Raw genomic sequence first — 144,179 nt, 5'->3', positions numbered from 1 at the left:
TATTGGTATTTGAATATTTAGCCAATTTTTTTTAATATTTAATACTTTTTGGTGGCGGGGTTGCACCTCTCTAACCACCCTTTGAATACGAAACTGGACTCACTTCCTTCTTTATTTTTTTCATTTCGCCTAAATAATAGTTGTACTATATACATTTAGGTACTCATTTACACTATTACATGATGAGAGTAATAAAAGTCGTGGTAACGAGGTATAATAATAGTAATAAAAATAACAACAATAATATGTCTGTGACTGTCTAGACGAATAATCCCCCATCATGTTACAACGGTTTGAATGTTAAAAATTTAAAACAATAAATACTACGATGTCATAACGCTAATGGCTCATTTTTAAGTCCTTACATTTATTAAATACCTTTAATTTTTAAAATGTTTCTAACAGCAAAGAATAATATTTATATACGTTTTAATTTTACCAAAAAATTTAAGTATAATAAATAATTTCTTAATAGTAGATGGCATTATAACTTTTATTATTATTATTTAGTTATTGCTAGATATTTTATATTATAAAATAATGTTTATGATCTGTTATATTCACTTAAAAACATTATACTAACTGTTTCTTCATCGAGATTATAATCTATAATTTTTTTAATTGGTTAAATTAATATTTTTATGTGAATTTTGAGTCATTTGAATGTTTAGTTGAATATTGAATAGACTTCCGCTTATAGTTTGAGTAATGCTTATAAAATGTAAAAAGGTTTTTATTTCAAATTTTTTAAAAACACTACATTGAGTAGTGATTATAGCTCTAAAAGCTTTATTACACATCTCTATAAACCTATTGAAAATAAAATACCAATGTCACTTTAAAGTAGTTATAGCTTTTTTCAAAACCTTTAAAAAAAACTAGATAGGTACTAACTACTAACAACATTTTTCAACAATTAACTACTATTATTTGTGTTTTGCGTTAATTTATTATTAATTTAAAATTATTATGATATATCCACATTTTATTTAACACCGATGTGAGCAAAATCAGACAATTACCAATACAGGTGGACTTATTTTGTATAAGTATCTAGCTTTTTAATTTTAAAATAATTAATTATAGGTATACTAACTGGGAGATGGATTTCTAGAAGATTTCGTTTGAAATACTAATTTAGAAAGGCTTGATATTGACTTTCTGGAACATAATTTTTAGTCACTAAAACAATGCCGAGAAAGCAATATTGTGTAACTTAAATTGTTATGTGTTATTATACGTTTTAAAAAAATATATTATTAGTAGTATACGTGCATACTGCATTTGAGTGTGTATATATAACAATATTATGTACAGCGGAAATTAATTATGAACAGTTCTCAAACTGTTTATTTTCTCATCGCAAATAATTTCTACAGGAGAAAAAAATAATTCTATAATTATACTATACTGTATGTATATATTTATATTGATAAAAGGCGATGTTTGTGTGTGTGCGTATGTATAAGCGATTTACACCCAAATGTGTATACTCGTGGTTCTACAATTTGGTACATTGGTAATCTTATACCCGAGGGTGTGCTCGTCGAAGCCAACATTTTAAAATGTTGCATTTTTAAACTGGTTAAGTGTCCTGAGGACTTTTATTGTTTTTTACAATATTGCCATTATAAGATTCAAATTTGGCTCTCACACAGAGTTCACGAAAAACGAATATTTCTTTGTTTTTATATGGTTGCAATTGGTTAAATAAAATAAAATATTTATTATATTTGTGTTTAATTTTAGGCCTGTATTTTATATTTGGTCAAAATTACTGCATTAAAAATATGTATAGTTAGGATTTAACGAAGTTTAACTGTAATAAATTATCTTTATTACTTATTGTATAAACTAATACAGATTGTATATATTTTTATTTCCTGTTGTTTTTAATAATTATAATCATAATATAAAAAAGAAGTTTAAAACAAAGTAAATCCACTGACATTGTTTAATTTGTCGTTTATTCCAGCAGGACCAGCTAGTAGTTTATAAATCGCAATGTTTAATTTTTATATAATAATGACTTCATTATTAATGAGTCATACAATTTTAGTTGTTTAAGTTTTTGTTTTTTACATGTTAGCTTAATTTGTTATTGATCTTTGAATAATTATTTGCGAATTTTGCTTATAGTTTATAATTATTATGCTCTATTATAACGATACCGCGTCGTTCTGGATGGTCGCCTGCACTCAGCCGATTCAGTTATTACAAATAGGTAATGCAACTATACAGGAAAAAGTTAAATATAATTATGTGTGTGACGTATTTATACCAACACACAATAATTTACGGCGACCAGTGATTTTTCCAGATATTTAGCAAACGATTTTTGGAATTCAACCCTTTTTCCTCTTGTTACGAGTAGTCACGCGCTTAATACCCACAGGACGGCGCGTGCCTTATACGATATTTTTATCATTATATATCTACTCGCTGCACGTGCAACTCACACACACACTATAGTCTCCATAGCCGACGTTGTGATATAAATATTACTCTTCTGAGCGTATAATTACCGGTTAACCGCCACGTTTGGATAGTTCACATGTTTTCACGTGCTTATATCTTTTAGCCACTGCATTCGTTTAGTTGTTTTAATTGGTTCGGAAGCAGGGAATTGAACTCATGGCTCATCTTCTTTATCTGCCTTCTTCAGTCGTAGCTACCGCCGTCATTACTACTGATGTCAGCACCATGTATAACACACATTGCACTATAAATTATAATACACAATATTCTATATACTGCAATGATACTTTACATAATATATTGCATAAAGCACAACCAGAAATATCTATAATATATTGAATATTTTCATTATTGAACTTATGCATTACAGCAATTTGGATTAATACATATTACCGGTATCTAACTTTCGGTATACCAATGTGATATTAATAACAAATTTAAAAATAGAATAATATCCATTATATTTTTAACGCCGTTAATAAATTTACAAGATAAAACAAATATAGTAATAGCTAATAACCAACTGACATTTTATTTTCCATATTAAAAGCATCATACGTTTCATAGTTAACGAAATATCATTCGATATTTACGTAATATATAGTTGTATAGAATGAGTTTAATGTAGCAATAAAAGAATATAATATACGACTTTGACAAGTGATTTAATATATTATGAGAAGAAATATTTGCAAAAAATATGTTTATTTTAATATGGTTAGGAAGATAATATTTTATATTTTTAGGATGCTAATATCAAAACTGGGGGAATGATGCTAGGTACACTAAAGCCTCCTTCAAAATTGCATTTATAGTTTAAGAATATAGATTTTAAATGAACTGATTAAATAATAATTAACAAAAAAAAATCTTCAGCTAAATAATAAAATTATAGATTATAATAAGTGTTTGTTAGTTCTTAACCTTTGCTAAGTCTTATATTCTATAAATTCAAATACGCCATTCAAATTAAATTTTTCTCACGTTGTTATCTTCATTAAACCTTTTTCTTAGATCTCGGGCCACATCACAAAGCACTAGGATTAATTTCTTTACCAAACTAATGGCATTCGCAAAACCTGCATTACCTTCTTGGGCGTTCAACTGAAATTACTAATTGGTTTCTCTGCAAAGAAAAAAATAATTCAAGATTATACCCGCGTACACAAACGTGACATCAGAAGTCCGGAACTCGATACAAAGTGAGTAGTATCATTAAGATAAAAACACTCGATATAAACGTGTTTTCGGACAAACCAAAGAAAACACACTTTCATTGTCATAAAGTGATAAAAATCTTTTCTGTATAGTCTGTGCAAAATAATATATAAAAGAGATACAGTACGATTAAATTGTAGTAAATATAGCAGTATTGGAGCTCCGTATTTAATATTTATGCAGTATAATATATTAAAATATATTGAACTTAGCATTACAGGTATTTAGTATGTATTATGGACCATATACTCGTAAAATGAGCGTTTAATGATTTTTTTTTTTTTTTTGTCAGAACAATTTATTCTTTTCACTGGCAAGCGGCCGACGTCTTATAATTATATACATATACACATCAACGTATAATTAACTAAATCGAACAGTACCTAACACCTATATAGGTATAACTATAGGTATCTAACTACCTAAATATGTAAATAGACTATATATATAAATTTTATTGGTTATATTTATGCGAACGGATACAAATAAACGGATACATATTATTCAACGTTTTTATAAATCACTTATTCAATACATGTAAATTATTTTTCATGTGGTATTATTTAATAACAAAAAGTCTTTGAAGTGCACTTAACGCATATTTAGAGTGAACTAAGGTTACCATCGCTCCAGTGGAATTTTTTTTAGGGATTTAGAAGCGGCAGCATTATTATTGTCCACAACCTGCTGCTTTATTGTCCATTTACAGACGAACTTGTTTAATTCAAACTTTTTAAACTCGAAATCGTGGTACCTATAGAACTTTTCGAAATTTTAATTTTATAAAATGATGTTATTATTTACCCCCACATGTATCTACATTTTATGTACAAATTTATTAGATTCAGACATATTGGAATCTGTAACTGTAATAACTGTAACAAATACCGAATCATTTGATGAAGAATAGGAACAATAATGCACTGAACCCTCCTCACCATCCCCAGGATTTCACATTATAATGAATTGAGGCAACTTACTGAAAACAAACCAGAGGTTAATAAAGAAGATTTAGAAGATTTAAATACAATTTAATGATTTAGGTACTAAAATTGCTGAAATCAACAGAAAAACACTGCGAACAAAAATAAATTTTTTTTTATAAATTTTTAAAATTATACCAAATAATGTATAAATATATACTGTTTTAAATAAAATACCTATTTTTAAATTGTATTTCTAGTTTTTTCTCTAATTCTTGGAACTTTTTTGAAACTTTGAGTACAGCTGTGTGTAGTTATTCATCAATCAAGTGATATATGAAAATGTCTAAATTATAGTTATTAGTGAGACACGTTGTTTAAGAGAAAGGGAGATATTAGCTATAGAGACAGTATCAAATATATTTACCTGCAAGGGTGCCAAAACTCTGAATATTTGTCTGAGTTTCAACGACAATTTATTGTACAAGAATATTAAAATATTATTTTTATTTCATAAGTATATTGTTATAACTTATGATGAGTGTTACTCATGAGTCATGATGATAGTTACTTTAAATGGTAAACAATATTTCAAAAATATTGATTGAGACACTTTAGTGGCTAACGTACGTTGAAAAATCAAATCCTATACATATAGTCTACGTAATTACAGATATCAATTATCTTATGGATAATTCGCGGAAATATGCATCACGATTAATTATGCATCTCGTTCATTGCACTCGGTTTTCCGTCGAAGATCCGTCTGGTATATTATAGTCTTCATTTTTTGCGTTTATTATATATATATATTTTTAATCCAATCGTTTATCCCATATTCACGTAATTGCGTGTAATCGTGTATTCTTCCATTTCATGCCTTATTGTGTGACCGGTGCGCCTCGACTGTAATATCGATCATGCACACAGTTGTTGTTATAAATGGAAAGAAGAATTTTACTAACGAAAAACATAGCTCGTTATTCGAATCCTTTTCCGGCAAACTTTGTACGTTACACAGGTACGCACTCATACAACATTATACCGAAGATGTGCGCTGTATGTGTGTGTGTGTGTGTGTAGGGTAGTGACCATTAATGAAATTTTATTGCACGTTTATATTATTATATTATACGCTGCGAATACTGGTAGTGCGGGGATGTGCCTTATGTCCCGGTGAGCTTACGTCGGCAATAAATCAATCCATAATTAGCGATCGATATGATCGAGTCACGGAGTTCGACGGCAGCGATGATGCTATAGATATAATATCATATATGCTTATTATATTATACCATTACTCGTCTTCTCGTATACTCGGGAAACGGGTACGACTACGCGCGCGCGAATGTATAATATACGCAAACACTACTGGTTTTAACCGGTTCCTCGGTCGCGCGCGACATGAAGATATTATAAACAATAATAATCGTTTTTTATTAATTCATCGCGTGTCAGAGTGCCGCCGCCACTGCCACAGCTAGAACGCCGCCGAAGACTGCAACAAGTGTAGTACGTCATGTCTTTTTTATTTATTTACATTTACATTTATGCGGCACGTCTCATCGTCAAGCGTCGAATGAAAAAAATAAAATCAAAACGATATATACTATATATATATATATATACCACAAATGACTGGATGAGTGTAGGCTATATTGTAATATATATTGTTGCGTAGGCCGGAAAACCACTACTGTATATCGATTTAATAACATATAAAGGTACATTTGCTGATGTGTATACATGGTTATATGGCTATACCTACATAATATAAACAGTAAAAACATCCTTCGATAAAATTTCACCGGGACAAAGACTCGATTCACATACGTTATATGGGGAGATATTTTACTAAAAACAATAATAAAATAATTTTTTTTCTCCTTAAAAATAATGTAAAAATCGTCAATACAGTCAAAAATAGTTTTACAAAAATTTAAAAATGGGGTGTATATACATGGTGTGTGGGAGTCTGATCTCCACATGGCCTCTTTTTTATAGGAGTATCAAAAGTCATATACGATCATATACATGTATGATTAAGCAGAAGTGCTTGTTAGATATCTTATAGTAAATAGTAATTCTGGGTTGCATGAAAAATTGATTAATTTAATAGCTCAATAAAATATAATTGGCCAATTACATAATAATGATCTTTAGCTCATTATTGATTCATTTAAGATTGCATGAACCCAGAATGATATCTTTAATAGATAGTTCTTAATCGTGTTAGTAAAGTATAAGTAGTGGATTTAATGACTATAGTGATATTATGATAGTAACTAATATCTCTCCACTAAGACCACCGTACTACAGAGTAACATAATAATAATATAAATACATCTATGAGAATAATTTTTTGAGTACACTATAGACGATCCTAGTGTATAGTTGTATACTAAGACCACTAAAGGGTACTGCTCTTGACTCGGCGCAGTATGCACTATGTCCATTCAATACGCTTGTATGTATAAAGATTATCAGATAAATTTTTATCACGAAAATTCAAATAGTTTTACTTTTTTAATCGTCGTGGTATTGTTTTAATACATAAAAACATTGCTATTACTTAAACTAATAAACGAAATAGCCAAAAAAAATACATTGAATTTTATAATTTAATTATTTAGTTTGTGCATTTTGAAATAAAGTTTATTAAGTAGTTATAATATATTACTTTTTATTATTTATTATCATAATTTAATGTGGAAGTAATTAATAATTTTTCGGTTTATTTAAAATTAAAAATCTATAGGTTATTCATATATAACTGCAAAACATAGGAATAACTAGTAACTAGAACAACTAGATATAATTTAAATTTGGTGGCTTTAAAGTCACCAAAAATTAATTTTGCATGTGTGCACTAGTTTTTTCAGATAATGAAAAAATTAAAGACTTTTTTTCAAACATAGGTGATAGGTGAAGGATTTTTCTCCGCAGACCTGAACCGGCTAAACCCTTTCCCTCAAACATAAAAGTATATAAAAGTTATCTATAAATGCCGATAGCTAATAGTTAGTACAGGTGTGTATTAATTGATTGAGATTATATCATAACTTGTGTAAAAATAGGCAATCACAAATTAATAGATAGTAGTAAATATAAACCAATTATAAAATAGAAATCGATCGAGGAATAGAAAATGACCCGGTATAGAACTTAGAATATGCTTATAAGTTGTCACTTAGTAAAATAATTCGCTTTGCTAGAATTTCTTCATTATCCAGTGAAAACATGATTACGATTTTTATATAGTGAAAATGTACCAGTACCATGGTTTAGTATTTGATAGTTTCAAAAAATTATTAAAATAAAATAGTGTATTTACGGTACAAAATATAGAATTAATTGATTTTTGAGGTACCTAACATTTATCGTGTTTTGTTTCAGACGTTTTAATTAAATATTTTATTTTCATAGTAACAAGAATAGTTCCTTTTGCTAATCGTATAATTTAGTCTATTCGTATATTAGAAATCAGACAAAATAATTTATAGTAAACTTTTACACAAACGAATAATAAACGGCACATCAACAGTGATATTAATGGTAGGTTTATTAAAATTTAAAACATCCACCATTGTGCCTTCATAATAATTTTATATATCAGTGATACAAATGGAATTTAGACGAAAGTGAGAGCAACGATAGATGACCCTGTTAGTTCTAATTTTTAATTTCCATAATGAATTTATATATCGAGTTTCACAACATTTTTCTAAATAATTTTATGTATAGAAGATTTAACAAATTCATACCGTAATATAATTATTGTAATCGAAACTTTACCGTATCGCTAATATTTTGCAGCTGGACACTCAATTACATCAATTACATTATTTTATGCCTATTACTATAACTAAACTGATAGTAAATGGTTCCGTCTCGCATTTGTTCACTTCGACTATTGACGGATATAATAATAGAATAGAATGTTTCTAATATTTTATAGTAATAATTTCACTTCGAGTACATTAGATTTCTATAACAAACAAAATAATTCTTATCGAAATCGCCTAATTAGTTTTTATCTGACTACAAGAGTCGTGTCTGTCGCAAACTCACAACAAGTTTTTTTTTGATATCAGAAAACCAGAGATCATTATAATATATTAAAATATTTTAAAATCATTTATGGCGCCTATTTGGCAAGGAATCTACTTTTTCATTAGATGTTAGGATAATTTGGGCACTTTACTGTCTTGCACTGGTTTTCAGGCTGTGCTTAAATATTTGGGGGATGTCAATATATATATAATATATATATACCTAACCTATTGGTGTATTCTCGCCTCCTCGCCTCGTGAGTTGAGTAGGATAAAATTTAAAATTCTAAAAAGTTACATCAAGTCCAAAATATGTTGGGCACCCGTTCTGTTGTGCTCACTTTATGCAAAATAGTGGTACTTATTATTATTGAAAGTAATTAGTAAACTATTGAATTCGAAAAACGATTTTTACTATAAATTGAATAAAACTACTTTTTCTGAGAAAGTTTACTCGTATAGGTTTTTATTACGCTAAACTAATAATTTTCCTTTTCCCACCACTATCGGAATAAAAAATTGAAATAAAACATAGACGAGATAAAAGAAAATCATCATATATACGTAAGTCATACTTAATAATATATATACGGCTGCAGTACAAGTGTGTGTTTAAGAATTTATTAAATTGATGATTTGTAAAAATATACAAAATAATACTTATGATTTACCGCACGTGTTCATGATGGTTAACTATTATCTGCCGTACCTATATAGTTACTACTATAATTTTGTACGATCGTATTTGCTGTAACTATAGAATATAGATAGTAATATATACTGTACAAACCTATATTTATGGGAAAAACATTAAAATAAAATTATTCAACAGATTGGACATTTTCATATCATTGATTAAACTTACTGATATACTTGTGTATATATATTTTTTTACATATTATACTACATTAATTATATAAATATTAATATTATAAATTATTATGAATAACTATTGAAGTAGTCTGATGAAATATTATGAAAACTATTGAAAATCTTAAGCCAATTCTTTACTAAAAACGTTCAATAGAGATACGTAAATTTAGACGTCATTAGTACAAATTTTTACGAGTAGGTACGCGCAGATTTATTATTAGCCTTTAAGTTAAGTTAAACGCAAATTTACCAATAGCTATCAATGTAAAGTAATGTAATTACGTGTAAAGTTACAGTGAATACAATTAAATACTGAATTTTCGAATAGTTATTCTTAACCAGTTTTCGTTCAAAAGCAACCACGTGTGAGTGTATATGCAGTTATTAATTAATATTTTAAATTTACATAATTGCATAGGTTTATAATTATTATACATAGATAGTATATATCTCTAAAAATGATTGAAACTCATCAACAGGTATTGTCAAATACTCAAATTCCATTATGTATACATAACTACATAAGATAATATAATAAAATGTATGTAATATTATACCTACATAACTTTTATTCGGTGTAGTTGACTCAACAACACTACTTGCCCACTTATATATAACGAAGTTCCTTGCTATTCCTCTCAAATACCAATTATGGTCTAAACTCTCCACTCAACAGGTATACGACGTACGTGACTTGTTACTACTTTTTTTCTTTATTTGTATTTTTTTAAACTATGATTAGCATATTATTATATGGAACAAAACCTATGCATTTTTGGTAAAAATATATTATGAACGTTTTCTGTGATACAATTTAATAACTATGTAAATATTAAACACATTATGTAATCGATATTATATTGCTATTCGCCATATTGATGCCCTGGCGATGAAATGAATTTATTCGAACGCCTAGGAAAAAAAATAATATCACAAATACCTGAAATTCAGAATAATTTGTTCTGGACACGAGACCTCCAGTGAGCGAAATGTTCTAGATCATTATTAAACTTACTTGTAAATACCGGGTTTAATTTACAAAGACGGGAAATAGCAAATTTTTTCTACTAATATAATAAGTAATAACATTATGTGTTTATTATTTAAACACGTCTGACGAGCGGTACATGGTACGCCAGTTTCGGCCTGAGGTCCTGCGGATTCCACACGAATCAATTATTTTTTATCATTTATACGCAATGTATGTTAAATGTTGTTTATACCTAAATATCTACGCCATACAATATATGTATATTGTATATGTTACTATAGCCATCGTATATGCGCTAATAATAATAGATATATTATACGAATTTTACTGGCTGCTATTAATTCGTTTTTCTGCTTGATCAATCACAAATCACAATTTACTCTGTTTGAAAAATACAAAAATAATATACATATACGAAACCATTGTCTTGTATGTCAATTTTTAAATATTATAATAATAATCAAAGTCCAGAGACCAACATGGAATTTCTGCTTAAAGTATTATACATATATGTATTATGGATGTATATTATTATACACAAAGACATATTATTTTATAAAATAATGTTCAGTTTTTATTTATAGATAGCTGAGATAAGATAGGTAGCTACATTATTGTTTAAAATTTTTTTTTAGTTCTCGGAGTTTATTAAAAATAAAAATATTGTACTTGAAGATTAGTAGACTCTTAAAGCTATAACTACTTTCTTAAACCATATTAAATGAGCCCAGAGTCAATAAACATTAAACATATTATTTTGTTATATCGATAATTAACTATTTATTACCTATAAGTTTATGTGTTCGGAATTCAGTAAAATATTTTTGTTGATTCCATTAATTTCAATTATTTATAAAAGTAAAAACTAATTTTTTAAAAATAAAAAATGAATAATAAAGGTAATTTCTGTTATAAACCTATATACTGATAACTGATTGACATTTTTAAACAGTTTTCCCAGTATGCATATTATACCAATTAAATTTCTTTCGTGTCGATATTTTCTAAGAGTAATTTAGGACCAATTTAGTAGTTTTCAAAACTTTTATTTTCATTATCTTTCAATAACTATGCAAGTGGCAATATTACATTAAGGAGGTATCTATATATTTCTATATTACTATCTATATTTAAATAATTATATATTATACTTTAGCAAATTCCCAAAAATATTAATTTTAGTTACATACAAAAAAAACATTTATAAATATAAGTAGGTCTTGGCTTAACTTTAAAAGAAGGAATTCTAAATTATATTTATGTGTGATGCATAATATATTTTATTGGCTTATTTAATATACGATTCGTCGCTAGATGGTAAAAATGAACTGTTCACTTGGTAAGCTATATAACTTATTTAGCCACTAATTTTTTAAGCTACTTAGAAAATACTGAATAAAATAATGTATAAAGACATAAAGATGATTCGCCACTACGTTTTTCTTATTAAAAAACTGGTTTGACAATGCTATAAAACAACAAAAAGTACTGGTCAACTAGTTTTTCGCTACCATTATAAATATTATACGTAATATATAACGCTTTAATCGTTAATTATATTACGTATATTATATTACATATCGTCATATGATGATAAGGTGATATTAATTTTTATTTTAGTAATACTTTAAGCCCTTAAAATATTTTAACTGTTATCTATAAATTACTGTAAATCTTTTAAATGGATTTTTTTTCAAACATTTCTGACTAACTTATTATTCTACTTCAGTTTGGAAATTATATATGCTTGTATGCCTACTTCCTAGCTATATATTATAAGAAAACGCTAACATTTTTATAATTACGCGCGATTGATAATTAATATTCTTAAAAAATTGAACGCCGTCGAGTAATAATAAGTAAAAAATAAGAGAGTAGATTACCAATCAGCAATCAATTAACTAGCTTTTTAGAGGGAAAGTGGGTTTGGCTTGCGATAATTATTAAACGTTTTGATGGGACTACCAATCATCGAAGCCAGTAGATACTGGAAAGCTACTGTAGATTATATTGGTTATATTTTCGTATTTACGTGACTTTCGTTCTTAGTATTATAAAAATCAATATACACGTCATTTTGTTCTATGAAAACTAGTGCGGTATTTTCTGTACATACATTTAAGTATCTATAAAATACGTATATAAACACACAGACATTTATTTTTGTATTTATAATTTTTTTTTTAAATTGCTAGTCAGAATTCTACGAATACTTGGTACATATGTGAGTACTTCAAAACTTGCCTAGTTTTTTTCATCTTAACACACGATAGTATATAAAATATACTATACCATATACATATACATATATATATATATATTATATATTATATATGTATACTATAGGTGATAACCAAAATAAATATGCTTGAGAGCCACATGAATAAATACAATTATACCAAAAGCCAAAATGTTTACTGATACATTTTTATAAATGTATAACAAAACAATTAAAATTCAAAATTACAATAAGTAAATTTCGATTTTATAAAAAAGTCACCAGCTAGTTGGCCACCTCTATTATGTAGCATTATAGTATAGTAAAATTAAACTATTATAAATATACAAGTGCAACCATGTATCTAAAAGCACGCATTTCTTTAATTTATTTTTGTTTTTATATTATTATGAAAGGGATCTATTACTTATATTTATATTTATTTATTTTTACGGAAATAATATCTATTTATATATAGTTACGAGCACAAATACAATATATAATATAATAGTTAATATAATAATATCGTATAGATAAAATTTAGTAAACAACTAAACAAGGAAAATAAATTATTAAGTTAAAGTTAATATAATGAAATAAATTGAACATACATAGATATCACATATTAATAATGACAAATTAATCTTATATATTAATAATTGTTTATCGCTATAATTACATATAAGACAAGTAATCAAGATCTACAGAATTACCGTCTGACATAATAAATATTACAGTAGATGATTGTAGTGAATAATTGTTTTTTTATTCTAGTTTTGAAAAATATATCATACTATCATTATAAATATTATTGTTAATTTTAAAATTGAGGGTTTCAAGTGTAAGTGAAACATTTATTCTATTTTTAAATAGTTTTAATAAAAACATTAAATTCGGGTATCTTCTTCTATTTTTTAGCATAGGCATATTAAAAACCCCAAAAATCATTATGTTCGATGTGTAATAATTTTCTATTTTCAATTTAAATTAAAGAAATCAAAATAATTAATTTTAGATGGATTCAAGACTGTGATCGAGTATTAATTATAAAATATAAAATATGATAATATATAATTCATAAAATAACTGTACAATTTTTATTACCTATACATACTATTTTATTATAATTTATATAAACTTTATTCAAAATTAGTTACTATATTATATAACTAACGATTTAAAAAAATACATATATATTTTATGTTATATTTTTATTACATTACAAAAATGTGTCCGTATTATATTTTAGTATAGGTCTATAGACGCAGTCTAATGTTTTTTTCAAAACTATAAAAATAAAATAAGTTAAACTGAAATATCAGCTTAATTAGTTAGTGTTTTTATTATTTCAAGGCATTAGAAAATGTATGTTTATGTGGCAGATTTGGAAAAGCATGTTTGAACTAGTTAGATAAAAATCATATTGAAAAATTGTGACAGTTTTTATATATTTTTTTTTATAAATTTGTTAATTAATAATTTTTAATTGTTCGTTAATTATTTTTTTTTAATTAATCCTTATAATGAGATGTGTTATTAGTTATTATACATACAATGATTTTCATAAGGATGTATGGATCGGTCGGCTTCTTTGGATTATTTTGTTAGCGTTTGTGTTGTTAATCTGTTATGTATTATTAGTGTTTCCAGAAATTAAGGACGTAACTTTAGGCCACTTTTATGTAAACTAACTAGACCAAGATATTGAAGCAAAAGTCCAAATATTGAAAATAAAATATCTATATTATTGTCTTAAAATATGTGCATTTCTTGTATTTTTTTTTACTTTTTTAAAACTATTCTTTAGTAAGGAAGAAAATTATAAAATATTATTTAATGATAAATTTGTCATAAAAAAAATGGTTATTGATTTATAATATTTGTGAAGGGGAAAATGTGGAACCTCTCCCAATATTTCGATTTAACTTCAAATATATGCTATTGATTTCGTCATGTTCAACAGCAAGAAAACTATATGTATAGCATTGGGATGGATAAGAAATACCTATTTTAAATACTATGAAGCTACAAATCATAAATCAGAATGACTGAGATAGTTCACCTCAGCTTTTAAGAGGTTAAAATTAACTTTTATAAGATTTTAAAAATGTTATTGTATAATATAGTAAATTAAAGTAATAAATAATAATAATAATATACTTGTAGGTATAATGGTGAAAAGTCCCAACGATTAATATATTTTAATTGCAACATAAATACTAAAATCATTAGATGAATAAATATTATTTTTTGTTTAAATATCCAATTTCACCAGAATATTAACTTACAAAAACTTAACTATAATAATTTAATCAAAAAAAAAAAATGTTGACTATGTATCTATTTTTGATATTTTTTATTACTATATTAATAACTTATGAGAAACCTTCTAATTAAATTCAAGCTTTTTAAATAATATACCATAAAAATGAACTAAAATTTACTTAAAAATGCAACTAAAAACAACTTAAATTTCAAATATCTATAAATAACTATTAAAAAGAGATAAAATATTTTGAAAACGATATCATGTCTAGAAAAAACTATTATAAATATTAGTAGAAAACCGTTTTAACTGTTAGGATTGAACGTTGTCGGGATTTTGATTAACTTAAAAGGATTTTTTTAGCGTATGATTATAATGCAAATTTGTGCAAATGTTTTAATAGTTAATTAGGTATACATAATAATATTATTACTAGTATTAAAAAGTATGATTTACGATTCAGGTTAATAACTATTATAATTTTTATTCTAGTGATTTCAATTATAATAACGAGAAACATGTCACGTAATATTATTTCCATAAAATTGATTCAAATGGGGTGTATTTTTTATAATTTATTGGTATTTAGTCCAAACAAGTCCTGTCCCATGTATGTGTATACTGTAAATATATAGTATGATATTATTATATATTATTTATGTATACAAAATAACTATTTTTTATCAAAATTAATAATTATAACATTATATTTAATGGTTTCAGAAATGAACCGGTTCAATGTAAACTCTTTTCGTATTGTTCAAACAAAAACTGCAGTACCTACAGCTCACTTTTCATTTTAGTGAATTGGTTAATAATATTTTAAAACACCATAAACGGTATTACGTGAGTAAACCTGAACTACAATAGTACAATACTATAATATGTCAGAATTATTAATGTGTATAAAGTATATTATAAGTGCTATATTTTAGTTTCATCTCTCGTTTTAAGACACGAATTAGTCATAATCATCATCCTTCAACACACATAAATATATAATTATCATTTATCATAATTTTTTTTATTTAAACATTAATTTAACGTTAAGGGTATAACATACCGCTAACATTAATGTAGCCTACATACGTAATAATGTAATATGTCTGTTATCAGATTCACACAATATTATAATATGTTCTTTAATGATATGCGATTTATGACATTATTTTACTATATAAAACTCTTAAAACAATTTGCCACGACAAATAATTTAATTAATATCTTATTTGTTTTAGACTGAACAGTTAATATTTATTTAGTGATTTTATTAAATTACTCATTTTTATTACTCTTTGGTCCTCGTATAAATGACCACTATTGCCGTGAAGATAATCAAATTTATCTCAAAACCTATAAATAATAATAAAAGAGCTATATAATATTAAATCATATTATATCTAACTGTCTTATACAGTTAAACCTCTTTATTTATTATTGTCCATTTAAATAATTATCTTTTTGATTAATATTATCTTACGCGTAATTAATTTTAATTTTTTATCTCTTTATTACTTTACAGATATCTTAACCTACAGGGCTCTAGAGTAATCTATATCATATTATGTAATATCCAATATTGATTATCGTTATTATTTTATTTTTAAAGTAACGTTTCCTCATTAAACGTAATAATTATTAAATAAAATATCTTTCTAAATTTAAATGTAAGTAAACGTCTTATAACTATGATAAACATATGCTAACAAATTCATAAATTTCAAAATATTAGGTACCTTCACTCTTCATTCTTCACTCTTCAGATATTAACTAATGCGCCTTCCTATATTTCCATCCATACACTTTTTAAATATCTAAGATAAGCATCATAATTCATAATACCATGAAGCTATATTTTTTCTATAAATGATTTCACGATAAACTACTTTACCATCTCAACATTCTTATTAAAAAATATCGTTCTTTTCATTCCGGGAAATCTTCAAAGATACTTAAATCATAATTGCTGTTGCGATAATCATAATGGCTAAAATAATATTTTATAAGCATAATACTAATTTATTCACTAAATCCAAAATAAGAAGTGTCATCAATGGGTGGGCTCTTTCATCTTAAGTTTCACTTGCATTTTTTTTACCCTTTTCACGCTTATTTATTGTTCTCTGTAGAATAGATACAATAATAAAAAATAAGAAAACTAATGAACACGAATTACGAATATTTAAGAAATTTAAAACTATAAAAATATTAATAAACATATTTTATTGTCAAGACTCGAGTCACAACCGTTCCTATTTTTTTTTCGTTAATCGAACGGATTTTTTTGTTTTTGATTTACTGAACAATAACAACGCGATTACGCAGATCGTTTTTCTTCGCCAACACGATACAGCACAGCGTTTATATTATAATATGTCATTTTCAATTGTCAAATGAACTACATTAAATTGTAACTGGATTTAGTACAGGTCGCAACTTGTAGATACTAGGTTTTCGTTTTTTCTACATCCTTATATAATAAAATATAATCGGTTTAATTATCATCGAAATCAATTTTTGACTGCAAATACTTACCATATAAATTATGATCTATATTGTATTGTATATAATAATATAATGACGTATGACCCAAAAGCCAAGAACTAGAACAATCGATTTAGAGGTTCTCACGCACTATATGTAAATAATATAATATATATATATATATTTACCGTCCATATCATTATATATTATACAAACGCCAAAACACACAATAACATTATAATGCTATACGTGCAATAACAGCAGGCTGCATAATATAAAGGTATCTAGGTACCGATCATGTATAATAATAATATATTGTTGCACCTTCTAAACTTCTACAGTAACATAATATATCGTAATAAAATAAAAATTGGGAATCGCGGGGCTATCATTTGGCGTTTTAACTCAATTACGACCCGAAACAAAACTGTTTTGTTATGGCCAATGACGGTGACCACTATAGACAGACATTTCAAAACCGGCATGTATATAACTATACATATACTTATATATATATATATATATATAGCCATATAGGTACTGCGTATAGTATATATTATATATGTTATGTGGACGAACGGGATGTTGCGTGTATTATTTACAATATATAGGCGTAATAAGCAAAAATAATAAAATTATATATAGTAAATAAAAATAATAATAATAATAAAACAACCGCAAAGATATCTTTGGTAAATATCAATTGGTTGCACTTCTTTTTTCGGTATTGTACTCGCTATTATATGTAGGTAAACGTACATATTTAAATTATCGACGGTGGTATTTTTCGTGTAAATTGCAGTCGAAATGCTTTCACCGTTATATATACACGCCGGACAATATTGAAGACGGTTATCATCCGCTACGTAACATTTTCCGTCGGGTCTCGCGAAGACCCGTCGTTATATATATATATATAAATGTGTATCAATAATAATTTTCCCATATATCGTCCGAAACATAAATAACACGCGTATATGTAGGTACGTTTATGCACATATACAGTATAATAATACGTAATATTTTTTACGTTACATTTTTTTTATTTCATTTTTTTGTCACCGGATTTTCAACAGATTATAATTATTATTATAAGGAACGGAATAACCTGTAGGTATATATGCGACTGGCTGGTGTATTATATTGTTGTTACCGCACCGTATATAATAGAGACGTCTCAGGATAAATACGTATTTAGTTTTTGTCGAAATATCAATACGCCGCTTTTTATAACAACCCATTTGTTTTGTATAATATATTATGTATCCGTTATGTTATGTAGTTCAAACCGTTTTTTAAGTTTTTTTTTTCTTGTATGTAGCCCATATGCTAATTGGTACACAATATATTATGAATATATATGTATACCAATATACTGCACGTTTGGTTAAGAGACAAAATTAAACAAGATATTATTTTTTGTCAACCTATCACGGGCATTGGGTATTTTTCAACTTTTATGTACCGTACGTGTTCACATAAACTTATCGGCGTGTAAATTTACTATAATATAAATGATTATATTATTTTCTAATTCAAATAATTAATTTATATTTTTATAAATATATATATATATATCTTTTTATTGAAGAATTTTGAATAAACGATTAAGAGTTTAACGATCAAAACATTTTTTTCAATTTCATTATTCTATTCAAAAATTCAGTATTATTATGAATACTATCTATTAAATAGTATCATATATTTAGATTTCCGGTCTTCCGTTAAAATTCTAATTAAAAAGATCGTCTATATTCCATTAGGTTTAGGTATTATCATATAAATTACAAGTAGTTATATTATACGTGGACATGAGAATTGTATAACACTAACGTAACCGAGTCCACAATCTATTTGTATACATCATTACTTTAATGCATGGCAATTAAAATAAGAATTTATTTGAAGCTTACTTAAATTCATTATATTTTATTCAATCAAACAAAATACATATACAGATTGATTCTCCAAGCGTACTCATCCCCTTTTTCTTCTTCAATAATATAGTTCGTCAAAATTTAATTTTGGAATTTTTAAATATTGTTAAAGACCAACATTTCTCTGGAGTTTTATTATACTAAGTAATTAAGAGATATTCTGCGTGGATACAAACTTCTGTTTATCAAATAAAACCCCTTTCTACTATAGATTATTTAGTGATTATTTTTTCTGAAAATACTGACAAATCAAAATCAAAATTCAAACGAGTAATTTGTGAGTTATTTAATTTTGTGTATACTAAAGGTTCAACAGGTTTATACTAATGCATAAATGATAATGGGTTTGGAAAATTTGTGAGTTATAGTAATATGAACATCTTAGTAATTTATATTAATTTATCATTATTTAAAATTAATAATTTATAAAAATTATTACAGTTTAATAAATACGAGTTTACTAAATTCGATATTATATTTTTTTTTATAATTTGTGAAACCATTTTTAAGAACAGTTATTCTTAATAAAAACATTTTAATATTTGAAAAACCACTCGTTAAAATTTAAAATTAAGTAAATTAAAATTTTCAAAAAAATTATCCCTAAAATAAGTTTTAAAAAATGAGGGTTATTTTCAAACAGAAATTTGTATCGTTACAGAACATTCCTTAAGTGGCTTAAGTATTATAAAAACATCTTCAAATATGTTCTTTAAATATATTATTTAATTATTAATTTTAAAAATTTGAATCTAAAACATTATTAAATGAAAAATGTTCACCCCGAGCATGCTTTATGAATTACTCTGTATAATACAATAATATGTAACTTCCATATTACGAAGTATCGGCGGAAAAATTCTTGCAATAGAAAAATGTGTTGAATAGATTTACATAAATATGATTTTAATTTGATTATGATTTGAAAAAATATTTCATTAAATAGAAAATTGCGTGCAATTATATTTCGATATATGGATGTAATGTATATGTGTATAAAAGTTAACATATTTTATTTATATCAAAATAATTAGATCTACACTATTAACACTTTTTATCATTAATCATAATCTTTATACAAGATAACTTTATGATAAAATATTATTTTTATAATTTAGATGATTGATATTAGATACTTAATATTAATATGAGTTATAACCTATCATATCTTAGAAACTAACGAGATATATCTAGATATACTAATCTATTTAATCAACCTATAATATATTATTAAATAATAATATCAAATAATATTCTATTTATTTTTTTTTCACTTTCAAATTTCTTTGTGTATTCAGCATAGTTATTGTCTTTTTTGTTGTTTATATTGTCATTATTATTTATTTTTATTAGTAAGTACTCCAATTTCACCAATAAGTGGTGGTGAATTGTACACGTATATTAATTGTAATTATATGTATATATACCATTAGATGTCCAATAAAATCATTATTATTATTATTATTAAACTTAGTTTGATTATTTTATTTTACCAATTCTTAAAATGTTAGCCTGTATACCGTACACAAAGTTTATTTCAATACTGTATACAGTACTGAAATAAGCTTTGAAACTATTGCGGTGAATATCACTTACATTATAATAATATAATATGTAACGATAAAAGATAACAATTATCGATAAGAATTTAAAGTAATAAGTATACGTTGCATTAATTGTTAATTAAATTAAATTAATTTTGGTCGTTACCAGTTGTCTTTTTGTAATACGCGAGTACACGATGTTCAGTATAGGCATATAAATTGAGGATTTCCAAACTTTCTAGCTTATAGACACACTCCACTGTATTATAATATATTCAACCATAGTGATCTAATGTGTATTCACTTTTCATTATTCCTTTAAATATAACAGAGGGTATTAAATGAGATTGCATAAAGTCTATTGTTTAGTATTATTATTTTTTGTATAAATGTTCATAAACACATTATTATAATTTTTTTAGTTACTTGTGTATTCATGACGGCAATCCTAACGTCTCGTATTACACAACACCATGTGAAAAATTCCCATTCAAAATATAATAATTATATTTTAGTTATTATTATAATATTATGAGTAAAAACTTTAATATCGTATGCAATTATAATTGCAACGCAACCAAACGTGAGCCGTCTTTTACCTTATTTGTATTTACGTAGATCTTAGTGAAAGTGTGCGATAGTTTTAAATAACAATACTTGATCATTTGATTATTTAATTTAATTTCAAATGTTTGCCTATTGTCTTAACTGATTAATCAAATCCATTAGTCATAGGTTAATGATTAGTATTCCGGTGCCTGTTTCTACGTATTCAATTAGACGGGAATAATGCTACGTAGTATCTTTTCGAAGTCAACGTCTATAATTTTTATTATAAGATTTTTCTCTAAATTAATATTATAAAAATGATTATTTTAAATATTATATACTATATAGTATTAAAACTAAATATTATCACATTCTCAGCAATACAATTTCTGTCAGTTATCTTAACATTATTTTAAACTTTAGTGTATTTTAATTATATATGTTTGTTTAAAATAAAAATATTTTATAAAAAATAATTCATTATTGACTGACTTAATAATGTATTAATATATTTGAAAGTTAAAAGTTTAATCCTAATAACTTTATAACTAAGTATAATCATCATAATCTTATAAATCACAATTACACAAATCGTGTTTACGCTGTTTACAGCACATAATTATATTAGTTTTATATATACTTTAAGTTAATCCGTAAAATATAATTAAATTATTTCATTTCTAACATTGTACCTATAATTTAAGTATAAAAAACAATATTTTTTAAGATCTATATTATTTTTTCAACATTTAAAAATGTTTACTATTCGTCTTCGTCAAAAATATTGTTTTACTTGGTTTTTATAAATTATGTACTAGATATAATAGGAATTAATAAAACCCGATTTAAATTTATATAACAATATAACCAAAAATAATTGCGATTTTGATACGAAATGATTTTTCAAACATGTCCATCTGAATTTATTTTAATTATTTTTTCATATAAATGTACTTAAGGACTATTATAGTATTTTCAAATATTTTAGATATATTTTCAAATTCTTATATATTTGATTACTATTTAACGAATGACTGAGTTTAACTTTAAATAATAAGCGTTTCTTTATCCAAGAAATGAACAGCTACTGCATAATTTGTACATAAAAAACGAGAATATATATTACGACTACTGACGAAAATGAAAAATAATTATCTTCCGATTATTTTTTTACGAAATCGTAAAATTCGTTTATTCGTTTCGATTACTATAGTAAAATATATTATTATTATTATTATATGGTAATGCCATTGATGACACTCACTTATACTTGGGCGTCTGGCTTAGCAACGATGACGTCCCCTCGACGGCTGCTTCCAGCTCCAGTGCGGTGTATATAGTCAGTGGCACTAATATATTATGATATGCGACAACGCGGTCGTAGTGAGATTTACCGGACAAATGTTTAATGCGATTTCATCACGTCAATGGTCAAGTCGTATAATATCATGTACTTACATCGTATCGCACGTCTGTGTGTGACACGAGCGACAAATCCGTTGTCACGAGACGGAGCAAATTAATACCGACGAAACGATCATGTAACGACGAAGGAATAAAAAAAAAAAAAAACGGCGCGTTATATTATTCTATTGTGGCCACATGCGCGTCCTGGCCGACTGTCCGTTATCGACGTTATATCGTGTTCTCCGGCCGACTGTTAATTCGCGGCCACCGCACTATCGCTCGCTGGTATTATATTAGTGCCACTCTCCGCGCTCGCACGAACACGCCCCTTCCGTGCCACCGATTTTTCTCCGCCGATCAACGCGCTCACATATCCTAGTCACAATATTATAATCGTTATAATAATATAGAATCACACCTAACCTAGTGTTCATTCCCATTTCATATTATTTAGTCGAGAATTTACAGAATTTATTGGAATTTCTAAAGTTTTGTAAACTTGTCAAAAAGTAGAAGACAACAGGGGGAAACAACTGAGCACATAGTGTCAATGAAAATATTAAATAATAAGGGACCTAAATGGCTACCTTGTGGAACTCCGGACGATGCTCGGAAGAGATCAGATGACTTTCCGAAGAGGCTGACAAATTGTCGACGCTCATTAAGGTAGGAACTAAACCATGATAAAAGTGGCTCACCAACACCAAGTCTGTCGAGGATATAAAGAAGTGCATTGTGCCCTATAGAGTCGAACGCTTTAGAAGTTACCCAATTAATCGAACTTACTACAAAACATGTAGGTCCAGTGTGTTAAGGGTTTTTATTTTCGAGTGTTATGAGTTCTGGTTAAATCAATTTTTGAGTGCGCAAGACTTAGAATTAGTTTAAAAGAATTTAATTTAAAAAAAAAGTCGTGCATTTAAGCGCTAATATTTACCTTCTTAATAAATTATTATGGATTACATCGATTATATTGTTTTAATTCATGCAATTAAATAACTCAAAACATTAACATTTTCAAAAATAATTATCTGTTACAATAATAAAAGTGGTTCTCATTTGATAAAAAAATGTTTATAGATATATCGCCAAAAGAAAATCCTTAAATGACAAGATCTAAGTAAATATTTTATAAAAATAGTCTACTGAAAAATTTAAAAAATTAAATTTACATAAATTCACAGTCAAACAATAAGAGGAATTACTAATATACATGCAAGGTGAACCACCCTGTAAATATTGTACATATTTTATATCCGTATTTAACACTATAAATTAGAATATTATGTAGTACGCAAACGTATAATTTTATGAAGATATTATCATTATGCGTATAGATAATATTGTATCTGTATTATTATAATGTTTGAGCATAACCATTTTGATGTAAACCTAGGTAGCTAGGTATCATTCGTAATTACTAGAAATTACGAATTTATTACGATAAGAATATAATATAATTCTGTATTTTGAACACGCTCCTATAATTTATTAGAAATCTTCGATATTAACCACATTTGTTTTCAAGTTATCCACGGCTATTATAATATAATCTATTACTTATAATAATATATACTGTGTATCTACGTATTGATTATTTATTTTAAGGGAGGCGTTTTTTTTTTTATTTCAATGAGAGTTTTCAATTGAAGTCTAGATAATAATAACCCGCAACTACTGTGTGCAAAAATTATGTAAAAATTAGAACAAATGTTGTATATTAAATTTTTATTCTTGTGAGAAACATATTTTTATGCTAAAAGCCTGAAGCAATCAAAACAAAATCGTAAAATATTAAATTTGTAAAAGCAGACTACGAATGTAATGGTTTTTTTAACGATTTAATTTTATACAGTTATATTTTACTAGTTTATTACTGATTTATTAGTAAAATCATATTTCTGCACATACCTATGTATAATTTATCTTGAATATCAGAATCTCATATATTAAATCATTTACATATTTGTATTTTTTTTTTTTATATTTGTAAATTTTGTTGGTGTATACTGTCAATGACCTAAAACAATTTTCCGATATCAAGGAAACATTAATAAAAAAAAAAAAAAAAAATGAAAAACTGATATGTGACAGTTATTTGGATGGTATGATGACATATATTTTATGATAATTTTCGAATCAAAATAAAAATAACAGTACTGTCAATCTGAAAATATAAATAAACTATTGTGCGTATTATAATTTGCATACGAATTTTAATATAATAGGAACAGTACAGGTATACGTATAGTATGTCTAGAAAGTTTAGAAAACCTATAACCAAGGGTCACTTGCGATATAATAATAACGCATACTTGTAGTTAATGATGATACATAAACTAAACAAAAGTAAACTTTTGAATAACATTATATTTAATACGTAATCTTTGAAAACATTAAGGAATTTAAAAATATCAATATAATAATATGTAAATGATAAAACTACAAAATATACTGTAAGTTTGTATGTATAATATTATAAAATGTATATCTTTATAGATACCTATAATTTATACACAATATACACTTACTAAATGACCAAAAAATAATAGTTTTGTTTAACTGATTGATATTCCTTGATTATATCTTACTTCATAAGAGACAGTTTTTTAGAATTTTTAGAATATTTTTAATATTTTTCAAAATAATTAAGTATAATGCAATTATATAAAACTTATTGTTAAATGTTAACCAATTCTAAAAAGTTATATTTTCAACGACTTCACTTGAGTTTAAGTTTTATTTATTATTTTATAGAGAGATCGGACAAATAACGACATACAATCATGATCTGTCACAATGATCAATAACATAATTGTATTTGATATTATGTTACATTTTTCATAACTAAGTGTCTATATATGGCCAAACGAAAGTGTAATTTTTTTTATCAATTATAACTTGTTAGAAATGGATTTTAATTGAGTACTCAAAGGGTTAATATTTTACAAAAAATAAATAGACGTAAACAATTATATTATAAATTATATAATTTTATAAATAATTACTATTTAATATATTAAAATATATTCATTATTTTAGATTTTATGAAAACATGAAAAATGTCGGTCTTTATAGTTAAGAACGAAATCATTTAAAAAACTATTAATCGATGAGTATAAGATTTTAATTACCTATTCAATTAATAATAATTAACACGCGGTTCTCTTTAATAAATGAAAGGTGAAATATATTATTATATATTATTATATTGTATTTTTAGAAAAACTTATATTTGTAAATGGTATATAGTTATTTATATGTATTATATATACGTATTGTATGTATACAATATATATATATATAAATTTATATTCTTAAAAACTTTCAAATAATGGTCATATTTAAAATTTTTAAACTAGGTTAGTCAATATGACGGTATGATGACCACGACGAAATAAGTGATAATATAACCTTATGTTAACCTTTCGTTGGGAAAGCGAAACTGCAGAATAGTGAATACTGTACGTTAAAGAAAGTATTATTTTCTTGCTTTTTAAAAAACAACACTTTATTATTTCTTTTTGAACAAATATTAGCTATACTTTGACATCGATAAGTCGTTAAATAATATAATATGTAGATCAATAATAATTATAAAAACTAGAAACAAAGTTATGGTAAAAATAAAAGTGTATAATGCTAAATTAGTATGAATTCATTATATTACTTATATTTTCTGTATTCCCGTAGTCAATCAAAATTAAACTTGAATTCTTGTCGTTTTATGTTTTATACATTATGTACATATAGAGTGTATTTAATTTTTTATAAAATGTAAAATAATGGCAATTATAAAAAAAAACCGCTATTATACATTTTTTAAAAAATCAAAAAACCAATTTCTCGATAGGATATGAAGGCATTTCTTTTAGATAGATACACATCTAGAACATTACGTCAATTTATACCACTAAAGTAACAATCAAAATGAAACCTTTGAATTTTGCAACTTTTAGAGTGTCACTTAGCATTTTTAACCTTTTGGGTAATTTTATTAATTTTTAGAGTATATTTTATATTCCAGTTTTCGAGTTTTTAATGCAAAAATAAATAATTCAAAACATAATCTCAAGAAATTTTGTTAAATCTAAAGCAAGGCTCATAATTTAACAGATGTTTAATAATTGTACATAGAATTTAACATAATATTAGACTTATATATTTTTGTATGTTTGAAATGAGTAATACAACATCAAAATTATATTATCACCGATTAAAAAAAAAATGTTAGTGGTTCATATCCATTTTTTATCTTTTAATTATTTAACTACTCAAAGTAGTAAAATATAAATACATTTATTTTTTGTAATAAAACACAAAAAATAAATAATGGCATTTTTAAGAGAATTTTAGTGAACAAAAGGATTTTCAAGGCATATGAGATCTGAGTATCTAATGACTAATGTATGAAAATGAGATAACATTGAACAGTGTCCATGCTACATTTATTATGTGTTTGAATCGAGTCCAGTTTATTATCTTAATGTCTTTGAATGGAGTCCGTATAGATAAGATATCGTATACATAACTATCTATATAACCGGTGACAACAAGGTTAGTCAAAATTAAATGCATTTTTTCATTTAAAACATACAAATCTTGTTGACACTCTTCTGAAAATATAATCAGATACATTTATAAAATTACAAAGCAAAACAAAAAAAAAAAACATAAAAAAAATATTGGAAAAAGAATAATTTTTACGAGAGTAGATAAATAAATTAGCTGATTTAACTTTTTTAAATCAGTATCATTTAAATTTTTACCAGCTACTCTTACTATTTAAACTTTCACATTATTATATTACTGCACCTAAAGATTATTTCTATTATTTTTTTTAATATATTTTTAATTAATTAACTGTTTTAACTATTTAAAACAAAAAAAAAATTGTATAAACGCACACATTTTTTGGAAAACTACTCAGCAACTTCCATGTGGTGTCTCAGGAGATAATACTAATAGGCTGAAAGAACTTGACTCTGATAACCCAAAAGTATTTGTGGGATTCAATTCAATATCGCCGTGAAAATTATATCAACGAATGATATCTTCGAAATATCATACAACCATTATTACGATTGCCTCTATTTTCGGTACAATGTATTTGCACATTTTATATTACAGTTGATCGGTAATAATATTAATTTTTATTTACAGAGTGATTCATCAAACATTCTCACTATCATTTTTTCTTTAATAATGAATTTATTTAAATCCTGATTTCCAGAATTTTTAAATATATTCAAAACTCATTTTTTTAAATCTTGATATTTTTGTAGTGCTTAAAAATTACCCTATGATGATACAAACTTTTTTTTTAAATAACTCCTTTTTTACTGTATATTAATTAGTATAGATATTAATTTATTTATAAATTACGGTGTACCTTTAGTTCATAATTTCAATTATTAAAATATTTTTATATTAAAGAAAAAAGTCCTTCAAATGGTTTTACAAAAATATAAAATAGATGCAATATAGGTTATAGTGTTTATTAATTTTTATAAATTATAAATATTGATAAATTAATATAAATAACTAAAATTTTCTTCTTCCCATAGCCCCCAAAACCATTATCATGAACTAATTATCCTTAATGTAAAAAATTAAATACTAAAAAAACTACTCGTTCGAATTTTGATATTGATATGTTAACATTTTCAGAAAAAATATTCGCTAAGTAATTTATAGTAGAAAAAAGGTTTTTATTTGAAAAATAAAACAAAAATTGTATACCCATAAACACTCTTTAAGCAGGTTGCAGGTAGTATGCAAAATCACAAAAATTTAAAAATTCCAAAAATCAAAGTATGATTGGTGGATCGATCTGTGTACTATATATTATTATTGAATAACGGCTGCACGATGCGCTTGTCTTTGGCGTGCATACAGGTAATTGGATCGCGTCCTTGGTACTCCATTCCTCCATAATATATACATGGTTATTATTATTATTATTGTATTATAATATTTACAGTATTCACGGCGGTCCACTGCCGAGGTGTTGTACAGTCGCCTAATTTAGGTACAATTATACTTATACAGGAGCGGTGAAAATTTGCGAGCACACGCCATCGACCCCGCAAACATGTGTCGATCTGCGGCAGCGGCTAAACCAACATATTATTATACGTGCGGCCTGCGGGTCTGAACTGTGCAGGTCAGCGGCGGACGATGGCGCGCGCGGTTGAATTAGACGAACAAGAAGAAGAAGAAGACCGTCTCCGCAGCCGCGTCAGTGTCCGGTTCGACCATCTCCGCCTTTATAATGATAATATTATATAAACGTCGTATTCTTCGCGGACATATTATATTTATTATTATTATACCTGTTACAGTTGTCTCGGCACTTACATTACAGCGGTGGTCACGTGAGCACAGACGATACCGCTATATTATATTATTATGTATAAATACGTATAGATAATAATAATAATAATAATACGCGTACTTACTACTCTCGTACATACCATAGGTTTATATAGGTATTAGGTAGTACAGTCGCGTGTGCAAAATACGTATTATATTTTAATTATTATTATGCCGCAGTTCGTACAAGATAATAATAATATAATTGTGTCTAAACCTATTTATGTATATATATATATATATATCACTGTAATGCTGTATTATACCGCCTATTATGCACTGCAGATTCGATTCCGTCGCACCACCTCGTCAATAAAAATTCACTTGTGTATACGACTGCAAGAGTCGATTATCATTCATATAGGTTGTTTTTAATATACACATATATTTGCACGGCGTATAAAGAAAATCAAACAACTCTTTAGAATCAGACACTATACTCAGAAATAAGAATGCCTATATACTATGTCATATACATACCATACTACACAATGCATTTTTAGATGGTTTACTTTATTTCAGTTGCAATCCTGTTAATGTTGTTCGAATGCAAGTGCCGTATTTTTGTCAAATGAGAGGGGGTGGGCCGTTGGCGATGTATTTTGTGATTTTAGCTTTAGTTTTGTTTTTTGTACGTATTTATAACTGTGCCTACAATAATAAAATGTAAACTTTATAGTCAATTATTCGGAGTATTTATAATTAATATTCGCAATTAAATCTTTTCTATGGACTTGCCCACCATCAATTCCCTTTAAGCTATTGATACTATTAAAGTCTCAGACTACTATATACTTACAAACCGTTAAAATCAAACTGAACTCCGAGACATTGACGCCGACTGCAGGTCTTACGATCATAATATATAATATAGGAATGTATAAATATTTTTATAATACTCTCTACATGCCCGTTTATATAGATACAGGACGGGTATGTTGCGTGCCGAATTCATTTGTAGCGCGTTTTTAATTTTAACCAAAATCATTGCGTAATCTGTGACCTGTGTAGTGTGTATAGTGTATTTACAATGTATCGCGTGCGTTGAGTAGGTCAAAACCAAACTGCAGCCACCAATACATCAAACACCGTATATTATTAGACCATAAATATGTTCATTATAAATCATAACGTCTTAATAAGATCAGGAAGATAATTATTTTAATTACCCGAAACCAGAATCTAAGGGATCAACAAATCATTCACCTTTAGATACACAACACATGCGTACATATCCCCATATTTTTTATAAATACTTTATAATATAATAATTTGATTACATAAAAAAAAATATTATTTAACAATAAGAAAAGGTATTAAATTTAATACTTGAATAATAGGTATTACAAATAAAAAAGATAATTATTTGGGTGACATGCATAGTTCAAATGAATATCTTGGGGATTTTCTCTCTCGATCCCTTCATGAAACCAAATAATTTTTCTTTTCGCATATTTATTAAAATATACTCTTTTACAGTACGTAGATAAAAGTAAATAGTATAATTATAAGCCAAACCAATTACTAGATTCACTATATATCTATATAGGTACTGGATGATTTAAAATTCTGTAAGTATTTCAAAAAGTATTTATGTTTTTGAAAATACTTTTTTTTACAAAATTTGATATTATAAAGATTTGAATCCATCTCGTATTAAAAGCTACATATCGATTATCAATAATTATACATTAATATCACTCGTTCTATAGCAAGCGAAGATCCAGAATATATTTAAGGGGTCTACCCCCTTGCCCCCCTTGGATCCGCGCCTGCGTTCTAGGCTGTTTGTAAAAAATAATAATACTTATATATAGTACCATTAGTACAGTACCTATATGGCTATGTATAAGTACAACGAGATCTCAACAAAAAAACACTGATACAATAACAACACTAACATAATAATAATACTAGTTATATATACATTTATAATAAACCATCCTATATTATACATAAATGATTATAGAGATACAGTTAGTTTACAAATGGTGATACAAATTAAAGAAAATTCAAACCTTTAACAAAGCAAGTGAACGAAACTATTTTTTTTTCAATAAAATATTTTATATACGATTAACATTGGAAATTATAATTTATTTTATAGCTTCACGAAACTAATATATTTCTTGGAAGAAAGTATAACATTTTAAAAAAATGGCTTGTTTTAAGTATAATTTTTCACTTTTAAATATCGTTCTACAGATTTTATTGAGTTATTAGTTATGGCATAATTAACTATTTCGTTATAACTAAATATTATGTTCATTATGACCAATCCAATCGGTTATGCAACAACAGTTAATTAATATTATGAATCAGCTGCTCTTTAGTTGATTGAACTGAAATATAACCAACTATTAACAAATACCAAATTATTATTTTCAGTGTACCTACATTATTACTTATTTGTATTCATGACCGACCTGAACAACATTTTTAAATCACCGCCGAGATTATTGATGTTTTTTTTTTTTTGCGCGTTTGTTAAATTTTTTCTTAAGTGGTCCAATTATTTTTGCAACTACGACTTAAGACAACGTATAAATACAATATTATATTATTTATTACGTTTTACACCAGTACTACATAATATTGGGTGCAGACGCGCAGTCAATAACTACCTACCTATCATAAACTATAGAAATAAAATAACACCTTTAGTACGCGTGCGGTGCGTTGTAAATATGCAATCTGTATAATATAATTATTTTTCAATTTTCTAGTAAAATATTTTACATATCATATATACTTATATTTAAACAATTATTTTACATGGAAAATAAAAAATAGGTCTCATCAACGTTTTGAAACGAAAAATTGCAAATTGCAATCGACATGCAACAAAACGGTTCCGGAGAATACTACATTCAAAGTCTTATAATTTACAGTTAAACGCGATGAGTTACTTATTATAGTCATTTATTAGGATATTTTAATGAAAATAAAAGTTTTGTAGACGCAATAAATGTATAAATATAATAACCTACATAAAATTACAATGCAACAAATAACAATAATTATAACGAGAAGAATTCAATATTTCAATGAATGTATTTTAAACAAATTAAACGCAGCTGAAAAATAATATGATGATAAAAAGCCCTTATATCAATATTCTTTATGTTCCTCATTTAAACAAATATACCTATTATTTTCCTTAAATTATAACTTAAATGACGAATATGTTATCAAAAAACATTATTGATGGAATTCATATTATTATATACAAATATGATATGTATACATGATTTATTTGTTGTTATACATACAAATATTAGTGAATACTCGTACAATAAAATGTCTTTAAGTCAATCAATATTTTCTACGTATCGATAATTATGTAGCAACTCCAAATCCGATACTGGTTTTTACTTTTCGCTGCGGCATATCGGTATATGATGGTATATCGCTGGTGTAACTTCTTGAGTGGTCGATAATGGACTAATACGTATACATACTCCTATATTTCTTCCTTTAAAATCTTGAACGATGTATAGTATATATTACCTTAGCGTACTGTAACTTTTAACAAGGTATTATTACGTATCTATACTTATTATAAGCAACGATTATATTGATGTTGGTATCGGTAATTAATCAGACCCTTATAAAAATATAATGTGGAAAATGGAAATCTGATTATTATAACAGTTCCGTCACTAAGCTACGAACTTACAAAGAAGGAAACCTGCTCCAAGCCGATTCCGCGGATTCATATTTATATTATATTTTACTGCATTTAAAACTCCATACTGGTTTGATTATCATATAATAATCATCTAAATTCCTTCTTGCGAATAGTAAACCATATAAATTATATACATATGTCTGACTGTGATTTAAAAATAATTTATAAACATATTTATATGGTTGAAATATAATATATACCCAATATCATTAGGTATTAAGGAGGGGGTAGGTACGTCTTAATTTAGTAAATGTCATTCTAATGGTAGCAGGTGTAATTATTTTTGATAGCACTTTAGATAGGTGACACCATCTTATAATAATTTAGTTATTTAATGTTTCATTTATTTGAGTTTTAATTACTCGTATCAAGAATTAATAAACGTTTTAGTTATAATCAATAAACATGGTTTTCACTGTTGCGTATATAAATAAATTACTTATCAATAATCATGGATTATAACTAGATAAGTACTAATCTAATGATAAGAGATTTACTGAAATCAAATTGTATAACTAATAAATTTAATAGATATTATTGTAATATTACCATAATAAACATACTAACTTACAATCTGAAGGATTCAGCTACAGCAAACAGGACCAAAGACAAAAATAACACATTGTGTAGGTTCATGAATATTTAATATACTCATATATTTTTAAGTGGCTGTTAAAACACAAACAAATTCCTATGATAGGATTGCTAAACAATTCAATCGGAAACTTGTTTCCTCGTACTAAATAATAATACTACAGCAACCGAATCAAAACATACACATTTATCATTAACCCGTTAACAACAAAAATAACATCATCGGGTCATCGATCTGGAAGCTCACATATTATATCGATCAGGACACTACGAGTATAATATAAGATCAATGATGTGCAATATATAACCATTATAATATATATTATATTATATTATATTATACTAAAGCTAGACGCATATGAAATATATAATATATTAAACGCGCAGAATATATTTTAATAATAAAACGACAGAAAATATAAACTTATAACACGTCTGCGGACGACGTTTAATTTATTATACTTGAAAATAGGAGGTTTTAAGAATTCCCAATCAAATCAAATCGCCGACCCATTTGCTAATTTTTTTTCGCGTGAACATTTTTGCATGTATAATACCCATGTTCTATATAGGCATAATTCAAACTAGTTCTTATTATGCTGCTTCGTGATTCAAAACGTCCTGAAATATATAATAACGACTTAATAGAGTTATGAATTTTTATTTAATTTATGAAGGTGCGAATTGGGCGGAACGATAATATAACTATTTAATATTATAATACGTCGTGTGTATTGCGTGTATAATCACTTTTGGTGTTATGTACGTCGTTTGCCGACCGGTAGTCTGTAGGTTCCTATACAAAATACTGAAAGTGTATAAAAAATATATATTTACAGCTCCGCCTCGATTGCTGTTCACTATAGTGTGTATAGTACCTATCTATATAGGTATAATATATTAATCCTCTGCATCTGATATCGCATAGCGGATTTCAAATTAAACAATTAATCGACGTTCGATTAAACCATTATTTATTTTTATTTTATAAGATCAAATAATAAATAACGTTACGGTTATTGGATGAAAAAAAATATTACAGTAATACGTATAAAATTGTATTATTTCCGAGCATAAAACATTGTCATTATTGTCTCGATAGACTTAAACGAACGAGTGTAAAGTAATAGGTAGGTACAACTAATCATATTACGAGTATATATTATCGATAACAGAATTTTTTTTCATTACTCCGTCTGTTGTACTATACTTGTCATAGCCCTAGCTGTTGCTTTTACAGTTCGTCTATAGTGAGTTAAACATAATATAATAGATACATACAGATATCCTCAATGTTATATATTATAGACATGTGTGATCACTGTGATGTGTACCTATTATGTTTGTACATATACGCGTAACCAATTATATGGTGGCCTATACGTTGTTACTTGTAGCCGTCGATAATCGACTCGACGACCAGGCGGTATACAACAAATATATAATATAATACATTTAATATTATAATAAACCCTGTAAGTCATAATATTGTGATTTACGATGTTTATCGGAAACAATGGCATTATGTATGAAGAACACGAGGATTATCAGTACACGTACACGAATGGGTTGAGATGTTTAGCTATTACAATGATCCTGTGAACAATAATATGAGGATGAGGTATCTAACCATTATATAAATTACATATATACAGCGTTGAGCGTATCGTGGATATTCTAGGATACCTATTAGGATACTGGCCACTGGGATTTAATGATTGCCGTTTTTGATATTAAAAACTACCTCCGTCCTCCATATTATGTTCATTTTCTCCGCAACACGTAGCGATAATTTTCTCTTATTCCAAAATCAAAATCATAGTATCTATAATCTGTTATATGTATATAAACGAAAAATAATAATAATGGAACGTTCATGCGTTTTTGATAAATAGCTAATCAATCTTGAAAATAAAAATTCTCTTTAATTTTATCATTGAAAAAAATAAATAATTTCTGTCGCCTTCTTGTATGATTATTATTTGTTATATTTGGTATTTGTAAAAAATTATAACAACTACTACCTATGCTGTGTGTATCAAACTTCAATCAAATAACAACAATAAGCCTCGTCAATCAATAGATATATATTGTTTCATTTTGTTTCATTTTACAAAGAAATATAAATAATCCGTAATACCTATACCTATTATATCGTAATGAATAATAATATTGTAGAACACATTGTGATAGATACTTGGCCTTGTTAAAACGTTGAATGTATTAGAAAAAATTCAATGATATACCACAAGGTATAGGTGCGATATTGTTTTGATTTCAAATTTATAGGTATTTTTAAACATCGTGGTCAAGTGCTGTACTGCAGCTATATAAATGGTCTATATAATTATTATATTGTTATTACTTATTATAACTACATTTCTTTCACTTTTTATTTTTTATAATTGAACAATTATTATATATTAGAACACACGTGTATACGCGCTCTATTATGTTATAAGGATTTCCTACAAAGCGTCATCTCTCTTCGCTTAATAAAAATTACGTACTTATCTATACGGAAAATATAAAAGTGTGTCCATCACGTGCTTACACGGTGTAAAGTACTACATATATATAATATGTACATATAAATTATATACGACTGTTTAATGAATACAATCGCGTATATGTTCTATGATATAGAATGTTAAGTTAAATCTCTCTAAACATCATCCCCACTACAATTGCACTCTCTTTATATTATTATATATATTATTACTATATGCATTATTGTTACATAAAAAAAACATTAATATATATTTAATCCGTTTCCCATTCGTTCATATAAAGACTTAATACAATAATAATATTATTATTGATGGTTAAAATATTAAATGTTTAATCGGTGAGCATGAAGGTATATAAAAAATAATTATAATAATTTTTTTCTACCCCCTCCTGAGTCCTGATTCCTGTGGCGTACTTTTAATTATAATAATTTGAATATTGAGGAAAATATTTTTTTTATATTTTTTTTCTAGAATTATGAATTATGGGACCTATATTGACATATTAAACTATTATTTATGGTACTATTGATACTTAAAACGTTTTAAGGCCAATAATATAAACAAATAATTAAGAATCTCAGCAGCCAATAAAGGTTTTTTTGCATTAGTGAAACTATTTAAATCTAAACTCCTATCTAAAAGATCAAAGATCAACCTATACCTGAGCTACTTACGCCCAGTCCTTGCGTATGGTTGCGAAATGTGGTCGGTGACAAAAGGAGACGAAGAGAAACGCTAATCTTCGAAAGGAAAATACTCCGAAGAATCTATGGTCCTATCTACGAAAATGGAGATTATCGAATAAGAACAAATGGGGAAATATACCAGCTATTCGAAAAACCAAATATAAAAGCATTCATTAGAAGCAAGAGACTAGAATGGGCTGGGCACTTATGGAGAGAGAATGGCATATGCAAGCAAGTTCTGACGGGCAAAATCAATGGTAGAAGACCCAGAAGCCGCCCTAGGCATAGATGGATGGACACTATTAAGTCAGACCTAGCAAAGATCGCACCAGAAACAGAACTAGCAGGAAGTGAAAATAGAGAGAAATGGCAAGAAGTAGTGGAAGCAGCAAAGGCCCTGAATGGGCTATAAAAGCTAAAAAAAAAAAAAAAAAAAAAAAATATAAACAAATGTAAATTAACTATAAATGCTAATAATATAGCTTCGGAGTTCGGAGAATTTTAATATGTGATAGATAATATGTTAATTTTTGTATTATTAAAATACAAATAATTCACACAGCTTTTTTAAATATTATACACATACACTATTAAATTATTTTACTATTTGGTTTTGTTTATGCGGCTGTTATAGTTTGAAAATGTAAGGGGAAGTATTAGAACTAGTCATCCGGTGCCGTCTAAAAATAGTCTATTTACTTTATTCTATTTTCAATGGTTAAAAAAAAATTATTCAAAACATGGTATACCATGGTATATATATATATATCTATCACTTTAGAGAAGCAAAGATTAATACCTAATGTAGATTGTCGTTATATTACATTAATAATAAAGAAATAACTGCATGATATAATTAAAGAATTCTTAAAAATGAACATAACGTAATAGTTAAATTGTGTTTTATAACTTAAATTATTTATGTTTTTTTCCAGATAAAATAATCAATTTTAGCCCTTAGATAAATATTTACCTTGATAATACAATTTTATACTATAATATTACAAATAATATATTATTATTTTGTGATATACCTACGTATTTACTTGCATTGTTTAATGTTTAAATATCATACTTAATACAAATTTTCAACGTAATTATGTAACATAATTATTGTAGAATTTACAAAATTACAAATTTACTAATAGATATAGCATAATATAAGAATAATGTAAGCTTAGAGAACCTTATTAGTTATTATAAAATAAAGGCTTTTTAAAAAATATTATTATTTTGTTGACGAAATTACATAAGTTTCGTAGGCCGTTAATTTTTTTTTAAATATTTACATTTATACATTTACATCTTTATAAGATTTGAATTTAAAATCTTATGATATAGTAATCGATAGTATATATTCTAAATTTTAAAACTTTTATCGAACACAGCATATATTTAATACCTTTTTTTTCATGTTTGAACCGACGGCGCCGTGGGAACTGCTTTCGCATTACTTCCACAAAATCTTAAATGTTAAATATTTAATGCCTAGGCACTTCGACTTTACCAATTGCGCTCAAAACATTTTACAATACCTAAGGAGAATTTATTAGTTAGTATTATTATATAATAAATGTAAACATAAATTGATTTTTTTTTAGTTCCTATTACTGTGATAGTGAGTATTAATACATAACATAAAATAATAAATATTTTTTTTTGCATTTTACAAGTTATTTTAACCTAACTTGTGATCAAATATGCCTAATAATAAAAACGTTTTTTAAAATTCCCGATACTGTTATAAAATATATTATGATATACCCAGGCACTTTAGCCAGAAATCAATTGATCAATAAATAAGTTTTAATTTTCAAGCAATTTAGTATGTGTTATATACAAGCGTAGTTGGTATACTGACCCTAAACAAAAATTTTGTGTTAGGCGCAATTGGTTCATGCCCAATGCTTACATAGTGTTATGAATCCATGGGCACCGAGTTTTCTAACTTTCATGGAGTACCCTGCAAAATACCAAAATTATTTAATTAACTTATAAGCAAAATATTAATGTAAAATTAAAATCGAAACAAACAACTTTGCATGTATAATTAATTACACAAAAGAAATATATGTATAGGATTTTATTTATTTAGTGAATATATTATTAATAATATAGCGGATAATTTGGCGTTAATTATGACAACCACAATTTAATATGATCATATTACAAGTATTTATCTTAGTTGTATAATTTCCAAAAATTATTTCTTATAGATACTAAGTAAAATATACATAAAGTATTTAAATCATAGGTATATATATTACATCACAGAAGTAGAGGAAAAAACATGATTCTCACAAGATTTTTAAAATATGAATAAACTGCAAAATATCTAATATTTACGGTGTTGGTGAGTTGCGGCCCGAACCCTAAATAACGTACGAGTTGCGGCCCGGGTTTATGAGAGGTACGTACGAATTGCGGCCATACAATAATCTACATACTACATATTATATAATATATACTATACATAGTCCATGTATATAAACATCACAATATAAATTGATTAATAAATAATAATACATATTTTTTAGTATTGTGTATATTATTAATATTTGTAATTTTAAGAATATAAATAAAAAAGAAATTCGTAAATTGATAAAATGCAATGTAATAAATATAATAAAATTCTATTGTTTTGGCAAAAACTTAAAACTTAACGATTTAACTAATTCAAAATTATCTATTTCTTTTAGCTCGAGTTTTGTCATCTGTTCTCTAATGAAAGCTTCTTTTTCACACATTTTCTTTGTTCTTACACTTTTACTTCTGAATTTTATGTATGTTTCAGATTGAACTTCTAGTAACACATCAACGAAGTTATAAATATTAGGATGGCTAGTGTAGAACGACATATTTAGTTTTGAATGGAAACTTTCACAGCTGTTAGTAGTACGGTTGCAGCTGGCAGTAAATTGTGCCCAAATATTTGGGGGGAACATAGCGTCTGGAGAAATATAGTTTTCAAAAATATAGTCTGTAAATTTCACAATTTGGTCATTTTCAGCAGACTGTATTGCTAAAAAGTCGTCAGTAAAGCAGTCAATGACGTTTTCAGGCTCCAAAAATGGCAATCCAAAAAAATATTTTAAATAATGACTATCGTCTGTGTCACTATTGTATAGTTTAGTAAGTCCTAAACTTTGGATTTTCCTCCACCAACTTTGCCCCAAATGAAATCGACATCCTCTTATTTGTGCATTAGGGAAGACTTCCACTACAGCACTATGTATTGCTGATTCAAAATCTATAAAAATGTCAGTAGGAGAGCACGACATACCAACTACGGATATGGAGTGACGAATTACATGTTGAAATGCACACGTGTACGTAGTATTTAACTTGTTGGGTAGTAAAAAAAATACAAGAGGTACATACACATCATTTTTAAGGCCATGTATGGTAAAAAGTTGTGTAAAGTTCTTTGGGCAGCTCTTGAAAGTCCCATCGACGTATATTTTCTTTACGTCACATAGCACTTTTATATTTTGTTGCGTAGAAAACCCAACTATCGAATTTACTTTATCGTTTACAAACAAAAATTGTTCACCCATGTTGGTTTTAATTTCCATGGACCCCAAAGCAAAATGTAACTCTTCAATGCAGCTCGGCAGAGGGGGGTGCACAGATAGACGGGCACGATGAATATTATGTCGAATTAATGATAAATCATTGTTAGTCAAAGTCGGTATATCACCATGTTTCAATTCCGAGCGAATAAGTTTAGACGGTTTACAAGAAATGTCAACTAAAGCTTTTCTTTTCAGAGAATTACTCATTATTTGCCTGTTTAGAACTTTTTCGTCAGGTTTTCTATGTTCGTGATTGGTATTACTATCAACTATTATATTTGAAGGTGATAATTTAATAAAGCACTTACAATTTTTGAAACAGCAAGGCCACCGCTGTACATCATCTTGTAGTGTCTTATGAAAACGGAATTTGTAGCCATCGTAGATAATAAGTGGCTTCGATTTTTCACTGTATACAAATTCCATAACGAAATATTCAAATACGTTTAAAATATTATACAAACGATACACACTTATACGAACAAAGATTGATTTCGGACTAAATACGATTTTCATTTTGTCATTTGAAATTATCCGATTATCGTAGTTAATGCAAGTCATATGACAGATAATACAATAACACGATCTATATTATCTTTATTATATCATATAAAGATATAACTTGCCATAGGTATCGATCGAACAATTCGTTTATCACTATATGTATAGCCATCTGACAGGTACATAGTACATATAGTTACTAGCCAATAGGTACATAGGTAATGATAATTATACGGGCCGCAACTCACCTATACCTAAAATATTGTCGGGCCGGAATTCACCGGTCTCCAACACCGGAAACGACACGCCGGGCCGCAACTCACCCACAGCCAATATTTATATTATCTATTGAAACTAATTTATACTATGACCAGTGTTAGGACTTATCTAAATAAATTACTTATGATGCAGTAAATTAATCGAATTTAAAATAGTTATAACATTTAGAACATTGCGAATACCTATTATAGTTATATTGAAGGTACTTAAATACCTACCTAAGTATACGTAATTTTGATTCGGTTTTTAACAAGCTTGATGAATAATATGATAAATGATATAATAATCACTATTTAGGCTAAATATTGTTACAATTGGGTACAAAGTAAATGCTGCAATGCATAGGCACATAACACATTTCCGCACCAAAAGTGTACCTTTATTTTTTCCATCAATACTCGTTTCCGTAATATGTTTATTCGTAATATGATGTCAAATTTAAAATCTAAAATCTTACTACCTTATTGATCTATAAGCCAATATAAAAGTAATAGATAAAAAAAAAAATTGGAAAATACATACAGTTTATGGTAAATTGTATGATTCAATTTATATAATTATATGATTTTGAATCACTTTCTTACATTAAACAGCTTGTACATTAGGTAAATTGTTCTTTTGTTAATGCTCACAAATAAAATAGAAAACATAACTTACGATATCATTAGAATAGGTTAATCTGATCATATGTTATAGTTAAGTAAAACGCCCCATGATGTTTATTCAAACTTTAAACAGAAAAAAAATTAATATTCTGGTTTAACGTCGTCGTTGGATAGTTAAGAAATCTAAAAACTAAAATAATAATTTAAAAAATATTATCGTATATGACAGTGCTATCTAGCGGCTAAATAAACACACGACTTCTATTATTGTCCGGAAATTTGTAAGAAATAAGAATCAATCAATTAATAAGACACGAAGAGTCGAAGAATCGAAACCCACCGGCCACCAGGCGTCAGTCGCATTTTGCTTTGTGGTCTTAGGGAAGACGGAGAAATTATTTTTTTGATGATACCGTAATAACTGAGCCTAAACATCATAATAATTATAATTAGTAGGTTCTTATAATATTATTAAAATGTAAATAGAACAACTAACAATTGATCAAGTATCAACTCAAACATTTAATGTCTTAAAAAATATTTAGTAATGCATAATCCAATCATTCCAATTAATAAATATAATGATATAAGCTTAAAGCTACTGTTACGTCCAGTTCTCCAGTTGAAAATTACGAGTGAGTGTTAATTATAACTGCTACCTGAGTATAAGAATTTTCCTAAATTATTAGTTACAATATTAAACCTATGCTTTATTAATTTGATCCACTGGTTACTGGTAAATAAGTATCACATTCTTTTTAACGACATTTTTAATACCCATAAGGCTTTTATAGCTATTCATTTTTAGATATTGTGCGGAGCGATGTATGTAATGATTATGATTATAAAATGATGTGTTTTTATTGTTTTTCTTTTTTGTATGTCTGTCATCAGTCATCAGTCATCACCTTTTGAAAATGTAAATGTTTTCAAATTGAAGGTGGTTTCTAGTAGCAAAGTGGATTATTCTGATACTTTCTGGAGTTCAACAGTGAAAATTCCAATACTTCTTTTGTAATCACTAGGGAAACAAACAAACAAAAAATTAAAGAAACAGGAACTTTTAACGCAAATCCAGTTTTTGACAAATTCGAATTTATTACTAATTACCCGAATTACCGTAGATACTTGAAATTCTTACCACATATTTATTATATTATTATTTTCATTATATGATACAATTTTCAACATTTTTGAAAATTTAAAACAATATTCATAGAAGTTATTCTTAGCATTATATAAAAATATTAAAAATATATAAGTACATTATTTTTAGTTAATATTTTGATAAAATTTGTCAAAAATTCAAAACTGCAAAAAAAAAATGTTCTGTTTTATTGTAGTTAGAAATTTATAAAAACTTTCCTTTTGTATATAAGTTTTGTATATAAGTTTTGAAATTTAAAAATGTATTAAAACTATACAATATTCTTCACGCACAGACGCACAGTTCATACCAATCATACTGAAACGTCTGAAACCATAAAATCTATAAGTTGTAATAATAATTTATTTCCTATTAAGAAATTTATTAGTTAAATTTAGACGAAATTACTTATACAAACCAAAAATGACGATGTAAATTATTTTGTTCTAATTTAAAACCATTTTTTTGCAGAATCTTAATAAGACATCTAATTATAATATTCTTATGAATTTTACATTTTTACTATTCCTAATGACATTTTTTATTTATTTTTAAGATATTATCTAACCATGAATTCATTTTTACTGTTTTACTAGGTATATTTACAAACACGTTATTCAATTTTGAGTTAAGTAAGTTAATATAATAACATGGTAAAAATATATATTATTGATATAAAAAACGCAATATTTTTATAAGAAATTATATCAAGTTATTGTAGTATTAAAAATAAAATAAATAACTTTAATAGCTACTTATATCATAAGAACATGAAATATAGTATGTGATATAGATTATAGGCTGACGGGCCGTCTCCATTCTTCGCTATTAATTGTTTTTAATTTACCTACAATGATAGATCACTGAATTCAAATTTAACATGTTAAATTAACCTACCTAACCACCCATAATATTGTTTCTCAATCGAAATCTTATGTACGACAGTGCGAATCCACTTGCCTACCTTTTTAAAATTGTATCTGAGTTTTTTGGCTATAAAGTCAGTAGGTAACAGACTAGGTTTTCTGCAAACCCCGCCGGCGAATCTAGGCCATGATAACGGGGGGGGGGCAATTTTTAAAGGGCAAACATGTAGTAGTAGTTCGTGGTTTAAAGGCAAGGTTTAAAGGCACGGCTATAGATAATTATCTATAATTATCTATTGTAGGGAACGTCCGTAGTCAGTAAAAAATATTCAGAAATCCAGTAGTGGCCGCACTGTGCAATAATGACGAGCGATAATTTCGTTTGGCCGTTATCAACAATAAATAATAAGTCATGACGGTCGACGGGTGACGAGCACATTTTGTAGTTATCCGCACATTTCTAAAATTAAAACTCTAAATTTTGAACGTCGTCACGTTCGGCATTAAAACTACTAATTATTGTAATACTGACAACCGAGTGAATTGTTGGTGTTGTAGTTCTCTGTGCTTCATGAGAACGTAGTACGATTATTGAACTACGACGGGAACAATTTATAACGTAAACACAGCCACCACAGAAACTTCTCGCCGAGCAATATGCCAGTATTCACAGGTGAGTGAAATGATTGATAGGGTCAAAAGTCTATGTCGTTTAATGAAATGTGTATTTTTTTTGGATTCAGTAAAGGTAAAATGGGGCAAAGAAGTATACCCAGACGTGGAGATAAACACAGATGAACCGCCTCTTGTATTCAAGGCACAACTATTCGCCTTAACTGGTGTCAATCCCAACCGCCAGAAAGTAATGATGAAAGGTGGCACCCTGAAAGATGATGTTTGGGGCAACATACAAATAGTTGAAGGTCAAAATATACTGATGATGGGCAGCAAGGATGAGGATGTACCCATAGAGCCTACAGTCAAGCCAATGTTTGTTGAAGATATGACTGAAACACAATTGGCCACAGTTGTAAGTCATTATTATTTAAAACTTAAATAAGAATTACCCAAAATTGTTAAATTAAATTCATTTTTAGACCAATATGCCAGCAGGTCTTACCAATTTGGGTAATACTTGTTACTTGAATGCTACTGTTCAGTGCCTTAAGACTGTACCTGAATTACGGCAAGCCCTAAGTGATTTCAATGCAGCATGTAAGTATATAAAAAAGTTCTCATTTTTATTTTACACATTTACCTTTTGTATTTTAGCATCTTCATCTCTGTCTAATTTTGCACCGGCTGAGAAAATCACAATCGCAATGAGTGATTTATATCGAACTATGGAATCTAATCAAACAATTCCACCTCTTGTACTTTTACAAGTATTACATCAAGCATTCCCCAGATTTGCAGACAAAGTAGAAGGGCATTATATGCAACAGGTAATTAAAATATTGATACTGTTATATAATTTGAATTATTTATCAATTATTTGCATTTTTATTCAATTATATTAATTAATTATTAATATTTAAATTTATTTAGGATGCTAATGAATGTTGGGTAGAACTTATTCGTATGCTACAACAAAAGTTACCTGCATTGAAAAATAAAAATGATAAGTCAACCACTAATTACAAGTAAAGTTATTAATTATTTTTAAACTTAAATAAATTATTAAATACAATAATTTGAATGTTTTTTAGATCTGTAATAGATCAATTTTTTGGTGGTTCATTTAATGTTGAATGGAAATGTGTAGAAAGTGATACTGAAGAAGTAACCAAAACTACAGAGTCATTTTTGCAGTTGAGTTGTTTTATATCTCAAGATGTCAAGTATATGCACTCTGGTTTGAAAAATGTAAATATTATTATGGAATTTATTAAATTATTTTTTTGTCTTGAAATTATAATGAAAATTATAGGTACATAATTAATATTGTGATATTCTATTATAGAGAATGCAAGAGCATATTACTAAACATTCTCCAATACTCGGGAAAGATGCTGTTTATACAAAAACAGTAAGTTTATACAATACGAATTACATAAATTAATTAATTATATTAATTGGATATTTCAGTACTTAATATTAGTTTATTCCAATTTAGTCAAAAATCAATAGACTGCCAGCATACCTGACTATTCAGTTTGTGCGATTCTTTTACAAAGAAAAAGATAAAATTAATGCAAAAATTTTAAAAGATATTAAATTTCCAATTGAATTTGATGCATTTGAATTGTGTACACCAGAACTACAAGAGAAACTCGTACCCGTAAGAAGCAAAATAGAGGTAAAACTAATGTAGTTTATCTTACACATATAGTATGTTACAATGGTTGGGATTACTCGTTTTTTTATAGTACTAATTCTATAGATATTTAATAAAAAGCAGTAATTGATGATTAGGTATTATTATTAATATATTTTTTTGAGGTTATTACTTGTCACACACAATAATTATAATCTAAAAAGTAAATTCTATTTATTGTGTTTATTATATCCAAAACATATACTCATTATTATTATAATATATGATAGTTATCAAGTGTTGTATAATGTATCATCTTGCATTCTGCAATTAGTATGCTTTCTAATAATATAATTTTAAACCATTTTAAAATTTATTAAATTGTAGAACATATTTCAATTATCTTCAAATGGATTGGTAATTTTTGCCATGTCAAATGTAAACTTTTGGCCTTCAATTGTATTTTGCAACACTTTTTATACTGTGGTGATATTAATTGCTACTCCTAACGATTATTATTTATATTATAAATTATTTATGATAGTTGGTGTTAACAAAACTGATATGTAGCTTAATTAATATTATTATTGTATTACTTATTATAAAGGAGTTAGAGAACAAATTGGCTCATGAAGGTGTAAAACCAAGTGCAAAACAGTTGGCAGAATCAAAACAAGAAGAAAAACCTACAGCTCCGTATTGGTTTCAAGATGGTATTTTTGATTAACTAATAATTTATAATAATGTTCTATCCCTTAACTATTACTTTAAATGTATAGATTATGGCTCAAATAACTCTGGTTACTACTCCCTTCAGGCTGTCTTAACCCATAAAGGTAGATCAAGCTCTAGTGGCCATTATGTCGGTTGGGTTAGACAGTCCCCAACATCTGAAAAATGGATCAAGTGTGATGATGATACAGTGACACCAGTTAAAACTGAAGATATCCTTAAACTATCTGGCGGAGGTAATGAAATATGACTGTTTGTGCAAAATTGTTAACAGTAACATTTTAATACATACTTTTTACAGGTGATTGGCATTGTGCATATGTTCTTCTTTATGGTCCAAAACTTCTACCAGTGGATACTTCATCTGTATCTAGCTGAGCTTGTTCAACTGAATTAGTTTTCTTTCACCAAAAGAAAAAAAAAAAGAGAGTAAAATAATTGTAAAAATTGTGTTTTTTTTTAGAAAAAAAAGGAATATATATCATGGAAGATTATAAATTAACATTCACAATATTGTCAAAATAATTTATTTAAAATACAGTTTTTTTTTATATTGATACATAATTTGTTATGAAAATTATTGTTATTATCATAGTCATAATTTATTTCATAACTTAAGGAATAGTCTGCACGTCAGGTTAGTAAACATAAAATTAAATAAAAAAATATGTAAGGAATAGAATACTTTGTTTACAATAATTAACAACCCTATTTGGAATATAAATTCTTGCAATATAGTTTCTTGTCGTTGAAACATAAAATGTTCTTTAAAACTTAATTCGGTGAAGATAATTTACATCTAAAAATAAATAAATTAGTTTTAACATAGCACTCATATAATATTACAAATTTACAATTAGCAGTTTCTAAGTACTGATAAACAATATTAATTAATCATTATGAATAATGCCATATCAACTATCAATTGACTACATTAATGGCAACATTTTGTAATATAAATATCTACAGAAATTATTACCATAAATTTAATTGTATAAATAATATAATTTTACCAACCTAATATACAATACATGCATGTTTTTTAATTAAATGTTTGATGTACAAGATGACATCTGAGTACTGATATTACATCATTTAATCCCAGCCCCATTGGTTCTCGGATTGGTGACTACTTGTTAGTTTAATATTACAAGTCTCATAACGTATAATAATTGAAATTAAATATAAAAGTTAAAATGCTAATAGTAATCAATGAATGAAATATTTCACATAAAAAAGTTATTTATTTTTTTAAAGCAAAATTAAAATAAGAATTTTTCCTAGTCAATTTAAAAATCATTACATTTTGTTATTATTTTCAATTTTACAATTAAATAACTTATTGACACTAAAAATATAGATTAAATACCTTTTTTTATGCGCATGTAGAGATTCTTGTCCACTATCTTCTTCGCTAGAATTTCCATCACTAGAACTGCTCGAACTACTAGAACTACTTGAACAACTGGAACTATCTGATGCAAGACCCGTATTGTTCTTTAAGTCAACAGAGTCTGCTACTGCTGCTAAATCAGGTTCTTTGTTTTTTAACACTTTATACCACTTGCGTGATAATTTTGGTCGTCCTCTAACTGTTTTGTGCCATACTACAGGAAAATTAGTACGGCTACAAAAATTTTGAGTAACTGCAATAGTAGTATCTAAGTTGAGTACAACGTGCCACCATCCACCAGGTACATATACAGTTTCACCAGGACCTTGAATTATCTCTATCTAAAATTTAAAAAATAATTGTTTTGGTAATATAAGAAACATATCAATTTTTAAGATAAATAAAAATGTATTAATAAACTAAATATAATTTTTAATTGGGGCATTGTTTATTAGATGAAAATATTAGTGTTTTGATTTTCAAATATTAAAATTAAAACTAACTGGTAAGCAATCCTTAGGCCAAGTTGGCAATTGAGTACGAGGATAGATGATTTTAAACCAAGTGATAGCTTCATCACGTTGTTTACCACCCTCAGCCGAAGTGACTTTGAGCAGTTCTTTAGGAGTATGAGTAGGAAACAGACACCATCTAATTGAACATTCCATAATTAACATGCTTTTCATATAAATTTAAAAAAAAAATTAACAAACATTACCTTTTGTGTCCAGTAATTAATGAATTCCAGGCACTGGTACCTAATGGATCTATGTGAATTCCAGTCCCTGATCTAGAAGGACCCATGACAAACCATCTGTATGGAGGTCTTTTCTTTTCACCAGCATATTTAAACAAGTCATCTCGAAAATATATAGGTATGTCATAATCATCCAATAACTTTTTCCTTCGATGATGCTGTATACAAAATGTAAATAAATTAATATTTTATTTAATAATTATAGGTATATACTAAATTAATAAATTCAATGAGTGTGTCTCGGTTAAAATCATTGTCAGATGATTAATTTATATACATTTAATTTTTTTTGCCAGAATAAAGATTCTGCTTTCTAATTTAAAGAGTTTTAACAGTAGACAATAATGACAAATGTTTCATATATTAAGAGAACATCAAGTGATAGTAGTATCTGTTGGTAAGATCCAGATTGGCTTTTATTATTTATGTGCTGAGTACAAATATAAAAAATCTATTTTCCTAGAACTATTTCAATTAGTATAGTAAACGTGTTAATTGAAAACATAAAAAGAACTTACATCACCAAAACTACTGTCAAATATATACAAAGGACTATCGTCTTTATTATTGTTCATGTAATGAACAAAATATTTCATTTTCATCTTTACACTATATCCTTGATTGTCCTCTCCACATTTAAATCTTTGGTTACGATACTTTTTTCCTATTCTCTAATTGAAAAACAAAATTAATGTTAAAAACTATTATACTATAAATAATTCAAATATAATATACTTCTAATGTCCACTTATAAGAAGCTCTCCAATTATGTTGTAGTCCTCTTATCACAACTGGTTTATAGGGTCGCTCATATTTCTCTACAAATGCTTCGGGGCTCACAGTTTCCACGTCAATGCGATCTACATTATCGTGTACTTTTGTAAAAGGCTTAAAATTATCAGCATAACCAAGGGCATGCCATGCATATTTATCACTCAGTTCTAAAAAAAAATATTGCAAATCGTTATCTTTATTAGTCTAAGACTTGAATTAAATTATCAATGTTGTCATTAATTTGGTAAACAGCATTTTTCTTTAACTGTCTAAGAATAAGTTTCAAATAAAAACAAATACATAAAAGCTCATTATAAAATTTGATATAAGTAAATATTAAAAAATGAAACATCAATTATTTTCACAATTATCAATATTTGAAGACAAAAACACGGTAAGTTTATTTATCAATAGGAAACAAGTAAAAATATTTAAATAACAGTTCACTAAGTGAATTTAATCATACTAAACAAATTAAAAATGAATAAGTATTAGGTAATGTAGTTAAAATGACTTGAATGATGATTTCATAAGAATAAGATTTCTGAGGTATCTATTAAACTTAAACTTCTAATTATAAGAATCATGAATTTTAAAAATATTAATATACAACATATTAGTATACATAATCATAGTTTTTATTTCTTATTAATTTTAAATACCTGGTCTAGCTTTATTTTTAGCTTCTTGAATTCTCTTCCTCGTCCTAGATTCCGAGCTATTTGAAGAGTCACTCATTATGTACTAATATTTGATTTTTTTTGCCTTACAAAATTTGTTTTCTTTAAAACGTATTAAATCTAGTAGGTAGTAAAAATAATTCTAACAATAACTTGAGCTCCTGACTGGTTCACGTTATAAAAATGTAATTATATCTGGAACAAAATATAATATTATACAAAATTAAAAATTAACATTAATTTCGTATCTAATTTATAAAAAACATTGTAATAGTTATAACTTATGATAGCTATTACAATTTACAAAAATAAAAATCTGTAAAACATAACTCCTAAGTACTGAGTTATCAATTTTTAATTTGAAATAAAAACATAACCTTATATTTTAGGGCTTACTTTATCGGATTCGACCACCAAATTAAACTTAACGGCTTCAAAGAGATTACAATGATAGTAATAACAATGAAATAATTATACAATATATTGTAATTGTAGATTGATACTTCATGATCTTTAAATTTTATTAAAGATAATATTATTAAGAGATAATATATCTTAGGTAACTATATCTTTATTCTTTAATCACTTATTTAGAATCTTCTTTAATCGTGGTACGTGAATCGTGATAAACAGAACATATCTCTACAGAATAATTATTCTGTGATATTTCTTCTAACATTTATAATATAATATAGTAATTACAGACGTTACAGACTACAGTATACCCATGTTAGCACTCAGATGTGGAAACTAACTAGAAGTCTAGAATATTGCCATTGACTGAGGTCCTGTCTGTTTTACCAGTTAAAATTATTAATGAAAGAATAGCAGCTACCAAAATACTTACTCAAATACGTTAACATTCCAAACTGCAAGTATTGTAATAATAACTTGAAAATTTTTTTTTTTTTAGTATACTATCCCTTTTAAGTCTTAAAATGAAATCTATCAACTTGAGTTACATACTTTATTCTCTATTTATAATAACATATTTGTTTTAATTTTAGTTATAAAAATGTCTGACGAGGAAAACGATCGTTTTGAAGAAGAACAAAGTTTGTTAACTGACAATTTTGAAACCATACCGCATACACCGAGTGCTTGGGAACAAGATATATACGATATTGATGAAGATCCAGATCCACATGGTAAGAATGTTAACAATGTTTGTATATCAGTTTGAAAGTACACACATTTTCAAACTTATACAGTTTTTTGTTAACAGATATAATTATTTTTTCTTTTGTACATTTATTTACTTGTAATGTTAAGTGGAATGTAAATTATACAATTATAATTAAGACTTATTTAATTATGTCTCAAAAGTAGTATTAAATATAAATTGGTATGATGAGTCAAATTAAATAATTTTATACATTTTAAAATTATTATTATTTTATGGTGTAACATAAGTTTAAATATAATTAGCTACTCCAGAAAGGGAGATTTTATGGGCTGCCGAACAAGGAGAATTGGATTTGGTCAAATCATTGGTGTCAAAACATACTTACTTGGTTCATGTTCATGATAAAGATGGTTATACCGCTTTACACAGAGCATGTTATAGTGATCATCTATCAATTGTTGAGGTATTCTCAAAATAAATATATTATATTTATAACTAATTTTATTTATCTGCATATATTTTTAGTTTTTATTAGAAAATCATGCAAATCCAAATGCTCGGACTGCTGATCAATGGACACCATTGCATTCTGCTTGTAAATGGAATAATGTGGAATGTGCTGAAAAATTAATAGAAGCTGGGACTGACATAAATGCTTTAACTAATGGTGGTAAAGTTTAATTAAAATTAATTTATATTTTATACACATATATTTATATACATACAATTTTTGTATTACATTAAATTTTATGAATAATAAATATTATATTTTACAGGTATAACACCTTTACATTTAGTAGCAGAGTTGGCTGATTCGCATAATCTCATTGAACTATTATTATCTCAACCGGGTATTCAGGCTAACTTAAAACTACCTAATAGTACAGGTGATACACCAAAAGATATTACGGCTCGAAAGAGCACAAATGAACGACTTTTTGAATACTCTGAACAGTGTTTCAATTATATTTGAATTGAATAATAATTATTCAGACCAAAGACTAATACAAGGCCCGCATGATGCTAATAGTACTTTTTTACTGGGATGTGTACTAATCGAATTGATGGATTGTGTGTATGAAATGTTGTCATTAGGTTTTAACTTCTCTATAAGTTTAGCACTGACAAAATCCCAACACCACAAATGTCCACAGGTTGATCCACTAATTATTATGCTATCATTATGAAATACACAGTTTTCAATAAAATAATCACCGACTGTATGACCTGTATATCTGTAAAAATTATTGTATAAATTATGATATATATAATGTAAATAAATTGTCATACTCATTTAATAGTTCTCCTTTTTGTTTGTCCATTAACTTCAATGTACTGTCTGTACAGCTTACTAAAGTGCACATATTGTCTTGTGTTGAACTAATACATGATATCGGCTCTACAAAAAAATAATGCTTTAATATGCGTTGTTACATTTTCAATATAAATTCCTTACTTCCAATAAAGTCAGCATCCAAATTTCCCATTCTTATGTCATAAGTTCTTAAAAAACAATCTAATGAACCCGTTAGAATTTGATGACCTATTACTAAAACTTTAGTAATACTGTCTTTGGCTTCTTTTAAAACCTATAATTGTATGTGATCAAATGTACAATAATACAAATATAGACTTTTTAGCAAATTTAAATACATAAGTGCATTTGAAAAATTTTCACCCCTGGGCAACAGGTGTTTGCCACATGTGATTTATACAAATAATATGGTGTTCTTTACTGTATGAAAGTCATTTACATAAATGATCAATGAGTTATAAATATATGAATGTACCCAAATTAATTTTAACTGATTGTAGATTTTTACTGCATTTATTAAAAATTATAAATTTTATAATAAAAATAAGTATATAATATATATTATATGCAAATTGATTTATTTTTTAATAAATATCTAAGAGAAATCCCCTCCTAAATGCGCCACTGTACTTATATTATAGTTATTAGATTACTGAAAAAAATAAATTGTACATTTTCATTTAGTGCTACTTTTATGTTATGTATAAATACAACAAATATTTGATAAGTTGAAACAAAAATGAACAAGTTCTTATTATTTTAGTGAAAAATGTGTAGATTTGTTGGATTAAATTTTTATCTTATTAGCTTGTTGGTCATTGTTTTAAAATGTTAAACAAGATGAATGTTTTTTATTAAATTAAAATAATAAAATAATTTAATATTTTAAGGTATAATATTATAGCAATAAAACCAACAAAAAAATCCAATGAAACATGGAAAAATGGTTGAAATAAATATATTACTTGTATTGGGCTGTTGTTGCGACTTCTAGTATCCCAACAACAAACAGTGTTGTCATTTGATCCTGACACTACAACTGAGGAATCTTCATTATATTCAACGCAATTCACTGTAGCAGCGTGTTGCCGTAATCTGCGTTTTACTCGCCCATCTGACACATCCCATAGTACGACTGATTTATCAGCTCCGCATGATACCAATTCACTTGAAAAAATAATAGTTTTAACGCATTTGAATTTCATCAAGATGATAATATTTATTTGAAATAAAATATAAACACCTGCTATCACATGAACCACACGCATCCATTACACAGTCTCCATGACCAGCGTATGTTTTCAAACACAACTCCTTAAATGGATTCCAGAGTTTAATTTTCTTATCACTACCACACGTAAGGCAATATTCACCATCCACTAAATGCAAAATGACAGTAAGCTAGACAAAATTAAATACTTAAATAGTCTCAGTAATATACTTTACCATTAAACCTCACTGAGCGTATGGCTCCTTGGTCACATTTTGTATTCGATACACACTTCAAATCCATTTCGTAAGTTCCTGAAATTACTAAAATTAAACGAATAAGTGCAAATCAAACATAGAAACTTTGACAACCGATCAAATATTCAAATTCCTATTTTGTAAACACAACAGAATTTATACCGGCTGCAGTAGATAAATTGATAACACGGTTATCAAATGTAGATAACAATATTATTATCGTTTATTATTGATAGTACTATCTAAAGCGGTGGTTGTTGATCATCATCACAGATATATAAAATATATAATATCTATTATTAATTAAAATTATAAAGATATATGTAACATATTTATATATCTGTGGTCAGCATGTTATGTTATACATTTTTATCTAAAATATTTTATTAGTCTGTGGTATTGAATTTAATAATATACCAATAATATTATATTTATACAGTAGGTATACTGTGTCATTGCCATGGTATTTAAATAATAAGTAAATCACACATTTGTCGTTTATATATTATACGTGGCGATTGATTCAAATCTAAGCAAATTAGAGGAACGTGGGCACGTGGTTACATTTTAAGGAATTAACCAGAAAAATTAAGTTTTAAAATAGCTGTTTAGAATTGTTCCCCCTTCCAGGAAACGTAGTTAATATTTAATTATTTAATTATTTTACCTTCTTTTTTAAAATTTTTTTTAGCATACCTACCCCTTCTATTTATTTAAAATGGAACGCTGGAAACGCAAAATTTACTGTGGTGAATTTGTAAATCATCAGTTATTCTGATTCGAAACAGAGGCGTATTTAGAAATGTCTTAAGGGGGAGGGCACAAACGTTAATAATTCACGTTATCACGTTTTATTATATAAGAAGAAAATTTCAAATCTAAGAGTGTTTTTTCAAACAATTTTACAATTCACTTTTGTAACAGCGAATGGCCACGGTTGAGTTAATTGCTCAGCTTTTATAAGATATCTAAAAAAAAAAAAAATGTGTATAATGGATAATTACTAAAAATTAAAATTTTACAAACACTAAAAAAATAATTAACTTTTTCGTAATGTGTACAACGTTTCGAACAGATTCGTATGTCATTCAACGGCATCGCAGCCACCGAATAATCGGATCAGAATCGAATCGCACGCGTTGTCAGATCATTACAGTGGCACACGAGACGGGCAGCTCAAACGAGAGCGATTCACCCGTAACGCGGAACTCTAGACGAGTCACTGGAACTGTGCCATCTGCTCACTAGATCCGACGTACGCGCGAATCGTCATTTCTGCGGAACGTAACCTGCCGTAGCTCTGCGCGTGTCGACAATGTCGATAACGCACAGGGAAACGGCGGGGTTTTTACGAATATACGTTCTGTTTGGGAAACTTACTTGAACACTCACGAATAAAGTATTCCTACAAATGACTGTTTATCGCGTAATAAGGGAATATAAAAAAAGAAATAAAATACACAAATGTTTAATACAGACGTGAACGATCAGTGTTCCCGCAACTCACCAAACACTGGCAGTCTTGCGCCCGAACTGTGCCAGACTTATATAAGCCACGGAACAAAGCCAAGGTCGAATTTTGTTTGTGCATACCAGGGCTTGAGCTATGGAAATGTTACAGCTAAGAATAGGTATGAATAAAATCACTATTTAATAATTTGAGTAAAAGCGATATAATGTGCAGGCAACATAAAATATGCTAAAAATCAAAAAATATCTGACAAAAAATATAGACATCAGATGCCTTCCTTAATCGCGCAAGTCTGCCCGGGTGGGTCTTGCTACGACGGAGGAAAGACAGTGAATGGCAATGCTGGTCGTTTCGCAGGGCCTTTTATACCCGATTCATTAGCGATAACACAGGACCGGTCCGGTGTTCTGTGGCAGATAACAAGAAACCGTCGAAACCCCAATAGTGTATTGTCGATAGAATAAGATAATAATAATAAAAATAGTAATATTAATAATAATAAAACGATTAAGAATAATAATGATATTAAAAAAAAAAGGAAAAGAAGAATCTAGAACTTTCCCCGTGCATCCCCCCTTCACACCGAACGGAAAAGTCTACGACAAAAAATTAAACAATTTATAAAATAATTTATTCCTATTAAAACCTTATAGCGTCCCCATTTTGTTCCACGTTCCCCTAATTATTTTATTGTTTAACTAGTTTGAGTTAAATTATCCTGAAAAAAGTTAACTAAGTTGAGTTTAAATAATTTCAAAATATAAACAAATTTGGGTAATAATAATTATTAATTACGTTAGGTTACCATGGACGATGGACCATAAGACTTGACATTTTTTAGGGGTCTTTATAATTTTGCATCATACCATAACAATATTTTAATAATTATTAAGTACCTACCAATTAAATATTTAATCTAACGTTTTAAATAAAATACCTACTTAATACCTATATTTAATCCCTAATATAAATTCTTATTTAAAAAAAAAATTAAATATTGAAAAATAATACTTGATATTTCTTAATTTCTTTCTTGGGATTTTATTTTATTTTATTTTATCATCATCAGTTATCGGCGTAGTCTTTATACCGTAACGATAATAGATTCTCGTTTTACTTATTCAAAAATGTGCTCTGCACTTCTGCAGCTATCAAGATTCTTTGGCATATCGTGCAAAATAGAGACAATACAAAAGTAAATAGAATAGAAATAGAACATCATCTTAGGCGCATATTGAGTCCATTTTCTTTACCAGTAAATTAGATATAATTAAGGCCTACTTAGAATATTAATAGGAACGCGTCTTATGTAATTCATCTATTAATATATCATATATCAACAGCAAAGTTATTTGCCGATTTGTTACACTACGACAAAACTATATAAAGTTACCATTTTTCCAAAAACGCTGTTTAGTTGTAAAAATAGTTATCTGTAAGTAATTTTCTGTTCAAGAAAAGAATAAAACATTTTTATAATATTATGTTCTATAAAAATAAATAAATACCTATCTATCCAAAATAATATTAAACGAATTTTTTCATGAGTTCTAGTTTGATTTTTATGATTGTGATGTGATCCTAGAAGTTTAATGTAAAATTAAAAATTAAATGATTATGATTAGAGCTCAGAAGTATATACTACGGACTACAGATATCTAATATCTTAACCTTATCAAATACCACGAATACCACGAATACCATAATAATAATAATTTAATAATTTTTAATTTAAGAAAAACCAAATATATTATTAATTATTAAATTGCTTATTAGTGAACATAAATATTAATATAAATATTAAATTATATTCATAAACACAGTAATTGGTAATTCAATAATATTTTTCGGGTAGATCACGTACCGTTAAAAAAGAGTTTGGTAGATATACCAAAAGATCGAATGTCTACCTATAGTATACCTACATTAAAACCTATATAGTATATACGTACCTCTATGGCTTTATGGTATATGGCTGTATGCATAACTATTGGGTATAAATTGTAAATAAATGTATACAATAATGAAGTGACTCAAAAAACTAACCGATACCAACATTATTGAATAGTTGTACACGCTGTCGCTATGAGTTTATCACTGATGAAAAATTCCTTTTTTTAAATATATTACCGACTTTATTTTGTACAAAAATGTTTTTAAAAAATCAGAACATTTTATTAAAGTTTTCTACATAAACCATTTTTCTATTAATACAAACGTCATTATAAAATAAAAAGTTACAACAACATATACATAATTAACATATTAATAATATTATAATTTTTAACTGAAAATAATTTTAATGGAATTTACCTAAGTAGTAAGTACTAAACTTATACAATAAAAGTTAATTTTTTAGTATATAATATATTATCATAGTGTATAAATATACTAAATAATATTTATACAACATTTGGAAACAGTTAAATACTAAAACAAAAAAATATTATGTTTAAATACCAGTTATCTTGAAATATATATGAATTACAAATATTTATTATCATATAATATAATATACACAATTCTAATTCACATTATGATAACTTCGTTGATTTTTCTAACAGAAAAAATTAACAGTTTATTCTTTAATTTTGTTTTCTACCTTTAAAACTATTTTATTTTCCCTTAAATACATCAGCATAAACATAATAAATATAATAAATTATTAAAAAAAAAATAATAACATTATAACACACTGTATATTATATTGTAGGTACTCACTCGAAATTTTTTTTTATAAGCATAAAACATGCATTGACGAAATTATAATGTGATTAAAATGAATAATCTAACTATGATATTTTATTATCTATTATTAATTGTTATTATTATTTATGACTAGTTTAACACAGAAATGACTGAAAAAATATTTTGTATTTAATTGTATGCATTACAGTGCACTACAATTATATTACCATTTTAAGCTAACTCTTTCCGGTTGACAAATGACAATCCATTAAAATAATAACACCGGTTTAAAATAAATCCTAATGATATACTATACAGGATTTATTTACTTATAGAAACAATATTAGTTCCCTATTTTATAAATAAATATACGTGTAGGTATGAGTATGACAAATTTATATTAATTTAATTATCTCATGATTTAATGTTGATGGCACTAATTATACACAATAATTTGTTTTGGTGGAAAATATTATGATTATTTTTATGTATAAAATCTATTAATTATAACAGGTATATTGATTTTTTGTTTTGACTAGAATTAACATGTAAAATTTCTTTACAGTAAAGAACTCAAAACATATTATGTTGTAGTTGTTTGTAATAATAGAAACTTATAGTGGATTTTCAATTTTTTTGAGCAAATTATAGAGGTGTTAATAGATTTATCGTTAATTAAAAATTATATATTTAATCTTAAATTATAAAATTGTTTGTAGAAATTTAATAGGTAATATAGATAAATAATTTAATCTATATATTTATGAAATATATTAAATTTCAATTTAATAAGTTGTTTGACAAAAGGTATAAAACTTATTGGGTATTAAAGTAAAAAATATTATATTTTGAGTCTTACAATAAACAAAAGTACAAAACGTAGGAATTATAAAATTATTTTAGTCAAATACATATAAATTAATGTTGCCTTATATGTAACTAAATTGACTAGACATCGATTTGGAATGAAGTTTCTTGTGTAAGTCTTCTAGGTGATCTTCGTTGATGAGATGATATTTTTGGGCGGCGTTCATATTCATTTCCCTCGTTTTGTCGCATTGGTCTGGAGTCTGAAAACCTAGCCGGAGGATTTAAACGCTCGCTAAAACCCAAAACAAGTATTATAATAATATATTGAAAATGTATGAAAAATTTTTAATAGTTCACGAATTTTAATACCCGTACCTAAAATTAATTTCATCATTATGACTTGAAAACCCACTGTTATTCTTGAGTGATCTTTTTGTAAATACTTGACTTTTGGATTTAGGCTTCCGAAGAGGAGGAATTATAGAGGGTTTTCTGACTTCCGCTATCGAGTTCTCTGACGAAGAGCTGGTGCCTTCGTTACTCACTTCTTTAATATAAACTCATTATAAATGTATAATATAAATAGAATTTAAGGAAAAATATTCTTAATTTACCTCTACTCATTCTGTGTCTAAATGAAACAAGTTCTTGGCTTGCTGATTGATTTCGTCTTGTTTCACCGTTGTCAGAGTCACTACCGTGAGTGTCATACTCTGAAATAGGCAGGTGAAGTGTTAAAATCCGCTTTACTTCAGAATCTGTACTACCTAAATTGTCTGATTCTGAAACAGACCACTCCTTAATGTTTATTTTTTAACCATGTTAAACTAGGTAATAGTTATATACTTATATTATGGTTAATCTAGGTTAGGTTTAAAATTCACCTTATATAGTACTTAGTTAATAGAAACTACTCATTTTAAAATAGTTTTTAACACACGCATCAACAATTTAAAGTGGCTTATAAATATTATCTAAATTATATTTTTAAATATTTATCACCTTGACTTTCGGAATGAGGATCTCTAAGTTTTCGTCCTTTTTGGCGGACTTTTGTATACTCAGGCTCTTTTCTCTAAAATAAAATTGTTTTAGATAAATTATTTTTTAAATCTTAAATTGTTTATTATTGTTGTTGATTTATAGTTATAATTTATCATATATAATATTTTTTTTTTACTTGAACAAAATTATATTGTTCAGATGTTGACGCTTTTGGTTGATGATATACAAATGACCCTCTAACTGAATGGTATGGACCACTGTAAATATTACCACTAAATGTACTTTCACCTTGTGGTTGTTTGGCAAGTTCAAATGTTGCGTACGGACAAATTTCATCCATATATTCTTTAAAATAAATAATTAAAATGTTTTATAATGGTCTTGTAGTAACGTTAATCATGGTAAAAAAAATACCAGTTGAATCGGTTTTAAATGTTACAGAATCACAACTTAAGGTTTGTTGCGATTGCCCTCTGACTGAATATCGTTGATCACGACTCCGTTGACTCTGATCTCTAACTGATTCTTCATCTGAACGTTCTGATAAAAAATTTAATTTTAAAATTTTTTTTAATGTACCTAATATTAAGTCTGAAAAATACTTACTCATTACTTTATAATAGTATGTAAATGCTGCAATTGATGATACAACAACTAAAGCTATTATCAAAGAAATTGCAGTTGTGATTGATGTAAATACTGAAGCTTCTTCTGGTGCTATTTCAGTATATAGATCAAATGGTATAACAGTCGCTGTAAAAACACATGAAATAAAATTAATTATCTATTTTTTAGTTTTAATATGATATTCAAAAATACCTCCATCAATCGTGAGAGTAGTGAAGTTGTACAAAGCATACGATGACCCAATATTATTATGTGCAATGACTTTCAATTGATATTTAGTTGCCGGCTCAAGACCTTCAACAGTATACATACGTTCTGTTGTGGCTACAGGTTTACTACCATCACTTGAAATCCATTCTTCAGATATTTGTTGTTTCCATTCGATTGTATAATATAGTATATCACATCCTCCACTTCCCCACAGATCAAACCAGGCACTCACTGTTGAGCTATTATAAGTTATTGCTTCAGTTGGCGATTCTGGTGGGATAGGCACTGTAGAAGTAAAAAGTATGCATTGTTATATTTTGTTTTTGTTTTTGTGTATTGATGTTTGTTGTTTGTTAATCGACACAACTGTTTGTATGTGAACAATATTTTCCAGTTTAAATTAATTAAATTTCAAATATTATTATTTGTAATTAATGTTTTATTTTTTTAACATTGAATTTGACATATCTAACTACAGTATTAAAGAAGAGTTGTTACTTTTTTTTTAGAAAAACTTTATTAGGCTTAGTATCGAACCTTCAGTTGATCAATAATTTAAAGGTATTTAATGATATAAAAGTCAAAACACCTAATTCGGTCAGTCGACACTTTGACAGTAATAATATTAATAAAGTAATAAGTAATAAGTAATAATTTTTTTTTTATTAAAATTAATAAAGCAATATAATTCCGAATCAGTTCCTTATACATAATAGCTCTCCGGAACAGGTTTTCATCTTCCTTCTAATTGTTCATTTTCTATTGTGGGTATTCTATGCTGGCTGTCTGTTTTGTATTCTTAAATCTCCGCAGGACTAGATTCTATTCCTGTCCATTTTATTTTTTACTACTTCACTAACTAAACCTTGTCTATTTATTTTCCGTTGTTCTTGTTGCTCAGACAATTGCTAAATTAATGTAATTTTTTTAATGTTTCCAATACTTAGTATAGTAGTATGTAGGTACTACCTGTTTTAAATTTTTGATAATTTTAATGTCATGAAATATAGATCTATAGCCATGATTAATTTCATTCATTTATTGTCAAGATATTTGAGTCTATAATTTACTAGAGAATCAATTCTATCCTTAATCACGTTTTTATCGGTAAATAACACGGATTTAAGTCTAGTAAATCTGATTTATATTTAAATTAATCTGTCACTAATGGTATCTTTTTCTCCTTATAAAATATTCATCATAATAAGTATTCGAAACACTTAACTATCAATTTCTTTTTCAATATAATAATTCAAGCATCAAGGAAGAAAACAATATTTATAAAATTAGCTGCAGGTGTTGCATTTCACTAAATAACGTTTTCTTGAATGCTTATCAAGGCGGGTATCCAACTCTTTTAACGTTCTCCCTTTTTATAATTTATCAGTTTCAACAACTTAATAAGAAAACATTTCTTTTTTTCGATGTTGAAATCAATATTTTTAAATTGTGCCTTAATATGGTTGTTTTATAGCCTTACTCTTTAGTTATCTATTGACCATTTCACTTTTATATTTAATTTAATTTAAACATTTTTCTATCACATCAGTTGTATCATTATTGTCTTATATAATTTTGTTTATTGTCGTTTTGCGTAAATAAACAAATATCTGAGCAAATACCTTATATAAATAAATAAATACCTGAACCCTTTGTATATGATGTTAAAATATTACACGGTAGACCCGTTCCAATTTTGTTGTAAGCAGTAATATACAGTTGATACCTTGTGCCACAAAGTAGTTTTTGTAATATATGAAAATGTGTCTTTGCGTCAATATGAATTTCTTCCCAATCACCATGTTCACGTTTAAAATTTATTATATAACCTGTAATTTAATTAATTAATTACACTTTTAAAAACTTTATTAATTGACTTAATTACTCAATTGATTATTACATAACCTAATAACTTACCTAATATTGGTATGTCTGGTTCAGCTGTATCCGTCCATTTCAGTTGTAAACTATCAGTTTCTTCTAAAAATACAGTTAACTTCGGAGGCGATGGTGGCACTATATAGTTTAGATATAAACAATTAAATTTCTATAACAATTATCTTAAATGTATAGGCGTATCACCTCTAACATGAATGGCATATGAAATTTCATCTTTCCCGTGTGTATTCTCCACAGCACACGTATAGTTTCCTCTGTCTGAATGTTGTATATCGTATATAACCAACGATCCATCTTTGTTTATCTAAGGTGAGAAACAGTAATTTTGAAATCAGGAAATTAAAATAATAATTATGTATGCACATATAGCATATCTCAATAGTACGAACGTATAAATATATTTTGTAATTGATAATTTATAAGTATAATAGCCATCAATTAAGATATTTTATTGTTAAATTGATTGTTATTATTTTAAAAATAATAATAAAATTTTACTTGTACGACTTTTAATTGATATTTGGTATGTGTTTCCACAGAAATTAATTTTAAAAATATTGGATAATATGAGAACATTAATACTAGTCCCTTATAAATATATCGAGGAATACATTTTTCTATTGAGATAAAGCTTTAGTAATTTTGGCTTAAAAATAAAATAATTATTCGTTTGAATCTATCTTTGAAAAACCTTGCATAACGTAGTATAAGCAAAGAACAAATTATAATAAAAATATTATATCAAACAATAATATTACATTTTTTTATGTTTGCAGAATATAATTACTTAACCTAACCTAATATACCCTAAATGTGAGCATTATAAAGTACCATTAATATCAAATAATTCATAACAAAATGTGTGATATGTAACCTGATATCTTCCGTTCGAAATGATTGATCGTCCACCTTTTGTCCATATTGGCTGAGGATATGGTATACCTACTCTTTTACAACTTAATGTTACATTTTTCTTCCATCGCATAATCAAAACTTGACTGAACGATACAATCTGAGCAGAGATTTTAATCGTTGGCAGTACAGTTATAGTTCTAGTGCTCTCGCCTTCCCCAACTTTAGTTAATGCTTTAACCCAAAACTGGTATTTTGCACTATCAATGATTCTTGATGCTTCGAAAACCTCAATGGACGGACTAAGTATTTTTTTTATTGGTTTAGACTAAAAATGCATGTTAAAGTTATTAAAACAAATTAGAAAACGTATATAATATAAGACTTACATCTTTGTGACCGCTTAAAATTGATATGTATAAAATATAACCCGTAAGTTTCCCATTAGAATGAATTGGTGGAAGCCAAGATACAACAATGGTTTTTATAGAGCTTATTACTGCTTTGATATCTGCTGGTACCGAAGGGGCTAAAGTACAAACATAACACAATGAGCTTTGTGTGTAAACCGATAACGAAAAAAACAATGATTGCATTACTATCTTCTTCAGTTTTGCAGTAAATTGGATCACTTTGAACCCCATCTCCTTTACTTGTAAATGCAAATACTGATATGCTATAGTTTGTGTATTTCAATAAAGCTTGAATTGTCGTGTATTGTATAGTAGTAATTTTCGTTTCAAATTCATTTTTTTCTGGAAAACAATTTCACAAAATATACTGTATAATAACTATATGAATAACTTATTTAATATATATTTATATATATAATAGAGATATATACACTTACCATACCATTCCTCTGATGGTTGATACGATACTTTATAACCTTGTATTTTACCATTGCGCCCTGTCGGCAGTGGTAAATCCCACGATACTTGAATGCTTTGTGATGTTAAAGATCTACACGTCGGTTTTTCTGGTGGCATTGTTGGTACTGATTAAATATTATAATAAAATATATAATATAAATATTACCCTCCATATATTATAGGTAACATTAGATACCCAACAATTAATTGGAATTAAAATACTCACTCCCTTCGTCAGTTTGCACTGTAATAGGCTTTGAAAATGGTCCAGTTCCTTTGCTATTAAAAGCTTGTACAACAATTGAATACGTCGTGTACGGTGTAAGACCACTAATGACAAAGTCTTCGCCATATTGAGAATTTATGTTTATAGTTTTTATGATGTAACGGCTGTACGGTACCGTTGGTGACGTAGGATTTTGATTATCATCCGTTGACAGGTATCCAATGTGATACCCAATTAAAATACCATTACAAGACTCTGACGGAGGTGGTTCCCACGTTATTGAAAGCTCTGTTTTACTTTTAGCTTCAGCGCGAATATTTTGAGGTGCCATACTGGGAACTAATTAAAAATTTCAATAATACATAAATAAATCATTTTCGCGAATATTTTTGTAATAGAATTTACAAATTTAGTCACGTTTTTTTTCCTTATCCTTATCTTAGGGTTATCCCTAACACATCCCTTATATTCGTCTTATTATTATTTCCAGTTTATAGTACTCAATATATATTATATATTTAATAAAAATAAATAAATCATGAGATCGATATCGATTTGTTTTAATATTAGGTATATAACTATTAATCAATTCAGCTTGTCCTAAATTTAAATTTTCAAACATAGAGGACATTTCTACATACATTTTGTATATTGACATTTAATATTTTAAAATAAATAAATTTCTTTTCTTTTATATATTCTATATATTTTAAATACTTATTTTATATTAAATTATATACCACGGAAAAAATATAATTTTATTTTCAAATGACATCATTTCATAAAATTACAATGCAAAGGGGTTTATCTTTTCAATTTAAATAATTTTTAGCAGTATATATCTACTATAACTAAACCTATTCATTCTTGTAAAAATTCGTTATATTATAATTATATAATAAATTACAAAATAAAAATTTTAGAAGTGATAACAATTCTAACATTATAGCATTAATCGACGCAGTGGAAGGTTCTAGTCACGAAGAATGAATTACACCTGTTTTAATTATCGTTGATACGTTGATATTTAAAAATGTTTGTATCTATCTTTAATTCAAGTGAAATTACTGGAGTTCTACTTGTGTTTATTTCCTTCCCGACTTAGGTGCAAGCCTAGGTGTATAGCCTCTTTTATGAGTGGATACAATAAAAAAAAAGGTACCGGTCCAATATGTGCGATCTACACATACATTTTCGATCCAATGTGCGACCTAGCATCTAGACATACATTTTCGGTCCAGTGTACGACTAACCTATAGTTATTCTATTTATTTCTATTTATCCTTCTTATCTTATATGAATTAATTGTAATTTATGTATAATTTATGTCATAAAAGCATTTTTCATGCCTGATAAAAGTTCATCAATTATAGTTTTTTGTTTGGGTGAAGGAATATCCGCCACGGCACTACTCCACTTTAAGTTGTCTAGGTAATAATGAAGATACGCCGTTTACTCTTATTTTATATCGCTTTTTCAATACTTTCAACAAACATTCTATGGATTGGGTATTGCCATTTGTATCAGGATCAATAAACTATTTTTGATGATTCACGGTATTGTGTATGTTTCCTTCATTGTTTAATGATGAATAACTTCACCATTCATCACTATGGGTTATACTTCCTAGTTCTACTTTGTTTCTAATTATAGGAAGTAAGGTTACTTTATCACATTTTTCTACAGTGAATAAACGTAGTTTCAAAGTATCATTATTTTTGCAACAAAGTCCAAAAAACCTACGAGCCAGATAAACGTGTTTCGTAATTTTTTACACTCACTGTATTATATTTTTCGGTATCATCACTATAATTTTCACTTTTCTCATTTGGTCTAATATCACTAAAGCGAAGATGACCATGATTATATTTACGTTTTTATTTGAATAATGATTCATCGATTTGAATCATGTCTTTTCTATCAAATTATGAACGCCTGTTAAATTTATAAATAGTCACATCGTGACATAAATTAAACCAATCGACAGCTGTATTCTTACTTCCGACAGTAAATTGTACCACTTGATGAACTGGTATCAAATGTGCCCAATGCCATACCAATTGGCCGTAGGTCGCACATGGCTCCGAAAAGATTGTCATTTGTGGGTCGCACGTTGGACCGGTGCCAAAATAGGTTTTTTATGTCCATTCATTCGATTTTCAATCATAACTCAATATATTGATTTTATTATATGTAAGGCGTTCCGTGTAGTCGGTTTTATTAGGCAATAATACCAGAATTTCAATTCTCGCCGATATTTTCTCTAGTTATATAATGCCTTAGTTAAATCTTTAATTGTTTGGTTCGCTTTATATCAAAAAGCATAGGCGCAAATAGAGGGGCGCTTAAGTGGTATTAGCACCCCAAATTTTAAAAGTAGCACCCTCAAATACTTTTTTTATAATATCACAATCAGTAGCTATTCAAAGCTATGCCCGGAAAATGAAAAGCTTAATAAACTATACAATACACATAGAAAAATTAAATAAAAAATAAGATTATTGGTATTTATCAATAGTTTGATTTTACTAAATTTTATATTGATTTCACAAAAAAATAAAATACCTTATAATCAGGTATTATCATATAAATCTTAAATGGTATAGGAATTATACAACATTTTTATAAATTATGGAGAAGATAGTCCTATTTATTAGTTTTATATCATAACACATTTTAAATCATAAGAAAATATTGTATAGGTACTTAACGTTTATTAAATTTTTATTGATATGACACTTTATAGTCTTTGCCATTGATTTTAGTTTTTAAGAGATGCAATGATTACATATTATAGTTATTAAAAATATTAATAATAAAGTTACCTTCTTCTTGTGTAAAAGCTTGTGCTTCATCACTGGGTTCGCTTAATCCAATGGCATTTTCTGCTATAACTCGAATATGATATGATGTTGCGGGTGTTAATCCCTCGATGGTTGTAAGGGTTTGAGTACCGGCAACAATTACTTTTGCTGGGTCTGCTATCCATAAAGCTGATAAAATAATAATTTTTTATGTCTGTGTGGAAAATATTTTTAGTTAAATAATTTTATACTTACATGCTACTAATTTGTATTGAACTATATAATTTAATATAACACTGTTTCCATCGTATGGTTGATTCCATGTTATTTCCATTGACCGACTTTGTTGATTCAAAATTCTAATATCTTTTGGACTTTCGGGTGTTTCTATTGAAATTATCACAAATATAAAAATTAAACAAAACTAAGTTTATTTGTAATTAATATGTATCACAAACCCTGCACTATCAATTCAATCGAGTTCTCATCTTGTCCGTAATAATTACTTCCGGTACATTTAAAAAAACCTGTATCATGTCTATATACAGGCGATATTCCAAGCTCTGACATTATTCCATTGTCTTTAGTTTGTTCTCTTATAGTAAACCTGGAGACAGCCCAAAATAAATTAAAAATAGTACGAATAAATATATAAGTATTTCTTTTTCAAATAGAACGTTGAAAAATGTGGATGTTATATATTTCTTGGATCATATTTTAAAAAATACGTTAAATTATTAAACCCTAATGTTTTCAAAGTTTAGAATTTATAATGTCATTAGGAAAAGTATTAAAATATTATGAAAAGTTTTTTTTATTGATCGATTTTATTAATTATAAATCATCATTTATGACACCATATAGTTAACTTAATTATATTTTAGAATAAATTTTACTTGAATCATTTGACATGATCAATATTAATTTATGGCTTTGATCATCTAAGAATAATATCACTAGGGTTCGTAACAAAAACGATTAGTGAGGGTATCGGTTTCAAGTATAGAAATATTATGATTGGCTATATAATTGTTATTCCTTTTATTTTGGTTTCATGTAATTAGTATTATTTTTAGGGATTTGTTTATACAAAACAAAATAATACTAATTTTTTTAGATGTTTCACAATTAAAAAAAAAAAAAATGTATATACTTATTTCTTAATTTTATTTTATAACTACATTGAATACATGTCTCTAAACATCCCAAGAAAATACTTCTTGTACTTGATTACATCTCCTTGTATTAGATAATTAATTTTAACAATAGGTATATTAGATCAACAATCAAACTATCATTAAAAATTATATCTAACATACTATTTTAAAAGGTACAGATATTAATGACATTAGTGTCGCACAAATTTTTTTTAAAAGCTATCAATTATGTTTTTAATATACCCAAACTATTATTCGAGTTTTATTCAAATTTCATTAATTATTTTAGTTAATATGAGCCTATAACGAAGTTATGAGTTATATTCTATTGAATATAATTGTTTTAAGTCATGAATGTATCAATGTATGGTACATTTTTTTCTGTATGAATAAATAAATCAATTTGGTTGAAATTTGAAATTGAAAAATTCAACTTTAAAGTACGTGTTAAACTCAAAATGTTTTATTTAAGAATAAATCATTAACAAATGCATAATAATTCATTACCTTCGATCTATATCCTTTAATATTGGCATATTAGTAGATCCCTTCCAAGATATTTGTAATGGTTTATCGCCTACAGCAATACACTGAATATGAGCATCATCATTAAGTTTAACTTGAATTTGCTTAGTTTTTTGTATAAACTTCACTGGAGCTACATATAAAAAAGAAGAATACTTTGTAATTTATTATTATAACACAAGACTACATGCTCGTATAATATGCATATGCATTATGAAAGTAAAAATATGAATTTACCATTTATTTTTAATTGTATGACTTTGCTCAATCCGGGACTAATATCATTTTTTGCCTCACACATATACTTCCCTTCATTAGCCTTACTAGTATGCAAAAACTCCAAGGTTCCGTTTCTAAAGAAATTTACATTGGGTTCGTATAAAAAGTCCTTATATTCATCAATTGAATCACCTAAAATATAAATTAAAACACTATTTTATTCAATTACAGCGTAAAACATACAAAGCAATATTCCATGAAATATATTTTGTGTAACTAGATTTTTTGACAATACTGGATAAAGTAAAGTTGTATTCAGTTCTACTGGTGTTGTGTATAAAGCTCATCCTATAATTAAATGTAATGTTTGTCATCGTGTTGTTATATTTCCTAGATTTTGTAATATTTAAATGAATTAATGATTTAATATGTATTCTTGATATTTCATATAATTAATGTATACGACTCATGGAAGATTTGCAATTTAATATCTAACCATATTAGTATACATACAGATACAATAAACAACGTGAAAATGTATATTTCGTTGTTCTATTAACAGCATATTATTGAATTAATTTTTTTAATAACCTTATATTATATTATATTGATAAATGTCCAACCATGATAGATTTTTTTTTAATTTCTAATAACTTTACGACAATATTATGTATAGTCTATTCTATATATCACAAGTATTTAGGTTAAGGATACATTTTCAGCCTTAGTCATTGGACCATTATTATCGAAATATCAGATCAAACATAATTTAACAAGATAGGTGCCACCGAATAAAATTTCTTATATAATCCTCAAAATAATAATTGAGAAATAAATATTCTTATAATAAAAATATTTTTCACTAATCATGATAAATAAAAATTAATTATAATACTAAAAAAATATAAAGTACTTACCAAAAGATTTTTTCCAAACTACTGTTGGTGTGGGATAACCTTCTGCCTGACAATGTAACATACATGGATAGCCCATAACCACATTGGTGTCTTCAGGTTCAACTGTCCATTTTGGAGGAACTAAACTCATTAATTGTTATGTATTATAAATAAAATATTAAATACAATTTAAATTTATATTTCTTACCATTGACTGTTAGGGGTACGGTAAATTTCTCTTCTCCTGCTGAATTTGTTGCTATACACGTATAGTTTCCTGCATGTTCTGCAGTGATACGATCTATAATTAACGATGACGAATACTCATCATGATTTCTTGTAGCTGTTCCCACCCCTAAGCCATTGTTTACGCCATCGCCATCTTTTGTCCAAGTAAACATTACAGGAAGGTCGCCTTCAACAATCTGACATGAAATTGCTGCACGCATACCTTCAGCTAAAAGATTAGTCATGGGAGGAATTGGTAAAATTTTCGGTCGAACTGAAAATTTAATAATAAAAACCATGAGTTTATATAAAATTGAATTATGTGATATAATAAATACTTAAAACTTGAATTTCAACATCTCTCCTTGAAGAATGGCCATGATGATTTTTTGCTTGACAAGTATAAGTACCAGCATCGGTTTGCCGTTGAACTTGTTCTATTGTTAGAGTTCCATTACTGTAAACTTTTTGTCGAAGATTAACTGGTAATGTTAATCCATCTAAAAATAAATTTAAAATAAAAATATGATTTACAATTTAAAATGATATTCCTTACCCCGTTCCCAATTAATTGATTCAATTGGATAACCTGCTACAGGACACTTAACGATAAGTTGCTTTCCAGCTACAACGTGAACACTTGGCATTTCCCTAACGAAAGGAACTCCATAAACATTTATTCTAGAAGAATGTGAAACATGTGCTATTTCATTATGTGCTGTACACGTGTACTCTCCACCATCTTCCACTTTCAATGAAGATATGTTAACATGAGCGATAACATCATCATGTGCAGTAACATACTGGCCCACTAAAATTCTATTTGATTCTGGTATAGGAAATCCATCCAAAGTCCAAGTGAATTGAGGAAGAGGATTTCCTGATGCAACGCATTTTAATGATAGAGAAGGCCCTGGTTGTAAAGTTTGCTCGGTAAACCAATACACAAGTTCGGGTCCAATATCTATTAATTCACAATTACAATTAAATTAAACTTTATTAAATCTTATTAATTTTGTTTACCTCCAAGTAGCAGTTGAGTATTATCATGAGCCATATCCCAATCATTTGTTCCAAAACATTGATACATTCCTTGATCATCTTTATTCAAGGGCGATAACATCAATACTTGCTTATGAAGTGATGATGTCACGCGTACTCTACCATTTAGTTGCATTAAGGGTTGTCCATTTTTATACCACATTATTCTATTGATTGGATGCCCATTTACTGTACATACAAATTGGACTGACTTTTTAGGATCTAAAAGTGAAGATCCAACTACTTTTTGTGGTAGTATGTTCACTGAAAGGGGTTCTTAAGAAGATAAATTACAATTAATATTTTGTATAATTTATAAAAAAAAAAAAAGGATTTAATTTACCAGTGACAAAAACACTATGATGAACTGTTTCTTCACCAACACTATTATTTGATATGCAAACATATTTTCCATCATCGTCTAAACGAATTTTTTCGATTTTTAGAAGGCCAGGAATGGGTACCGATAAGCGTGGATCATGCGCTAACGCTTTAAGTACGTCTCCATTTTCCCTATACCATCTATATGTTGGTATAGGGAATCCTTGAGATAAACAAGATAGTGTAAGATCTTCACCAACTTTAACTTGTTTTCTACTATCGGTTTCCACAACAACTCTTGGTCGTTGGTTTCCAGTAGGGTCTGAAATTACTTTTAATAAATATCGAAAAAACATTTCAAAAAATAATTAAATTACCATTTACGGTTATATGTCCAGGAAACGAACTAGCTTTAGTTTCACCAGTTAACTTATGTACAGTTCTACAAGTATAACTTTTAAATCCATCGCTAGAATCAACATTGTTAATATATAAATCACCATTCCCTAGTACCAGATATTTTCCACCAGAATCAACATTAGGATAAAAGTGAATTATATCATCCTGTGTCCACGACGTTACCATTACATAGTTAGAAGCATGCGCAGAAACATGGCATCGCAATAACGCTGTATTTCCTGTACTGACATACTCAGCATAAACTTGGACGTCATAATTTTGATTCATGACTGAAAATTATGTTTATTTTTATTAAAATAATTTAAAATATGGTTAAAATCTATTTCCGATGCATTATAAATTATAATGTACAGTAATGAATAACTTAAAAAAAAATTATGATCATACCAGCATTAATATGAACTGCTCCGCTAATAATTTGACCAACTGCATTACTAGCTTTGCATCTGTATTGTGCGCTGTGTACATCGTGCATGTAAGAACTTGGGCCAAAACTAAGAAATATTAAACTACCGTTCTGATGTACCACTCTGATTTTTGGTATTGTCATAACCCTTGTTCCGTCCTCTATGAATTATATATAATTAGAAACAAATATTTATTGAATATGACACAATCATACCTAAGTACCATTGTACTTGTGGAGTAGGATTACCAAATGCAGTACAATCTATTTTGATACCAGTATCGTTGGAGAACTGGACATTGAACGGCGGTACTAGACGAAATGTTGGTCCTATTAGTTCGTTATTCGCCTGACACACTGTAAATACGCCATTTCTTAAATATAAATTGAATTTTTAAACGCAATAAGAATATTATGTAATACGTAAGATGTTAAATTGGCCTAAAATGTATGGATGTCTAAAACCATCTAGTGATTTGTAATGTTTTTTAATTGGTTGTACTATGTTGGTGGGCAAAAACGGCTTATGGATTGATAAAGGATGTTCAGACTTCGATGACGTCCCAAAGAAATTGACTGCGGGTAATTTCCTGTCAACATAACTACAACCGTGGAAATCCCACCGCAGAATATTGATTAATGTTTAAAGCAATTAACGTTTAGGCTAGTCTAGTTATTACGTTCAGTTTGAGTCTCATTAGTATGGAAATAATCATTTATATAGATTATACTGTGACAGACTACTTACATGATAAAAGGATGGTGAAGATATAGTAACTGACATGTAGGCACACAGACTTCATTATCAATCCATTCTGAAATGTAAACATTGTTAAAGTGCATAGTAATTGAAAAGTACATTTTCATATAGTAAACTATGCAAAGATTTAACATATCCTATGTGTATTACATAATGTGTATCACAACACTTGGGATTAAATTGTTTTGGAATCAAATCACAATATTTATAGAGTAATATATGTAGAACTTGTGTATTAATTAATTCATTTCAGCATTATAACTGAATACATTTTTAGTCAGTAATTACTATTATTGTGTCATCATTATTTCTATATAATTCACTCTTTTATGTTTCTTGCACATCTGATAGGTACGTCTTTTAATTATTAAACATAATTAATAATTACATTACATATTTACATAGGGTATATTCACTTTAACGATTTAGGTATTCATTTAATAATCATACGTATTAATTACCAAAGGTAATAATAAAATAAATAAAATAATAATACTTGAATAATAGTTGCATAAATAGGTATAGGTATAATATTATATACAATATACATGTACACAAAATATTTTAATTACGATTTTAGAGCCTCCGCAATTAAATAAAAAGATATAATTAATAACTTTTGTATCCAAGTTACTAAACTTTAATTTATTTAATTTTTCTTGTTTTTTATTCAAAATAATATTTTTAATTGGTTTCATATAATATGGTATGTATTCAATTCTCAAACTTTTAATTTAAAATTAATTATGCGTTGTCAGAAATGAATAATATATTAATTTAAATACAATTTATTTAATTGTACGTAAAATGTTTCGATTTATTTTATCTATATTAAATGAAAAAACTATTATATTAATAGAATTATATAAGCATCGATGATAAATGTAATTAATTTTTGATTGAAGTAAATTTGAAAATATAAAAATCAAATAATACGTTTGTGGTTTGCTTATAATAAATTATCCAATAATCATCTGTATTTTAGTATTATAATTATAGTTTCATTTAGATTTATTAGTTATTATATATTTGTTTTATTTCATCAATATAAAGCTGCAATATATTTTTTTAATTAATAACTATTCAAATTAAACATCATACCTAATAATAATTTTTAGAAATTAAAACACAAATTGTTTACATTTATACAAATTACACTAATAAAATAAACCATTTAGTTCATTTTCAATTTTTATATTTAAATTATTTATAAAATAACAATAGGGATTAGTGCGGGATCAAACGGGAGTCTATGATCGTAATATTCTTAGATCTAATTTATAATGATTTATTTCTAATCTATTTCACATACAATGCGGCATCCATCAATTAAATTAAAAACAACTGTTGAATTTATTTATTAAAAATAGAAAATTATACATATGAACATAATATGTAATTAAATTGCAAAATAAAATGATGTCCTGTCTTTAAGTTGTGTATAAAACAATAAAAAAATAATAATAATGATACTTTATTTAAATAAGAAGATTTTGTAACGTTGTTATATGTAAATATAATATATATTTTTAAATAAAAAATAATATATTATTGTTTGTTTAAACGCCCATGTAAGGTTCAAGCACAGTGTATGAAATATAACATAATAGTATAATACTACAATATGAAAATTTTATGTTACAAAAAAAATAAATAAACATAAAATAGACTTGATTAGGTATTAACATTAATAGTAAAAATAATTTTAAAAGTAAATACAGGTATATACAGGTATAATATATATTGTCTATTGGGGGTTTATAACAATCTCTTTAGGGATAACACACTTTTTGTAAGTATTAAATACATTGATTTAATTAAATTATTACATTTACGCGAAATACGGTCCATTATACAATTTATTATAATTTCATAGGCATGATTTTGATGTTTTAACATGCCATATTATAAATTATATTAAGATCATTTCGTGTATATGTAATATTTTCAATAACTTTAAGTTAATAGTTCCACTAATTTCAATGTAATATTAGTATTTAATATGTTATAATATGTTAAGCTTACTTAAAATGTTAGTTCTAAACCAGAATAGATACAGAATAAAAGAATATTTTATGGCTTATTATTTCACGGAAACAAGATAACTATGTTGTGGTAACAGAACAAATATTATTATAATATTACACAGAAAGGTATACGAGGAAAACAAATTTAACTGTGATAAAGCAATGCTGTACAACGATGTTCTATCTCATAAATATTCTATTTAACTAATTTGATCACGTTTAATAATATAACAGAAATGTAATAAAAAGTCGTAGTTTTTTTTTATTGCTTTGACAAACTTTAATTATAAATTAATTAAAAAAACTCGTATAAACAAAAATATTTGATAGTCTAGAGCTCGAACAAACTGAAATACAGATTACAAAATCAAAATTATTTAACTCATAAAATGTATTGTATCATTATAATATAATAATAATAGTGAATATCAGTGTGTTGTTTAATAATAATATATTATTTCACATTTCATAGTATTTGACCAAGAATTTTTGAAAAACATATAAAACTAAAAAAAAGAATTAATAAAGTATCTATTAGTCGATAATAACTAATTAATAATATAGGATTTATTAAATAAAAATAAACGGAAAGGTAATTCGATAAATTAACAATAATCGTATAAAAAAATATGTTAAAAATCGGGCATAAAGTCAATGACCTTTGAATAATAAATATGTGAAAATGTCTGCATAACTGCTTAAAATATATTTGATAAATGAATACTCGTAGAATAAAGTAAATATTTGAATTTCGTTTTCAAGAAATTTTATGGCTTTACAAACAAATTTTATCACAGTAAAAACATTAAAAGATAAACGATACGTTTAAATCAAACAGGAATCTAGTGAAAATTTCAAATACATTTTTAACTTAAATTTATAAAATTGTACTTGTTTTTTTTATTTGTTTTACACTGATTTCGCTTGAGATTAATTAGTATTTAGTATTCGTAATAAATAACGCAAGTTATTTTATTTTAAAGCCAGTAAGAAGTTTTAGATTTAATTATATATAACGATTGTTTTATTTTCATGGAACTAAATTTGTTTTATTTTTAAATCTTAAAATGTAATAATTTAAAATTTATTTCGATACATGCACTTTTTGTTTTAGTACATTCGAAAATTATTCATTACATTTTCAATAAAATTATATAAACACAATAAAGCAACACATTTATGTATTTTGGTTAAAATTTTAGACAAACCAAAAAATCTGAATTGTATACAAATAAATAAAGTAAAATAAAATATATACATATATGTAATTAGTATAATGTATATTTTTACTTAATAATGTATTTATTTAAAAAAATTCTTATTTTATGAATATTCTACATATGTCTACAATTATTAAAATCTACTGTAACTAGATATTATAATTATAACATAAAAAATAACTGATAGTAGAAACTGTAGTATTTTAGTTTTAACATATAAAAGTCAAGCCGACGAAATAAATTAATATTTGTCTGTATGAATAATTTTTTAATTCATTCATATATGACTTAACTAAACTTTCCAACAAAAGAAATCATAAAATAAACCAATATAAAATGCTAATTGAATTATATTAATTAATTATAAAAATTCAATTAATATAAAAAATATTGAAATGTATAAAAAGGTTATTTAATGTTTCCATGAACTATGTTAACTGATAAATTAGCATTTCATAAATAAAATAATGTAACAATTGTATTTTAACCATATCTGTTATATGAGTGTATTTTCAACTAATAATTCTGAATTATTATTCATGATTTATAATTGATTCGCCATATTTCAATTATTTTATATATTTGTTGAGCCCACATTTTATTTAGTAGGATAGATACATCATACATACTTCTTCATAATTATCTTTGATTATTAATTTAAAAAAATATGATTTTAATTTAGGGTATTAATAATAAAATTCTTTTTAACATTCTTTTCACCATAATTTCTATTTGAGAATTTTTCAATAAAATTCAACGTACGATATTGGTATTAGGTGTCGAATTTAATTAGAATTTAGACATTTTAGACAAGAAAAATTTGGCTAGCTTTTAAAGTTTTCATCGAGAATTAATAACTTGTAATTAAAGAAAATATTATATTAATTATAAAATTTAATATGAATCAAAAGGCCCAGCGTTTAAAATATATCTCAAATTTGAAATGTTTAATTATTTCGCTCTAAATATTAGTAGTGATTCGTGTTTACTAATGAAATTATATATTATATTATATGAAATGTATACCGTTATATACACTACTGTATAGAGAACAGTGCTATATAATTCATATAAAATATATAATATAACTTAATTAATCCTCATTTCTATAAGTATAACAACTAACAATAATTGCCAGTAATATTATAATTCAATTGGTAAATTTGTGAACCGAAAAGCAACATAAAAGTCTCTTATCTTTTTGTTCATTGGCCGAACAGAAAATGGCCCAGAACATATTTTATCAATTATGATTAACTTTCAACTATAATATGTCACTCTAGTCTGCGTAAAAAAGGCATAAACTTGGATTCCAATGTCTATTCGACGCACAATGGAAACGGATTTGACAAGAATGTCCCAGAAAAACTGTAAATGGTTACCTTAGTGGAAAGTTTCTATACTGTGGTTAAAACGAGTGTCTTGTGGGCAATCCCCTGACCAGTTTGTATTGTTATGCATGGAGGGCTATTAGTTATAAATCAACGATGAAAAATATCTTTTCTGTTGTTGTGAATCTAGTTTAATTTGTATACATATTTTAACCACTATACAGTGTATAATGTTGTATAATGTTTTCTATCAATTTGATAAATCATGGAATTTGGTCATAACATAAAATTAATATTAAATAATATATTGTTTTGAGTATTAATACCTAAAATGTTTATTATATTATATATTAATTGACGAGTTTAAATATTTTATACCTATTATTTTATATTTGTCAACAACTCATATGCGTAGTTTCTATTACCTAAATGCATATTTGCACTCACTGGTCAATAAAATCACTCACAACCAAACATTATTATGAATTGTGTTCAAAAACTAAACACGTACAACATTTTATGTTTGAAATTGTTTGGAATTGCTCTCAAAGGTACGATTCGAAACAGTTTGAAATGGTCTAAACGATCTTACAACCTACTTATGTTTGATATTTTATTGCGGGATTATTTCTGAGATATTTGAAAGCAATCAATATATATTATTAAAAAAAAGTCGTAGGAGTCATTCTACTGGATATATTATAGAATCAGTTGAGTGTACCATATAATTTAGTAGGTACTAAGTAGATATTATTATAATTAAATTATAGTTATATTATTATATATTATTATAATTAAATTATAATTGAATGATAAAGCATTGTATACGGTGCAAAATGATTTTGCTCGGGGACGGTATATATATAGCTTATATTTATAATGATATTTGAACGCTATTAGTAATTTATTTTTCTATTATGAATATAGTAGATTGAAATAATTTTTTGCAAAAAAAAATATAAATACATAAATTATAAAATAATAACTAATAAATATAACAGTGTTTTATAAAGATAGCTGTTAAAACCTAAGTAAACATAAATATAATATACAATTGAACGGAGTGAAAATGTTTGTGGTATAAAAAATAAATAATTTCAAATTTTAAAAACTATCATTGTTTATAGTAAATGATAATAGATGAAATAACAAGAATATTCAAGCTTATATACGAATAATATTTTTAAAATAATAATATACGAGTATAATAAGTGATAACCGAAATCATTATTATTTATTTTTGTTAAAATGGTTATCTTTTCCTTTAGGTAAGCCTTCAATTGTTTATGGTACCTCCTTGATTTCTCATATTCTTATTATATTTTTGTAAAATTGTAAATATCTTTTTATAAGAAAAAATAAATGCAATACAAAATTGTGGTTATGTATTTTCAATATTATTAAATTGTTAGAATTACATAACTTACAAGATATCTTATTTTTAATTACTCGAAACATGCAATAAGAATTGTTTTTCTTGACTAAGCACGTAAATTGTGATCAAAATTTATAGAAAAACAAAAAAAAAAATTAGAAATTAGAAGATTTAAAATGCCTCTAAATAGTTTGAGAACAGTCTAAATATTTTGAAAGTATTATTGAGTATGGAAACTTATAATATAAGTTCGAATAAAAGTAGAATTTTTCATGCTTTTTGATAAAAATATAAAGTAAGAATAACAAAAATCCTTTGAGGATAAATTGTTATTAAACTTTGAACTTTAAATATCTAATAACATAATAATTAAATAAAATAACAAAAAATTAAAAATGACTAAAACATATTCATATCACATTATATTCATGATTTATAAAAAATATTGTATTACAGGAAAAAGCATTTATATTAGGTATTTTTAACTACAAAATAATTTATGCATTTTCGTAATTTTGACGTATTTAATAAAAATGTTTACTTTAAACTATTATAAAAATTATTATGATTATATATTTAAATTTCTGTATAAACAACTTATAAGAAACGTAATCAATTTTTAAGTTTTTTTAATCCCGAACGTTCATATTATCATAATTACCTTGGTAAATCGAAAAAAACTAAAAATAGTAGGAAATTTTAAATGTCTATAAATAGTACAAAAAAGCTAAAATAATTTGAAATACCTCATTAATAGAAACTATTCAAATAAATATGAATTGCAAGTTTCTTCATTGTTCATTTTTGAATTACAACTAAATTCAATTTCGTTAAAAACTGGTCTCGTCAAAAATTCCTGTTTTCCATCAATATTTTTTCCGATTATTTCGAAAAGTACTGAAATTTTTTAACCTTTTTTATCACCAACAAAGTATCAACTAGATCCAATTTTCTACCAGAAACTACTTTTCAATGATGAAGATTGAAGGATTTTTTTTTTTTATAAAAAATGCCTTAGGCAAATAAAAAAAAACACATTATAAAAATATTTTATTCAACAAATATGAAATCCAGTTAAACATTTTCAAAAATCAAAATTATATTATTTCAATTGACGAATTTAATTTTATGTATTGACTTAAAATACATTAACATCCACACACATTCAATTCCAATATAATAAAGAAAAATGTAATTTTTATTATTTATAAAACAAATATTGGTATAATTTTTGATATTTTTTTACTTGTTTTCAATGATATATTTTATATTGTACAAATAACCTATGCTACGTGTGTTTTTATGATACAATTATTTGTTCAAATGTATAAATTAGCCAGAATTCTAACCACAACTACGAACTGCATAAAAAATAGTATTCATCAATACTATTATACTATACTCGCTTTTTATGTTTGGTATAAAAAATTTAAAACTTTCTTATTGATTTGGAAAAATCTAAAATCATACAACTAAAAATCACGTGTTGGAAGAAACAAACTAAATTACAATCAAATATCACATGTTGTATTACAGCGTCAGTAGAGCATATAGACGTGACAACCTCTACCGCCGTCGTAAGTATAATTATATTACAATCCTTGACGGCAAACCGCTACAATCAGATGATACTTCAATATAATAGAGTATGAATAGGGCAGAGAAGTTATAGGATTTGTATCTCTTGAGCTTAAAATGTATTTCGTAAAACTGTTAATTTATATCTACATATTTTTTTTTGATATTACTCTAATTTTCGTATAATTTAAAAAATAAAAATTAAGTAAGCGTAACAGTAGGTACAGTATACATTTATATAACGAGTATATATTAGTTAAAATATTTCCAATTTTCAGGTTTAAATGTTGAAATACAGTCAATATAGAGGAATTATCAGAAGATTTGAGTAGTAATACAAATAATTCAATTTCCTTGATTAATTGATTACTTATACGCTTCAATTACAATCACTGGTATTGAAAAAAGTTAGTCCGAGTATAGGAATATTTGTTATGTTATTTACAGATACTTCGTTGACTTAAAAAACCCATGCAATGTAATAATGTTAGCAATGTTTAAATACTTAAATTATAAACATAATAAATATTGTTTATTTTGTATTATAAATAATATTATATATATATATATATATATTTATTATTTAAAAATATTTCCAATGCAATTTTTAGTATATTTTAATCAAATTAGTTGAAAGCGTTTTTAATTCATTAACCTTATTACTCTACTTATGAATTTAAGTTGATTACTATAAGAAGTTCGTATAGATAGTAAAAGCAAAGATTTTAAGATATACTCCGATATATTTTGTACTTACACCGACTATACATAACTAGATAACTATGTATACGAATGGTGCACAGTTCATCAGCAAAATCCATAGAACCATGTTGTTGGTCATAACAATAACTGCAAACAAAAAAAAAACATTTATCATTATACATCTATTTAGCAGGTATGAATGGATTTGTTGCTCAAGGCCGTTTTCACATGTAATATTCTATAATTTTAAATATCCTTGTATTACTAGTAATTATACTTTAGGTATTTTTAATAACTATTATAGTTATTGCTAAATACATACGACTAACGATGATGTATTGAATCGAATTCTCAAATACATTAGAAAACGTGTAAAATGTTTTTGAAAACAACATCCGTAAAAGTATGATAATAATAATATATATTATATATTTTATTTTTATACAACTACAAGTTCCTAACAACGTTGTGGGTCGTAGTCGATTTACATAGTACACGCTTGCAATGGTAATAGCTTATTGGTACAATGTACCTTAGCTTACGACTATGCTGTACAACACAATTTCGTTTTTACTGTAGAATTCAAATACTTCAGTAGAAATGACATCTTTAGAGTCACTGGGTGAAAAAAAATACGTGTGGGTGATTGAGGGGCGGTGAACAACATGCATAATACATATTACACGGTATCGTATAATAATATAAAAAAGAAAGATCTAATAGATATTGCTATGGAACAAAATCGGGCAGAAATGTAATTATTTTTGATTTTTTTTTTTTAACCTTTGACAGTTTGACTAGACAGACGCGCGATGTTCCATGACGGAAATCCAGGCATGTTGTTTTTTTTTTTACGAACTATCGGAGCGTACAGCGAATACACCGTAGCGCACGAAGCCTGTCGCTTACGGTGAAGGGTGACCAAAGGGTCTGCGTCCTGCGACGGGTGTCAAGCACTGTACAGAAAACTGTGAGCTAAACGATTTTCCACGTACTATACACGTGATAAAACTAAGAATATATACATAATATGCATCGTTGATGTCACTGTTAATAATGTATATTTGTGTCTGTTATATTATATAATATATACATCGTTATAGGTAGCCTTTTTACAGTCCACAAGTATTGAATAATATTAAACTTTATCAGGACAGCAAATCTTTTATCGTTTATATTAAAATAATAATAATAAAATAACGCGGTGGTATTCCTGTAAGATACATTAATTTATCGATGTGGTTTATTTTCGGATCACCGATTTGTACAGCTCTAGCGAAAAGTATGGAGGGTAGTCACCGGGATTGAGAATCGTTTTAATGTCCGGTTTTGGTAGAAACAATTTAATATAATTGTATGGTATTGCGTCATCAAGAGTACGAATATAATTTTTTTCTTGTTGAGATTTAGTACGTTGTATTTTTATCGACATTAAATTATACATTTTACAAAACAAATTTAATTTGGAAAGAATTATGGTTTTAACATTATTTACAATTATTATAGGTACGTGACAATATAATTAATTTAGTAAAATTTTTATCACAAGGACCAGATAATTAAATTAAATGTTCTACAATTTGAAGTTACATTGGTTATATCTTAATGTTGATCTACATTTATATTTAAAACATCTATCATATTGTTCAACATTTAAGTTATTTTTTTATACTTAAAGTATTGGCCTAATTTATCCCTGGATTATTATCTAAGATAATTATTATAATTTTTAATTAACTATGTAAGGTCTATGTGTCTATACTGATAATTATATTTGTAATTATACTTTATATTTAGTATAAAAATGATTCAGAAGTTTAATAATTATTGCTTTCAAATTTACATGAAAAATGAAAGGCATAGCTCTTTTTATAAAGAGCAACATCCTTTTCATAAAGTATGTAGTTTAATTAGGAATAACACATGAGATAACCTTTGGTTGATTAATTTAAGTGGTTTCCCGTGTATTGCCTTATAGGTAGATGCATTGGATCTATGTTGATTATGTTAATATAATGGTACTATATATTATGGTAGGTTTAAATAATAATGTATACGATTATATTACTATACATACTCGTATCCTTTCATATTATGAACAGTTATTATAACTTATTAAAGTCTTTTTAGTATATTCATTACACTGATTTTCTGATTTTATTTCTAAAAGAAGTTAATTAAATCTCCTTATTACAGTAATATAATTGTGTTTATTGTTTGGCTCTTGGAAAAATACCATTAAGTTTGTATGCTATTTTATATTTATGATGATTGACGTTGATAAACTACACGTACAAGTGCACAAATATATATATATACATATATTACTTAAATATTATTAATTAATTACAAATTTTTAATAATAAAATTGATAATGTATTGATTCATTAAGTGTTATACTCAGCCTTTTTGGAAGGAAGAATGAGGATATAAATTTTGGACTATTAATTATTATCAAATCAAGTTAAACAAAATAAACATATATTATTACATTTACTGGCAGGCGCTAGTTAATTATAATAATATATCATTAATCGTACGTACGATGAATTTTTATATTATAAATTTTAACACTTAATAGTAACATTTTTGCGTAAACTACTTTAAAGGACACTTCATAAGCATGTATAGTCTCCGTCTTACAAACTTACAACATAATTAAAACCGTTTCAGGCGGGCAAGAATCACTTGTGCTATAGTCCAAGTTAAATAACACTATTGTTTACACTATAAAAAAAAAACATTGGCTGTGCGACATTTTTTTTAATTTTTCGATATCATTAAATATTAATACGAAAAAAGTTCTCATCGTTTTAAAATTATTTGTTGTGTTTTTCAAACTTGAATACTTTCTTTTGTGTCAAAAATACAAAAACGATGTGTTACAGTCCAAAATCTCCTCTTTCTAGTCTAAAAATTTGGTTTTTTACTTGGCTACAGCCTAGATGGATCTTGCCTGCATGAAACAGTATTTACGAAGTTGTATATTTGTAAGACAGAGACAATGTATGCGGATGAAGAAATCTATTATTATGGTGGTAACTATGTTTTCATTATACTTATTGTATATTAGCTAATTGTATATTTTAATGTTAGAAATTAACTTACCTTGCATAAAAAATTAAGTCATACAAAAACTAATTTTGTGAAACATGAATTTTTAATTTTACAATAATTTTGAGTAATTAATAGATAAAGAAAGTCTAAATGAAGAAACATTTCACTCTTAACCCCTTGCGTGAGCATGTATATTGATCCTTTCCTCATGAATAATAAATCAATTGATATTAGATACAACTGTTTGGATTAGATAAAAATTTAAATGAAGAAAATGATTTGGGTTGTTTTAATTTATGTGATAATCAAGAGTTTCAAAAATAGCTTTGACATTATTTTTATTAAAACTATACTTTATGAACCATAGAAATTATAATATTTCATTATTTATATCCAAAATATCAAATTGTATTCATATGTAGCATGTAAATTAAAAATTATTGTATAGCTATTATAGACAATCTTTTCATTAGTTAATGACGTCAATCATGATAAAAAATTTAAAAAAATTATTTTATTAATACACATATTTTTTTTAATTTATAGTTTGTAAAATTTATTTGAATCAATCATCAATTAAGTATACCGAGAGCTTTTCCAGCTCCCTCGGCCCCTGATGTATACTGATACAAATAGAATTCTTAGAATCAATCTACATTGATGGAAATGAGTATTATAGTAGGTACAGACTATTACTTGTGGGTGGTCTGTAGGTCTTCGGTCATTGAACGTAACTTGAAAAATAAATAAATATACGTAGTCGCTGATTTAAATAAAAAAATTCTCAAAGGAAATATTATATAGCTATTATTTTACTATAGAATGTACTTATTATTTGTTTATGTTTCGTTTAAAAATATATATTTTGCTAATTATAGATTTTACGTATCATAACATAGCAAAATAATACTGAATATTAATATAAAATTTATTATTCTACTATAATATATATTACAAAATAGTACGAGTCAGTATCCAACCCACCAACACATATTTGTTGGCAGTAAAGTTTAGTTTGAGTTGTCATATCATCGGACTTTATGTATCTTTATTGTGTGAACAACAAAGTGTAGTCAGTTATACAAATGTTTACGATTCAAAAGTTATATTATGTGCGACTTTTATACTTATAGATCGAAGGCGTCGCACGCCCACCTTTTGTTATACTAAGACGACATGGTCGCGGCTTAAAGTTACCAGTGCGGAAGTGCCACTATATCTTATTAAAATGAATTCTCTCACTGAAGGATATATCCAAATAATATTACGTGAACGTTGTGGTGATTGGTGGATGCAAATGCACTACGAACGCCGAACAGTGAATATATTTTAAACTTTTAAGTGCGGAACATTTGTTCGGAAGATCAATGAATAAATTATATATATGCGTATATTATTATAATAATTTATATGCATATTTATAAATTGAATAAATAGTAAAATAGACTCTTTTATATTACTATCTTAAATTCTTTTGAAAATACCTTCTCGTTTTTTATGTTATTCTGTTCCTCTCCTAATTATAAGTCTCTCGCCAATAAATCATAAACGTCGTTGTAATATATGTTGCAACAGCTAGACCACAAGGTTTTTTATTCGTAAATAATAATAATAACTTATACTCCATCTAACTTACTTATTATTTATTACGAATAATAATTGATACTATTAAAAAGTGTATGGCATCAGAAATAAAATAAAATTTCGTAATATTTTGTAAAATTAAGTCTTAGGGTAAGTGTTATATTTATGGCACATACGTCAAATATGCATCATACATAATTATATAAGTATTTCATCAAATATAGCATTTAATTATAAAAACATTTCATGTTTATTAACCTTTTATCCTCTTGTTTATTATTTGAGCGAAGCGATGTGAGTTATCCACACTGATTAATGCAGTATTAGCTATTATTTTCAATTAGTTTTTTTTGTTATACGGAGTATTGTATAGGCAATATAGCTACATTTCTGCGTAGAGGAACAATTTTCTTTTTTTAAATATTTAATTTATTTGTATGACAGTATGTCAGTATTTATACGCATTTAAAATAGCGACTTACATTTTAAAACAGTTTTGTTTAACTAAAAAACATAAAATAATAAGTAAGCAGTAAGAAATAAAGAAATATGTGTTATTAATCTTAACAATATTCACATTTACCATTCCTCCGTAGTGACAAAATATAATGAACAATCATTATATTTATAAATTTATATATAAGATACACGTCGTCACTCATTATAACAAATACATAATAATGTACATTTTAACAATAGTATACATCACATTATATACATAAAACGTAAAATCGAACAATGTTCTATATTGTATATAAAACAATATACTAAAGATATATAATCATAGTGTTTTTTATTAAACGAAGTTTGAAAACAATAACGATGACAGACAATATCAGATATTGTTTTTTATTGAATACAAAATAGATTTACAACGAACTTTTAAGAGTTTTTTCATTATATATCTTGATGTTATATTTGAGTTATTTATATTCTATTCAATACGTATACACATTTATTTATATAAAAACTTTGAAAATGTTCTACTGGGTATTGCAAATATCAGTTTCGTGTTCAATTTGTAATCAAACATTTCGATTTTATTGAATTAAATTTGAAATTTAGAGTACAGCATCTTTAGTTATCATCAAAATTTAAGATAACTCGTTCTAATTACATATTTGTATATTTGTATAAAATTTGAATTTAGGTCCCAGGGAGGTTTTATATTATTTAAAGGTATTCAAAATTATTCCACGAACTAACACGAAATACCAGTTATTACACTATAGTATATGCCTGACGTCAGTTTGTTCTGGTTTGGAATTCAAAAGTGGTTTAGAATGATGACACGGAAGGGTGAGGAGGGCGAAATAGACCCGAGAGACTAGGTATTCTTGTTAGACGATTAGTCGTTGTTCAGTGTTATCGCTCGTCTACACTCGCCGTCAAAATGCGTTCTATAATATTATGATATATCACATGCATATATATATAGTGTTGAGTGGAACCGCGGTGACTGTACCGGAATTATATTATATACGTGCGTTCGCTATACGGACGAGATCCGGCAGAAACTTCAACCGCAGAGGCTATAACATCGCCTCGTACCGCGGTCGTATTACAATAATTATTAAATAAGTTATGACAAAGTTTACCGATTGTGTATTTATATGTATACATACTGTATTGTGGGGGGGCATAGGATGAGATAAGAAAATCACTGACACTCTGGTATAATATAATACCTACTGCGCTACCGCCGTGCTTATATATATATATATAACGGCACGACTGCGGCGACGACGTGACGATTATTCCGTCGTCGGTGGTCGGGTATACATAGCGAGACCGGAAATGAAAACCTTTCAAATGGCCTGATTTCTGTAGGGGTTGAGATGCTTCCACACGCAGAGATGGATCGAAATACACGTGGAGTTTAATAAATATATATGTTTACTCATTGCACACTGACACGCCGCTGTCTACAGGGAACAGAAAAAATGCGAGATCCGTATCCGACGTCTGGTGGTCGTCGTCGAGATGACTTTGGAACGGAAGCGTCGTCGGACACTAGAGTTTTTGCCCCGAAATGGATGATTGTGATGCACGAGTCGTCGTGACACGTGATTTCCATTCGTGCAGCCGTTACCGTACGATATTTTAAAGAAGAATAAGATTATGCGCCATTGAAACTCACAGAAAACGCGTAATAAAATGCATCAAAAGTGTAATGAATAATTTAATATAATTGTGTGTTGTAAGAAAAACAACAAATACTGTATGACAACGTGTAGGAATATAAAATAAATAATTATAAATTTGAATATTCATCTGTATTATTTGAATTATATAGGTATAGTAACAGTAGATACAGTAAGCGCATGGACCACCGAAGCTCTGCAGTATATATATTTTATTATACAAGTCTGCACACATACACCCACACACGCATTTTCATGTTATAAATAGAATCTATATTGTAGATAAATATATGAATTGTATGCATGACGGGTTATCTGCGCGACGCGAAAGAGAGACGTCTGCCATAGCTATAGCTAATAGTTACTCTGTCTCTCTCTTTGCGGACACAACGGTTGATTCTTAGCAATTTGGAATAGGGACAGTCGGCGGCGATGGCAGCGGTGGTTGTCACGCAGCATCCGCGCCCGCCATCCCGCGACTGCCGGCTCACCACTATGCACCGCCACCAACTACACCAACTCAGTCACCCCCACCAACTATCATCGGGGTAGGCTGCCGGGCCCACCGATCATTATTATACATGCGCACGGCTCGTTCATTTATTTATACGTTTGTTCGATTTTTTTCTTTTTTTTAGTCCGCCCTCTCTTACTCCGCGGTGACGTATAAACACAACGTCGACGTGCGCCGCCGCCGGAGCAGACTTGGCGTAATAATGCGTGTACCACCACATCACCCCCCACAGCTTCTCTCACCGTCGGAACCACCGCCGTCGAGTGCAGTGAAGCTGACGGCCGCCTAATAGACGATGGCGCAAAAAAAAAAAAACAAAACAAAGCAAAAAAAATAATAATAATAAAGAATAAAACGAAAATAATAATAAAGGAAACAAATGCGACGATGAGAGACGGTGGCGAAAAAAAAACCTCCGTCCTCGTATACAGTGCCTACCGCGCCAATTAAAATATTATTATTATTTACATACAACAGCTGCATAAAACAACAACAGCAGTAGTTTTATATAATATATGTATTATGTATAGACTGCTGCTGAGATGTCGTATGGATCATAATTATAAATATATATATACAAAACGGGCCACCGTGCAATCTCGTTTTGATGTGTTAATATTGCGGAAAAACGGAAATACGCGGTGGTCCACTCGGGACCTAAAAAATATAGGGAGAAAAAAACAGGACGACGTTTTTAAGATCATTTTAATATTATATGTTATATATAGTCACCGTGATCGCGCTCGTGACACGTGACTGCGCGTGTACGATGATATATACGTACGCGTATTATTATGGTAATGATGGTAATAATTATCGCCTGTTACATGGTCCTTCCATAGTGCACCGACACGCGTACGCGTCGAGTCGGAAGACGGGAAAATAAGACATGTGTACATATATAACTATATTTTATTATACATATATAAGAAACGCGCACTGTTTATACAAAAGCTAGCGGCGCCGTTGTCTCGTAAACACTAGAACATATTATTATTATTACTATTATTACTATTATTATTGTTATTGCATGAGCAGGCAAGTTGACTTTTGACTTTTCATGGTTAAACGACGCGGAAAATTTTGAAAACGAATACAAAAACAATTATTATCGTATAATCGTCCGGAAACCACGATGCTATAATATACATACATTTTTGTACGTGCAATATATTACAATATTTACAATATTCATTCGTGATTTTTTTAACATTTAAAAGATATATTTTTCTGTAAATTTATGTTTTTGAATTTTTTTACATAATTTGTGAAGTCAATATTATAATAGGTATAACACAACATTTTTTAAAAAAAAATATTTACTATATTTAATAGATTTTATTATACCATTATGCTCTGAAAATATAAGTAGTAGTAATTGAATGACATATTTTGTGATTATTTTTTCTTAACAATATATATATTAGAACAAACTATTTTCGTACAAACAAGACTTACATAATGGGCACATTTGAAATACGAGGATTAATGAGATTGAATATCGTACATATTATATACGACGTTTTCGCGTATTCGGCAAACCTTTTCGTTTTATTTTACTGTAGGCAATAAATTAATCGAAAAAACATCAATCTTGTTTCACACAACATCCGTATAATATGAAGAATAATGACGCATTATATCTGCAGCGTACCTATACTATACACGTCCGAACGGTTTATATTGTAAATTGTACTCCTATATTTTACAAGGTAATTGTGCTTTTAAATGAATCGGTATTACATAATGACCAAATACAGTAAAATAGATAGGAATCTTAAACTTTCGAGTTATAAATGCATATTAGATCGTCACGTTGGGCACTACTCCAAATGACTTCCGAGTACACAATGTGTTCTTGGCTCAACATTGATAATTTTGTGTTTCAAGCTATGTAAAATCGTGTTCAATTTGTGTATACACCGGGTCATTCAAATTATATGTAAATAGTTAAAATAACATTATAAGAACCTGATGTAATCTTATTTTATACTATTAACTATTCTGTGAATTGAATAAATTAATTTCATTACAGTAATATACACGTATAGTTTATTATAATATAGGATGATATTATACTATATAAAAATTTAAACGTTATAAATTTAAAAAAAAAAATGATTTACAGCTTTTATGGAAATTATTGTGGTTGTTTGATTGAATATGACTTATGAAAAAAATGTCTAATCATTTAATTTCCCTTAAATTTTGTATTATTTTTAGAATTTAACGTAGATTCTGAGCGGAATGAGGAATACAAAATGTAATAGTTTATTATGGTATTGCCATTATTTGTGTTTTTCTTTTATCTGAAGTTTTATTTTGGAGAAGAAAATATGTTTCAATCATAAACATTGATGACTATTTTCGATAAAAAGGTTTATCTAGTTAGCACTTTGGAATTTACGTAATTAATTCCCAGTACTATTATAATATAGAAAAACTTAATAGAAATTAAGAAAAACTGGGTAAACGCAACACCAGTTGACTAACATTACAAAATCAATTTTGTTTATGTTCAAAAATATTCGTAAGGATTTGAAATTTTAACCAATTATTTCAAAATGTTTAGATTATTTTTAGCTATTTTAGACATTTGAAATATGAATGCCTCATGCTTATAGGAATATGGATTTTAATAAAATAATATACTAAGACATAAAATATAGATTTTTTTTAAGCTATCAAACAACTTAAAAGTAAAATTAAATAGTCTTACATAGAAGATAGAACATGCGATTACCTATACCTATTTAAAAACAATTCATGAAATTATCATATTAATTTGTTATATATATTAAACAGTATATAATATATTAGTACATAACTGTATTTAACTATAAAAATAAATTTATGAATTTATACTGAATTTTTTACCTCATTATTAAAAGTCAAATGTGTAATGAAATAATAATGTTTAGTACCTATCTAGATAAGTAGGTACCAAAGAACATATTTTTTTTAAAAAAAGCGGTTATTTCGAAGTATTTTGTTTTTGTTTCCCGAATCATCCTTTGGTTCTATTCAAGGACAATAAACCCAAAACCTACTATTCAGCAGAGTGAGCTTCTGTATTTTTTATTATTTTAGTTACTCAATTTAACAATTATCATAAAAATTTATAATAACTATTATAATAAAAATCTGTACGATCAAAAAATGATGTACAGTTTATTACAAGTTCAAAATTTCTCTGTTGAAAATATTTGAAAACTTCAAAAGTTAAGAACATTTTAAATTATATAATACTATACACTATACAGCAGCGGTTCTCAATCTTTTTAGAACCACGACCCAAATTTGCCACGAAAAATTTTTCATGACCCACATGGTTTCACTTTTCAAAAAGTAGTTGTAACTTTATCGTATTTTATCGCTGAATTCTTCGGATAACGACGTATTAATATACCCGTTGTATAATAAACAAATATACGACGAATTATTATTTATTACCCGCGTAATTTTTAGTATTATATAACTATAATAATATAAGTATATTTAATATTTAATTTAACATAAATTTCTTGGAATCTATATAATTCAAAAAATTGTTCGTGACCCGCCAAAAATTAATCGACGACCCACACTTAGAGAAACGCTGCTACACAGTATAACATTATTGCATAATTTATATTATATTATAACGTTCAAATTAAATAAATGACATGATAAATAACCTCACATTGAAATTTTAAAGTTTTAAACAGTTGATTTTTAAACATGGATTCAAAAAAAATCTACTAGATAGCTCACATAACAATAATAAATTGTAAAAATTCAATTTTGCATTAAAAGTAGGTATACAATTTAATTACTATTTTCAATACAAATTCATGAGTATAATAAAAAGTGTATTTTTTTCAACAATGACGAATAATAACCTATTCATTTGAACTTTTTAGCTTCTTGAAGAAAATTATTTATAATAACAAAAAATAATTATTCAATAAAAATCCTGTTAAAATGACGATACATTGTAACAGCTCTATTATAATTTATATTTTAGTCCCATTTATTCAATTGATTATATTATATTTCTATTTATTTTTTGAATTTTTTAACGATAGAAATTTGATATTCAACAAACTTTTTAAATGTTTTGTTGTATATATAATAATATATGTATAGTTTGAATATGATCCTGAACCTTTTTACTAACTTACCCTAGTAAGTGCATGGTCAAAGAAAAAAATCCTGACAATACTGACCAGCAAAGTGTAACTTGTTCCACTCGAAATTCTGATTGACCGTTTCTTTTATTATATTTTTGAATGGTCATATAGGCTTATAACGATTTCCAACCATCTAAAATTAAAAGTATAGACTCAAGATCAATCATAACAATCATATGAATAAATGCTATAGAGTAAAGATTAGTAACATTTTACTATGAATAATACGATTTCACAGATTTATATATATACTTATCATTTTTCTAACATAATAATCTTCTATTGTAATATTTAAATTGATAATTATTAATAAGTATAAATTAAATTAGTTTTAACAAGATAAATACAAATTTATTGTGATTTACTTTTATGATTTATCATTAAAATACGATAGTGAAGAAGGTACTTACGATCTAATAACATCTTTTTACCACAATCTGAGCACTTTTTAAACATTTTAATAATTATACATTATAATGATAACTAGTTTAATAAAGTAACAACAAAATATGGAAAACTGACTTGATGGAAAATATTGTAAATAATTAAAAATACAATTTTTCGTGAATTATTTATCAAATTAATAAATTTGATTAATAAAAACATAATTTTTATCATTATTATTATTTGAATTTACATTATTTTCTATGTATATATATGTTTTAATCTTATAAACTATCTATCTATCTATTTCAATCAAAATTAAAACTTTATTTTATCATTTATTTATTTGAGCAACCGAAAAGAGACATTTTACATAGCACTAACACAATATTAATTTATCACCTATGTTTTATACTAAAGTATTGGTTCATAATGAATATTCAATTTTCTAGCCTACATTTATAAATTCTTTATTTTTGTGAAAAAAATACAACTTTTATAATACTTAATGAAAAAATGTATACCTATAAAAGGTTTTTTAAGATAAATCGAACAATGAAAACAATGAAATATAATATTATGTATATAATTTAAAGTAAGTATATAGGGTGATTTTTTATCAAGAAACACCCATTATTTCATAATCTTATTATTTTTTTTATGTTTTTGATAATGTTTTTTTTTACATAATTTCTGGACAAAATAAAACAACATTTTTAATATATTTTTTTAAGTTTTTTACTTTTTTAAACGGCAAAATATATTTTTAATTTCGTATTCTGAAGCAAAATGTTTTTCGGAGTATTTGAATAGGTAAGTACATAAAAATCGAAATTCAAAAGACTAAAAGAGTATGTTATATAATGTTATAAGTATTTAAAGTTTCGGTGAGCGAAGTAGTTGACCAATATTTTTCAGAGTATCCCCGTACTACTCCATTCCGCTCACCAAAACTTTCAATTTGCATTTATCATACTGTGTAAAAATATGGTTTTGAAACTACGACAGATTGTCAGTAGTGAAACTATAAGAAAAAAACCATGCTGTTCATCAATAATTACGTATTTAAATTGAAAAGTTAATTTATCAATAAGAACATTTAAAAATTGTTGGGCTGATTAAACTAAAATAGGATATTGAAAATGAATTGAGATACTAGATTAGATGGTAGTTTGATATCAGACTATTATCTTCACTTTTAGAAATTGTAAATACAAAGCCCAATTTTCATCAATTGAAAAAAATACCAGATTAAAATGACAAATTAAATTAATATAATGAGGAAATAGCTAAACAAAAATTAAATTTTATTAAAAATATATTAGGAATAGATATTACATATATCAGCACTAAGACTTGATGTGCTATTTCAATGCACTGTGGTAATAAGTGATCTAATAATACTGTTATAATCATGTAATAGGTACCTACCTAAAATCATAAATTTGTTTTTTATAATTTAAGTAATCGATTGACAGGAAAACTTATATCCAAAGCTAAATGATACTTATAGTTAAATAGTATAAGTAAATAATGATTCAATTCAGAAAAATCCATAAACTTAGGTACCAATTTGGTTGCATAAATAAATTATATTATTGCCCAATATAATTGCGCATATTTTAGACGGATTTCAATTTCTAAAACTAAATAAATTCGTTTTATATACGTAGTAAAGTATTAAAAGAATAAAAAAACATACGAGGTCATAAAAACAGTCATAAACTTCAAACTGTTTTTTCCACTTTTACCTGAAAGTTTAAAAGTTTGGCCAGTCAGTATTCAACCGAGAGAATTTTGTTGGTTTTGCGAGCCAAATGGTAATATTGATCGAGAATTTAAGATATTCTGGAACGAGGATAGGAATAAATAAGTTTTAAAAACGTTGCGTGTACGTACAAAACTGTATATAAGGCTGACAAGTAAAAGAAAGATAGATAAAGGTAGTGGGAAAAAATAAGGATAAAAAAAAATAAAAACAATCACGGAGTTCTTGGATGACTTTTTGGCAAACTTTTGGAATCTCAATACTTATTTTAAATATACAATCAGCTTCTTTTCGATGATTTTTATTGTATAAATTTATTCACTCGGTTTAAGGCGACTATAAAAATATTTGTTGATATATGCTATCGTTCTCGACAACTTATAATACTTAATTATTTTTTATTTATAAAAATACATCATATTTAAGTTATTTAACTACAATATTATAGTAATTACTTATCCCTTATATATATATTATACGTTTTATTTAATGTATCACCAAATTACACCAATGTAATAATATTATAAATTCAGTTTTTTTCATCAAATTTCTTACTTGAATGGTGCACCATATACCTTATATTAAATATATATTTTGTTTTCATTTACCCATGTGTATATAATTAATTTTTAAGTTATTCTTTTCGAAAAAACCTTATTAATCGATATTTAAAAAAAAATAATTACATTTTTAATCTATTTAATTAAACTTAAAATCTGACAAGAAACTGTTTCAAAAAGTTAGCTGCTCGTGACAAATTTAATTTATATACGAGTACATGCATTAAAATATTCTTTACAATATTGTCTCCCATCATATCTAAGTAATATATTATATGCATGTATAATATATATATGAATAACGTTTATGCTGATATATTTAGTAGGAAAACCAATTATAATGGAAATGTAAAAACTTTAGTAAGTTTTGCTGGAATAAACGAAACGTAAAACCGAGTTAATGATATCACATTTTGTCTGAAAATACTTATTTTTTTATGAAAACCCGTTGTCTTTTATAACTTTAAAAGAGTTTGTTATTGTTGTTTAAGGTCTTTCCATGACTTTATTATCGCTATTAATTATATGTTTTAAGCATTAAACGATTGGTTAGTGGTTAGTGAAAAATGCAATTTGAAAGTTTTGAACAATGAATAAAATATTAACTTAAAAAAAGGAGTTTTTAAAACCAAAAATCCCAGTTATTTTAATCAATTAATAAAACAGAAAAATTCAAATAATAAACATACAATGTATATAAAGCTGACATTTTACACAGAATAGTTTACAATCAATCTATTTTAGTAAAAAAAAATACTGACTGTCGTGCAATAAATCAAATAAAATATATCATTGTCCTTACGTGTTACGTCCTTAAATATATAATATATTGATATTACAGAAACGTATAAATTGCACTTACATATATGTACAGTTACGCATTTAATGAGAATAAATGTTACTTGCTTACTATTTTATTACTACATATTTCAGTTTCATAATAATATATGTACACAATTTCATATAAATATATATAATCATATAGTTATATTACAATTCATGTAAAAAAAAACAAATTATAAATACCATCGATATATAATATATTATATAATATGTGGTTATTGGTATTATTTATATTATAATATATGTTATTGATGAATATGCTTGTAAAAAATGCTTCTATATTGTAATAGTATATATATATACTATACTTCAGATAAGATAATAATAAGATAATATTTTATAAATTATAAATGATAATAATTTTTTTCCCAAAATACATTTATTCAATAAAATATTTCCAAAAAATATTGTTTTTAATGATATTTAGTTAGAAAATGGCACAAAAATAAAATATTTATTTTCAAACACTGTTTTCTAAATTTCTTGTTTGATTTTCTAATAAACCTAATCGGTAAAATGGCTGTAAATTAAATTTAATATGAATAATCTATACAAATATATATTTTGCAATATGTTGCGTATGTCTAATTCAAAATTAAAATATTTAATGAAAACATAAGTCTTAATATTATTATTTTCTATTGTATAGGTTCCTAATATAATTCACATTCATTATTTATAAATTGTATATATATACGGAATTTAAGTTATATATTCACTATTATACTAGTATTATTATAATATATAAACGCACTAACCATAAATAATTAATAAAATACCTACAGTTGGTATTTATTATAAATTCATTTTTTGAACAGATCGTCTTAATATGTATCAAAAAATAATAATTTTCAGTCCTATGTAAGAATGAACATGTGCTTAAACATTATTATTAATAAATGTTTTTGCGTCATACTAACTATATCGATTAAATTATGGCATTATTGTTAATTAAAACACGATTTTATACTTATTGTTTGCACAAAGTAACTCATTATATTGCCTATGCATGATAATTATGACTGCAATACGGCCACACGGGGATTACTTACTCAGCAGAAACTGCTACAATTTGTCACGAGCGTATATTTTATGTACATAGTTGATAAGCATGTTTGGTAAACTGTAATGAACGTGCCTTGTAATGACATTGAACAATTTTGGATTAAGCTTTAAGAAGCCATTTCATAGGCGATTGCACGAATAAATTATCCATTTTTGTATAAAACGCTTAAGTAATTTTTAATAAAAAACAATAATAATAATATTAATATTAATAATAGTCAATAATATTAAGTTTTTTCACAGTGGTAGCTTGAAAGAGGATTTACATTCGTTGATTAACTATCAATACTGAGTATACAACATGGTATTAATATAAAAATATATCATTTTATTTTAGCACAACTAATTAAAGTGAAGCCGATCGTTTAAAAAACTCCACAAACACAATCATGCTGCACGTGCCACTTCGAGTGAACAGGATCATAAATAAAAGTAGGTATTCATGTATTATAGCTGTAGAAAATATATGTACGTTAATATAAAGTTCGTTGATAAAATAATGTCATGCGATTTTATTACACAAATTTACTTCCCTAAAAACTAACGAAGGAAAAGTTGTATATGTAAAAAGTCAGTCATATTCGTTAATAATTAAAAACCTTTCAAAAGTATTATAAAGTATAAAAAAAAATGATAGGTCACGTTCCAGTGTTTGGGCTCCCTCGTAAATATACAACACTGAATTATTTTTTAATTATTAGTCTTATTACTTTTATTAAGAGAGGATGTAATATTAATATTTATGTATACTATAAAATGAAAACAATTTTTATCAGATAATTTATTCGGTTAATTAAGAGTTTATCGAGATATGAGTTTGTGTAATTTTGATAATATATTGTTATTACGCGTTAAAATAGATAATATGCAAAATATGTAATCTTCAGTGTTTATAAAAATAAAAAATAAACTTTAGGTTTTATTTTAAAATTATAATTATATATGATATAATATTAAATAAGTAAATAACCACGATTTAGGATCCTTTTAGAATACTTATGTATCGAATTATCAATTTATTTTATTATTATTAGCATAAACTATATTATTTACAACTAGATTATATATCATAATATAAAATGAAAAAAGTTCAAATACTGCTGCAATGTTATTGTTATATTTCTCGTTATAACATTTAATAACAATTTTACTTTATCTTTTAAGAAACAACATAATTATTAAAACAAAAAAGTTATTATAACACTTCAAAACAACTAATAATTTTAATTATAAAATTGATAGATTTTAATAGTCCAAATTTACGAACAATGTGGTGAATAATTAAAAATCAAAATTATAAACATTGTTTTGATATAGGTTTCTGAGAATACTTCAAACTTACGAATTCTACAACAAATATAATAAAATGATAAAAACTAATATTTTTAATTTGAATGTTGGAAAAATTATTTCAATTAAATATTTTGTTAAATTCCAACGCATAATAAATAATAATAAATTGTATAATAATACAAAGTATGTTATATGTTTTATTTTGAACTTTCACCATCATATATGATTTTTTTTTTTTAATTTTTTGTTAAATAAAAAATGATATGGCTTGTATAAGTCAATTTCATTTGAAAGATAATTTGTAACTTCACCATTTGATTTACTGTTTTTTTTTTTTATGAACCAGCATACGGTGTGAATTCGATAATTACATTAGTCCGCTGTAACATCTGTCTGATCAGATAACTTTGCGGATCCCCTATTAATGGCATTAAACGCCATGCGTGACTCCTGCACCCTTGTACATAATATTACTGCAATAACACTAATTAGTAATTTGTATACACTCTCGTGACTCACTTGAATAAACATATATTTATATATAAAATACCACTATTCATTTACAATACTTTGTAATTATTGTTAAGACACGAAATACAAAGAAAAAAAATTATCTCATTTGGTCATAATTATTTATAGGTTACTGAGTTAATAGAGAATACAATTGTACAGGCTCTGGCTTACTTATGTTGTTTTTTTCTTCAAAATATATTTTTGATTAAATTTACATTTTAATATTTTCCATGTAATCTTAAAAATATACTATGATAAAAAAATATTGCCTTATATTAAAAGATTCAATTGTATAAATATTATAAGATATATATAACAAACTAAGTAATTTGCAATATTTAATTCCATCAGGAGAGTGTAATTTTTGAATTTTAACAAATTTTTTTGTTATTATTCATATAATTCCAGAGTCTAGGTAACCATAGGACCTGGGTTCATATCTATAAAATATAAACTCTAAAAAGTAATATGTTAAAATAATTGATTGTTTCTATAATAAGTTTCAATAAAATCAATCTAAGTACCATGACAGTGGAATGGAGCTTATATTATATAAACTTAAAATATACTATTGCTTTTTTTTTCCATCATTTAATTTTTTTTAATACAACTAGGTATATATCTGATCTCTATGACCTTATTTACTTAGGTGTTGGAGTATATGATTATTACCACTGATATCATATTATCATGATGCGCACTTTCCAATAATAGGTGTTGTAGTAGGTATGTAAGATTATTATTATTATTATCATTTTATGAATATTATAAACAATTTATTAAATTAATGATTATTAATTGATATACGCGACCCATGACTGTAACATATGTTAGTGTATAGCGGACTATCGTTATTTATTTGAAACATTACATTTATAGTACTGTACTACTGTACTGAAATTGCAATTTCAATTAAAAACGTAATTTCTTATAGCTATAAATAAGTAATATTCATATAAAAATCACTTTTGTTTTATTATTTCTAAGTTACTTAATGTGAAAATCACAAATTCTATACACGCCAGAACTAATTTGCGATCATACATTGCAATGGTGGTGTCGAAGTATATTGAACCAAACACTGACATAAATTATTTCAATTTACTGCCATGTCATTCACTTATGTCTGAGTGGGCAAAGTACACATTTTGTTGCCCGAAAGCTACTGTTGGAGCAGATTATGTACTGATTGATCGATATGAGAGAACATTTTATTCAGTTACAAAATTAACATCAAAATCAATATCGCGTGACAGGAATGATGATACAATATTACAGCGACTGTGTCGAGAATTCCTTAATGAAAGTATTATGGATGAAAAGTTATGTCGTACATCGCAAATGGGCCATATTTTTTAGCATCCAATCTTGGCGATAGTGCACATCTAAGAAATGTCCTTGTCCTAAGTAAGAATTGCAATAATGATGGTTTTTAGATTTGGGAAGGTAATATACATCGATCATTTATTAATGGAAATTATATTCATCTCATTTATGAATTGTTTTTAGAATATGTTACAGGTTCTAGAACTAATAGAACTCCTTTAAACGTGTATGTTAGATACACAGCAGTATCTTGTCATATAATAATTGTAATGTAAAAATAAATATTAGATCACGTGTATTTAATAATAATTTATTAGTAATGTATGTAATGAATATGACATTGCCTAATCGTTCACTGTAGCTCACAAAAGACCTGTCAGGGCAATAAGTAATAATTATTTTAATCTTCCCGATGAAGATATTAACGATGAATTGAAATAAATATAAATTAATTGTTTATAAATAATATTTAAAAAAGTAGTTTAAAATATAAGAATGTTCATTTCTTACTTTTATTATAATCTTCATATTTAATTTTTTTTATTAAAATGCATATTTATTCATAAAAATCATCTCTTTTAATAATTATACATTACACATATTATTAGATAATTACAATACATAAACAACGAACATATTATTATAATTATGTCTCTCTATCTGCTTTTTACTAATAAAATGATTATTTATACAATATTATTTACTTATTCAAAAGAGCGAATTGCAATGTTAAAAAATAATAATGAATCCGAATTATTACCACTTTTCTATCAACGAAAAATATAATGGTGTGCAAGAATATTATTTGATATATCTTCTTTATTAATGATAAATCTGTACATGTCAATAAGAAAACGTTATTATTAGATAAGTAAAATGACATAAAACTAAAGATTGTATTTTATAATGTACATCATTTTTCTATATAGTAATATAATGCAGCAATGTTAAAATAATTTAATAGATGGATCTTGTTATAGATGTAGTATATTTTATGTGTCATATAGGAAAAAATATATAAATAAAACTAATAACATAGTAAAATGTTCTATAAAAATAATAATACTCTTGTTTTTTAACTTCTCCAATTTCTTTGTTAAACAATGTCCATTAATTAATAACAACAAATAGGTTTTTTAAATAATAGATTGACTAGACATGAGTAAATAATAAAATACTATTAATATAAATGATACAAATAAAATACATATAATACTCTAATATTAATAAATAATAAATATTATCTAATATTTAAAATAGATAGTCTATAATATTAACTCGGAGCATAAATCTTTCGATGGTAGCAGGCTTAATACTATTCCCAAGTAACCCTGTATAATATAATACATTGTAATACATCCTATTTTAATAAGATTCAATTATCATTAATTATTCCTAAAAATTAAAATTACATGTTTTACAATATTTTATAACATCTAATGAGATAATAGTTTTACGAAGAAACATTTATCCAGATAAATTAATGATACTATTTTTTAATCATAATTTTTTAAGTTTACTACCAAGAATATTATGCTATCGATAATCCAATAGCTTAAGATCATTTAAACAATATAACTTAATATGTATAGAATCAACAATTTATGAGATCAGTCCAACAGCTCAACACTCAATTCAACATTTCAAATTTATCATTATTTGTTTTTTATCTTTTTCAATTGTATAAATGTAAAATCTAAAAACTAAATTTGATCTCAAATGAATGATAATTATATAAAAAGTATTTGAAACCTAAATAGCATGAAGTATCATGGGAACTATTTATTAGCTTAATGAGCATTAATATTTTTTTATTTTTAACATGTAATATATTTTTTTTTGTTTACTGGTAAATATTGAACTTTTTAGTGAGTGTAATCTAGACAAAAAACCTAGAAACAATACTAAGGTTAACCAAAGTTGTGGTGATAATGCAAACCACACTACGTAATAATTTGCTCAACTACTCATTATTTATCAAACAAACCACAAATCGTTCGCAATACTGCAATTATCGGTACTATACTCCTCCACCAGTTGTTAAATTTATTTTGTATTGATTTGAAATCAAGAACCTAACACTGTGTGCACATAAAGATGAAATCTAATTATTAGAGTTACTACAAAATAATATCATGCAGACATTTAAGAGTACTCGTATATACCTACGATGTAATTGTTGTAATTAAAACTTAAAATTTTATTCCACTGTCATGGTGGTCAAGATTTGGTCCATTATATTAAAGTATTTTATTATTGCTATTACTATTACCTACTTTTCTTTAGATTTCTGTACTTTATTGGGAAATTATTCAAACCAAGTAGGGAAAATACAAATATATATTACACAAATACCCATACTCCATATTAAAAGTTTAACCACCTCCACTTCTTATTTTTGATTTAATTATAACACACTCCGGTGCTATTGCGGTATTGGAAACTTCATTCTTTTATCAATCATTTTCAATTTATATCCCATATACCTTCGCTTATAGTTTGTGGGTGTAAAGTCCTTTCCAAGGAATTTCGGTAGATGATTGATGATTTAATTGAAACTCAACAATAGAAACAACATACTTGAGTACAAATCACTTTTTAAAGTTTATAAATTATGAACCTGTAGAAAATATGTGAAATATATATTATTATGTAGATTTAATCAGACATATATTTTAAAGAGAAAACAACATAGTTGAGTCAAAACTAGTACAATTATAGGTACAACTTGAGTTGAACTTATATTTGTTTAATCTATTCAGATATTTTCAAACAATTCGATAAAACATAGATTTTTTTTTAAATACATTTTGAAAAGAAAAATATATTAGTTAGATAATATAATTTTAGTCACTTCGGTTAAACATTTTATATCACATTAAATTAATAATGAAGATAAACTGCAAGTCACATATTTAAAAAATTGTGCATTATTTTACAATGAACATTATAACAACGTTCTTTTAAAATATCTTTAATTTTACCGTATAAAACACAGTACACACTAATAAGAATAACATATACCAATCTTTACGTTTGAGCATTTTAACACGCCAAACTATTTTGGACATAAAACGATGTACAAACTGTTATCGTGAAAAGCACATTTGAAAAATGTTATTATGTTTCAACACACTAGGGGCGATAAATAAAACTTCACTGCATTATATCCCAAAAGTAATTTCCTCTGAATGCCTTATTCCAGTTGATATGGACATTTTTGTTAGTTACGGTTTTTTTTTTTATATTTTATAAAAAAAAAAAAATACCTGATGACACCAAACAATATAATGATAAACAATGAACACGATACAAAATATTTAATTCTTTTGAATCAAAAAATTGTAGGTAATATTTAACAAAAATATCTGCTTCAATATGAAATTTAATCAAATATCAACTTAAAAATGCACCTCAAAATATATACAATAAATATTTAATAACAGTATATATAAGATATACATTATACAACTAAGTAGTTTCATAAAACACGAATTTTCATCAACTTAAAATGTGAACTTCAAAAGTTTTTCTAAACTTTTACTTCTTTATAACTAAAAAAAAAACTTGACTTCAAAATCCACTACCCATTGAATCAGATATATTTATAAATATTTAACCAGTTTTCTGTCAATCGAATAGAAATAGAAAAGTTGCATGGCATGTTACAAATATATATAATACAGTATAGATACCTAAAGTATTTTAAATTAAAAAATTTATTTTATTTTATCATTATACTGTACAGTAAATAAATAAATAATAGTGTACATATTTATTTTAATACTAGAAACCAAATTTAAAATATTAAATTAAACATTATTAAAATGACATGGAAAGATAACAATTACAATTTTATTTTATTTTTAAAAATATTATTGAATTGTATACTTTTTTATTTTACGTCTTAAACGTAAACATTTAGTTTAAAAACTTTAATAAAAATGAATTAATTTTTAATACTGACCGATGGACTTCAATGATATAAATACATTGTACCTATTTAAATTAAATATTGAAGTTTTAGTTATATATATATATTTATTATATCACTTATATATTATATAAGCAATACAAAACTTTATCAACGTTTTAATACCATTTAAGATTAAATATTTAAATAATATAATACAATGTCATTACACGATGGCTATTTGCCAAATGTTGATTTAGAAATCATTCGTTATTCTTGTTATAACCAAGTTAAACTAAAAAAAATAACGACAAAATATAGTTTCAAGTTATCAGCTGTGTTATTCGTATTTCATTAATACATTTTTTTTTTTTTTTGAATTGCCAAAATTAAGTTTTTATTTATTTAATATATAATAACAGGCGTTAGCCCTATCTAAATAGTACAATAACAACAATAACAAGTTATACAATATGATTTCGATTGTGATACATTAAAATATAGTTGTACAATAATATAGTGATAATAAGACGCTAATACTAAAACTAAATGACTTGGCAAAAAGAAATAATATGAAAGGAGAAAAAAAAGGAATATTAGTAAAATTACGTTTAAAATTACATTAACAACATGTGTACATATTATATTTTTAACCAAATTAATTGGATAACTATTATAAATTATGATATTGTATCAATAATAGTATAGGTATAATACATAATAATAACAAAGTTATAAAAATATTTTTGTATTACTTAAGGTATTCCCGACTGATAATAAAATATTAATAGAGGAGAGTGCCATGAAAAATAATTTTGAATGAGAAAAATTTCCTTATTATGCGTATATTATGATGGTTAATTTTAAATGATATAATACGAAGTAAAAATGAATCATCAATATCATTATTTAATAATTTAATTAGAAACTTTAATACTTTTATATTTCCAGTTTAGTAATACTGCATGTATAAGTCTTAACAATGTCATGTTTTTTGTTATGCAACTGATGTTTTGACAGCGTTGTATGCCCATAAATGTCGTAAAAAATATTTTAAAAATGTATGTTACTATTGTATAGTCTGGCAATCTAGTTAGGTACTATATCCTCTTTTGAATAAATGATCACATCATTAAATCCAAAAATAACCCCCAGCATGCCTTTAGTACATTTTGATAATCCAAAAAAAAAAAAAAAAAGATTAAAAATATCACAGAAGCCTCGAGGTTTTAAATAAAATATTTATGTTGAAATTCAAGTTATCGGTTCAAAGCTTCAAGTGATTATGTATTAAAAAAAGCAACATTCTTTTTTATTTATATGGAAAATTATAATTATTATATTTTGCGATTTATTTTTGACTAAAATAAGTTCAACCTTTTCATTACTTAAAAAAAAATAAACGACTGATAACAATATATTAATATATGCATTATGCATCAAAATATTCTTAGAAATATAGACACCATCAGAATCGTTTTTCATCGTAAATAATGATATATCGTTGATTTCAAATTTAACACATATATTACAGTAATGAGATATACTCAACATTTGCTATATAGCAGAATGATTTTCCCAATTTTGTTTTATATTGTCTACTTAAAATACGAATCGATAATTCTGAGGAAATGATGAAAATATTCTACATGGAAAATATTGATGGATACAAAAGTTGATTTTTTATCTATAAATATATACGTTTTATACGATTGAACAGAGCCGACGCTACTTCATTGTTCTCGGATTTACATTTCTCACATCGTTTAACACAATATCCTGAGTACGCACCAAAAGCAGGTAAAAATATTTTTCTGTAATATTGTTAAGATTGTATTGAAGGGTTTTTTTTATCATAATATGGTTTTGGTCGAATAAAACGATTGAACAAAAGCTATGGTAGAAAGTTTAACGAAAAAAAAAATAATAAATACTATATGACACGAATACACGAGTAACAGTATAGGTTTTGTTTGTTATTTGTTTCTGTACCCACGGGACCAATATCAATTAATAATCGAAAAGCAGCAAGAGATAATATAAAAAAATAAACATATATAATATATAATTTACGTTTGGATGAATTTTAAATATATTTTAATATTTATATAGCACCTATAATATATACAAACGCCATCGTCACCATCCCAAAATTGAGATTATAAAAATTGTTTAAAATAGAAAATTCATATATTTTTATAAAATTTACCAAAAATGTACATTATAATTATCGTTAAATTCTATGTACTTAAAAAGTATAACACCTGAAGATATTGTTACTATAGTATTGCTGTGTAATCATTTAGAACTTGGTGATTTTTTAACAGTATAAACATTCATCTCAAAAAATTTTTTCATTTTTGAAAATATTTTTTTTTTAATTTTTAAAATCATTAATAAGCAACATTTTTATGTTACATTCTAAAGCACAGTATTTTTCTGAGTATTTTAGAATATTTAAATTTCAAAATTGGCAAGAGTAACTAATTGGTTATAGTATTTAAAGTTTAGATGAAGAGTGAAAGTGAAATAGACAATGGTTTTGAGGAGGGATACCTCCAAAAATAAATAAATAAATAAATAATGTTTCTATTTCAAAATATGAAATTAAAAATGTATACAAAGAAATACAAATAAAACTAAGTAGGTATAGACAAAGATAAAAAGTAGAAAAAAAATATGGTTTATTTTAAATAATATGACTTCAAATTAAGTGAAAAAAATATATTCAAAATGTAAATAATGTTCTAGGTAATGACTTATTACCAATGAGTACTATACTGTCGAAAGAGTCAGCTTGGTAGAACTCTGTACTATGTATCATATATATTTTAGAGAAAGAGAGATTAAATGGAAAAATTTGAGACAAAACAAAAAAAAACGAAAACGAAATATAATAATTAATAACCATATAAAATCATAATACAGTACAATGGTACAAAATATGAAATCCGAATCATTTCGGTAGCTCGTATTGTACACAGTACTAAATAATATTATATTATATTATATATTATACTCATTGATATGACGTTTGTGTTTACGATTCGTGACGGCGAGTAATGAGATCGCTGCTTGTTGAGCGACGGAGAAAGAAAAATTGAACGCTGCAGGATGGCGGACGGAAGTTAAATCTTTATAATAATAATAATACACATGTACAACTATATAGTATTTTGCAAATGGGGTGGCGGGTGTCGTGGATTGACCGCCGCAGACAAATGAAATAACAAACGAGTACACGTGTCTAGTATAAGTTGTCACGTTGGCGAACGCCAAAAAAACTACCATAGCCCGAAGATTGATGATGTCCGTTAATCTCGCGCCGTTCTCTTGCGATTTTTGAGCTCGTCATTTTTTTTCAACGCGTATAAAATAATGTCGTTTCTGCCCAGGGGTTGACCCTCTATCTCCGGGGAAATGAAAACATAATAATAAACAAATGTATACCTACATAAATATATAAATAAACAAGGTGATTCACCATACATGCTCATTGTTATTTTTGAATCTATTCAAATTCTAACTTTTAGAATTTTTTAAATATACCTCAAGATTAAAGATCATATTTTCAATCTTAAAATTTCGTAACTATTTAAAATTGCGCGAATGTTCTATGGTGATAATACAAACTTCTGTTTTTCAAATGAAAACACTCCTTTAATTCTTTTGATAATTTTAGTGGAAATTGTTTTTGAAAAATTGTGATGTTTAGATACTTAATTCAAAATTCAAGCGAGTAGTTTTTTAAATTATTTAACTTTGTGTACCTAAGATAATGGGTCTGTGATATAGGTTTGGAAAATATGAGGCAATTGACTTTGGTAATTTAAACATTTTTAATAATTGAATATAAAATTTTTAATGAGTTACAATTAAAAATAATTAAAAATATATATATCCACTTAATAAGTTACAGTACAAGAGGGGGAGGATTCTCAATTAAAAATCAGAAGTTTGAATATTGCCACAGGGCACTTGATAATATAAAAAAAACTTAAGAATTTAAAAATTTGGTGTTTTAGTATATTTAAAAGTTCTAAAAATCAGATTTTGAATAACTGCATTACTGAAAGAGAAAGAGGAGGCGATCATACTTATCGAATTGCTTTGTTATATATATAACCTAATTTCCCCGAAGTCCCTCGTGACGATGATAATATTATTATTATTATTATTATACCATGATCCTAGTCGGATAGATATTAATAACGACGATGATAATAATAATGTAACATCAATTTCGCTTAAAAGCCGCGGCAAACATGGTTTCCTACTATATTGCTGTGCACATAAAACAATAGTATTATCCGTATATACATAATATTATATACAATTTAATAACTATATAGCAAAAAATGATTACGGTACAAAACTGCAGTATAATACGAACGTTTACCCTCCTACCTGTAAACGACGAGCACTAAAACTTGGAGGTGTTCACTGCGGGCATGGTATATAATTATAATATATTCAATAATACAGAATGTTTCAGATATTATAATTTTAGGTTATGCAAAATTATTCATTTTTAGATCTACTTTTTAAAAACTGCACGGATCAGTCAGACCATATTATATTTTAACGTAAAAACTGTAAAAGATTAACCTCTTTCAAAAACCAAAAGTTTTATTTTAATAAATTAATTAAACCTTCCCATTAGACATGGTTTAATTAGTTGGATAATTTGACAATTTTAGTATGGTGCAAAATAGTGTTAAAAAATTCTGTTACTCACTGTAATTGTTAAGAATGACTTTCGAATTCTAGGACTGCCTTACCTGTTATATTCACTTCTACTATTCGCCGCCTATGACCCTGGGTATACGAAATACGCGGGTTGACGTTTTTAATATATCCGCGCTCGGAACGAAACGCGTAAATCACAGGAGAAGCCTCTTGCAGTACGAGCCGACGGCGAAAAACCCTGTTATACGCGCTCTATTATTATTATTATTATTACTTTTTCCGTTTTCTACGCTTACCCCGACCGGAAGCTACGGCTACGCGCCTGCGGCGGTGACGGGTGGATGGTTGCGGCCCCGGGTATTATTATATAGTCGTTTAAAACGCGCAAGCGAAGTAAAATCGTCTTGGAGGAACTTCATCGTTATACAATATCTCATGTTGTATACGTACGCGCCATGCCGAGACATAAATCATACCTTTGCACTTTCGTGGGCAAAAGTTTGAGTAGAGTATCACGCTGATGTCACATACAATATTATTTTTAACACACAAATCCATTGTAATTGAATTTTTATTTTCTCGGTGTCGTGGTCGACAACTCGTCTTCTTCACGTATGTATATATTATCACATATTTCACAAGTATAAAAACATAAAGACGGGAAGTTTATTTATATTCCATACAGTGGAAACACAACTACGAAAGCATTTCGCAACGTCTGTCAAATCAATCGAAGTATGGGCCTCCAACCTTTGAAAAAATGCTGGTCACGCCACCGATTTTGTGTAGGAACATGTATTCTAATATTGTACGCATGTCGAAATTTTTGATTTTTCCTTTTTATATACACTTTGAGGTATCTTATTTTTTAGCGTTTTAAAATTTACATTATCGGTTACTGTACATGGTACTATACCTATAGGCTAAAAAATATAATTATATCTGTTAGGTTAAAAAATACATTGCTGTATAATATATTGATGTACTTACATGTACTTATGTTATTTTTTTTATAATCATTTTATCTTTATTCGGTCTAAAATAAAACTTTATCTTGATTACATAGGTATACCTTCACAAACCTAATACAGGAATCATACTTAATTTATACAACTTCGAGGTAATAAATATTTCATCTTTGGTTTAAACTTGAACAGCCAACAGTTACATATTTCATAGGTATTACTTGGGTAATTATTTGTAAACAAATCATAATTTAAAATCATTTAAATTCACATTTATTTTAATTTTAATTATTCAGAGAATCCTATGCAATCTCCACGAACACATTTTTTTAAATAAAATCTATTATTCAGTTCTCAGAATACATTTAATTTTGGATCAAGACTGATTTAGTTTTACGATTGTTCTAATTAAACAAATTAAAAGCAAGTTTTTAAGAAAATGATTAAAATATTTTATGATGACATAACATTTTAAATAATTAAATAATATTTTAATATAATAAGTTATCTAAATGTCCATACAAAAAATTCAAACGTATATTGTACTAATGACGTACTGTATACTGAACACTACTGTAGTACTGTATACACTATATTATAGTGCACCTACTGCACTAAATATATAGAACACTTACAAACCATTATAATATTATATCGTGAATATAGGTAACTATAATAACTGTTATTATTAATTAATAACTAACCTTCAAATACCAGATTAAATATGAACAATATTATACAGGTTCCAGTTTTCAAAACCTCTAATTGAATTGGGTGCGGTTCGGCGTATAGAGTTTTCAGACATTTCAGGGTGAACGATTCCATTGAGCTATTTTTCATTATATACCATAAGTAGCTTTTTAAGGATTTGCCATATTATTTCATTTTCATGACTGAGAGCTTATAATAATATGAACGCAATATGTTTTATACATTTCACAGTCGGCTTACAATATTCAATCATGGTAACCGCAACCGTCGCGGCTCGTTAAGTTTTAGAATAAAGCGGGAAAAATGAAAGATGAATAAATACCACAGGGATCGTATTATAATTATGTAAAAAAGCATTCGGCTGTATTATTTTTATAAAATAATAATAATAATGTGTAATGTGTATACATCGACGATAAAAAGCTATTGTATTGTGGCGTCAAGGTATACAAACGTTTATGATTTTTTAACCGCTAAAATCTCTCTGGGGAGCGATACGCCTTCTTTGTTTCCCGGTTTTAAATTACATACAACAATCGCATTCGTAGGTAGTATTAAAAAGCCGTTTACCGTTAAGGGTCGCATACCAACACATACGCAATCGCTTTTAAGGGTTAAATTGGACGGAATTCCGAGAACGTGGATATCTTGCCGGTTCCTATAGCTTTTGATATTCCGTGCGTTCGTTTTGATTATTTACACAAACTTTCTACGCTTTTAAACGTTTGTTTGAATTGACGACTATCCATAAATTAAAAATACTGCATAGTAGAAAACCGTATTGGTATGTCAGGTACTCGGGTGAATGTCTAGGTACGAATAACATTCAAACACAATTAGGTAAAGTGTATAAGTGAACTTTATTATTGGGTTACCGCGCGAAAAACCTCTAAAACCATCTGATTTAATATGTACATAACGAATTTTATCTCATTACAACAATATAACGCCAAACTGTCATAAATTATGCAGAATGTCTGCTTTAAAATTCTTCGTTCATCAATCATCATCTACATACATCACACATATTATATACTCATATTTATTATTGTCTCGGAAATTGGTTTCCACAATAAACACAACAGTGTAATATATTTTTTTGTATTCAATTTAATTTACCCACGATCGCGCTGTAAACTGCAATCGTTTATTCATGGTGCGATGTCGGCTTTTTTATTATAATCGAAAAAATAGGTTGTTTAAAGTGTATACATATATTAACTATAATAATGGATAAACACAGGAACGCACGTACTACTAAAAAATCAATTGATATAATATAATATTATTTAAATCACTGTCATAATCAATTAATTTGTTATTTCAATACATTAAAGATATATTACTTCCTCGTCTCAAAGAATAATATAATTTTAAAAATATATAATATTATAAAAACTCTTTTTATATCACGAATAAATCATAACTTTGTTCGTAGAAAATAAACTTTTTTACGCACAATGTATCAAAATAATAATTACAACATTCATAAAATATTCTGATTAGAACTGTGAGTTATTCAACCACCCTGTAACATGATTTTGTCCACGTCACCGCCAAGATAAAAGACATACTTAAGTTTCACAAATTGTCTGCAGCCACTCGTATAACTAGATAACCATATCTTCTAAAGGTAATGCGAGCGCCGCGATTGTTTCAGTTTATTAATGACTAGCGAAAATATCAATTTATCAAATGTTTTTGACTTCTATATACATCATGTACTTGATGTCCCAACTCCATCATACGACTGAACGTAATGGTTAAAAAGCATAAAATTAGTAAACGTCACATTATGATGGCAAATGAATGTTGAACATAACATGTACCGTACAATTTAGCAGCTACGTTTAACTTTACACGTTATACACATATAAAGTCGTTCATTCATGTACCTCTATTATGTTGACAGTTGACACCACACTGACCAAAGTTGATCATTTTTAATCCTGTTGTTGTGTACACAACGAGCGCCTCGAGAGAACTGACAAAAATAGTTTTGCGTATAGCCTGAAAAATGATTAATCATCTGGATTCGTAGAAACTACAATCCTGTTGGGGCAAATTAATTTAAAATTAGATTTTAGTACACAACAGTTTTAGATTTATAGATCTAAAATATCGAGAAAAACAAAAAAAAAATTCTGATTTAATCCCTCTTTTATGTACCACAAACGACAACATTTGCTGTAAAATATTTAATAACTATTACATCATTATATTGTTGACCAAAGGTATCAACTGAATATATGTGTATACAATATGATTAAAACTAGCAATCATAAATAAATAATGTCATAGTATCATCCTTATTGTCTATTGAGAAAAATAAAAACACTCAATTTCACTTAGAATATTTATTCATACATTAATAATTTTATTTCTCATGTTTAATTGATTGCGCATACATAAAAATGTTAAATTAAAAGTACATAAATGTTAATATATTGTACCTTTTTGGATTTGATTTAGTTAATATATTTTAATACGAAAAAGTAATGAAACGAATATTTTAAAGCTTTTTAATTAAAAGTGAAAATTCACGTAGGTACATATTGATAATCTCATAGTTAATGGCTAAATAATATACGAACACACCCTTTTTGCTTGTATGTATATAAATATATAATCTAAAGATTATGTTAATTACACTAAATAGCATGATTCTGTTTGTGGTCATTAATACAAATGTTATACGTTTTATTTTGTATGCACTTATGTTTGTTGTTTGTAAGTTTCTCTGTTTCTAGGGAAGTCGTGGTTGCCATTTAACATTAAGTGTTAAGTACATAAAAAATATTGAACTTAAATCGCTCAGTATACAATAAAAAAAATATAGTAGTAATAATACCCTACAATGGCATTGTCGAGACAAATCTTCGGTATTATGGAACACTGATGACAACGCATTGTCCATTTCAACCCCCTTTGTGTTCACGAACCCGTTGAGCTGTTGAGCACCTCCACACGCCATTGATCCGGCGATCATTATTTCATATTGTTTGTGTCTATGTTTGGCATTTAGTCCCATACAAATGATCGGTTACGAATCGAATTGTTTATGAGATAATTGAACAATTTTTTTTCTCTTTTATGTGCATATCAACTACATATACAAAACCCCTTGTATTTATTCTGCACTATATAACATATAATGTAATATAATGCAGTGTGTGTACATTTAATATCATTACACAATACAATATAGTTACATAGGTCTTATAAAAAATAAAGCTATTTGGTACTTAGTTTAGACTATAGAACGTTATTTTAATATCGATCACAGTCGATTTGTAGTTTGCACACAATTATGTAAAAACATAACTACACAATAATGATACCCGTAGTTCATTGTTGATTAACTGTCGTTACTCGTTTTGTCGGGAAAAACTGACGGTGCGCCAACGGCTCTGCATTATATGTTTTGTTCTAAGTTTCACCTAAATTGCAGTAAAATTAAATTTTATTTTATAATATGTACCTCCTAGATACGTTTTATAGGTAGACAGTAAGTATTATAAATAATTTAATATCAATAGTAAAGTTTTTATGATAAACATATACTGAATTAATATCTCCTGATTGTAGAAAATAATATCAATAACAAAGTATTATTGATACGTAGTCGAACTGATATTATTTTATGTTACAATGTTGCGTCGTGATGTCTCATATGCTAATAATTTATATAATAATATTATATAACTACAACACCTATTATACCAATACTAAATTCCAATACCATTGTATATTTGTATACCAATACCGAGAAATTATAGTGGAAATTCCTAGAACTCAGCTAAGTGGTCGTCCGTCATCAATATAGACAATACTACAATAGACATAAATATTATTCATCAGTTATATATTATATTATTAAAAATAATGATATTCAATCATTTCACCCATAACATTATTAATAATATTATTTTATTATTGGTTTAATTACCTCGTTTATTGTTTTTATTTATTTAATGTCGTGTTAAATTGTTACCATAAAATTGTATTACATGCCGTTTTATTGGGCACCAAGCTCGTTATTATATTATTTACATAAATAACCATAAAATAATAGTATTACAATATTATAGAATATGATGTGTTACTCAATTTTAGGTAAAATATTGTTATTTTCGAACTAAATATGAAAATGGTCATACAAATAGTATTTATTAATTGATTAGAAGTAGATATTATGTAAGTATATATGTGTTGGTATGTGTATCTTTTATTGACGAGTTACGGAAACTGTGTGCGATATAAGGACGTGTAATAAAAATTGAGGACAAAGCGATCTGTTTCATAAAAAGTTAGGTTAGGTATACGTATGTTGTAAGTAACGGATACAATTTGCACAGAGCCTTTTATAAGACGTATTCGCTGAACGCTGACTACCACTTAAACCTTAAATCCTCCACTTTTAAACCATCATAATATTAGATGATAAAATTGTAAAAAATTATCGATAATAATAGTTAAATATTTTTCTGAGTAAAAATGTTATTTTGTTTAAATTATTCAATATTTATTATTATTAAAGTAATTGTCAATAAACTGCTGATTGATAATATTAATACATTATTCATTTAAATAAATTATTACTTTGAAAAGAGTATTTTATCAACTATGAAATAATTAAATCAAGTAGAATGAAATAAATAAATGAACCTTTGTACCATAGTTCATTTTATAGTTAACATATAAAAATTAATATTTGATTATTCCTTATTTCTTATATTTTATATTCTAAGATAATTTATAAGCTGCTGACAAATTAATTATTATACTTATACAAGACATAAAAAAATATAATTCAACAATTTCAGTATGTAAATACTAATCAATACTTACGTGCCATAATATAATACTCCTATCATCTAATATGTTATATGTTTATTATAAATTGTATAATGTATATACATAATAAAGTTGACTATAGTATTATATGATTTAATCCAAAATATCTCAGTTTACCATAGTTTATCCTGGTAAATATTATTTAATAGATTAAATAAATCAATACATCATATGTCTATACTAACTATACTGTCCTTTACTTAGTTAATATAATAAAATAATACATTGTGAAAAATTCTTAAAAGTTTTTCATTTAGGCACTCTCGTATTCACTCAGGAATATTGCGTTACATTATTATAAGTGCACGTTTCAAGGAGCTTTCAGAATTTAAATTATATATTATCGATGTTTAAATAAAAAGATTGATTATAGTCTTATTATAATTGAATTAAAAATTAGTGTCTATAAATAATAATATTGTACACAATGAATTCGTGAGAACCGAAATAAATTAAATTAATTTATGTAGCCGTGTAGGTAAATGATAGATTAATGATCCATTTTCAAATCGTTAAAATTATAAATGTCTTCTTCAGCTTAACAAAAACCGATGGAATGAACAAAAGTGATCCTTTATTCACCCTCAGTGGTATCGTGAAGTAATACTCCCAAGTATTCCAAAAGTGGTCGACAATGGTTTACACGGAATTTTTAATGAATACACATGAAAAGGATGGAATGTACTAAATACATGTTTTAAGGTAGATAATGAGAAGAGATTTCTCGTACACGCCATCAGCTTGGTCAACGTAAAAATATATACAAAATACAAATGATAAATTATTTGCTTTGTAAATTCCATACATTGAAAAAATAAATTTCAAAAAATAAATATTCAAACAAATAAATTATATTAAATCATATTTGGCAATCCAAATAAAAATAACTTTAACTACAAATATTACGTCAGCATGTGACATATTTAGCAATTGATTTAAAATTATGTGCAATATTACATTGTATAACTGTTATTAAATAAGAGGTGATTATATTTTAACAACAGTTATACACGCCTATTATTTGAAAAATATTTATATTTCGTAAGATCTTTTTAGAAAATCTATGATACACGCAGTTCAAATATTTTATACTTCTAGTTTTTATATTTTTTTATTTTCTCTCTCGTGTTTATTGGTACTTGGTGAATATGCCATCGCTTTTTAATATTTTAGGAACTACCTATATTTTTAATTTTTTTACCTGAATAACATAATACTTTTCTAAAAAACGTTGATTTACGAGTAAAACTATTGGATAATTATTTATTTATAAAGTTTAGATAAAATAAAAAAGCATATTGCCATGAAAATTGTAGACCACTATTTCACTCATCAAGCGTATCAATAATACAGAGCATACAAATATTAACTAAAATACCAAATACTTTTTGTAAATTATAAAAATGCAAATTTATGAAAATTAAAAATAAATTTATCTTCTACTATTAGTTCATATTTTGCTTGTTATTTAATGTCTGTATATTACAGATTTTTAAATGGTATAAAAATCAAAGTATTTAAAAATATGATGTTTAAGTATTCTAGACAATTTCAAAATTCATAATTTGAATAAAAGCATAATATTAAAAATAAACAGGATAAGGTTAATGAATTTACCTATGCTTAATATGCTAGGTTTATCGAAATGTTTAATATACAGTATATGTACAATAGAATATATAGTCTGTATAAGAATTTAAATCAAAACTTATTGTCTATGAAAAAGTTAAACTATTTAACTTAGTTAAAAATTTCCAATATTCAAGGTATTGAAAGCATTAAATATTTTTTTATGATATTAAAATGTATTTAATGAAGTTACCTAAGTTAATAATCTAGAAAAAATATCAGTGATAGCTTATTGTTTTATTAATTTTTTTAACTGTATTTCATATTTTTATGATAACTATTTTATTTTAAACTATAGTCGTAAATATAAATTACATTAGGTATATTGTACATAAAGAAAAAAATATTATGTATATATAATACGAATGTACATAAATATATTTTTATTTATTTAAAACTAGGTACCTATATAATATAACAATATATTTTTAATTCGCTTTTTTTATTGAAACAAAAACTTTTATAACTGTGAATCTTAAAAACCTACCTGCAGAATACATAATTTAAATCTGTAAAAAATTGTGAAAAGTTTTAATCATTAATTAACTATAGTTTTAATTTAATATATTTATACAATGATAACGCCTGAATAAATACTTATTGTTGGATTTCTTGTCGTTTTGTCGTTATCGTTAAGTATTATTGTTGGAAATATATTTATTTAAATCATTTTCACGAAAATCATCAAATTTGATAACATTGAAAAAACTCAATTCTTTCAATCATATATTATTTTTCAAATAATAAGATTTATTAAATGTATAGGTACTATTTGGGCCTATCATTCTTCTAAATTACTGATTATTATATTAATTGTAATTTTTTTTTAATTTCATTATTTAATGTTATAACTTTATAAGGTAAGTACTTATTTGATAATTACAATTTTTAGAGATAATGCCATACCAAAGTTTATCATCTTGTACATAATATCAAACTTATAGTTAACAAACAATTTAACTGCTTCCTTTGTTTTTGTATTAAATAACTGATTAAAAAACAATAAATATTAATACATAACTATACTATTTTATATTAAAGAAAAATAATTCTTTAAATATAAACAAATACAATTTCTATGCAAGTACAGTGTACGTACAAAACATATAAATATTGTTTTTTTTTTTTTTTTTAAAAAATATCTACATATTTTCAAATTAAACTAAAAGTTATAAATATTTAAGCGTGAATATCTAAATTCTAAATATATAAAATTAAAACTATAAAGTACAAGAATAATAAATTAATAAATAATTTTTTATTCCTCTTGCCTCGAAACTTTAAATATTTCTAGCTATTAGATTTTTTTTGTTAAATATTTATTTATGATAGCTTACATTGTAAACCTTACAAAATAAAAATGTCTTTAAAATTAATATTTGAAAAAAAATCCACTATTATAAAATTAAAACCATATGTTATTTTACAACTTAAACATTGAAAACCTAATGAATAATGATGGTTAAAACGTTTTGAACAAACAATTTAATGTATCTAAAAATAGCTATTGATAACTTCAATTATAAACTTTAAATATTTATTATAAGAATAATTATAAGACTTAATAAATTATTCCAATTTAAATTGTATATTTGTTTCACAATACTGTTATTGTTTTTTATCGTGTACATGAACATAATTGGTTTAATTTTTTACATAAATGTAATATTATATATTTAAAAACTATATTAATTTATATTAATATAGTTTATTTATCCAATTTTGTTATAATCATAATTTTAATATTAATAATTACAACATTAAACTTCTATACGTATAACAATTATATTAATACCTTATTTTAATATGTTTACTAATGCCGATACTATATGAGTTAATTCGATTTATTTTCTTATTAACTTAGTATAATTAATTTTAATTAACATTTATCCTTATTTTGGATTTTCTGCAGTATGATATGGCTTTAGCTCTTATGACTTAGAAATTGAATTTTGAGGGGATACATCGATCCATCGTTTATTTTTTAATTATTGTTAAGCATTACTACATTGTACCGTATTATATTTTTTTTATGGAATTAAACATATTGTTATTATTATTATTATTATTATTATTATATTAATTTATAAAAGATTGTTAAAATTAGGTTAAAATACTTGTTACCTAGTGATAAAAAAATAGGAAGACAGGTACATATACGAGTAATTTTTTATGTATTTAAAAATATAAATAATTTTTCTATTTACCTACACTTTCGTTTTAAAAATATTTTCAGTAATATATAATTTCATATTTCAAAAAGTTGAATAAAATGGTCCAAACTTATATTATATAAATAATCAACTAGATACTTATAAAAAATTGCACATTCACTTTGAAAATGAGGAAACTTCACGTCACCCTTTACATCACTACAGTAATGATGCGGCGAAGGAAGTATATTTGAGAAGAGGTTGCCTCTGGGTTTTTCACGGGGTGAATGAATGTGTGTATAAATAAAATATGATATGAGTTAAAATCACATTTATAGTTTTTTTAGGAAAATATTTCTTAGAATAGTAATTTACAAATAGAAAAGTAGGTGTTGAAGTATTTTATACAAAAGTATCCGTACCTGAAATTTTTTTCAAATTCCATGGAATCATTAATATTAAAAATTATATAAATAATATATAATATTAACTGGTAATTTAAATTTAATTTCAAATACATAATTATACACCCATTACTTACATATTTATTGATATATGACGATAATATGTTATATAGGTGATAGTAAAGCGATTATAGTTATACATAATATATTAATATATGATAAGGAGTTTTCTATTTTTATTTTACCTTAATATTAGATTAAATTAATAATTTTCTTCACATTTATTTATTTATTGTGATAAAAACTATAATTCAACGTATCCTAATTAAAAATAACATATAAAACTAATATACTTTATTGGTTTAATATATAAAATCGTTTTTGAAAATCTTTACCAATCAGTCACTAATATTAATTATTCATAAATTTATTTATTTATTTAATTTAATTTAATTTAATATACATATGAATACTGGGCCCCACTGAGATGACTCGTGGGGGGGTCCAAATACTTAATAATGATTCTTTACTTGGAAAATATTTGTAGATATTGTTTCACCGACCCTGAAGACTGTTTATAACAGTTTTTAAATTATAATGATTTATCTATTTAATCATATTTGTCTTAATTTTCACGATGCCTAAATATAAGTATAGATGATAGGTGCATTCACAAATTGGTACTTAACCTGTATTGCAAAATAACAAGACACCTCTACTACTACATATCTTGTATAACATATTCTACATAAACCTTCTACACATCTTAATTTTTAATTATTTTATGTATAAAATGTTTAATCGTTTACCGTGTAAATATTATTGTTTTAGAGAATTATTATTGTTTTTTTTTTTTTATTTGTTTATTATTATTTGTTATTGTTCTTGTTTTTTTATTATTCGCGAGAATTTTTTAAAAATTTATAATCTAAATATTAAATATTTATAAAGAAGTTTTCATTTTTATTTTTATATTGATTATTTTTTTATCACTTGGTATTAGAATCCTATACTTCAGTAATGTAACGACATTCATAATTAAGTTTATTTGATTTTTTCATAGGTTAGCTACTTAAAGAATGAATAAATAATAAATTTCTTTTAAAGAAAAATTTTCTATTCCTACTTTTTAAGTTTTTTTTCTCGTGATTTATTTTCAAAGTTCAATCCTTAACTTTTTACTTATAGCTTTGAGGTTAAATTACTTTTTAAAACATAACGTTCATAAAATCAATTAATTGTTAAGTAAAAAATATGTAACCAATCATAACTAATTTGTTTAACTTTTTCTCAGAATATAACCTAATTAATTAAACACTATTTAAAATGATTTTTTAGTATAAATTAAATTTACCAATATTAATAAAATTAATTTATGCTTTTTAAAGTAAATTCAATACAATATAATGCATATTTCTAAATATTTTGAAATTAGATTAATAAAATAGCTATTAATTAGTATAAATCTTTCTTCTTTTTTTTTTTTACAGTTTTAGTAGGTTTACTTAAAAAATAACTTAAACATTTGCTTCGCGCAAAAAATAAATAAATACCAAACAAATTTATTCAATAATATTCAAAAAATAATTTATTAGAATTCTTATTATAAAGCTTTTCCATTCTGTGTATATTGTATAGCTTTTGGAAAAGATATAATATTCAAACGTATAATACTTCATAATTTTCTAAATGCTTTGATATTAAGTTACAAAAATAAGGTTAAAAGTATAAAAATTACGTTTTAAAAAATGTATAATTTATAATATACCAAGTGTATATTATATAAATAGGTAAATAAATCATAAATGAATAAATGTATACATTTAATTTAAAACAGAAATTGATGTATTTATTTTTAACTTCACATTTCTATAAAATTTATGATTTATTTATTTTTATTATTTTATTATTAATTTTTTGTTTTATAATTTATTATTTTTCCATAAAATATGAAATGTTTTATTTTTGGACCTATTTATATGATAAATTAATTTGTCATGAAAATTATTACATTTAATTATTATTAAAAATTAAAATACAGACAACTAAATTAAACTACAATATTAAAAATATTTTCAAAACTTTATTGTTTTAATATTAATTTTTAATAATTAAGAATCAATTTTAAAAATAAATTTTGCATTAAATTTTTAATTAAATCCATGGTTAAACCATATTATACTATAGAATAATATAAACTATTAATTCTAAATCTAGTAACGTAATAATTAATACATAGGTATATAAATACATAAAACAACTTGATAAAGTAGTAATGCAATATATGCAATACTGTATAATATAATATACAGTCATTGACCATTATTTGTATAATAGATAACTTCTCGTGGTTTATTTGATCAAATCAAAACACTCAGATAGTTGAAGTTTGAAAACTATTTTGCTTAAACTTTTCGGTCGAGATACATTAACTATTATTATCATCTTCATTCACTTGAATTGCAATTTTCTCTAGAACTACAATCTTTGATCAGACTATTTTTTCATATACTTTTGTGAAATGTTTTTGGAAATTGGAATGTAAATTTCTTTTCGAAAACTTTTTAAATACGTTTAATTTGAAAATCATAATAACCGATTGGTACAATAAAATCATTATTGTAAATATAAAATGTCCCTCCTTATTTAGTTACAAGTAAAATCATACATTGAAAATATAAACGTTTAAATTAAACAGCCGATTAAATATCTAGATGTATTCTAACTAAACGTTTTAAGTTATCTGTTAAAACCTATTGGCACAAATAGTTTTAACTGTTTAATAAATTAGATGAAATTCAAATGAAATTACTTGTTTGTAAACGAGATTTCAAGTTTCCGAGAATCATAAACAATTAGTACTATGTTTTCTAACTTTAGTTTCTTTATCTAGACTAACACACAGGCTTACTGTTGCACGTTTCTCGAACTTTTTTATTTTTTTTTTATTTGGTGTCTGCACGTAGATACTACTTTCTATCTTTGATTTTGAAAAGCACTCAACTGGTAGATTGTATCTGTGTATTTTTGTACACAATATAAAGTTTTTAAAATAAACACAACTTTAAAAACTTTATAAATAATTAAAACTACAGTTTAGCATATAACACAAAATTTAATTAAATATAGTCATAATAATAGTATTTACTTTTACTAAATAATTTAGTAACATAAATTTGATGCAATGTACCTATACCTTTATGATAAACATTACTTAGTATTTGAAAAACCTACATATATTTAAAATTTAAATAAAACATAATTTGATTAAGCAAGCCCAGATTAATGTAAGTGCAGACGCTGAACATGCACTTAGTCCCTTAAATGTATAGGAAACCATATGGACTATAACATTATTGCCCATGCCCCATTTTTTTTTATTATTATTTAATTCAATATATGTAAATAACATAATGATAAACGATATATATCTAAATTGATAAAAATTAAATGTAGTATTCATATATTTCTTATAATATATTAATATTTTTAATGCATTTATTCTAGTCTAATGTTTTAATAAAAAGAAAATATTATCATATTAAGTACTGTTATAACTTATAATTTTAATATTTGTGAATATTATATTATTTAAATAGCCACTTATATCATTCAATATAAGCTAGTATAAAAATGCATAATTTATTATTATTTGACAATTACCTATTAGGGATGAAATTAAAAATAATGTTTACTATTAATTTATGCTGTGCTACATTTTTATTTTTTTTTATTTAGAATAAACTTAAACAGGTATTATTAAAGTTGAGTTAAGAATTAACGTCTGTGAAGTAAAAACGAATGTTATTTACAGAGTATACTCTAAAATAATGTAAATATATAGTCTAGGACCCTGACTAAAGTTATGCACTTGGATCCCATTTTGATTAATCAGAACCTGAGACTAGGATGTATATATCTACTTTATAGTTCATATTGTTTAGAAGTTAATATTTGCATAAAATTAATTAATTTTTAAAAGTATTTATCAAAATCCACTAACTGCATGTATCATTAAATAGTGACAAAAAAAAATAAATGTAATAATAATATTCTATTCTACTGCACTACAGTTTTAGTCTTATCAGTTATAATAATATATGGAATTATTTTAATTATTTTAATTATTACTTCTTTAGGATACAAAAACCAATCTTATTTCAATATTAAACTTCAGTACCTAATAGGTATAATGGTATACATAATATTATAGTTTTTCATTATTTTCGTATTATATGGACATAAGGTATAAATAATATATTGATAATATACATACTGCATATTTATATAATATAATACTATATATTATATAGTATGACACAACATTAATAACGAATGTGAAAAAACATCTCGGCCTATATAGACGTTACGATGATGGTAAAGGCTTAAGATATTTTAACGTTTTTGTGGTGATGTAAAAAGAGACGTGGAGGACACGCATATAACGATAAGTCTCTCACACGACCATGGTGGTATGATATCGGACGGAGCATTTATTATTGGTGTAGCCGCGTCGTATATCGTTCACTATGTAAACCATAATAACGTAAATATGGTGTACGAATATACGATGAATGAATATGTATCTATTATATAGGTGTCTACTAGCTATATATAATTACAGGTATGTATCACTGAAGTACAAAATATTCGAAATTCATTGATACCAAAAGAGATGTGTACGTTATTATGAAGCGGTAGTATTATCACGTTGTATATAAAAACTCAAAAAAAAAAAAATAGTGGAAAAAAAGAAAAATTCCGCGGTATTCAAATCTCTTCCGAGAAACGCGATCGTTTTCATTAATTCTACTGTCGCCTCCTTCATTGTGCGGTGTGGTGTGTCCGCCGGGAAGAGAAGGCGTGAAAAAAACTTACAACATCGTGGGCCAAATTATTATATTAATATTATATTATGTATGAACTATATACATGTACACACTACGTGTTCACCATTACGTACACGTCTGATGGATTAATATCAATACTACTGAACTTTAGTTTATATTCATAGCGTTAAGCTTTTTAATAATAATGTACAACATTAATAAATATAAAAATCTCCGTTCGGAAAATTAATTTCTAACGCGGGAAAAAAAGAAACACTACATTATAATATAACTATAGCATATAATACCTACAAAGTACAACGAAATGCTGCGGTAATAAGAATATTATTTGTTGATCATAAATTAAATGTATAAACATCAATTTCAATACAATCTGTTTTAAATCATACATAATATTATGTATATGTATAGCCGTGCAGTAAAGGAACCTACGTTTTTTCTTTTGTTTTCTATTGAACATTATTGTGATTTATTATACTACGCGGTACATGGTATACATATTTTATTTTAACTTCCATGCGTTATAGTAGGTATAATAGGTATATATTATATAATATACCTACCGATACATTTATTAGAGTTCAATAAATTAACGGGTGTAATCGTGTAATAAAGTTTTCGTGCAGGATAAAATGTATGATATATTGATATACTAATATACAACTGATCATAATATTATATAGTTATCAATCACATAAATAATATATATCAATTAAATACATTTTATTTCATGTAGATCAATACTACAATAATATATGACATTATATATTATTAGTTTATACATACCTATTATAAAACAAATACATTCGTATGCGGTGTGCGCTAACTGCAAAACAAATATTTAAAAATAATGACACCTAATTTTTTATTGAACAATACTATAAAAATAATTTCTATGAAATTTAAATAGCTATTAAATTGTAGACATTTGTATAGTAGCTAATAGGTGTAATATTTACCATTGTATATAAACTATAAATACTGAATATTATACAATATATAGACAATAGCACAACTAAAAATTACCCAAGGGGATATATAATAGGTGAATATTTTTGTTTTGTATATATTTGTAATATTAAATAATTGTATTATTACAATATTTAATATTTGAAACATTAATAGGTACTTTAATACAACGATATAGAATAAAGACCTAAATGATGAGACAAAACCACAAAACATTGAGACAACCCCCTTAATTGCCTCACTCATACCACATAGGTAATTTCACCTGGCCAATCAACAATATACTTGATGCATGCCATTACAATATGTATTTTTAATGTATTAATATAATATCGAACTAACTAAACAAAATTAATTACTTTGCAATTTTTCGCGTGATTATTGTTTATCTACGTTTGCTATTTTAAAATTTGTTGTTAAAAATTAATTTTTTTTAAATAGGTAATCCAAATAAAAAAACTATTGATATAGCGTATAGCCATCGTTTTTTTTTTAAATATAGGTCGCAATCTAAATTTACCCACTAAGCCGAGCCACCTCTGGGAAAAAAAACAATAACAACGTATCTACGTGCCCACTTTGGTGCGATTTGGGGGTGCACGGGGGATTTGTGTACCCCCGAGTTTAAAATGTACACCCTCAAAAAATAGAAACCTGTTTCTATTATATTTAGAAATAAATATTATTATCACTTATTACAGAAACGTTATATTATACCTATTGTATATTAATCTAGATACCCAGCTATAACATAGTACGAAATAATCTCTTGTTTACATAGAATAGGAATGTAGTATATGCATAGTTATTTTTAGCATAACACCTAATCATAATAATATTATACTGTAGCTAGGTAATGGGTGCTCTTCGCAATTTGTGCACCCCTAAAAATATTTGTCAATTTGCGCCTGTACGGCCGGCAACAATATCCATAATATTCGCACAATAAAACAGTATAATATTATTGTACCGGTCCGGTACTGGACGGCTGCGACAGAGCGAACGAAAGCGTATGCGTTGGAGGCGGAGAAATAAATGATTAGACACGCACAAAATGTATGACTTACCTCCGCGCAAAATCGGTTACTGCGGTCGGCGCAGATTATCGCCACGACGACGACGACGAGATTACTGCAGCCCGCGACGGATCACCACCACCGCCACCACCACCAGCAGCAGCACAACCGAAACGGCTGCCACCACCGCGGGTACTGCTGTTACAAAAGCGTATACTACGACAGTTGTACGACTATGTACGACGACGACGACGACGAGCGCGACTACTAGTGCCGCGGCCACCGGCGTCGACGCGACAACGACCACGTTCGTTCGGTCTCGTTTGCCAGTCGCCGACGATCGCCGGTCCGTGGTTACAGCTTCCCGACGACATATGCGAACGGCGCGCGGCTGACATCGCACGCGACCGCGTCGGTCCGATCGTCCAACTTGGACGCGTCTCTATAATAATAATAACAATATCATTATAATGCATGTGACATTGCCAGCGCTGCAGAGTATTCGATGTGCATAATATATATATATATAGACAGTGGTCGGGCAATCGATGTGGTCCGACCGTAACACTCTGCATGAATGGGTACTTGACGAGTTCGCACACGCACGCACGCACTCCTATTACACACACATATTATACGTACAGTCCTCGTCATCGCAGAGATCCGCTTGCATCCTATCCCCACCCGCCCGCGACGGCTTACACCGCCCGCGCCTTACGCCGAACGTACGCTCGCGGCCGCCGCGCGAGGGCCCTTTCCGCGCGTATAAGCCGCCAGCCGCCGCCACGCGCATTTATCCTCCATAACGATTGTCAACGATCACTTGCTGCGCGCGCGCACACCGCCGCGGTCGACTCGCATCATCACGACTTCGCGCGGAGTCGCTCGGGTGCATATAGGTAGCACTCGGCATCTGTCACGAAAGGGGGGAGGGGAGTTTATTTTGAAAGCCAAATTTTAGCGGAGCTCAGTGGCACGATTACAATGAAAAAACTGAGGTGACTTGTGAAGTCCCTTATTTTTTCACTTTGTCTACAAATGGCATAAATTATGGCTTAAACGACTGCTATTTCTGCGAAAATGGCGATGCTAATTATCCCCAAAGACCCACTCCCTCATAAATTGCACCAACAGTGGTAATTTAAAAAAAATAGTTATTATAAAATTCTTGTTTTGGCCAATGATATAATACTTTACGAAATCGATCATTTATCATTTCGAGATACGTTGACCATTTCATAAAATGGAAATTACTTTTTCACACATTTTTCGGTTATAAGCGGTTGTGCACTAATTCACACTAATGGCGCACTAATGTTTGGCCGAAAAAAAATTTGAAAATTTAAAAAAGGAGGCTGGGGAAATGTTCGTCTTTTCCACACTTAGTGAAATATGATAATAATTTATGAAACGGTTACACTAATTTGACATCGTGTAATTTTTTTAAATGTGATCATTCATTTTGTGTACTGAAATAAAACATTTACCGCTCACAATGCTCACATAAACATAAACTTCGATTATATAATCTGCTGTTCACGTCAGATAGATACAAATGTACATTATCTATTGACTATTATAAAATATATTGTACTATACGATCACTTGCAAGATATCCAAAAAGTGTAGATTTTATTGATTTTGATAAATGGCATAATCATAATACCAAAATTATAAGTTCGGTAACAAATATTTTGGAGGTAATATGATAAAGTAAAGATTAGGTATTGAGGTAATGAGATTATACCTAAACCTAACAAACCTAAAAAAGTAAAAGCAAATTAAAAATATCATTTGGATATACCTGTTAAAAACCCATAATTACTGCTGAAAAAATCTAGTCAATAATTACCTACGTGATTTACTGACGCTAATTGAAACATGCAAATGTCTACTAAGTTACATAATTTGTCTTCTCTTCTATTACATATTTTGTATTACCGTTAGTGACAAATCGTCATGGAAGACATTAGCCAATTAAATAAAAAGAAAACAATAGAATTTTTTATTTTAATCTAAATTATAAAATGTAATATATATTTTTCATATTATTATTGAATCTGGATATTATAAAACCGTTCACCGTTACGTGTATCGTTTGTCGCGTTTTATATATAATGAGTTTCAGAATTCATCATACAAAATTAAAATATAGTTAATATAAGTACCTAATTAATAATTGTAGCTATGATTATAATTTATAATGAATAATATTGAAACTATAGACTGGAAATCTCTCCTGAATATTTATTATTTACCCACACAGGCCACAAGGCACGTACACATGCGGGTGTTTTGGGTGTTCAAACACCCTCCGAAGTACTTGGGTTTTTGTATGGTTATTTATTTATTCAATTTTAATTTTGTTATATCAATGTTTGAATATAAAAATAGTATTTTTAAGTATACCTAATTTTCATAAAAAATTTTTGTATATTTATTTAAAAAAATTCTACTTTTCAATAACTGATTTTCAAAAACACCCCCTAGAACTTTTTTCTGCGTACGTCCCTGCAGGCTACCACTGTATATCATACCTATGTCTCGTACAACAATGTTCGAGAAAAAGTATGTATTGATAACAAAACAAAAAATGACAAAAATGCAAAGCAAATATACCTATAATTAAGTACTCTAAAATAAATTGAAATTAACATAATATATTAATTTTTAAAAAGGTATATATTGTGTCATACTAAGACTTGTTTATAAAATTAAATGATTACTATGTACTTACTGGACATACATGATGTGGGAAAAATGCTGCATGTGGTGCTGTACATTGACTATTCAATTCCGAAACCAAACTTTTCTAGGTATATATTGTATATACGTATACATATGAGTAACTTGTAAGTTGTAATAGTAAGAAAGGTGTGAATCATAAATTAGCAACTAAACCAGTTATTAGTAAAGACTTCAACGATAGAGATCAAATTGACTTGATTGATTTTCAGTCATTACCAAACGAGAAATATAAATAAATATTGATCTCCAAAGATCATATAAAATTTATATCTCCATTATCTTTGAAATATAAACGAAGAGTTGTATAGGAGCATATAAAATAGGCTATGTATAGGAGCGAATAAAAAATCTTGTTAAATATTACAAAATGTGTAAAACTGAATCCACAAAATGTTTATGATTTATGATTGACTGCAGCAAATAAAAAAAATTCGTATTAGTAATAACGGAGAAAAATAAATTTTTAAATGAAAATAAATAATAATTTGATCTATAAAATTATATTGTAATTTTGTGACATTGTGTTTTTTACCTCAGAAACAGATTTTTTTATAGTTTATTTGTTAAATGTTAAGAAAACTGTAATTCCAAAGTCAAAAATTAATTACAGACTACGGTATGTCTGTATTACAATAATTGCTGTTCCAAAAATCTACAGAGCAACAGAGGACCATTGAATTCTGCATGGTCGCTGTCATTGTTGGAGAAAAATATGAGATATATTATAATACATAAAGTAGGAACTCAACACGGTTTTATTAAAGGATGGTTAAATTTTGGTAATATATGCAGTATGCCACTGAACATTTTATTTCAGCTGAATAGTTAAAAAAACAAAAATAATTAACCTTACTGTCCTTACTTGAAACTATCCAATTTGTTCTTATGGAGATCAAAGGTTCCTAAGTAGTAAGTTGTTATTGTAAAAGTACTTGTTAATCCAAACAATATATGTTTGTTTTAAGTAGCATGAAATTGTAATAACCGTAGTCACTATTTTTTAATTTTTTCCTTAATAAATTTTTTTTTTCTATACATTTAATATGAAATTAATAGTTCTATAAGTATATTACTATAATATAATTACTAGTTACTACTATAATCACTTCATTTATCATTTATCAACTAATTATTATTTATACTATAATACTTATAAAAGCTTTCTTAGTCATAAATAAATATAAGTTATCTACCTATACTTAATATAAATACTGTATATAACCATATAGCTAATATTGTCGCTTATCGGAGAGTTACGAATATTACAAACTCTTATATACTTGATTCTTACTTTATTTTATTTTATCCACTATAAGTTGTGTTAAATATGTTAATACCTAAAATTATTGGTGAATAAACATATTATTATTATTACTATTTATAACTTATAAATTAATAAATTAATTATAAGTATCATCAACTAATATAAAAATTATTATCACAATAATTTAAATTTATGTGAGCAGTATGTAAATGTTTTATTTCAATAGACAAAGTGAACGACCAATAATTGTAAAAAAAATTACACAATGTTAAATAATTAGTGTGACCGTGAAAACGGAAAAAAATTCTACTACCTAACCAATATAGTGCGACACAATTCATATGCTCCCGTAGCTACAACATACGTCCTTACGCTTATTTGTTATTTTATAAGGAGGTACCGATTGGCCATCACGTTCCAAATTTTTTAAAGGACCCCAAAAAAAGTTATTTTTTATAGAATCAATATTTTTCTTCTGAAACAACTTTTTTTAATTACAACCAAAATAAAAATTTGATAAAAATAAAACTACTTTAATTTATAAGTTTTCATCAATCTTATAATATATTATTACGTTAAGTTATATTATACGTATGTTTACAAACATTTTTTTCTTGCTTTTAGGGACGCTAATTTTTTGATCAAAGTCAATAAATTCAAAAATATCTTTTCTGATGATAGCATCATTAAAAATTTTAATTTTTTTGTTTGGAAGTAATAAGTATAATTGTCTTGTACCTATAATTGTTTTTTATATATGCCAGTTTAGAAAATGCCCTTTGATCTTTTCATCAATAAATTGAAATACACAATTTTTTAGCGTATAAAAAAAGCATATTTCAAGGTTAAATAACATTTTATTTTATTTTATTTTTATTTTATTTTATAGTAATATATTGCATATTATTGCATATTATGGGGTTTAATTTAATTATTTTATAAAAAAAAAATGTACTGATTTATAAAAGAAATATTTTTGACCTCCATTAGTTTCTACCATATTATCTAACAAAAAAATAGTTTTTATTTTTATTTTTTAAAACAGGGGAAACCTGGGTAAGACTACGGGACACCTAACACTTGTCTTAAACCAAGATAAAATAAACAATTTATAACTTATTGTGTTAAAAATGATTCCAATTCATTACAAATATTACTACACATCTAAATATGCAATAAAAATTCTAAAAACTTTTTTAGAAAAATATTGAGAACATTTTTAACTTTTTTACTCAAAGTGTCTCATCTTACCATGTTATCGAGATATTATTATTGTTTTTTTAATTCATAAATCTCAATTTTAGGTATATAAATATATATTATATGCAACAATCATATATACATGTAAAATATAACTATATTGTATAATATAGATTATTTACGACTTTTTAATTTTTTTTTTTTTTAAAGATTATGATTTATAATTTAACTATCTATTTTAATTTCTATAAACTGTTACTTTTATTTGTTTTTTCATTATTCAAAGCGTTTTTATCAATATTTAAAAAATATTTATGCATATAAAATATTATTTTTATGAGACTATAAAGCATAAAAACGTCTTATTTTAAAGAGGAGCATGGCGCATTAGGCTGGTCTCTATAGACTATATAACTATAGTTATAAATTATAAGTTATAACTAATAATATCTTGTAAAATCTTTATCAATTATTATTGTCTTAATAATATTATACAAAAATGACTTAAGTCGAAGTTTGACAATTATAATATATTATTATATACTATATAGAAGATAAAAAAATTAATAATATAATTTTTAATTTGTAAAAATTATTTTATCAATTATTATAGGTAAAATATAATATTATGTTCTTTTTCTCTGTAGACCCCTATATATCGTGGGCTTGGCGGCCATGTCCTGCTTCCCCCTCCCTTATCCGGGCTTGATCTTCAATATCTATAATTCAGACAGCCTTTACGGTAACGTTGGCATTAATTTTATACTTTTCCTATATACCAAACTTTTTATACTGGTATAAATTGATACACCTACCTAGTGTCATTTATTTCGGCTTCCATCATTCCTGTATAGCCATAATTGATTCTCGGATTTCATTAAATATTTATTTGTGGTATAGTTTTTGTGAAATTTATAAGCATTTCGTTTTTAAATATATTATTTTTAAGTTATAGCATCACGTATTCAAAACTAATTTTTAAAAAAGGTTGGGAAAGTGGGTATCGCTCTGCTGTATAGTAGAAATGGAGAGTAGGTCACTATAATGGATGTGTTAAATTTGAATGACAGGTATCATTATATACGAAAAACAATTCTGAACGGAGATGAAAGTCTAGGATAATTAGTAGGGTATATTATATTATTAGCTATACTTAAATTGTAATATATCGTTATTTTACGCGATTTCATAACAAAATAAAATTTTATACGCTCATAATCAATTTCTTCAATATTTATGCTAAAATTTTGTTTTACAGTTATTTGAAGAAAAAGTTATGGAGAACCATTATGTGTTGGGTTTTTTAACCTTAGGTATAAATCACAAAAATGTTATGATATTTCAACTTCAAAATTCCTTGCAAATTTTCGCAATTTTGACATATTTTGTAAACATTTGAACTTTAAAAGCTTATAAACAAAAATTGTGATTAACGATTTTTGATTTTTTTTTTTACTATGATAAGTACAACTTATTATAATAAACCTTGTATTAAATTTTAAAAAATTTTTGGATTATCAAATTTTTTTTATCGACATTTCCAAAAATAACATAGACAAATCGAAAATTTCAACTGCCTATAAAATAAGTCAACATATTTTAAAAATTTAATTATAAATAGATAACGCTAATATAAACATTTGGTGAAAATTGTTTAAATTGCTGTATAGGTACTACCATCTACCACATATCACCCGAGTTAAAATAATTCGATCTATTTATCATTTTCCTTTTTCTTCGATTAAAATATATAGTATAAACACTGTTATTACAATAAATAATTTTATGATTTTCCACTTCTTAATTCTGGACATATTTTCGATGTAAATACAAACGGCTAAACACGGATTTAATGTTTGTTTAAAAGCCGAAGTAAATCGAATGTATATCGTTATAAAGATTAGTACCTATTCAGTTTTATGTGTTTATATCAAAAATAAATCCAGAATTAAGAAAGCAAGTTATGATTGTAAATCATAAATGTTATCATTGAAATTGTTTTCATAAGTACCTATTTGACTTTGATAATCGGTAAAAAATGATACGGAAAAAACGTCAGGTAAAAAACAACACGGTAATATAAACGACAAGGTGAAAAACGTTAATTTTGGTTAAAAGGTATTAAAATAATTGTTTTCCTAATTACAAAATAAACTCAAAACATTATGTAAACAATATTTAAATGGAGAAAGAGGTGTACCAAATTTTTTAATAGCAATAGCAATAATAGCATATAATATTCGATATCTATAATTTATTTTTATTATTACCTATTTATTTATTTAATTTATCAATTAACTTATTATAATATATTTATACTTCACTAATATTTGGAATTATAATTATTTTATAATTTATTATTATTATATAATTTTTTTATTACTTGGAGCATATATATAGAGGTTAAAATTATAAAGTATTAACTATTATTATAACATCATCAAAGTCTCTAGGAATTTTTTTATAAGCCTATTATTGAAAACGGTTAAATCGTTCAAAAGTTACACGACCACAAATTCACAACAGATATAAACATATAAACATATATTATATGGGTGAATGTTATAAAATATAAATATTTACCCGTTAAAAGGGCTTGCACTTTTCAAATGATTTACAATCGGTGTATAGCCCGTATAGGATTCAGTTCCGTATTTTGTGAAATTGGTAAACGACTATTTGTTAGTAACATTTCACATTTGATGTTTACCATTACAATAGCTCAAAGGATTTTAAGGATTTATGATAGGACGGAGCCATAGAGTATATAGTATTATGTTTACCTGTGTAGTTATAGGTATGTACCTACCTACAGACACAGCTAAATTCTAATTATTCAATTAGCAGAGTTCCATGATTGTAATATTTATCTATTACATAATAAATATAATAAACGATACGCCAACCACAAATTAATCGATTTTATTTAAACCATAAATTAAATTACAAATAATTCAATTTATTTTTCATTTATATCGAATATTTACAGAAAACTGCAATATTAACATAAATTGAATTTATGGTAAGAATTGACCAATGATAAGTAACAATAAACTAAGTGGTTTATAATAATATAGTATATAAGTACAGATATATATTGGCCAAAGTCTAAAAATGTATTAAGATTATATGAGCATGAACAAAATAATTTCTTTTTTGAATCGCTTATTTACCAACTAAAAATTGACCATCAACTCCACGATTACGCTTATACGCACTTATTCAGTCACACATAAACATACCTCCACTTTCTTCTCGTCATTCTGATACTGACGTGAAGTTCATTTCATCCATTCTCAGTGGCTACTTAAATGCAAATAATATTTTATTAAATAATACATTTTATGTACCTACTTACCACGACAGAAACCATTCTCTATTGCATGCTCTTCCTCATCCCACTTTTTACAGTTATAAGTTTATAACCATTCTCTGCTTCGTTTCATTAATGAAAAGCCTTTATATATGTCTTAACATTAAGTTTTTATTGTATAATTATTGCACATGTATCATGTAATTTTATTAAATTATTTCCATATAAAATTGCCATTGGCGTCAATAAATTAGTTAAAATTAGTTTTTTTACCTACTTTCTAGTCGAAATAAAACAATATTTTATCATTGTAATTTTTTAAGCTTTTTTTATTTTTTTAATAACAATATACTTTTTAATTTCATATTCTCTAGTAAAGTAGTTTTCAAAATATTTCGATAAATAAAAATTGAAATTTGGAAGTGTATTTAATGAGTTATAAGTAAAGTCCATATGAGCGGAATGGAGAGGTACGGGGATATCGCACAAAATGTTGATCTACTGCTCCGCTTATCACTAAATTCAAAAAAGTAAAAAAACTTAACAAATATATAGTTTTATTTTTACAGGAAATTTTTTTTTCAAAAACATTAAAAATAGAAATCATTCAATATACGTATAGTGACATAGTATAATATAATATACAATAGGTATAAATATTTAATTGAGGAAACAAAAATTCAATATTAATTTAATATTTTATAAGATATAACGTTTAATAGAGTTGATTGAACTTAATTGTTATTGTTTTTAGAATATTCATAGATTACTCACATCTTCGTACTGTAATTCGCCTCATAACAACTGCAAATAATTATGTATATAATTTGTTATAGTCGTCAAGCTTGCCAAAGTTATACTTTACTAAGTTATTTATCTTGTCGACAATATGCTATCAAGGTACCAAGTTTTCAAGGGCAACAATAAGAGTAGATGGAGCTAGGACTGTCAAAAATAGTTATCTCAATAAGGATCAGTCTTAACTCTTATATTGTTTCAACTTATGTCCACGATCTATCTGCACAGATACATAAGGATTAAGGAACAATCTTTAAATTCGCTGATAACATAGCTGTTGCTTTCTAAAATAAAGATTTATAATGTCGGCGAAAAAGTATATAATTTCTGATTATTTAAAGAAGCGGCACGAGTTTTTCATGAAGTAAAGAATTAACGCAAATCCTAATAGGAAAAGTATGCATTAGTGCATTTCATCTTTGAACTTAGTATTTATCTAGTCCTAAAAGATACAAAACTGAACCACAATTTTGTGCCCAAATATTTAGACGTATACATACATGCGTTATTCAAATGTTGATAAAATATTATTGAGTTAAATTCTTACTTTTTAAAATTATATAATATATAATAATAATAATATTAATAATTATAATTATATTATAATAATAAATATATATTATAAACATTTTTACATTCTATATGTTATTGTATACTTAACAAAATGATGCAATTAGTGTTCCAACGGGTACCTATATGGCTAGGTATATCATATACTATCTAGTAAAGATATTCTATTCTAACCTGTTCTTTATTTGAATTTAAAATCTTCAACTAAGCACGTTTCCGTGCTACTTCCGTAATACTTTTATATCCTTAGACCTTAGATGTATCTAATAATTATATGGCGAATAAGCCTCGTTTCGTGCTTGCGAAAAATTGCGTGGTTTCTTTTGAACCCGTACAGCCTGCAATACGTAGGTGATGGAGATAATTTGTCAATTGTAAGCCTGTGTGGCAGGGATGGCGAACCTATGTCACGCGTGTCACTCAGTGACACGCCAATTTAAATATAATTCATAATTTTTACTTTAAGGTTTTTCAAAAATAATTACTGATAATTTGAAATTATTTTTAACTTATTATTGTAATATGTTTTAAGATATTATTAACGTATAATGTCGTAATCGACGAAATATGTACTTTCCATTTCCTAATCTCGTAAAATGAAATACGTACAACAAATAAAATCATGTTCATATGTTTAATTTTTAATTAAATTATTTTTTAAGCAAAAAAAGGTCTAAAAAGTTTCTGACACGCGAGGCAAATAAAATCAAACCTAACATTTTGATTTGACACGCAGTTATCAAAAGGTTCGCCATCCCTGCTATATGGCCTATATAACCTATACGTTGGTTACCTATAAGCTATAAACTATATGTTGTATAATAGACTAAGTTGAAGCCTCATGACTTAATAATATATTGCAGTATATTGTTTGATTGTGTCAACAGTTTTTTGTACATTTTGACTTGATATCGTTGGAGAGCGCGAGATGGAAGAAAGAAAAAAAATTAAAACTTATAATTATAGATATTAATTTAAAACAGGAGCTAATTTTTTTTATTGGCATTTAGTGGCGGGAAAGCCGAACAGTAGGTACAATACTCGGATGACTGAGAATTGAGATAATAAAAAACTTTAGGAAAGATAATATACATTTATCGATAAAGTAACAAGATAATGATAATTTCCAATTGTTAAGGTCAACTTTCATACCAACAATATACATAATTATAATGTTCACTATAATAGTGGTAACAATCATACAAAAAACATCTCGAGAAGGACACTCGTAAACATTGAATATTAGTTTAAATATTACATAAAATATAAATTATAACTTTATAACATATCGGTCAGATACAAATTATATTGTAGCGTTATGTTCCATGGTAGGTTGTTTACTTAATTACTATTGTGTCACCCTGCAATTATATTCATTGATTTTTCCCCATCACTCATCAGTAGTCCCCAGTTTCCTACCATAAGAGCAATTTTCTAAGACTTACTTTATGATAGCGATAGTATTGGATTTTGAAACAAAAAAGAGTAAGTGTTATCGGCCGCTTTTGACAACTATGTAGGCATGTAGGCAGGGCAAAGAAAATTAAATGCGGATCAGTACTATCTTAAATGGAAATTGTCGCACAGATTATAATATGATTGCGGCGATGAATAAAGTGAAGTTAAATGTAGGCTACGAGAAACTGTATTACATCTTTATGAATATCTAAATACCACACATAAATAAATAAAATTGTACATACATAATGAATTTCATATAGGTATCTAGATTAATCGTAACTCGGGTCCTTGCAGGAATTTCTTTAAAAAACCACTAACCTCCAGGATTCTGACCCTGATCCACCTGTATCCACTCTGTATACAAAGGCTTCTGTATCTTACAAAAAATACATTATACCATTTTACTAAAATCATTGTCTAAAGAGTTGTAAATAAAAAAAAAACAGTTTTTAACAGTAAGTCTGTAAAATATATTAGCACACAATCAAAAACTAAGTCCAATACACACAAAAATGTAACCTGTGCAATTAATTATAATTTAACATTATTTAATTGTTACAGTTATTAAGTCAAAACAACCTTAACTTAAATAATATATAGATATATTGCATTTTCAATAAATTAATAAAAAGAGAGACAACGTTGAATAACATATCATAGCTATATAATTATAAACTAAGACTAATAATTGAACAAATTGAGACAAATTATACAATATACATAGACAAACAATGCATTAAACAAATTTTTTAAATAAATAGTATATTATGAGTAACTTGACGAAAAAAGTAATTATAAAATATTATTATAGTCTTAAGTCCAACAAGTAAAATCATATCACAAACATTTATATAAGTTGTAAATTATTTATATTAATCGACTATATAATTTCAAATTTTAATTCTGCAAGTTAGATACTAATCTTGTTGACATATAATTTATTTTTAAATTGATCAATAAAATTTAAATATTATGAAAATAAATGGGACAAATGTTAAAGTTAAACCAATACTCTGATGTACATTTTCATTTTTATTAATATTTTCTAAAAATTAGAAAAGATAAGGTTAAAAAAAATAATCAAACAAAAAAACTTTATATTTTGGTCAAATAAAAATTTTTGTTTTTAATTTCAAATTAATAAATTGGAAGGTTAGTTTTTTTAAGAATAAACATACCTCATATTGTAAGGTCATATATATTTAAAAATTTTGTATTTTAGAAAATTAATATTAAAATACGCATTCACTACATTCTCTCAATTGTAATTTTTGTAAGGTTCAGTATTAGAACATAAATTATTAAATTTAATAACTTGGAACAATTAAAACAGTATAATCAGAATATCTTAAAAATTAAATGTATCGTATATTAAAATAAAAATTTTAGATTAATTTAAAATACACTCATAAAGAATTAATATTTAATCCTGATATTTTTTATATAGTAAATAATTTATAAGTTATTATTTCAAAAACAAAATAATAACTTGGAACTACATAATAAAAATATAAATATTTTGAGTAAATGTTAATTTTGTTTTTAAAATAATGATAAGATAAAAAAGTATATAGGTTATACATTTATATTATACTTAATTACAAATTTTTAAATTCAGATACAAGTCAAATGGTTGTTTATAAATTAAAGTTAATAGTATTTTTTAATTTTTAAAATTACTAAAAACAACAATTTATTTATTTATTAGAAATTATATTTCAAACCAATAAAATTATATTATTCTCCAATATTTTAAAGGAATTATACACACAATAATAAAAATAAAATACCACTTATTAATGTGTGTTATCATTACTTATAAAATTATTTTTAATCTTAAGTTATTAATACTTAAGTGTATTAATGCTCTAACATACAAAACTTCAATTAAAAACTAAAAATTATACTATTATATATTTTATTACATATTATATAAATGCTTTTAGTGATGGAAACATAATTGAATTTATTCAATTTAAAATTATTATAACTTTTTTATTTAATCTAATCACACCCCCAACACAAACATTCAGATTCATTCATAAAATAATATTCTAATCATACTAAATAATTCTATAGTTAAATTTTAATATTAAGGTTAACATTTAATAAAAGAGGTGTATGTTAATAGATAAAATCCTATATAAAAATACTAGAAAAGTATTATTTATATTAAAACAATACATCTCTAAAGTGATAAATAAGCATTAAACACACTAAGCATTAAGACACAGTTTGGATAAAACATCATATAAATGATTTAGGAAAATAATATTCTACATATCTTAATTAACTAATACAAGAGAAATGTAGTAAAAGATGAAAAATAAAGATTTAAAAAAAAAACATTGAAAATAACAAGAAATATAAAATGAGAATGAGATCCAGAGTATCAACCTGTTTTAAATGAAAAATTGACATTATCAAAATAAAAATTTTGCATTAAATTAATATTATTCTTAAATAAATTATTTAATTAACACTTTAAATGTGTAATTACTTGGTCAAAAATTGAATGATCATAAAATTGAAGTTGTGACCTACACTTAAAATCAATTTTAATTGGATATTTATCCAAACGTGAGATTTAAGTTGAAACAAACACAAACATTTTGTTAATTAATAAAATGGAAAAATGTTTAAAAAAATATATATATATATATTATGAAACGGTATAAAACTACAAAACCTAAAAAAAAATTTTAGGACAAACACTTACAAATTAAAATGTTGAATTTTTTTTTTTTAACTGATTCACAGTTTTATTTAATTATAAATTAATTAATTTATCATTTAACACTAGAGAAAAAATTCACATGATAGAAAATTGAAGATGTACGTAATATATTAAATATACTACTTATCAGTATTATGTTCCATTCTTTCCTCTAATAGACCTTGTAATCGTTTGGTTATAACAGGAGGAGAAGGAGTTTTTTGTTTTACAATTGGTCCATCATGGTGTCCATCAGATATATTTCTTTTCTTAGTAATTGCTCGCATTGTTATCATATTTATATTTTCTAGATCCTAATTAAGCAAAATTAAACAAAATATTAAATTCTAATAAATAAATATAATCATACAACTTAATTATTTTTATCTCATAATATTATAGATTCTTATAGGAACTTTCAGTGTTTTGTTTTTACAATGTTTTTCTAATAACAAAAAAGCTAGTTCACTTTTTAATATTATAATTTGAGACAAACTTTTTGCAATTATAACTTTTCTGTTAACAATGATGTTACAAACTTGTATATAAAAACATTCAGTGAAACCATTAAAAAAACACCACATTTTCTTGTTTTTTTATATTACACATAATTTCATAATTAAGTAACACACCTATTTTCTTAGAACTGGAATTTGATGAAGCCCCACAAAAAATAACCACATGGAATATGAAAACAAACAGCTAACTTTATTGAATCTCAAGCAAAAATTCAACAGGTCATCAGTGAATTTGATGAGCAAGTATTTGAAAACGTAAAAAAGAATTTAATTGACAGTCAGGGCATGCCGAGCTAATAGAGGTCATATGCATGATATTATGTTTCATACTTAAACCTCAACTTATAATGGAACAATATATATCAAACAAAATATTTCTTTTAAAATTAAAAAGCGTTAATCATTCTAAAACACTTGTTAGTATTGATATGTGACCACTAGTAAATTACTTTAAAAATATATTTAAATATCAAACATTAAACCTCTTAAAAAGGAAAGTGTAGATATGAGGCTTGTTATGAAAATCTATATTAAATTTTATCTATTCAAGTATTTTAACCAATTTAAGCCACGTAAGATGTAATATTAAATAAAAAGTCTTTCATAAATTTATTTAATGTATAAGCTAATTTACTTACTTTTTTAGGACTCTGATTTATACAGTAACTCAATGGCCTGATTGGTGATTTAATTGGACTAGCCTGAGCTTCCAACTTACGTATAAATATTGGTAATCGATCATTGACTCGTCGTGTGGTTGGTGATTGCAATTGAGTCTTAGTAGCCGGTAAAGGAGATAGTGTAAGATTATCATTCTAATCAATAAAATAATGATTAAAGATAATACATTTTCTAAAAATGAAAGAATAAGTTTCTAGGTAAAGTTCTTGATTACTTACATTACTGTTAGTAGAATATTTTAAAGCATTATCTCGAACTATTTGAACAAATATAGTGTTATAAAATTTAATAAGATCGATACGTTGTTCAGTATCTCGCTGTGCTCCATTATTTTCTATGTGTTCTACAAACAAAAACGATTATTTTTTTAATTTAATTATAAATAACATCTTTTATCAAAGGAATATAATAATTAAAGTAAAGTAGTACATTAAACATTTTCTATCGTTACTGGAATTAAAATCCAGAGAATATAGCTATAATGGCATAAAATACGTGGCAAAAAAGTTACTATTATAAATCATCATTTAATTTTATTTATAAAATAATACTATTATTACTACTAATTAAACACATTTTACACATCATGCAAATGTTATCAGAATGACAGAAAACTATGTATTTTTCAATAGATCAATCTTGAATAACTTTTTGCAATTATTTAAAATTTACTCAAGTTAAACAATAGTATATTAAAATGAAAAAGAAAATGCAATTCTAAAAGACAATCCAGAAATCATGCAGTCACAATATTTTATAATTGGTAGATTAAATTTATTATTTTTTATTATTTTTTTCCTCTTCTTTAATTTTTACTACATACAAACTGTACTAATTATGTTATATTCCATATATTGAGATTGAGCCTACACAGGTATTTAAATAAATAATAACTGTATTCATTATTAAGTTATAAAATAAAATAATAATATCATAAAATATATACAATAGTAAAACAAAAATAATATTTGCAATACCTTGACTAGGATTTCGTGGAGTAATTAAAACACTTCTGTATATGTGTGAAGCAGATTGAGGTTGAGTTCGATAACATTTCATAATTGCTTGAAAAGACAAATTTAAATTGACCACCTAAAATAATTCATTAAAATGTTTATCAGAATTCATAGCAAAATAAATTAATCTTACTCGACAGATAATATAAATGGTACACATCAATATTTGATCTAAGTGTCTATCACGCATCATATCTGTATGCTCAATAATAACATGTTCAAAACATGTCCAAATTTTTCGCATTAAATCTTCATCATTAATACTCAATTGATAACACAAATCTTGCATGCGTACTGAAGCCAAATTATAAAACTGAAATAACAGATAAATATTAACTTAATGGATTAATCAAACACAAGTAAAAATAAATTTAAATTAAATTAAATTTTATGTACATCATTTGCTTTTTAATATGTTTATTATAAACATACAAGTACTTTATTTAATGTTGAAGTTATTTTTATTAATCAATTGATAGTTTTTAAGATAAATAATAATGGTCAGGAATGCCAAAAAATATTCTGAGGTGAATGCAAGTTAAAATTCATAACCAATATAAATTAAAAATTAA

At 26.2% G+C, this 144,179-nt stretch overlaps 7 protein-coding genes across 19 annotated transcripts in view; 2 read left to right on the top strand and 5 right to left on the bottom strand.

Moving 5' to 3' along the window:
- Positions 1-38,750: 38,750 nt before the first annotated feature.
- Positions 38,751-40,800, bottom strand: LOC132928659 (uncharacterized). The gene is made up of 2 exons (XM_060993472.1): positions 39,472-40,800; positions 38,751-38,762 (listed from the first exon to the last, which is right to left on the bottom strand). The coding sequence occupies exons 1-2, from the start codon at positions 40,798-40,800 to the stop codon at positions 38,751-38,753; spliced, it is 1,341 nt and encodes a 446-aa protein (XP_060849455.1).
- A 3,369-nt stretch (positions 40,801-44,169) lies between these two features.
- On the top strand, positions 44,170-47,325 carry LOC132928815 (ubiquitin carboxyl-terminal hydrolase 14). 2 transcript variants are annotated; one of them, XM_060993713.1, is made up of 11 exons: positions 44,171-44,445; positions 44,516-44,802; positions 44,870-44,987; positions 45,045-45,217; positions 45,321-45,415; positions 45,482-45,638; positions 45,736-45,801; positions 45,889-46,071; positions 46,637-46,742; positions 46,809-46,997; positions 47,063-47,325. In XM_060993713.1, exons 1-11 carry the CDS (start codon positions 44,430-44,432, stop codon positions 47,137-47,139), a joined length of 1,467 nt encoding a protein of 488 aa, XP_060849696.1. In that variant the 5' UTR covers positions 44,171-44,429; the 3' UTR covers positions 47,140-47,325. The 2 variants fall into 2 exon arrangements, with proteins under 2 accessions (XP_060849695.1, XP_060849696.1); XM_060993712.1 differs by having other exon boundaries at positions 44,170-44,445; positions 44,870-45,217.
- Positions 47,273-50,778, bottom strand: LOC132928817 (bifunctional arginine demethylase and lysyl-hydroxylase PSR). Its single transcript, XM_060993714.1, has 8 exons — positions 50,762-50,778; positions 50,348-50,560; positions 49,647-49,852; positions 49,430-49,582; positions 48,873-49,069; positions 48,658-48,805; positions 48,131-48,495; positions 47,273-47,560 (listed from the first exon to the last, which is right to left on the bottom strand). Exons 2-8 carry the CDS (start codon positions 50,421-50,423, stop codon positions 47,536-47,538), a joined length of 1,170 nt encoding a protein of 389 aa, XP_060849697.1. The 5' UTR covers positions 50,424-50,560; positions 50,762-50,778; the 3' UTR covers positions 47,273-47,535.
- A 17-nt stretch (positions 50,779-50,795) lies between these two features.
- On the top strand, positions 50,796-52,789 carry LOC132928819 (ankyrin repeat domain-containing protein 49-like). 6 transcript variants are annotated; one of them, XM_060993721.1, is made up of 6 exons: positions 50,796-50,924; positions 51,070-51,245; positions 51,373-51,513; positions 51,794-51,954; positions 52,017-52,161; positions 52,268-52,789. In XM_060993721.1, exons 3-6 carry the CDS (start codon positions 51,381-51,383, stop codon positions 52,462-52,464), a joined length of 636 nt encoding a protein of 211 aa, XP_060849704.1. In that variant the 5' UTR covers positions 50,796-50,924; positions 51,070-51,245; positions 51,373-51,380; the 3' UTR covers positions 52,465-52,789. The 6 variants fall into 6 exon arrangements, with proteins under 6 accessions (XP_060849704.1, XP_060849703.1, XP_060849701.1 ...); XM_060993720.1 differs by having other exon boundaries at positions 50,825-50,924; positions 51,061-51,245; XM_060993722.1 differs by lacking the exon at positions 50,796-50,924 and adding an exon at positions 50,961-50,976.
- Positions 52,168-54,431, bottom strand: LOC132928818 (WD repeat domain-containing protein 83). The gene is made up of 6 exons (XM_060993715.1): positions 54,253-54,431; positions 54,050-54,185; positions 53,772-53,973; positions 52,948-53,080; positions 52,782-52,890; positions 52,168-52,726 (listed from the first exon to the last, which is right to left on the bottom strand). Exons 1-6 carry the CDS (start codon positions 54,317-54,319, stop codon positions 52,477-52,479), a joined length of 897 nt encoding a protein of 298 aa, XP_060849698.1. The 5' UTR covers positions 54,320-54,431; the 3' UTR covers positions 52,168-52,476.
- A 4,827-nt stretch (positions 54,432-59,258) lies between these two features.
- On the bottom strand, positions 59,259-127,596 carry LOC132929159 (cell adhesion molecule Dscam2). 7 transcript variants are annotated; one of them, XM_060994295.1, is made up of 34 exons: positions 127,374-127,596; positions 93,451-93,547; positions 81,999-82,090; positions 73,699-73,765; positions 73,167-73,307; positions 72,932-73,111; positions 72,502-72,813; positions 72,147-72,446; positions 71,786-72,079; positions 71,319-71,726; positions 71,101-71,262; positions 70,743-71,036; positions 70,556-70,675; positions 69,657-69,830; positions 69,402-69,552; positions 68,196-68,344; positions 67,993-68,124; positions 67,759-67,926; positions 64,934-65,272; positions 64,686-64,832; positions 64,435-64,590; positions 64,225-64,364; positions 63,858-64,163; positions 63,167-63,287; positions 63,002-63,100; positions 62,728-62,913; positions 61,067-61,369; positions 60,854-61,000; positions 60,662-60,787; positions 60,423-60,592; positions 60,245-60,317; positions 59,857-60,024; positions 59,618-59,789; positions 59,259-59,534 (listed from the first exon to the last, which is right to left on the bottom strand). In XM_060994295.1, exons 4-34 carry the CDS (start codon positions 73,751-73,753, stop codon positions 59,381-59,383), a joined length of 5,847 nt encoding a protein of 1,948 aa, XP_060850278.1. In that variant the 5' UTR covers positions 73,754-73,765; positions 81,999-82,090; positions 93,451-93,547; positions 127,374-127,596; the 3' UTR covers positions 59,259-59,380. The 7 variants fall into 7 exon arrangements, with proteins under 7 accessions (XP_060850278.1, XP_060850277.1, XP_060850280.1 ...); XM_060994294.1 differs by lacking the exon at positions 93,451-93,547; XM_060994297.1 differs by lacking the exon at positions 93,451-93,547 and having other exon boundaries at positions 59,618-59,786.
- An 11,248-nt stretch (positions 127,597-138,844) lies between these two features.
- The window catches only part of LOC132928507 (retinoblastoma-like protein 1), a 10,973-nt gene continuing 5,638 nt past the window's right edge, over positions 138,845-144,179 (bottom strand). Inside the window, exons 13-17 of the mRNA XM_060993221.1 lie at positions 143,741-143,920; positions 143,569-143,683; positions 142,810-142,934; positions 142,549-142,725; positions 138,845-141,706 (exon numbers count right to left, since the gene is read on the bottom strand). Coding sequence (XP_060849204.1) covers positions 141,533-141,706; positions 142,549-142,725; positions 142,810-142,934; positions 143,569-143,683; positions 143,741-143,920 — 771 coding nt within the window. The 3' untranslated portion in view covers positions 138,845-141,532. The remainder of the gene's footprint in view (positions 141,707-142,548; positions 142,726-142,809; positions 142,935-143,568; positions 143,684-143,740; positions 143,921-144,179) is intronic.

The sequence above is a fragment of the Rhopalosiphum padi genome, chromosome 4 (genome assembly GCF_020882245.1).
Source record: "Rhopalosiphum padi isolate XX-2018 chromosome 4, ASM2088224v1, whole genome shotgun sequence".
NCBI lineage: Eukaryota > Metazoa > Arthropoda > Insecta > Hemiptera > Aphididae > Rhopalosiphum > Rhopalosiphum padi.
This window is presented reverse-complemented; position numbering and strand designations above follow the sequence as displayed.

Bases quoted from the DNA above. Each gene is read 5' to 3' on its own strand.
- LOC132928659 (XM_060993472.1), bottom strand. From the start codon at position 40,800: ATGGAATTTGTATACAGTGAAAAATCGAAGCCACTTATTATCTACGAT.
- LOC132928815 (XM_060993712.1), top strand. The intron at 45,218-45,320 runs GTAATTAAAATA...AAATTTATTTAG, and splicing joins AAGGGCATTATATGCAACAG to GATGCTAATGAATGTTGGGT. The intron at 46,743-46,808 runs GTATTTTTGATT...TTAAATGTATAG, and splicing joins TCCGTATTGGTTTCAAGATG to ATTATGGCTCAAATAACTCT.
- LOC132928817 (XM_060993714.1), bottom strand. From the start codon at position 50,423: ATGAGTGACTCTTCAAATAGCTCGGAATCTAGGACGAGGAAGAGAATT. The intron at 49,853-50,347 runs GTATTTAAAATT...ATTTTTTTTTAG, and splicing joins TAAAAATAAAGCTAGACCAG to AACTGAGTGATAAATATGCA. The intron at 48,496-48,657 runs GTTAGTTTTAAT...TTTAAATTTTAG, and splicing joins GGCCTAAGGATTGCTTACCA to ATAGAGATAATTCAAGGTCC.
- LOC132928819 (XM_060993721.1), top strand. From the start codon at position 51,381: ATGTCTGACGAGGAAAACGATCGTTTTGAAGAAGAACAAAGTTTGTTA. The intron at 51,514-51,793 runs GTAAGAATGTTA...AAATATAATTAG, and splicing joins TGAAGATCCAGATCCACATG to CTACTCCAGAAAGGGAGATT. The intron at 51,955-52,016 runs GTATTCTCAAAA...ATATATTTTTAG, and splicing joins ATCATCTATCAATTGTTGAG to TTTTTATTAGAAAATCATGC.
- LOC132928818 (XM_060993715.1), bottom strand. From the start codon at position 54,319: ATGGATTTGAAGTGTGTATCGAATACAAAATGTGACCAAGGAGCCATA. The intron at 53,974-54,049 runs GTGTTTATATTT...TATTTTTTCAAG, and splicing joins TGTGGTTCATGTGATAGCAG to TGAATTGGTATCATGCGGAG. The intron at 52,891-52,947 runs GTAAGGAATTTA...ATTTTTTTGTAG, and splicing joins GGATGCTGACTTTATTGGAA to AGCCGATATCATGTATTAGT.
- LOC132929159 (XM_060994293.1), bottom strand. From the start codon at position 73,780: ATGTTTACATTTCAGAATGGATTGATAATGAAGTCTGTGTGCCTACAT. The intron at 73,308-73,698 runs GTAAGTAGTCTG...GCGTATTTACAG, and splicing joins CTTCACCATCCTTTTATCAT to TGTGTCAGGCGAATAACGAA. The intron at 62,914-63,001 runs GTAAGTTATTAG...ATTAAATTACAG, and splicing joins ACCAGACATACCAATATTAG to GTTATATAATAAATTTTAAA.